At 31.8% G+C, this 134,632-nt stretch overlaps 5 protein-coding genes and 1 long non-coding RNA gene across 13 annotated transcripts; all 6 read right to left on the bottom strand.

The window, feature by feature from the left end:
- Window positions 1-3,717: 3,717 nt before the first annotated feature.
- Window positions 3,718-32,843, bottom strand: LOC127709045 (casein kinase I-like). Of its 4 annotated transcripts, none has more exons than XM_052214368.1 (9): window positions 32,648-32,843; window positions 32,455-32,531; window positions 31,620-31,730; window positions 20,885-21,033; window positions 18,634-18,862; window positions 17,943-18,113; window positions 16,515-16,663; window positions 15,989-16,127; window positions 3,718-7,178 (listed from the first exon to the last, which is right to left on the bottom strand). In XM_052214368.1, the coding sequence occupies exons 2-9, from the start codon at window positions 32,528-32,530 to the stop codon at window positions 6,949-6,951; spliced, it is 1,254 nt and encodes a 417-aa protein (XP_052070328.1). In that variant the 5' UTR covers window position 32,531; window positions 32,648-32,843; the 3' UTR covers window positions 3,718-6,948. The 4 variants fall into 4 exon arrangements, with proteins under 4 accessions (XP_052070328.1, XP_052070331.1, XP_052070327.1 ...); XM_052214371.1 differs by having other exon boundaries at window positions 16,001-16,127; XM_052214367.1 differs by lacking the exon at window positions 3,718-7,178 and adding an exon at window positions 10,993-12,440.
- On the bottom strand, window positions 23,959-29,923 carry LOC127709064 (uncharacterized). Of its 2 annotated transcripts, none has more exons than XR_007985478.1 (3): window positions 29,588-29,923; window positions 24,613-26,597; window positions 23,959-24,088 (listed from the first exon to the last, which is right to left on the bottom strand). It is a non-coding gene; the product is annotated as an uncharacterized LOC127709064 (long non-coding RNA). The 2 variants fall into 2 exon arrangements; XR_007985479.1 differs by lacking the exon at window positions 23,959-24,088 and adding an exon at window positions 24,296-24,419 and having other exon boundaries at window positions 24,943-26,597.
- Window positions 32,844-38,575: 5,732 nt separating the features above from the next.
- Window positions 38,576-62,363, bottom strand: LOC127709050 (DNA-directed RNA polymerase III subunit RPC4-like). Of its 2 annotated transcripts, none has more exons than XM_052214380.1 (10): window positions 62,243-62,363; window positions 53,321-53,407; window positions 52,663-52,797; window positions 51,229-51,395; window positions 50,726-50,859; window positions 47,809-47,911; window positions 44,364-44,456; window positions 43,102-43,187; window positions 40,879-41,031; window positions 38,576-38,930 (listed from the first exon to the last, which is right to left on the bottom strand). In XM_052214380.1, the coding sequence occupies exons 2-10, from the start codon at window positions 53,398-53,400 to the stop codon at window positions 38,820-38,822; spliced, it is 1,062 nt and encodes a 353-aa protein (XP_052070340.1). In that variant the 5' UTR covers window positions 53,401-53,407; window positions 62,243-62,363; the 3' UTR covers window positions 38,576-38,819. The 2 variants fall into 2 exon arrangements, with proteins under 2 accessions (XP_052070340.1, XP_052070341.1); XM_052214381.1 differs by having other exon boundaries at window positions 50,726-50,853.
- A 4,728-nt stretch (window positions 62,364-67,091) lies between these two features.
- Window positions 67,092-94,213, bottom strand: LOC127709044 (tyrosine--tRNA ligase, mitochondrial-like). Of its 2 annotated transcripts, none has more exons than XM_052214366.1 (13): window positions 94,185-94,213; window positions 89,102-89,232; window positions 88,422-88,569; window positions 86,756-86,934; window positions 85,542-85,643; window positions 77,149-77,263; window positions 76,063-76,141; window positions 75,203-75,312; window positions 74,126-74,224; window positions 73,582-73,648; window positions 70,228-70,416; window positions 68,562-68,687; window positions 67,092-67,457 (listed from the first exon to the last, which is right to left on the bottom strand). In XM_052214366.1, the coding sequence occupies exons 2-13, from the start codon at window positions 89,230-89,232 to the stop codon at window positions 67,414-67,416; spliced, it is 1,389 nt and encodes a 462-aa protein (XP_052070326.1). In that variant the 5' UTR covers window positions 94,185-94,213; the 3' UTR covers window positions 67,092-67,413. The 2 variants fall into 2 exon arrangements, with proteins under 2 accessions (XP_052070326.1, XP_052070325.1); XM_052214365.1 differs by having other exon boundaries at window positions 94,155-94,205.
- Window positions 94,214-102,778: 8,565 nt separating this feature from the next.
- Window positions 102,779-125,636, bottom strand: LOC127709034 (uncharacterized). Of its 2 annotated transcripts, XM_052214323.1 has the most exons (4): window positions 125,555-125,636; window positions 120,472-120,567; window positions 107,283-108,696; window positions 102,779-103,367 (listed from the first exon to the last, which is right to left on the bottom strand). In XM_052214323.1, the coding sequence occupies exons 1-4, from the start codon at window positions 125,594-125,596 to the stop codon at window positions 103,069-103,071; spliced, it is 1,851 nt and encodes a 616-aa protein (XP_052070283.1). In that variant the 5' UTR covers window positions 125,597-125,636; the 3' UTR covers window positions 102,779-103,068. The 2 variants fall into 2 exon arrangements, with proteins under 2 accessions (XP_052070283.1, XP_052070284.1); XM_052214324.1 differs by lacking the exons at window positions 120,472-120,567; window positions 125,555-125,636 and adding an exon at window positions 112,061-112,436.
- A 2,243-nt stretch (window positions 125,637-127,879) lies between these two features.
- Window positions 127,880-129,467, bottom strand: LOC127709055 (testis-specific serine/threonine-protein kinase 3-like). The gene has a single exon (XM_052214387.1). The coding sequence runs from the start codon at window positions 129,046-129,048 to the stop codon at window positions 128,170-128,172; it is 879 nt and encodes a 292-aa protein (XP_052070347.1). The 5' UTR covers window positions 129,049-129,467; the 3' UTR covers window positions 127,880-128,169.
- Between the last annotated feature and the right edge of the window lie 5,165 nt (window positions 129,468-134,632).

Below are 134,632 nucleotides of genomic sequence, written 5' to 3'. Positions count from 1 at the left end.
TCCAATTATAAAGGGGCATAATTCAAGAACGGGAAAAGTGACGCCAACCAATTTCAAACTTGATCTATGTTTTGGTGGAAAAAAAAGCATTTTGTATAACTTTCATAACATTTGGTTGAGGCAAACTAAAAATAGAGAATGGAAACAAAAATTCAGCAAATTTTATGTTTATAAAGGAGCATAACTCATGAACGGTAAAAGTGACACCACCCAATTTCGAACTTGATCTGTGCTTTGTGGTACAAATGTTATAAGTATTGTGTATAAGTTTTATAACATTTGGTTGAGGCAAACTAAAGTTACAGAACAGAAACCAATTTTGGGGACGTACGCGACAACAGATGGATGAACGAGACAGACAATGGTAACACAGAATGCCCCCTTAGCTATGGAGGGGGCATAAAAATAGACATATCATGTGTGCAAGCTTCTTTCATTTGGGTTGATTTGAAAAATACTATTTTTTAAGGAAGTACTAAAATGTGTGCAAAATAAAACCTTGCTAATAGGAAGAAAATAAATAATCTTAATCATTTCAAGAATTCTTAATTTACGCAAGTCTAGAGTTATGAAAATTTGTGTAAAAGTGAAACCTTGAGTCCCATCCTTACCCTTCATCTTGTTCATAAAGGAAACAAGATGGACTCTTTTTGGAGTGTCCATTTTACAAGGTGAAAAAGCAAACTTAAAAAGAAACTTACCAAATGCATATTCTATTTAATTCAGTGAATTAGTGATGTCTATTATCAGGCAGGGATGTTTTTTTTGTGTCTTGTATAGATGTTAAATAAAAGCATCCTTCAAATAAAAAATAAATGGAGAATCCATGGGACACAGATGATGCCCCCTCTTGCATATAATGTTATAAAGGGACATAACTAGAGAACTGTTAAAGTGACTCTACTTGATCTGAGTTTCGTGGTAATAAGTGTTGTGTATAAATTTCATAATATTTGGTCGAGGCAAACTAAAATTAGAGAATGAAAACGAAAATTTCATAATTTTTTTTATTTGTAAAGGGCTTGATCTGTGTTTTGTGGTAATAAGTATTGCATATGTTTCATATAATTTGGTTGAGGCAAACTAAAGTTAGAAAACAGAATCAAATTTTGGGACATATGTACGTACAGACAAGACAATGGGGTGTTGAGGCAGGTGCATAAAAACAGTAAAACAGGTAAAAACATGGTTTTCCACAATTGTATTACAATTGCATGAAGACGTATTGAAGCTAAAATTTACTCTATAATTAAAGTAAGAATTTCAAAGGGTCATCAAGTAGGGGCAACAGTACAGAAATCTGTAAAAAAAAATTGCTTGAAACATACTGTAAAAAATCAAGAAATTATTGTGAGGTTTTTTAATGGCGAATAATGTGACTAAATAAGAATCACGATAATAAGAACTTGCATACTGATATCATATATATTAATATGCAGATTTTTTTTAAATCGAATAATTAATATCAAATTTTTGTCTATCCTTCAAAAATCGCAATAATAAATGCACACAATAATTTCTGATTTTACAGTAAAATTTTTTTACCATGTCCTGTATTTTATCTATCAACTGAAAAAAAATAAATGGGGAATGTTTCCATGGGACACAGATGATGCCCCCGCTTGCAAATAACATTATAAAGGGATATTACTCAAGAACTGTAAAAGTGACGCTACCCAAATTTGTACTTGATCTGAGTTTTGTGGTAATAAGCATTGTTTATAAGTTTCATAACAATTAATTGGGGCAAACTTAAGTTAGAGAATGGAAACAAAAAATTCAGCAATTTTTCCATTTGTAAAGGGGCATAACTCTAGAACAGTAAAAGTGACACAACCAAAATTCTAACTTGATCTGTGTTTTGTTGTTATAAGCATTGTGTATAAGTTTCATAACATTTGGTTGAGGGAAACTAAAGTTTCAAGCGGGATGTATAAAGACACACCCACGTTCGTTTAGATCTATAAAGAGGTTAAACTCCTAACTATCCTACTGTCTGTCCATACATTTATTTTTGGCATTGCACTAGTCATGTCTTCTTTGACTGTCCATTACGTTAAAATACTAAATCCCTCGGATGTGTTTTAGTTGATTTTAGTGTCTGATGCATGATTTTTTTATTATTGTTTTGGCTTTTAACTAGCTGTCAGTAACTGGGAGTACTCTCAAATCGTACTTTCTTGTTTATTTGACCTGCTGATACTAATTGTATTGCTTTTTTTGTTATTTAATGTTATTCAGGGTTATATCTGGTCTATATACCAGCTTTGATAAGTGTTTGGTATAACTATAAATTTTCACTTCGTACTATGAACTTCAAAATTATTTATTTTGTAAAAATATTTCCTTTCTCTATTGGTACTGTACACGTATACCTAACAACAAAATTATTTTCATTTACCTGTGTTTAAAGTTATTGCAAATGGCTGATATTTTTGTTCGAGCATATTGTTTTTCTTTAATTGTTTAACATTTCTTACCAATATAACATGTTACTTTTATTATTCTTCCCTTAGTTTATTTATTTTGTATTTACATTGTGTCATAGGTCAAATTTATTTGTTCAGTGTATGTTCAATGGTGTTAATATGACCTTTGATTGAGTTAAGCTATTTCAGTTGATATTTTATAGTGTGTCTTTCTATGTTGTGATGTTACACTATTGTTTCAGAAAAAGGGTGAAGGTTTGGTACCATTAAAATGTTTAAACCCGCTGCATTTGTTTGCACCTGTCCTAAGTCAGGAATCTGATGTTCAGTAGTTGTCGTTTGTTGATGTGGTTCATAAGTGTTTCTCGTTTCTAGTTTTTTTATATAGATTAGAAAGTTGGTCTTCCCGTTTGAATGGTTTTACACTAGTAATTTTTTGGGGCCCTTTATAGCTTACTGTTCGATGTGAGCCAAGGCTCCATGTTGAAGACCATACTGTGACCTATAATGGTTTACTTTTATAAATTTTGACTTGGATGGAGAGTTGTCTCATTGGCACTCATACCACATCTTCTTAAATCTAATTAGAGAACGGAAACGACAAATTCAGTAATTTTTCCATTTATAAAGGGGCATTACTCTAGAACGGTAAAAGTGACACCACAAAAATTCAAACTTGATCTGTATTTTGTTGTAATAAGCATTGTGTATAAGTTTCATGACATTTGGTTGAGGCAAACTAAAGTCAGAGAACGGAAACCAATTTTGGGACATACGGACGTACAGAGGGACAAGGGTAAAACTTAATGCCCCCTCCGCTACGGCGCACATAGAACTGGAATTTAATGACTATAAGTAAAATTGGTATGTACTTTCCTGTAAAGTGTCAAGAGTACAATAAAATTGAGAATGGAAATGGGGAATGTGTCCCATATATAATACAGAGTATCAACTTTACTGGATCTTTGGTTATATCTTCTAAGGTTTAGTATTTGTTGTTATATTTACTTATCTGTACAGTATTGACTGTTACTCATGGTTGAAGGCTGTACACTGACACCTAGATATGGTCATCTCTATTCTATTTTATCTTTGTTAAATTGCTGTACCATAGCAGCTGTACCATGATACCTTTTGATATTTTTTGACATTTTGCCCTGTTTGTGTATAAAGTTTGGATGGTTGTACTAAAGTGTGTGAAGTTTTTTTCCCTTACATTTCTTTTTTTTTGTCCTAAGCATATTGAAGTTGAGTATAAATAAAAATAAATATAAGAGAAAAGTATCCATTAAAATTTGATGAATTTATTATTTACAATTGACCATTCATTATTTACAGCTTTCATACAATACTATAACAAACACACCTTGAAGTATCATAACCCAAAGGCACACCAACTAGGGACTGATCATTTTTACTTTGATTTTTCATTAGCAAATAAGACTTTGTTACACAATTAATGATAATTCATATCAAGAAACTGAAATTGCCAAACACTTCTTTTATTTTTAGAGACCTCCATTATATATAGAGAGAACTGTCCTGTTTTCTATCAAAACTTAAATTGTAAACGCTATTGAAAGCAAATTTAAGTGCCACTCACATAGATTATATTTCTTGGAGGTTTGTTATAATAAGTGATGATAATAAATATATGTATATGAACATTCACAAATAATGTTGTATGATAAACATTTTAAACAGTGGTGGATCCCCCCCCCCTTTTTTTGGACAATCAATGCATTTGAATGGGACATATAGTTGGAACCCCCCCCCCTTTTAAAAATGGCTGGATCCGCCCCTGTTAAAGGTACTGAAATGTTTTGGCTATGTAATAACATATGTTAACCATTCATACCTCAGTACCATTTAATTGTTAACATTAAATAAATGATAAACTAATGTTAGATAAACAAAAGATAAGTTATTTCCTTTCCTTTTCAATTGTTTAAAATATGGCCTGCCTTTGCAGCTGTCAGTGGTAAAGTGTTATTTTGACTACAAAAAACTAAGTCCATTTATTAGTAAAATACAGAAATAAATATGAAAAATTTAAAATTTTGTTGAAGGTTTTATCATGAAGAAGCTGCTGTCAGAGTTTCATAAAATTCAATGAAGTTGTGACAAAGTAATTGTCTTTAACCCCAGACTGTATATTGTCTTTAACCCCAGACTGTATATTGTCTTTAACACCAGACTGTATATTGTCTTTAACACCAGACTGTATCTTAATGTTAACTGCCATTTTTTTTTTCATGACAATGAAAAATCATTTAAATCAACATTGTTTGAATTTTCCTTGATGACAATTCTTAGATCTTGCAAACTTGATACAAATATGAATGCTCAAATACACTAACTGGTTCTGTTTTAAATTCATATGAACCAATAAAACTTGTAACGTTTAAATAAAATGAAACTTGATGAAATGCATGATAATTACAAAACAGTATAAGATTTAAACCTGAGAACTCAACTGGAACTGTTAATGAGTGATAATTGAAGCACAGATGTGATATACATGTATTAAATGACCATACAACATCTTTACAAGATTTAATGATGAGACAATTTTGGATCTAACGAAGATATAAAACAATCTGACTGAAGCATTCACCGAGCTGAAAGGAATTCAAGTATGCTGCAGAAAGCACAGAAATGTGCAGACAAGTTCATTGTAAATTTTGAACAAAAGTTTTACATCTAAACATTAAGACAATTTGGATATTAAATGAAAATGAATTGAGCACTTTTTAAATCACAATTCACTCAATTACACATTAATATTTGTAAGGAAGAGTTGGTAACATTGATCAATTTGTGTGTTTTACTCAGACAAAACATATGGACAGTTATCTTTGATTTAGATTAACAATAGCAATACAATTGTTGTATCGTTCTTAAGTCAGTTATAAACAGAACATAATATATATCATTCTTATTGTAAACAATGAAGATTCTTAAGTCACATCTTACTATCCTACAGCATTATATATCTCAAGATAGTATAGAGAATATTATTTTACCATGACAACACCAATATAACAACATTTCACATTTCAAGTTAGCTCGGGGAATAATATTTATTATTACCATCTGATATACTGAAATTAACCAAACCAACTTTGCACATTTCAATTTTGCTATCAGATAAGGGTTTACTTTTACAACTGACATTTTCCCAAATAGACAGTTGTAGTTAACAGTCTCAATGTCAAGGAAATTAACTGAACTTAAAATTGACAACAAAATGCCTAAACATTGAGGAACTGTTGCATAAAGTGTTTTACACTTAATACAATAGTAAACGTTTTATTTTTATCTGTACCTTTAAGTAGTGTATCTGCACATATTTAAAATAACTGACCATATTCTTGCACGCAAATCATTAAAATTTGATAAATATCAACCAATAACATATTCACATATTAATAAAATATTCAATACATCACACTGTAAAAATATGTGATCCACACACTTTTCATCCATAAAAAACCCTTTCAAACATGTACACAAGGTGGGGTTTAATTTCTTTAAAAAAAAAAAGTTTCAGACTATGTATGGTTAAATCAAAAAAGCATTTATTTCGAAATTCTCTCCCATTCAAATTGAAAAATAACAAAAAGTCCCAAATTCTCCTTAAAATGTTTTTTTATTTCTTTTAAATCTGTCATTTATCATGTCTCTTTTAAATTTCCAACAGATAAATACTGAGTTTATGCCTACTTAGAAGAAGCAGATCTTTGAATATTAAAACACCTAGATGTTATAACATTCAATCTAAAACCAAGATACTTGTATATTATATTGTGCATATTTCATGGAAGGTGAATGTAACACATATCTTCATTTCTATATAAGTAAGCCTAATTTCAACAGATTCATAAATATTTAATGTTCAAACAGATATCAAGTCAGAAATTTAAGTATGAAAATTTGTATTTGAATTGCAAAAGAAATTGATGAATACTGTAAATTCAAAATTATTGCGATGTTTTTATTATTGCGAAAAATGCGACAGGATTACAATCGCAATAATTTAAACTTGCATTTTGAATTTTTTTATATGAATTAAACAGGATTGTTCTCAATATCGCAAAAATAAAAATCGCATTTTAGTCTAAAATGACAAAATCGCAATAATAATTGAACGCAATAATTTCTGAATTTACAGTAAAAACAAACACATTGTATGTACGAATGTTATGGAAATTATTTTTCACAAATCACATCCTGGTGGTTTATTAGAGACTCATGTTCAGTAAATACATACAATTAATGTATACATTTTTCATGCATGCTCAACCTACTTATCATTTATTTTAACTGTTGGAACTCTTTTAAAAACAAGGACCTACATAAAATACATTAGATCTATAAAAGATTTTGATCAATCATTAACATTTATACAACCACATTAACACACACACATGTAAATCATGTAGATGTTGACACATTTATATCACATTTCGCATAAAAATTGGCACCATCTTCCTCCAACAATTTGATTACAGCACTATCATTTTCGATTATGTCGAGACGAGCCTGTCCTTACAGGTATATCACCATCTTTTGAAGCACTTCCTCTTCTCATTGCTGAATTGACACCAGATAAACCAGCCTGCATTGGAGCTGTAGAAATTCGTGTGGCATCACGTTGCAGCACTTCAGCACCTGTAGGTATCCCTCTGTGAAGACGTGTGCTGGTTCTTCTTTCCCTTTCTCTAGAGTATGGTCTAGGGGATTCATCTGCCAATAATGTAACCAAATAATTATAATTAAGAACACTTGATTATTTTCGTTAATAATTGACTTGACTGTAGATTACTAATTATTTTTAAACCAAACGATGATCCATTTAAAACATTGAAATATCAATACAATAATATTCATTTCTATTGGTTTGTACCCTCATCAATGACAATAGAACCTTTCTTTACCATTCCAGAATTGTTGGATTTGGCATGTATAAATCTAATACCTTCTCTCTCAAATAAACTTACCTGTGCTGTTTGGAGTCAGGAATATAGGAGACAGTATTTATTCTGTTTATTTGTATTTATTAGTGGTAGTTTTTCCCCAACTACTGTGGATTCATTTATTTTCATTGGTACCAATTTTCGTGGATTGAGCAATAATTGCTTTTTCATGGATATATGAATTCGTAGTTTTGCCAAAGTGTGCTCACAAACCTATAGAAAATTTGCAATATTTTGAATTCAAATTCATGGTTTACTGATACCCACAACATTAGTACTCCAAGAATAATGATGACTCCATAGTACATGTTTTTCTTTTGTGTTTTAATTAAAAGATTATGTTTGTTGTGACTATGTCTCACAGAAGAGATACATATCTAGCATTGTCCAACCTTAAGAAACATGTATTTCCTCTTGAAAATGATTGTACAAAGTTCAAATTATATTAAATAGCCATCCATAATCAATATTATGATAAAGTCTCCATGAGTTGAATAAACCACTTTCCTTTAGAAATCCTTCAAGTACAATTTTGTTTCACTGATAACTGTGTACTTTTCATTGCCAACAATTTTGATACTTTTAGACTTTATTTGATATATAATTAATTTTTTTTTCTGTCTAAGTATAATATGGCATGATATCTACAAATACAATGTATGACTTGTGAAATTTCCTATCATAATGATTGTGTACAAGATAATGAGACCAAACCTTCATGGTTAATTTCTTTAAACCCAAAACTTATACCTGGTATGGGATAGACAAACACACATACAGGATAACATAAATGGGGAATGTGTTCATGAGACACAGATGATGCCCCCGCTTGCATATCATATAAAGTTATAAAGGGACATAACTGAAGAACGGTAAAAGTGACGCTACTCAAATATGTACTTGATCTGAGTTCTGTAGGAATAAGTACTGTGTATGAGTTTCATAAAATTTGGTTGAGGCAAACTTAAGTTAGAGAACAGAAACGAAAAATTCAGCAATTTTTCCATTTGTAAAGGGGCATAACTCTAGATCAATTAAAGTGACACCCCCAAAATTCAAACTTGATCTGTATTTTGTGGTAATAGGCATTGTGTATAAGTTTCATAACATTTGGTTGAGGCTAACTTATGTTAGAGAACGGAAACGAAAAATTCAGCAATTTTTCCATTTGTACAGGGGCATAACTTGAGAATGGTAAAAGTGACACCACCAAAATTCAAACTCGATCTGTATTTTGTGGTATTAAGCATTGTGTACAGGTTTCATAGCATTTGGTTGAGGCAAACTAAAGTTAGAGAATGGAAACAAAAAATTCAGCAATTTTTCCATTTGTAAAGGGCATAACTCTAGAACAGTTAAAGTGACCCCATCAAAATTCACCCATAAGCATTGTGTATAAGTTTCACAAAATTTGGTTGAGGCAAACTAAATTTAGAGAACGGAAACCAACTTTGGGACGTAGGTACGGACAGACAGATGGACAGACATACAGACGGACAAGGGTAAAAATTAATGCCCCCTCCGCTACTACGGGGGCATAATTATGCCCTCTACTTATGTAGACAGGGTATCACAAACAATTAAAATAAACTGTTATCACAGAGATATGTCTCGCCTTTTTGTAATTTTGATAATGCAAATGTTGAAATTAAAATAGCAATACTTTAACATGTAAGTTATGCAAATATTCAAAGTCGATGAACCATGACTGAAGGTACATGGCTAAACAATCTCCATGGAATGAGATGTGCCAATGCTAATACAACTGCATACCAAATACCATTGACTTATTATAAGTCGTTCCCTTTAAACAAACCTAAACACAAACATTAACTTGTAAACTATGTAAAAGTTTCAAAGTCAATGAACCATGATCAGGGGTGGGGCTATATAATCTCCATGGAAACGATACTTGCATATGCCAATAAATTTGCATATCAAATATCACTGACTTAACATTAGCAGTTCATCTTAAATTGATCTAATAACAAACTATTAAATGTAAACTAAGCAAAAGTTTCAAAGTAAATAGACCATGACTGAGGGGGCGGGGCCAAATATTCTCCATGGAAATGAGATGTGCTAATGCTTATACAACTGAACACTAATTAACATTCATGATTGGCCTACCACTAATGGTTCCCCTTGAACTGACCTAATCACAAACTAATACATGTTAACTTAGCAAAATTTTCAAAGTCTATAGACCATGACTACTGGGGCGGAGCCAAATAATCTCCATGGAAATGAGATATGCCAATGCTTATACAACTGCATACCAAACATCATTGACCTACCACTAGTGGTTCCCCATAAATTGACCTTATCACAAACTAATACATGTAAACTATGAAAAGTTTCAAAGTCAATAGACCTTGACTGAGGGGGCGGGGCCAAATAATCTCCATGGTAATGAGATGTGCCAATGCTAATACAACTGCATACCAAATATCATTGACCTACCACTAGTGGTTCACCATGAACTAGACCTAATCACAAACTAATACATTGTTGACGCCGCCGCCGCCGGAAAACAGCATACCTATGTCTCCGTCAAGGCGAGACAAAAATCAATGAAGCAAAATGATAACTCCAGAATGTTTTTATTTTACTAAATGATAACCTTGTAATCAACCAGATTTACTCATTATACACCATACAGTACCAGAACAATATTGAAAGAAGTTTAACTAAGTTGAAATACTCATTAAAGAGCACTTGTATGTTTAAATGATCCTTAATCTCATTGTTCACTTAGTGAACTTGATGTGACAGTTGAACATTGGCTTGGATGCTCAGACTGTTTCTTAAACAATTGAGAATGATGTATACTGCACATTTAAATATATGGAAATATAAATTTCAAATAATGGGAGATCTTAAAACAACTGCATAATGGAAGGTGCACAACCTCAATAGGTTTGCAAACTTTGTGTGAAGATCCAAAGATTAAGGTTAAAAATAAAAACATCTATTGAAACTATTTGTTTTAGAAAATACCCCAAATCTGGGGAAAAAATCCATAATAGCAGATGCACAACTGCAATTCCAAGTGCAATCATTCTATGAAGTTTCAAAGATCTGGGTTGAAAATTGTAGGATTACACAAAAATGGTACGGTACTATCTTCTGTAAATGTTCATCATTTCCAAAATTCACAAAAGCGGGGATTCCTCAAACAATTCCATAATAACAGGTGCACAACTTTAACATGTATGCAATCTTTCTGTGAAGTTTCAGGGATCTTGATTGAAAAATGTAGGGGATAAATTACTCAAATTAGGTTCTAATTTTCTCGCCCAGACAACCACCACCACTATACCATGTCCAACCTGGCCGAAAATGCCAGGAGTTACAGTTATGAATTGTGTAAAAACATCTTTCATCAATAAACAGGTTTTACTTGCTTATTCAAATATAATCAACAGGACATGATTACAATTCTGGAATACTTGATGTTGCTTTCACTATGCTCTTGTAAGTATTTTCATTGTTTCCTTACACGGCTACAAATCAAATATATGTATCTTACTTGGTCCCCTTAAAATCATCTAAGTTTAGACTTCAATAACTTATAAACAATCTAAAACTTAATTTCTTTAATAATAACTGACTAGCAAATAATCATCAGAATAAAATATTGCACTGAATTAAATAACACTAATATTCACCAAGCTTTCTCACTTAGCACACAACTTTCATCCTGTTACACTCATCACTCATTCATTTTAGCAATAAGAATTTTCTTCTGAACATTATCAAACAAAACGACTAACTTCTCCATATTTGATATTATGTTAGCTTACAATGACTTAGGAATAACTCCATGTATGAATGATTTAACATATTTACCACTGCTCACAATGGAATGAACAATGAATTTTACATAATTATATTTTCACTTACCATTCATTCATATTTATGATTGAAAAGCACAAAACAAAATAAGCCTCACAAAAAACTGTTACTAAGCAAAGAAACAATTTGAAACAAATTATTTACAGAAGCATGGAAACTCTATCCTTTTGCAATGAAATATTGATTTAAAACCAGCACACTTTTCACTTCATAAACACATTTAAATTTTATCACTTCAGAAACATTATCAAACTGCCATCTACGTTCCTGATTGAAACTACTCAAATAAACTTAATCATGAGTTAATGAAAGACTCTTTTGAGCTACAAATTTAACTGAACACATGGCAAACTATATAACTTGACCATTTTCACTCAGAAAAACTACATTATTCAACTTAATTTGCTCGCAAATATGATGTTATTAATAAATATAAGATGAACCTAAAGCCTAATTTCTTTAACTGCAAAATTTACATAAATTTAATTTTGGATGTTTCATTGTGATATGAAAGTGACTGAATTTACAGATATATGAAAATTATTCATGAAGGTTCCATGATATCTATGTCTCACCTGCTCTTGCTGTTGTCAGTATTATTTAGAATTTTTATAAGTCCAATTTTCACAAAAATACACTCAGTTGGAAATAATCTTTGGTAAATTTTACATTGAACACAATTATCATGATTTTTTTTTTACAAAATATATGACTAATTTGAGTTTGTAGAAAAAGACTAAAAATATAAGGGTACATGTAAACATTATCAATGACCACAATTATGATTTCTGTCTCAACTTTGCAACTTCTAAGCAGGCAAGACAAAAATTTTTTGACTTCCTTCATATGAACCCGTCCTTATGACTACACTAATTTACAACAGAAATCTATCTTTCCGTTATTACTTTAAAATGTCTGTTACAATGATAATAATCTCATGATGGTTTTTGTTTTAACTGCTGTGGTCTATTTGAGTCCTGAATGATCCGCCTTAACTTAGCACTGTCATTTCCCACCGGAATTGGCAATCCTGAAGCCTTAAAGCTTATCCTTCCACCAGAAGATGGAGTGGCAAGTCTAGTTTCACCATCAGTAGCCTCAGCTCGACTTGTTGACAAAGACAACCTTGTAGGCATTCTGTCCCTTGTCCTAGGTGGCGCTGAACCTCGGACATCTAAGATAGAGGAAAAGATAGAACTAGTCCTGACTTGTCAACCCAGAATTTGAAAGAGACAGGATGATACATGCATAAACCAAAAAGCCATAACGAAAAATACATGCAGGAAAATGATAAAACTAAACAAAATTAAGACATGCAAATGATACCAAAAAATGTCCAAACTCCAAAATAAACGAAGCCATGCTCAGACCAAAATCTATCTGACCAACTCCAGTGGGAAATGTTCTACTCTACACCACAATTGTAAACATGCAGAAGAAATTACCATAAAACTCAAAATAATTTTTTTTACAGCTAACACTACTCAAATAACTTTTATATCAAAACTTTTGTCTGGTAATTTTTGGAAAACTCATTGATCATGTTAATAATACAATGTAATTGCTTCTGAATATTTTGAGCTGTTCAACTTAGTTTCAAACCTTTGTAATAATTCAATATTTTTCACATAAATTGTGTGTTTAAATATGTTGATAGTCTATAAAGCCAACATATGTCATGGTCAGTAATATTTATTAAATTCATGTATAAATATTTCACTTGTTCAAGCATTCTGATCCATCACTTATTTTACCAACTTCTTGAAAAGTTATCATCATTCAAGAATTGCATCCTGAAAATATGTTATCCCTCATGGTTACATATGCAGCAAGAGTTTAAACAGATTGCTACTACTCATTACAACTTCTATACAAGATAGATCAAATGTTCATTAGACATTCATCACACCTGTTTGCAACAGAGTTAAAATTAACAGCTGCACAATTGTGCATGATAGGCTTGTCTCCCTTACTTCAACCATTAAGGTCTACAAACTTTGAACAATTAATCTGAAAATGGTCAAAAATTAAATGACTGGAAGCTATCATTGTTTGATATATTACTATAAATTTCATGGGTTTAATTGACAGAAAACTGGACTTTTTGCAAGACATACATTCTGCTGGACAGTGAAGAATAACCTCTGTGGAAGCGGAGGTGATCATAACACCACTACAAACCATTATTGACATACCATTGGTGGTTCCTCTTAAAGTAACCTAATCACAAACTAACATGTAAACTGCAAAAGTTTCAAATTCAACAGTGCATGATCGAGGAGGTGAAGCAAAAAAATCTTCAAATTAACTTCCTATATGTACCAACTATCATTAATTTACCATTATGATTAGGGGTTTTCTTAAGTGACCTTATCACAAATTTTAACAGCTGTTGAAGCCTTGCCTTCTCAACTTTGTGTAGGTGAGACTAAAATCTTAAATAGCACAGGAAGACAGACTATCTGTAATGACATAACAAAGTTTCCTTTAATTTAAGATTTTTGCATTAAAGAAACAACTTGAATGTCAATTTTGCACATCATCAAAATTAAATGTAAGCTGGTATTTGAGGACTTAAATAATGTGCAAAAAAGATTTCCCCAAAAAAGTTTAACAACAAGCATTCTTAAGAGTATTGCACGCCAATACATAGTCCCCTACTGTTAAAAGATTAATTGTACTGGAACAAAATGCTAACTTGATCTACAACTTGTCATGGTGTAAACTATATAACAAATATCAAGTCAATATCTTCAAGCATGACGAAAAAAAGTGGGAAAACTGATTATTTAAGTGAATTTTTTTCAAGTCCAAGGAACGTAACTCTGCACAAAAACATCAGACCAGAACAAAATTAGAACTTGATCTGTAACTTGTCATTATAAACAATATACCAAATATCAAATCAATATCTTCAAGCATGAAGAAAAAAAGTGTGGAAAACTGATTTGCCAGACTGACGGATGGACAGACAGATGGGCGGAGTGCTAACCTAAAGTCCCCTTCGACTTCGTCAGTAGGGGACTAAAAACTTGAGTTATTATGATGCACTCTTATTGTTGAACCTCAACCTTTACAGTGTAAAAATTTCTGAAACATCCCTCAACAAAAACTTGATTTATCACAAGAAGTGCTACATATATATTGCAAGTTACTAACATAATTGAATGTTGAACCAAGTCCTCATATAATTGCATCAAAAACATTGGAAGTTGCCTTTGTAGAAAAGCATTGGGTATAAATTACGTAAAGATCCATTACAGCAAAATCAAGTTATAATGAGACATGTTCCAAATTATTCAATGTTCATCAATTTTTGTGTCAAGACTAACCTTATTTTATAATTGTTTTATACATTCTACACAAAAGTTTAAATTTAGCACGGAAATAGATTCAAGTGTCATTTTAGAGGAAGAGATGTGTTCCCTAATATAATCAGAAATGTCCAAATCCATATTTTGGTATAGGAAACCTCAACAATCACTTGGATCAAAAATTAATACAGCAGGTGCACAACTTTGTATTCTGTAAAAAGAACCTGTACAAGTTTGGCGGAATTCTGTGCAGTTTTTTTTTTATGGAGTTTCAGATAAACGCTGACAACGATGCAAAACAACAGAAGTGATCTCTTTGTCACTACAGCTTTGCTGTCAAGAGTACACAGTAACCACTTTATATCAATAAACCAAAATTCTGTTTATGACAACCCCTTCATGGTAGTGTATCATTTTAAATTGTCTCATTACAGCTTTAATAGAAAATGAGAGAACTAGAAGAACCATTTTCCAGATTGTATATTAACATGCATGTATGTATTATGATGAAAGAGGGGTATTATAGCCATAAACATTAGTTACAAAGGAATGTATGAATGAATGAGAGAAGTTACATGATAAACCTACTTTACTGATGAAATTAATTTAATTTAGAACGTATCACATGCTACTTTCATTCCAGACCAAGATTTACAATCAAAACAATCGTATTTTAACTGTAATTTACTCAAATTATTTTAATAATGTATCACAATTATAGCACGTGTCTACAACTAAATAGAAAAATCTGAAGTGTCATTTAATGTTGACAAGTGTACTTCCTTTTAAATTGTGGTGTCTGGTGTAACATCATAATTTTCAGATTGTATAGTGTTTTTATTCATTAGTTTATTGCTTTGAGGCAGTATTCAAGTTGTCAGTGATGTTGCTTAATATACAATATGCTTGTTACACACTTCTCTATAAAATAACCTTCACAAAATCATCAGCTGCAGAAGTTTTTATTTAATTAATCCATAGCCTACTTGTCTCATAAATCTTTTATATATTTTGCTGAAACTATCCTATTTATCAAACAAATTTTGCAAATACATGTGTGACTTACTGTGAAACTATAGACTTTGGACTGGCTTTTAAACAAATATGCTTTTAAGTGGGTTATAATACCAAGTTAATTGGATGGATCAACAACTCATTTTACACAATAGAGTTCAGTTGAAATGACAAACTTCTCTTTAAACAAAACCAAGTCAAAGTAAGAGTTTATCATCAAACTTTGTATACTTAAAATTTCAAATAGAGTGATATTTGTCTTTACAGTTAACAAAACATGAAACTAGTACCCCCCCTCCCAACCATATAAGACACAAAAATCCAGACAAACTGGATGCAAAGTAGAGAAAAACTTCTTTTGTCTTAAAGATAAAAGTATTCTTTCTCCACTTACTGTTGTAATCACCTGGAGGTGTGGCTGCTGTGACTGGCATTTGATCATTTTTCATTCGACTACCACCAGCTGTGCCATGCACTGGACGGGCAGAGGATCCAATTTTACCCCTGTCTGAATCATCATTATTACGTCCACCCTGTAAATAGTGTAAATTAAGTATTAATTTTTTGTAACATCCTCAAAATTTCCTGCTTAACAACATTGTTTTTGTCTTCATTAAAGTTTCATGTTGGCCTAATATTTTTTGTTAGGGTTGTTCTGTTTTGCCTAGCAATTCTAAAATAGGATTGACACATATAAAACAAGCAAATATTGGTTCCATAGAAGAACACCTTCCATTAAAGATGACTGTACAAGAGCCAAGTGTTCCATTTGTTGGTAAGCTAGTTTTTCTCAAAATGTTGCATTTGCTGCAAGATTTTTAAAATTACCTGTTTATAATGTCCCTTTTTTATAGCTATTCATGCATTATTGGACCCATAAGCCAAACTGAACACAATCCTATTTTCAAATATTTACTTACAAATTTCAACATGTTCCAATCAAAAACATAATCGTAGGTAAATCCTTGGCGATGGAACAAATTCCTGAACAGCTGTCGTAGATAAGAATAATCTGGTTTGTCATCAAACCGTAGAGATCGACAAAAATTCAGGTAGGTGGCAAACTCAGCTGAAATAAAATTTGTTCAATTCTGAAGTGAGTATTTCACATAGCGTTAATAATTTATATGAATGAAATTTCAAAACCAATCACACTTTCATCCATTTTAATAAAAGTGTTCCAAAAAAATGTTTGTTTGTTCTTATTTTCGAAATTGTCTGAGACTGAATTTATTAAAAATCGGGCAAAAATTGTACATGTCAGAGCACTTACAATGCAAATTTCCATATAATTAGAGGCATAACTCTTTTAAAAATAATTGATCAGCACTGATTTTCCAAATGTCCGAGACCATGCTGATATAAAACTATTATATAAGTTTAATAAAAATCTGACAAGAAATGTACACATGAGAGTGCAAACAATGAAATTTTCTATAAAATTAATATTTCTAAAGGCCATCACTCTTTTAAAAATGTTTGATTGGCACTGATTTTCGAACATGTCTGAGACATGGCTGATATAAACATACAATTAAAGTTTCATAAAAATCTGGCAAAAATTGTACACATGAGAGCGCTAACGATGTTATTTTTCACATAATTAATGTTTCCATTGGACATAACTCTTTTAAAAATAGTTAATCGGCACTGATTTTCAAATTTGTCCAAGAAATTGATGATTTAAATCTATGATATAAGTTTTATTAAAATCTGGCAAGAATTGTACATGTGAGGGGCTAACAAGACAGGACGGAAGGATGCATGGATGCCCGGTATTTCTATGTCCCAGCAAGGCATCGTGCAGGGGACAACAAGTTGAAAAGAATCACCTATTATTTACAAAATATAGTTTGTGATGGAGAAATATGGATCTTTACAGGGCTTTCCTTGCATATGATAGTTTTAATTGTCAACACAATTTGCCAAAAAAAAAAAAACCAACAAATTTTTCACCCACAAAAAAGTTTGGATAAAAATTCAAAATTTAGTCTGCATGACATTTTGATAATTCTAACAAAAAAAGAAGGAAAAAACATGTTTTACTATTATCACAGTTATAGGTACAATGTACATGTACTCCAATTCTCATATTATACTTTTCTACTTTACCCATTTCAAGGAAAGTGCTACCAGACATATACATTTAAAGGGACTATATTATTTGATTGATAGATTGTTGATTGCTTAAAACTTTTGTTGGCAAATATTTCTTTTGCAAACACCATTTGAATGAGTACATAAATTGCTGACATGTCGTAACAGACTTCTGGAAATATATGAACACATAATTTTTTCTAATTACAATTTCCTTGTTCCCATTTCTATGTCCCTGTTGTGAAACTTACAAGGAAATCCTTTACATAATTCTTCAATAGGTGTTGACATTTTCTTTTCACTAATACGTTCATACTTCTGTCTTTTTGTAGCTGCCTTCAGACCCTGCCAAGGTAAACTTCCCCGCAAGAAGTACATAAACACATAGCCTAATGACTCCATATCATCTCTCCTACTTTGTTCTAAAAAAAATACACCTCACATTACATTAAGGTTCAACTTGTCCTGATTTACATGTTGCATTCAGCTGTTCTGTTCAAGATGCAGTAAGATTTCCCATTCAAAATGAAATTGAGTAAGAACATTGTTAAGCTTCAATCCTACCTTAAAAAGTTACAAAAAAAGTATTGATCTACATGTACTTAAATTTTGAAACAACAAGATTTTGCTTGCTGAGTCAGGCAAAGTATACACCCACTGGTTATTTGACATTGATGGAAAGTTTAATGAAAACAATTTAAAGTAACACCTAACAGCAGAGTTTAATTGCAGCCTACATTAAAACATTTTGTTTCTTTGTGTCTCTCTTGGATTCTTTTTTAATGTAGTAACTATTTCTCACACAAGTTTACACTTTCACATCCTGAGCTAAAAACTTCTTTGAAAACCAGTGTAAGCAGCTTCTAATATTTCCTTAATAAACCAATGTACTATACATGAAAATACAAATATAACTTGTTTAACAATAAGTGTGCACATTACCTATTCCTAAATGTGTGTTAATACTGGCATATCTGGCTGTGCCAGTGAGATTCTTGTTTTCCCGATAGGGAATATGTTGATGTGTCCTGGCATCCCTATATTTTTTAGCAAGTCCAAAGTCTATAATATACACAAGATTTCCTTTCTTTCCAAGTCCCATTAGAAAATTGTCAGGTTTCACATCTCTATGTATAAAGTTTTTGGAATGAATATATTCAATCCTACTAATCTGAAAGAAAATGAAATAAACAATTTAAGCAAATTGATGTAGATTTCATAGCTTAAACATATAAATGCATGTTGAGCTCGTCACTTTCTTAAAAATCTCTTCTAAATATTTCAGTTAATAGATGGACTCTTTTCAAAATAGAAACTTAGGCCAAAATTAAAATTAAGTTTGTTTCCCCTTACCCGACCGACCCTCTAAAAATCCGCCGACTGAAATAATTTTTTTCGAAAATCACGTTGTTGTTTTTTTCTCTCGTTTCGCTCAAAAGTTCGTTTTTTAATTTCGTTTCCTTGAATGGTCCGTATTTTCAACATTCCGCGAAATCATTGTCGCCCGTGTGTTTGCAGCAAAGGGTAAACAACGTATGCAAGGATACTGAAATTGGAATGGAATAATGTTTTAAATAAATGCATCCAAGCAATCTTAACTACTATTCCATTCTAGCTACGCCTCCAATAACAAAATGCGTAGCGAGAATGGTCAAGTAGTTACGATTGCGCATCAAAGCTCACCCTTGAGCTTAAATGTTAGGCCCGGTGTTTCTGTCGTGTTTGTGGTTAATCCCTGAGTTCGCCTTTATCAGTGGTTGACTCAATAAGTTGTATATTGGCGTGCTATTTATGCTATTTTGTTTCATTTCGTATGTGATATTGGACCATACACTAGTTGTCTTCGGATAAAATAGTAGTTGATTTTTTTCGAGCTCAGCATCATATTGTGTTGTGAAAAGTCGAGATGACTATACCAGCTAATGCTTTGATAAAAGTTCTTGTAAGTTCTTATGTCTTTTATAAGCTATAATGGGCTGATGATTAAATATGGTCACACATTCAGGGTTTTGTGAAATAAGATGCCAGTTTTTCATTATTATACTAGCGGTTGCTCCCGTTTCGCTGGGCGATGTGTTAGCAAGGTTTCCCTTTCTGTATTTTGTGTTTGATAAAAAAAATCGTTGATTTCAGATATTTGATATCCTCGTTTGAGCTTCTTACTGTTTTTTTAAGATCAGTTTTGCTGCTTGTGTTTCTGAGATACCTCAATACTTCACCCTTGATAAATCCTTTCAATGAAAACACTTTTTGGGTGTGAGCAGTGTCTGTGCAGATATTGATATGTTTCAGTTGGTTTGATATTGGTTTTAATGTCTTGTATCATACTATGCCTTCATTAAAGAATCTTTCTCCTTTGTATAATTATGACAGTGTCTAAGAATATTGTTTCATTACAGGAAAATTCGTAGGTGAACTTCAACTATCATTATCATTTTGTTTCTCTGTGTTGAAAGCATTGTAAAATGTGTTCAAGAATTAACAAACATTGTAAGGTCTGCTAACTCAGCGAATGCTGATCCGCACATAGGCACGCCCAAGGTTTCATGGTAAATTTTATTGTTAAAAATAAATTCATAGTTTTCTAGAATAAGCCTTAATAGGCGTGGTCATACTCGCTTGGATCACGGTTTGTGGCTTCTAGTATTTCCTTAAATGAAAAACAAGTGTACATATTTTTTGCATCGAATGTTACTAGGTAGCAGTCTCGGGGTTTTATATTTTCAATTGAATTAATAAAACTATAAGAAAGATATAGAACCGTGTCTCAATTTATATGTGGTCTACTCTAAGTCACAAAGGCATTGATATTTACAAACATTTTCTAGTCTGAAATTGTAAGGTCTTCTAGTCATGCATTATACGTTATACAGTATGTTGTTTTGGTATCAATAAAGTTCAATTTGTTGTTTTTCTGTGTTTTCCTGTATGTTAGATATATTTAAGGGATTTTCTCTAAAAAAAAAAAAAAAAAAGCCTACCTACCTACCCACTTCCAAAATGGTGGGTAGGGTAAGGGGAAACAAAGATATTTTTAATTGCGGCCTTAACAGACTAGCGCATACATTTCTTGTTTTTTTGCTTTACTTGGTGTTTAAATATTTTTTTTCTTTTAAACACATATGATGACAATGTATTAACATGATAAAGACTAGGATGATATTTCATAACAATTCAATAAGTAATACTTTACCAACTGATCAGCTAATAACAAAACAGTTTTTAAACTGAATTTGCGTGAGCAAAAATTAAACAGATCCTCAAGACTAGGTCCTAATAACTCCATCACCATAACATTGTAGTCTCCTTCTGCACCACACCACTTTATTGTTGGTATACCAACTAAAAATAAATATGACATGTATGATATTTGTTCAAAATTGTTCCTCAGCCCATAAATAAATACTCACTTCTTTGACCTTTGGTGGATATTTTTCTCATTGGCAATCATACCACATCTCTTTATTTTTTATGGTACATGTATGCACTAATAGCACTCTCACAATAGGCTTAAGAACACATTCACATAACATTTCTAACATCTTTCCAGCTGCAGTGGATTTATGTACCCAAAACTACATCTGTTGCACTGGATCATGAAAGCATGTATATTATAAAATCTCCAGTGATCTCCCCAGGCCGTTTTAGTGTCGCGGCCCCGCGATGCTATAATTTTTTACCGTGACGCTATAATAATTTCCGCGACGCTATAATTATTTTGACATTGAGAAAATCATAAACAATTCGAAATCTACGTTTGAATCAAGGCAAATTCGTCTCCCAAGAGAAGAAAAAAAAAAAAACCGAGCGAACTTAACAGGTTAGTCGTTTGTTATTTCAAACTAACAACTTGTAAAGAAGTGTTTTCTTTCCATTCCGGTACTCGTGGGCGTACATAAAACATTTCGATTCTGGGCAAAATAAGTTCTATACTTCATTAGAACGTGATGAAAATTGCCTTTAGGTAATGTTTCATCTATTTATTACAGTAAAATCGTGATATATTCATCCAATTCGCTTCTCCAACATTGTTTATTTTCGTAAATTTTTCTTCGACCGCCATTGATATATTTGTACAAATTATGGATCGGAAGCGGACCAGCTATGATAAAAATCCGCATTTTTACGGTAATAACTACAGATGCAGAAACGGCACAGCTGATAGAATAATAATGATCCCAATAGGGAAAGCTACTCATTCCACACGAATTTACAGACTATTTGTTAGATCTCCTTGCAAAATGTATTTATTTCTATGTAAACGCATTGTTTCAATTAATTTACTGATTAAAGTAGTTTAACAATGTTAAAAACATATATCTGTTTGAAACAACTTGGACTGATACATTGAGTCCCAGGAAATAATGAATTTCATAAACATGATAAACAGAATAGTTTTTAATTGAAATGGTATTACTATATGATACTTTCTTTTCCTTTTTGATATAAAAGAAGTTCTCTTTTGTACTAGATTTTTAGTTGGTAGTTTCTAACAAGAAAAATATAATTCTGTAACTATAAATGAATATTAAAGAAATAAACTAAAAGAACAGTTATACTTTAATTGTATTCTCAGTTATGAATTGAAAAAAATCAACATAACTTAAAAGAAAGAGAGCATTGCCGCGACGCAACAAATGACATTGAAAAATAAATACAATTTTTTGTTTACGCCAAATGTGATGCTATCCAAAATTCCTGGGGAGAACACTGATCTCTCTTCTCAAACACCACACCCCATTTACATAAATGTATGTCATGGTGTACATGTACAGGGTTTGAATCGATATAAATGGAATTCACTGATTTACCTAGATAGTTTATTCATATAGGGGCCCAGGCCCTATCCTTTAAAATATGAAATCCCCAATCACCTTTCCATCAAAACATTTCTAGAGAAAACACTGTGGATGCGTAATTGTACATATCTTGCTTAAATTTAAGGGGCAAGGAAATTTTCTAAGACACTAGCCAGCCAGTCAAGTGAAAATTTCTGTTCAAGCTTTGAAATGAAGATGGGTTCAAGTCTTCTGAATCACAATGGCAACTTTTAATAAAATGCTTCGCTGGGGCGCAGCTTGATACGACCGCAGAGGTCGAACCCTGAACAGTTGGGGCAAGTATGGACACAAAATTCAAGCTTGATACAGCTATGACTTTGGATTGTCATTAAATATTTGACACAGCATAGGTTTCTGACACAGGATGAATGTGGTGTAAGAACTGGAAAAAATTTAATTTACCTATTATGGTGGAATATCCATAAACTAAATTGTTTGTCAATTTCAATATATCAAAGAATATGTAGAATTCAATGTTTGATGTAATGTAATAAAGTTGAAATTTGGACTGTTTTTGTTCAATGTGGACCAATTTGGTAACATGTATAAATAATCAAAAATCTAAATACATGGGAGCCCATTTAAATACATCATAAAGGTATTAAAATAGAAAGTGACATCATAGTCATGGCTAAAAATAAACAAAAATCCTTAATCAGCAACATTTAAAGTAATATCTAAAAATAAAATTCCTTTGTAACCATAAAAGCCCATTTAAATACATCATAAAGATATTAAAATAGAAAATGACATCATAGTCATGGCTAAACATAGCAAAAAACCCTTAATCAGCATCATTTAACAGTAATATCTAAAAATGGAAATTACATCATAAAGGTATTAAAATAGAAAATGACATCATAGTCATGGCTAAAAATAAACAAAATCCTTAATCAGCATCAGCAACATTTTATAGTAATATCTAAAAATAAAATTCCTTTGTAACCATAAAAGCCCATTTAAATACATCATAACAGATATTAAAATAGATAAAATGCTTCGCTGGGCGCAGCTTGATACGACCGCAGAGGTCGAACCCTGAACAGTTGGGGCAAGTATGGACACAACATTCAAGCTTGATACAGCTCTGAATTTGGATTGTGATTAAATATTTGACACAGCATAGGTTTCTGACACAGAAAGAATGTGGTCTAAGAACTTCAATTTTTTTAATTTACCTATTATGGTCCAATGTCCAAAATCAAAATACATGGTTAGATTCAGCATATCAAAGAACCCCATATATTCAATTTTTGTTGAAATCAAACAAAGTTTAATTTTGGACCCCAACTTGGACAAACTTGAAAACTGGTCCCATAATCAAAAATCTAAACACATGTTTAGATTCAGCATATCAAAGTACCCCAAGAATTCAATTTTTGTTAAAATCAAACTAAGTTTAATTTTGGACCCTTTGGACCTTAATGTAGACCAATTTAAAAAACGGGACCCAAAATTAAAAATCTAAATACACGGTTAGATTTGGCATATCAAAGAACCCCAATAATTCAATTTTTGATGAAATCAAACAAAGTTTAATTTTGGACCCTTTTGACCTCAATATGAACCAATTTGATAGCAGGCCCACAAAATAAAAAATCTAAATACATGGTAAGATTCAGCATATCAAAGAACCCCATATATTCAATTTTTGTTGAAATCAAACAAAGTTTAATTTTGGACCCCAATTTGGACCAACTTGAAAACTGGACCAAAAATCTAAAATCTAAATACATGTTTAGATTCAGCATATCAAAGAACCCCATATATTCAATTTTTGTTGAAATCAAACAAAGTTTAATTTTGGACCCCAACTTGGACCAACTTGAAAACTGGTCCCATAATCAAAAATCTAAACACATGTTTAGATTCAGCATATCAAAGAACCTCAAAAATTCAATTTTTGTTAAAATCAAACTAAGTTTAATTTTGGACCCTTTGGACCTTAATGTAGACCAATTTAAAAAACAGGACCCAAAATTAAAAATCTAAATACACGGTTAGATTTGGCATATCAAAGAACCCCAATAATTAAATCTTTGATGAAATCAAACAAAGTTTAATTTTGGACCCTTTTGACCTCAATATGAACCAATTTGATAGCGGGCCCACAAATAAAAAATCTAAATACATGGTAAGATTCAGCATATCAAAGAACCCCATATATTCAATTTTTGTTGAAATCAAACAAAGTTTAATTTTGGACCCCAATTTGGACCAACTTGAAAACTGGGCCAAAAATCTAAAATCTAAATACATGTTTAGATTCAGCATATCAAAGAACCCCATATATTCAATTTTTGTTGAAATCAAACAAAGTTTAATTTTGGACCCCAACTTGGACAAACTTGAAAACTGGGCCCATAATCAAAAATCTAAACACATGTTTAGATTCAGCATATCAAAGAACCCCAAGAATTCAATTTTTGTTAAAATCAAACTAAGTTTAATTTTGGACCCTTTGGACCTTAATGTAGACCAATTTAAAAACGGGACCCAAAATTAAAAATCTAAATACACGGTTAGATTTGGCATATCAAAGAACCCCAATAATTCAATTTTTGATGAAATCAAACAAAGTTTAATTTTGGACCCTTTTGACCTCAATATGAACCAATTTGATAGCGGGTCCACAAATAAAAAATCTAAATACATGGTTAGATTCAGCATATCAAAGAACCCAAAGAATTCAATTTTTGATGAAATCAAACAAAGTTTAATTTTGGACCCTTTTGACCTCAATGTGGACAAAGTTGATAACGGGTCCCAAAAATCAAAAATCTAAATACATGGTTAGATTCAGCATATCAAAGAACCCCATATATTCAATTTTTGTTGAAATCAAACAAAGTTTAATTTTGGACCCCGATTTGGACCAACTTGAAAACTGGGCCCATAATCAAAAATCGAAATACATGTTTAGATTCAGCATATCAAAGTACCCTAAAAATTCAATTTTTGTTAAAATCAAACTAAGTCTAATTTTGGACCCTTTTGACCTTAATGTAGACCAATTTGAAAACGGAACCAAAAATTAAGAATCTAAATACACGGTTAGATTCGGCATATCAAAGAACCCCAATAATTCAATTTTTGATGAAATCAAACAAAGTTAAATTTTGGACCCTTTGGACCTCAATGTGGACCAATTTAAAAACGGGGCCCAAAATCCAAAAACTTAATACACGGTTAGATTCAGCATATTAAAGAACCCCAAGAATTCAAGAATAAAACCCCATTGAAATTGATCAAGAAATAAGCAATTTATACGAAGTATCTTCTTTTGCACAATACTGTGCAATTGAATATTTCTTGCTATTGTGCAATACTGTACAATTGACAATTTCTTGCTATTGCGCAATATTGTGCTATTGGATATTTCTTGCTATTGCGCAATACTGTGCAATTGAAGATTTCTTGCTATTGCGCAATACTGTGCAATTGAAGATTTCTTGCAATTGTGCAATACTGTGCAATTGAAAATTTCTTGCTATTGCACAATACTTATTATATAATAATTTACACATCCTGTTTGGTGTGTATCTCCTACCATATCATTATTATTTGCTTTTAAATATTAATCAGAAATAACCAACTTAAAATGAAAATTTTAAAAGAAAAAAAAAAGGAAAAAAAAAAAAAAAAAAAAGAAAAAAAAAATCCCCCCCCCCAAATTTTTTGAACCCCCTTATGATTCATCACCCCCAAACTCAATCCCAGCCTTCCCTTTGTGGTATGGTACCTTGCAGTACAATTTCAGAGAGATCCATACACTTGAACACAAGTTATTGTCTGGAAACTAGAAAAATGCTTATTTTTGGCCCCTTTTTGGCCCCCAATTCCTAAACGTTTTGGGCAATTACCCCCAAACTCAATTCCAGCTTTCCCTTTGTGATATGGAACCTTGTAGTACAATTTCAGAAATATCCAAACACTTACACACAAGTTATTGTCATGAAACTAGAAAAATGCTTGTTTTTTGCCCCTTTTTTGGCCCCTAATTCCTAAAATTTTGAGGCAATTACCCCCAAAATCAATTACAGCCTTCCCTTTGTGATATGGAACCTTGTGGTACAATGTCAGAGAGAAACATACACTTACACACAAGTTATTGTCTGGAAGTTACAAAAATGCTTATTTTTGGCCCCTTTTTGGCCCCTAATTCCTTAACTGTTGGTACCATAACCCCCAAAATCAATCCCCACCTTCCTTTCGTGGTATTGAACCTTATGGTAAAATTTCATGGAGATCCATTCACTTAAACTAAAGTTAGAGTGCGAAAACCAATGTGTCTTCGGACGACGCCAGACGACGACGACGACGACGACGACGACGCCAACGTCATACCAATATACGACCAAAAAATTTTCAATTTTTGCGGTCGTATAAAAATGACATCATAGTCATGGCTAAACATAGCAAAAACCTTAATCAGCATCATTTAACAGTAATATCTAAAAATAAAAATTTCTTTGCAACCATAAAAGTAAAATAGAAAATGACATCATAATCATAGCTAATAAAATGCTCCGCAGGGCGCAGCTTGATACGACCGCAGAGGTCGAACCCTGAACAGTTGGGGCAAGTATGGACACAACATTCAAGCTTGATACAACTCTGAATTTGGATTGTGATTAAATATTTGACACAGCATAGGTTTCTGACACAGAATGAATGTGGTCTAAGAACTTAAAAATTTTAAATTGGACATTCACCTATTATGGTCCAATATCCAAAATCTAAATACATGGTTAGATTCAGCATATCAAAGAACCCCAAGAATTCAATTTTTGATGATATCAAACAAAGTTTAATTTTGGACCCTTTTGATCTCAATGTGGACAAAAATGATAACAGGGCCCAAAAATCAAAAATCTAAATACATGGTTAGATTCAGCATATCAAAGAACCCCATATATTCAATTTTTGTTGAAATCAAACAAAGTTTAATTTTGGACCCCGATTTGGACCAACTTGAAAACTGGGCCCATAATCAAAAATCTAAATACATGTTTAGATTCAGCATATCAAAGAACCCTAAAAATTCAATTTTTGTTAAAATCAAACTAAGTTTAATTTTGGACCCTTTGGACCTTTATGTAGACCAATTTGAAAACGGAACCAAAAATTAAGAATCTAAATACACGGTTAGATTCGGCATATCAAAGAACCCCAATAATTCAATTTTTGATGAAATCAAACAAAGTTAAATTTTGGACCCTTTGGACTTCAATGTGGACCAATTTAAAAACGGAGCCCAAAATCCAAAAACTTAATACACGGTTAGATTCAGCATATTACAGAACCCCATATATTCAATTTTTGTTGAAATCAAACAAAGTTTAATTTTGGACCCCGATTTGGACCAACTTGAAAACTGGGCCCATAATCAAAAATCTAAATACATGGTTAGATTCAGCATATCAAAGAACCCCATATATTCAATTTTTGTTGAAATCAAACAAAGTTTAATTTTGGACCCCGATTTGGACCAACTTGAAAACTGGGCCCATAATCAAAAATCTAAATAAATGGTTAGATTCAGCATATCAAAGAACCCCATATATTCAATTTTTGATGAAATCAAACAAAGTTTAATTTTGGACCCTTTTCATCTCAATGTGGACAAAGTTGATAACGGGGCCCAACAATCAAAAATCTAAATACATGGTTAGATTCAGCATATCAAAGAACCCCATATATTCAATTTTTGTTGAAATCAAACAAAGTTTAATTTTGGACCCCGATTTGGACCAACTTGAAAACTGGGCCCATAATCAAAAATCTAAATACATGGTTAGATTCAGCATATCAAAGAACCCCATATATTCAATTTTTGTTGAAATCAAACAAAGTTTAATTTTAGACCCCGATTTGGACCAACTTGAAAACTGGGCCCATAATCAAAAATCTAAATACATGGTTAGATTCAGCATATCAAAGAACCCCATATATTCAATTTTTGTTGAAATCAAACTAAGTTTAATTTTGGACCCTTTGGACCTTTATGTAGACCAATTTGAAAACAGAACCAAAAATTAGAATCTAAATACACGGTTAGATTCGGCATATCAAAGAACCCCAATAATTCAATTTTTGATGAAATCAAACAAAGTTCAATTTTGGACCCTTTGAACCTCAATGTGGACCAATTTAAAAACGGGGCCCAAAATCCAAAAACTTAATACACGGTTAGATTCAGCATATTAAAGAACCCCAAGAATTCAAGAATAAAACCCCATTGAAATTGATCAAGAAATAAGCAATTTATACGAAGTATCTTCTTTTGCACAATACTGTGCAATTGATTATTTCTTGCTATTGCGCAATACTGTACAATTGACAATTTCTTGCTATTGCGCAATATTGTGCTATGGGATATTTCTTGCTATTGCGCAATACTGTGCAATTGAAGATTTCTTGCTATTGCGCAATACTGTGCAATTGAAGATTTCTTGCTATTGTGCAATACTGTGCAATTGAAAATTTCTTGCTATTGCCTAATACTTATTATATAATAATTTACACATCCTGTTTGGTGTGTATCTCCTACCATATCATTATTATTTGCTTTTAAATATAAATCAGAAATAACCAACTTAAAATGGAAAATTTTAAAAGAAAAAAAAAGGAAAAAAAGAAAAAAAAAAATCCCCCCCCAAAATTTTTTGAACCCCCTTATGATTCATCACCCCCAAACTCAATCTCAGCCTTCCCTTTGTGGTATGGTACCTTGCAGTACAATTTTAGAGAGATCCATACACTTGAACACAAGTTATTGTCTGGAAACTAGAAAAATGCTTATTTTTGGCCCCTTTTTGGCCCCCAATTCCTAAACGTTTTGGGCAATTACCCCCAAACTCAATTCCAGCTTTCCCTTTGTGATATGGAACCTTGTAGTACAATTTCAGAAATATCCAAACACTTACACACAAGTTATTGTCATGAAACTAGAAAAATGCTTGTTTTTTGCCCCTTTTTTGGCCCCTAATTCCTAACATTTTGAGGCAATTACCCCCAAAATCAATTACAGCCTTCCCTTTGTGATATGGAACCTTGTGGTACAATGTCAGAGAGATCCATACACTTACACACAAGTTATTGTCTGGAAGTTACAAAAATGCTTATTGTTGGCCCCTTTTTGGCCCCTAATTCCTTAACTGTTGGTACCATAACCCCCAAAATCAATCCCAACCTTCCTTTTATGGTATTGAACCTTATGGTAAAATTTCATGGAGATCCATTCACTTAAACTAAAGTTAGAGTGCGAAAACCAATGTGTCTTCGGACGACGCCAGACGACGCCGACGACGACAACGACGACGACGACGCCAACGTCATACCAATATACGACCAAAAAATTTTCAATTTTTGCGGTCGTATAAAAATAAACAAAATTTTTTTTTACTGGCAAATTTTAAATGGAGTTTATTATACTAAAACAATAAATTTGCAACCATAAACATGATAAAACCCCATTTAAACACATCATAAAAGTATTAAATAATTCAACTACATCATAAGGCTATAAAAATAGAAAATGACTTCATAGTCAAGGCTAAAGGTAAACAAAAAACCTTCATCAGCAAAATTTTATATTGGCAAATTTCCAATGAAGTTTATTACACTAAAATTGTTGGCAAATTTCCAATGCATTTATTAACAATAAAGTTATTGGCAAATTTCCAATTTACATAATTTAAAAGCAGTGTAGATGAGATATTTAAATGAGTTTGAATTACCAACCTTACACTGCTTTTAAATAATGTTCTTTACTCAATTATTTGTCTATTAAAATGGAAACCCTTGTTTTTTAACCTTTTTTCTTAAACATTAGAGCCATAACCACCCCCCCCCCCCCAAAGCCAATTATTACTTTCCAATGTAACTTAAATTTCCAATATACATAATTTTAAATTTCAATTCCTCATGATATATAATTGTATCATTATTATTTTCTTTCATATATAAATCTGAAACAACCATCTTTAAATGGAAAATTTTAAAGAAAAAAAAAATCCTTATTTTTTACCAATATTTGGCCCCTTATTCATAAATGTTTGAGCAATTAACCCCAAAACTCAATTCCTACTTTCTCTTCGTGATAAAAAATAACTAACTTAAAATGTAAATTTTAAACAAAAAAAAAAGGAAAAAAAAAAATTACCCCTTTTTTGACCCCCGCCCCCCTTATGATTCATCACCCCCACCCCCCTTTCCCCCCAAACCAAGCTCAATAACAGCCTTGCCTTTGTGGTATGGTACCTTGTAATACAATTTTAGAGAGATCCATACACTTGAACACAAGTTATTGTCTAGAAACTAAAAAATGCTTATTTTAAACCCCTTTTTAGGCCCCTTATTACTAAACGTTTTGGGCAATTACCACAACACTCAATTCCAGCTTTCCCTTTGTGAAATGGAACCTTGTAGTAAAATTTCAGAAAGATCCATACACTTACACACAAGTTATTGTCATGAAACTAGATATGCTTGTTTTTTGCCCCCTTTTGGCCCCTTATTCCTAAAATTTTGAGGCAATTAACCCCAAAATCAATCCCAGCATTGACCCTTTGTGATATGGAATCTTGTGGTACAATGTCAAAGAGATCCATATGCTAACACACAAGTTATGTCTGGAAGTTACAAAAATGCTTATTTTCGGCCCCTTTTTGGCCCCTAATTCCTTAACTGTTGGTACCATAACCCCCAAAATCAATCCCCACCTTTCTATTGTGGTATTGAACCTTATGGTAAAATTTCATAGAGATCCATTCACTTAAACTAAAGTTAGAGTGCGAAAACCATTGTGTATTCGGACGACGACGACGACGCCAACGTCATACCAATATACGACCTCAAAATTTTTTTGCGGTCGTATAAAAATCTGAAAAATATTATTTTCATTTGGAAATTTCAATACATAAAACAGGCATCCCCTTTTTGTTAAAATAGATTACCCTTGTGTAGATTATATATACATGTATATATATAGTTAAAATTATTATGCACTAGTATTTTTAGATAGTAGATAAACATTTTTGTAACTTACATTTCACGAGAAGTTTTGTTACTAAAAATGCTTACCTCCACCTTGCATCATGCGATATATTTTGCTCTCTATATGCAGTTGTGGATGTTTTGTTTTGACACATTCTAATTTGATAGCAACTTCTTCACCATTAGAAATATCAGTACCTGTAATGAAAATTTCAGAAAATAACAGATATGTTAACGTTTAATCAAACAAAAATGTGTTACATATACATGTATAATATTTTAACCCAGACACATGTTCAAGTGTCTGTCAAATTAAGGAAACTATCAGTGGTATTTTGTAGGATGTTTAGTTATTTTTTTTTCTGTTTATTCATGTATTAACCAGGTTGTTAAAGAACATTCTGATTTTGGGGGGACCACTGAGGAAAGCCCTCAAATGAAGTACTGTAACTTAATAAGGAATACAATGCAAGCATTAAAAATTTGTTCAAGTGTCACAGATTCCCAAATAGCAATAAGGTCTATTTGCGACACTTAAAACTATTGACGTCATACATGTACGTACAACAATCACTTTTCCTTTGTGGCATCAGACATTTTCTCTTGTGACGTCAAAATTTGTTTGAACTTTAGTAATGTGCAGTAATTAAATAGCGGACAAATAACGATAAAATGTATAAAAACTGTCCATGGGCATGGCTTAAAAAAAAACAGTACATTAAAGTCATTTTTGTATATGCTTATAAATACTAGTATTGGCCTGTATTCAGCTCGTTTTATGAATAAGCAGAGGTTAAGTGAAAGGGTCGGTTTATCCCAATGTGGACTCGGTCCTGTAAGAAACTGAAGGCCAAGATATTTTAAACACAAACCACAACATATAAAATTTTACCAGTCTTTGTTCATCATTTTCATGACTCACCAAGGTAAATATCACCAAAAGATCCACTACCAATTTTTCTCCCAAGTCTGTACTTATTTCCTACTCTAAGCTCCATGCTAAAATACAGATAAGACACAGATTAAAACAATATTTCTAAAATCTGACAGATGAAAACAAAAGGTTTACGTAGCTACAAATATAGACCGAATTCATGAGAGGGTTCATTACTTACTCTGGATCGTAATCGACTTCAAATTGGTTTCAAAATGTAGTTTAATGTCTCTTCTGAAAGAAAATTGAAGAAACGAATGCCATTTCAATATATTATTTGGCAGATGGTCTCGATTTTTGTTGATACTACTCTATTATTCGTCCATTATTTTCTAGGATATCGGTTGCCCGACATCAGTGCGCATGACATAACTTTATTTTCCGGGACAAAAAAATATGTGAACTCCCTTCCGGTTGTAAAATGAAAGTGAAAGTACGTAAGAAACTGAAACCGTCCGATCTGAAACAAGCGCTATTTTATTTAGTTTCTTGTCGTTTAGAATTGTTAACTTTGAGTTGTATCAGATTTTTATTAAGGCAGAACCTACAATACATAGTTGTCGTAGGTTGCTGTTTTTTGTATCTGTTTTTGGTTTATACACCTTATCGCTATTTGGAAATCTGTCCCGCTTGACCCGAGAATCTGTCCCGCTTGAACTTTTGACGTCATACAACAATCACTTTTCCATTGTGGCGTCAGATATTTTCTATTATGACGTCAAAATTTTACGGGAACTTTTTTGATGTCCAGTAATGGCGGACAAAAAGCGATAAGGTGTATTGTTTTGTGATATTTGTTTTTGGTCACAGGCATTCGTCTCTGAAAAAAAATTCCTATAGTATATACCTCAAGGTATATAGGAATTTTTTTAAGGTATATAGGATTTATTTTCAGAGACAAGTGCCTGTGTTTTTGGTGTATTGTTTTGTCATATTAGTTTTGAATTGTTTCACATATATTTTCATGTCGGGACCTTTTATAACTTGACTATACAATATGGCCTTTATCATCGTTAAAGGCTGTCAGGTGCTCAAATCCACATCATTTAGACTCTGTTATAAATCTGGAAAAAATGGATCTTCTTCCGGTAAGCGGCCACCGTCAACTGGTTGACTATTCTGCCACATTATGGAGTGAGTGCATGAAATTTTTTGAAATTTAATAAACAAAAATAGGTTTTTTAACTATATATACAGGTGCAGTTGAAAGATTCAGGACTCGGGGCGGAGACAGTACAGTTGGGCAAGGTGTTCCACTCTCTGATTGTTCAAGGATAGAACGACTCCTTCCGTACAGTTGTTTTACATGATGGAATTCTAAATGGCTTTTAATTGTTATTTCTGGAAGGGCGTTCATGTGGTATTAGCTTACTAAATGTATCGATTTTGACATATTTGTTCTGTAGCTTGTATATCATTATTAAGTGGCCGTGTTTCCTCTGTTCTTGTAGAGTAGACCATTCAAGATGTTCAAGCATGTTACTAACAGATGAGGTGTTGTGGTATCTGTTAGTAACATACCTTGCTGCCCTTCTTTGAACCATATCCAATCTTTGGATGTCATTTTTTTGGTATGGGTCCCATACTGCACTAGCAAATTCTAAAGTAGGCCAGATGAGGGACATGTATGCTTTTTCTTTAATTGACTTGTTGGAGATGTTTCCCATACAGCCAGTTGGTCAAGGTCCTTTTGTAAATTTTGCGGCATCTGCATTGGATGAGATTGTGACATAAGCAATAGTGTCATCAGCAAACAGTCGTACGGTTGACTGAATACCCTTGGGCATGTCGTTTATATAAAACAAAAATAGACTAGGTCCCAGGACGGATCCTTGTGGTAAGCGTCGGTTTATCAGTGATTTATTCTGTCTGTCTGTGCAAGTTGTGTCTGGTCTTCAAGTTCAAACTAATTTCAACTTCATGAGCATTCCTGATGAAGGTAAATTTAGAAAAGCCCTTCAAATGAAACAAATTTATATGTGTTAATTTCATTTTTTTTAAACTTGGTTGATGTGTCTGCTGGTGGACTGTTAGTCCTCAAGGGTGTCATCAGCTCAGTAGTGCAGTGCTTCAGTACCATGAGTACTGACACATACTGTAATATACTTTTGCAATTAAATTCTCTGTTCGATCTGATCACACAACCACTGAGGCTCCTCAAGCATATAATATCATATCTTTATCTTCCTCACTCAACAACAAGATACGTTTATGTCCCTGTGAAAGAGGGTCTTCAGAAATACTGTGAAACTGTTTACTCGCGTAGTGGTATTAACCATATGTGGATTCTAAAAAACTCTAAAGAACTACTGGATAATTTTAAATCTCGATCTTTTTCTGAAATTAGTTCTATCAAAACTTTTGATTTTTCAACCCTGTATACCACCATTCCCCATGTGAAATTGAAAAATCGTATAAAAGAAATATCCACAATGCTTTTCAACATTAAAATGGTAGCATACGCTATAATTTTATTACTTTGGGATACCATACGGCATATTTTGTTAATAGTGAACAAAAAAAAGGTAAAACATGCTACATATAGGAACAAGTGATCAGTATGCTGGAGTTTCTTATTGACAACATATTTGTTGAATTTGGAGGTAGACTTTTTCAACAAATTGTCGACATTCCTATGGGAACGAACTGTGCGCCTTTCCTTGCTGACATCTTCTTATTTTCATACGAGTTGGAGTTCCTTCAGACACTTGTCAAAAACAAGAAGATCAAAGAAGCCATATCATTTAATTTCACATTCAGATATATTGATGATGTTCTTTCCATTTACAATCCAAACTTTTCTGATTAGGTTCCATTAATATATCCTCCAGAACTAGAAATTAAAGAAACAACAGACACGGCTTCCTCCGCCTCATTTTTAGACTTATACCTCGAATGTGACATACACGGTAATCTCAGTACCAGAATCTATGACAAACAAGACAATTTTAATTTTGAAATTATCAATTTCCCCCACCTTAGTAGCAATATACCAACTTCACCTGCATATAGGATATACATTTCCCAACTTATTTGGTATTCAAGAGCTTGCAGCTGCTCCTCAGACTTTGTAAAACATCACCAGTGTCTGAGCAGAAAGTTGATGAACCAGGGGTATGTCAAAGAACGTCTCATCCCTTTTCTAAAAAAGTTCATCGGAAGGTACCAAGACCTTGTTGATAAATATTCCGTATCAACTTCACAAATAATACACGATGGTCTTGAAGTTTAGATTCTGGGTACTGACGTTGTTTATCATTCTAATAACGTGTTATAGTATTAATTTATTTGTCTTTGTGAATATTACTTTTACTGTTTAGTCTATTTTTGGTGATATCCATTTGACGTGGCTCGGTACTTATACATCCCGTCATTGTGTTATTGTGATAGGTAAGTTTTTGTATTCTTGTCTTTCATGTTTGCTAATATGCTTTGTCTATATGCCTTTTTGTGTTTCTTTGTTGACATATTTGTTTGTTTTTATAGGGATTAAGATTATAACACAATGTTGACTGCTGTACCCATATTTTTGACATTTTTACCTAGTATGTCTGTTTGTTTTGTTCTCACATTGTTGTCAATATAATGGAATTTTATGCGACTGTCCTACAAGTAAGAAAATAAGCAAGAAAATGCCTGTACCAAGTCAGGAATATGACAGTTGTTATCCATTCGTTTGATGTGTTTGAGCTTTTAATTTTGCAATTTGATTAGGGACTTTCCGTTTTGAATTTTCCTCGGAGTTCTGTATTTTTGTTATTTTAGTTTTTATTATTAGATCATAAATGATCATAGTTTTAATGCCAGAAGCAGTTTTTGGGGGTAGGGGGGAGTGGGGGTTGTTCCTGGGCCCACCTTATGGAACTACGTTAATTTGTTGAAAGAGGATTAATACTGTATAACTGGTGTTTTGCCATTCTTTTTGCCAATCAGAATTTTTTTATGTGAACCATTTATGATATAATAATTTACCTTCTGAAAAACAGTAGAAAAAAGTACAAAATTTACATCTGAAACTGATGAAATTACTTCCCTTTGATTTAGACACAGCGCTGTTGTTAAAGCAACAAGATGGGTGCTCCAATCAATACAAAAAGAATTCAGAGTGAAAATAGAAAGTTAACAATTTTTGATTCACTAAAATGTTGATGTTTCTACTATAATGGAGATTTCAACCTTTATGGTACAATGTACTTGCATAAAACTTGACAAATTATGAACTTTCAACAAGAAAATGAAATCGACATGATTGACCTGTTGCATGAATTTAACTTTAGTTGAATCTTTTCTTTCTGCTTCTATATACCAGTATATAAAATTTCATATTTCATTTTAATCCTTGATCTAAAAGTGTGATATTGAATGACATTCAGAAACTATGTATGGTATCAAAATAAATGCCTCTGCTAAAACAGAACAAAACTCACGAATACAATATGATGTAATAAATGCTAAATATCAAGGCAACATCTACAAGTCCATTAATAAAGCTATGGACAAGTACATTTCTTCTAAAAGTCTTGACCAAAAGTACATATAAGAATAACTTTCATGACACTCCAAGGGCCATACAGCCATAGACTACTTACTGTGTATGACCTTCAAGGCAGGGATTCAAATCTTATTCACCATACACCATTGTTACATGTACTCCAACCAATACTTGAGCTACAGCTTAAACATGATTTATAAACAAGATCTGAAAGTTTACTAAGTTTGTTATCTTTCACCATCCATCAAGAGGTTAAGTGAATGAGGAATTGTAAATTGACACTAAGTTTACAAACATGTAAATGGTAATGACATAAATTAATGATATACTTGAGAATGCTGCTGAAAGATTGGATTACCGTCTGGAAATTATGCAAAAATTCTCAAATTGTGTACATATAACTAGATCCATATCTTCAACACATACACAAGCATTATGAAAAGTTTGAAGGTTATGGGGTCAAGATTGGATTGCCGTCCGAAAATTATGCAAAAATTATCAAATTGTGTACATATAACTAGGTCCATATCTTCAACACATACACAAGCATTATGAAAAGTTTAAAGGCTCTGGGGTCAAGATTGGATTACTGTCTGGAAATTATGCAAACATTCTCAAATTGTGTACATATAACTAGGTCCATATCTTCAACACATACACAAGCATTATGAAAAGTATGAAGGCACTGGGGTCAAAATTGTTGGTACAGTTGATTACACAAAAAAGGTACAATCCATGGAAAATGCTTCTGAAAATCCACAAAAAATTATCCTAATGCCAAAACAAACTGAGCTGCACATCTTTAATGTTAACACACATTCTAGACAATTTACAGGCTCTTGGGTTGAAAACTTTCAACTGTTAAGTACACATAACAAGTACCCTACTTTCCCTGCCTGCTTTGACTCCCCCAACTAGCCTGCCATTCACTGTACTAAACCAGGTTACCTGGATTCTTTATGCAACCAGGCCAAAAAATTATTTGACATTCTTTTCCTTGAAATAGTTATAAAAAATACAATTTAAAAAATACCATTAAATCTGATGAAAAGTAATAGTGTACATGAAAACAAAAAGAAACATTGTTTTCGTCCCTTTTTTCTGAAATAGAACATTGATCCGGTTTCAGTTTTCAAAGAATCAGTGACAAAAAAAATGCATAACAATGAACATAAAGTTTCAAGTTTATGTGACCATAACTTTATGGTAAACTACCTCAACCAAAAACTTTAACCTGAATGACACTATCACATTTCTATCTTCAATGAATCTCAAAATCTTTATTTGACATATATTTTAAGGAGTTAACATCATGATAAACATGTGTACTAAATTTCAAGTTAATGTGACCACAAATTCATGGTTACAGTAACTTACATAACCAAAAACCTAAACCTGATATGCACAATCACATTTCAATATTCAATGATCCACCAAATCCACCAAAATAATAATTTGTCATATATTTTTAATAGTTCACATCATAATGAACATAAGTTTCCATATCTTCATGGTACAAGACAGACTCACAGACAGGAAAACATCTATCATAGGTGGGGCATAAAAGCATTGTGCAACACTCCCATACAATAATAATATATGACCATAACTTTGCAGTTGCGTAAAACTTAAATTTTATTTGTAAATCAAAACACCATACTTCTTAAAACAAAATAAACAAATTTCTCTTTTCACATTAGGTTTAATTATATCATCAATATCTGCATGCCTTGACAAGTCTCTGTTTCTAAATGACATCAGTATATATTGATCTGCTTTGGAGCCCTTTTCTTGGGCCAACTCCATATTTCAAGTTCATAGCTCAAAAGCTATAATTTACAATTCCAAATACCAGAAATAATCATGTGTTGAGCATGCTATCAAAGTCTGGTGTACAAACAAGTCTATGTTTTATGTGTCCTAATACACTCAAATTACCACTGTCTTCTGTTGTGTGTATGGAAACAACGTCCTAGAAAAAATACAAGACACAATAATTAAACTAACACTGCAAGTAATACATCATTAAACAATATAAAGAATGTTCACCTCATTGTGCTATTCTAAAAGGTTACCAATTCAGCACTGTAATTAGACCTTTGAATATTGTTTTTATTGGGTATAAATATTGATTTTTTTTATCAGTAAATTAAAACCAAACTAATATTATTGTTATAAACATATGCACATTCACCGTTCCACAATCTGTTGATACCTGTATTTTGGCATCGCACAAGATCATGTTTTTCTCTTGACTGCTCATGATGTCTTTACACTAAATCCATTGGATGTTGGATGTGTACTGATTGATATTTAAGTTTTAGTTGCATGATTTTTTTATTAGTAATTATTGGCTTTGAACTAGCTGTCATTAACTGTGAGTACTCTCAGATCTGTATTTGGTGTCTTTTTTGTTGTGGGGATGTATAAATACCCTTCCATGTCCGGTCTGTGTTTTTGTTACTTGTTTTTTCTGCTTTGTATCAATCTGATAAGTAAAGCCCTTTTCAACTGATTTTTATAGTTTGTTCATATGTTGTGTTGTTACACAATCTAATTAAAACCACTGTCCCAGGTTAGAGGGAGGGTTGGGCGCCCACAAACATGTTTGACCCCGCCACTTTCTGCGTGTGCCTGTCCCTCTTCAGGAGCCTGTTATTCAGTGGTTGTCATTTGTTGCTGTATATCATATTTGTTTTTCATTCATTGTTTTGAACATAAATCAGGCTGTTAGTTTTCTCATTTGAATTGTTTTACATTTGTCATTTTGGGCCTTTTATATAGCTGACAATGGGATATTGGTTTTGCTCATTGTTGAAGGCCGTACGGTGACCTATAGTTGTTAACTTCTATGTCATTTGGTCTCTGGTGGAGAGTTGTCTCATTGGCAATCATACCACATCTTCTTGTTTTAATGTGTTGTGTGTACTCACAAAAAACATGTAGAGACGGCTGAAATATTGATAACTAGCCAGTGGCTATAGGGATTCATTTGCATAATCCAACAAGAGGCACACCTAGTGAAGAAAATCACCTGTCTGCTTATTTGGATACTTATTTGCACATACTGTAGTTACTCTTTGTGTTGCTGATCATTTTTACATGTTTAACCAAGTTTTTTAGATAACAGCAAAAACAAAAACCAGTAAAAATCAACATTTCAGGGACAACAACTCCAAAAAAAAGGTTGTGAAACTTACAGAGTAGATAGATCTTGTCATGTTGATCATTTTTGCAGTTAATACTTTTAATCTAGCTCTTATAGTTTTCACAATAACAGCAAAGAACTATCAAAAAATGGATATTTCAGGGACAATAACTCCAAAACAGATCAACAGATTTTTTCTACAATTTTCAGGCTGGATATATCTTGTCATTTTTTTCAATTTTCACTCTTAGCTTAGTTTCTACAGTTTTCACAAAAACTGCTATAAATTGGAATAAGAAAGAAAATTGATATTTCAAGGGCAATAACTCCAAACAAGTAGTCAGATTTTCTAATTTCAAATCTCTAATTTTCAGGGTGGATATATGTCATGCTGATCATTTTTGCAATTTACACTTTCAACCTAGCTCCTATAATTATAAAAAAATGGCACAGAAATGCCAAAGAAAATAAAAAATCAAGGGGCAATAATTCCAAAACAGTTTTTTTTCTAATATTTCAGGGTTAAGAAAACTTGCTTGTGCTAAAAACATAACACTGAATTTTGAACCATAAAAATGAGGTCAAGGTCAGATGAATTTCCATATAGTTAATCTATTGCTTATACTATCTGTGTGAATACTTTATAAATATACTCCATTATGACAATCTATAATGTTTTGATGAATTTGATCCGATGAACCAATCATGTTTTATTAGAACTATGTTAAACAGAACTTGTCTGATTATGCAAAATCATAACGTTTGTATTTACTTGTAAAAAGCCACATTTAGTTCCCATAGAGACATCCATTGTTATATTTCCTATCACCAGTTGTGTCCTTCCAGATTTTCTAATGACTAACTTGCCAACAGATCCTTCAGAGAAATCAGATAACCTCTGAGTCTGTGTTTGTGCTTCTTCTTCCTGTTACAAAAACAAGCTTTTTATTAATATTTCACCATTTTCCAGTAACTGAATTCTAGTATCGTAAGGATATTTGTTCCTGTTTCTAAATAACAAGCTTTTTAAAAGACTATTGTAAATTGATAGTATATAAATAACTGAATTTAAAAAGCAGAACAAAATGAAAGGTTTGTGTCCTTGTTTTTGAGATATAATTAATTGAAAATATAAAGGGAAATGATTCCCTCTGGAACTTTCATTCATTTAACATTGACACCCTATTTCTTTCAAAAACTATGAAAAAAAAAAAGAATTTTATAAGATTTTCAAAAATGGCTGTTATAAAACCAGAAGTTTTTGCGGCTATTATAAGTCAAAGACGGAATACCAATACTTTAAACATTATTAGCAAGGTCTGGACAGTACCAGAAGTAAAACCTAAACTGACTTAAAAATAACATACAAAAGTATATATAAAAAACAGTATCTGTAGAAAAGGATTAATGTCCAACAGATTAACTTGTTCTTGTCAAGATATATCCTATAAAATTATGAAAAATAAGTAGGGGTAAGCTGGTAAAATATTTATTGGCAATGGATAAAACTAGAGCATTCCAATTATCTGGCAATAATTCCAATTATCTGACAATAAAATGCTCTGCAGCTTGATACAACCAAAGGGTCAAACCCTGAACAGTTGGTGCAAGTATGAACACAACATTAAAGCTTGATACAGCTCTGAATTTGGATTGTGATTAAATATTTGACAGTCAGACACAGCATAGGTTTCTGACACAGAAGGAATGTGGTCTAAGAACTAAAGATTTGAAATTTACCTATTATGGTCCAATATTCAAAATCTAATTACATGGTTAGATTAGAAGTATCAAAGAACCCCAATAATTCAATTTTTGATGAAATCAAACTAAGTTTAAATTTGGACTCTTTGGACCTCAATGTGGACCAATTTAAAAACAGGGCCCAAAATCCAAAATCTAAATACACATTTAGATTCAGCATATTAAAGAAACCCAAGAATTGCAGACTTTTAATTAAAACCCCATTGAAATTGGTCAAATAATAAGTAATCTATACAAAGTATTAGAAAAGTATCGTTTTTGGCCCCTTTTCAGTCCCTAATTCCTAAACGGTTAGAACCATATCCCCCAAAATCAATCCCAACCTTTCTATTTCAGCAAGGAACCTTGTGGTACAATTCCATAGAGATCCATAGACTTATATTCAAGTTATTGTCTGGAAACAGAAAATCCTTCTTGCTTGGTCCTGAATTCCTAAATGGTTTGGGCCATAACCCCCAATCTCAATCCCAACCTTCTTTTTCGGTATGTAACCTTGTGGTACAATTTCATAGAGATCCATACACTTTAACTTTAGCTATTGTCTGGAAACAAATGTCTTTGGACGATGACGTCAACATCGCAATATCATTCTACGTTTTTTTTGCGGTCATATAAAAAGTCCAAAACAAGAATAGCCAACATCCTTAACAGAAATGAATCAAAACTCAATTTTTTCTTTACCCAAGACCTATCAGTTACCATGTAAAAGGTTGTAGGTTAAAGGGCAAATAATTAGCAGCTGCACCCCTAAAATTTCATAACTGTTTTGTTATACTGCTGTCAATGACATTAAATAATGCACTATGATAAACCAATAAAAATTTATCAGCAAAATCACAATCACCAAATTCTATCTATTGACACACAAATAACATTGAATTAACAGTAAATAAAGTTAATTCATGATTTTACAAATGTCTACATATAAGCCTATAGAACATTTGTAATTGATTGAACATTTAAAATCGTGATTTACCGATACTCAGGAAATCCAAAAAAATGGTATCCCATGAACAATAATGAATCCACAGTACTGTTGATTCATTATAAGTCAAGGGATACCAATTTTCCTGGATTTCATGTTGTAGGTTTGTAGGCATACTTTGAAAAAATCCTAGAAATGAAATATTCATGAAAATACAGTTTTCTTAAATCCAGGAAAAAGAGTACCCACGAATATACATTAATCAACAGTAAAATAATTATATAAAGGTATAACAAATATCATTACTTTTCCTTCTTCATCTGTTTGGGCTCTATTTACTGGGTTACCTGGCATACAATCAGGAAACTGGAAAAATAACATCTCTCCTGGATCTATAAAAACAAGTTTGAAAATTATGTGTACAATCTTTACAATGTGGAACAGATTGCCTGTGTCAATTAAAAAAGGGTATGAAAATTATTTAGGTATATAGTGGCCTGGAAAAAAAATCTGTAAAAGAGAGGTGTGGAGTGAGACCTGTAAAATCATACAATAATTTCCTTTGATCTGTTAAACAAAGGTATGTCTTAAAATTCTAAGTGTAAAATTGGAAGATAATACAACAGAATACACTCTTGAAAATAATTCAACAGGTTCCCAGGATTTGAAAAAAAAATGGTATGGAATGGAATGGAATGTTAGCTGTAAAGCCGGAATATAGCTTGACCTGGCTAACTTTATTTGGTAAAGCATCGATATGGAAGGAGATAAGCAAACACTGAAAACTGATTAAACTGGATGATAGCAATGGGAGCCATCACAGAGGGCTCCACACAAGTAGACAAGTACCAGTAAATTGTGATGGATTATTTGATTTAAAAATAGCACATACCAATGGAAGGCAGAAATTTTTGAAGCACCACTGATTCATCCATAAACTCCAAGGAGTTTGAAAGTTAAGAGAGCAGAAATGATTTTTGTACATATGCACAAGGGTGACTAAGTTTTTGATCATGACCTTCAATGTTGGGTTTTCTTTCTTTTGTATTTAACAAAACTTCTAGTAACAGTGAATAATCCTGTCAAGTTTCATATTTACCCAACTCTAAGGGGTTTGAATGTTAAAGAGTGGATGTGCATGGGAACAGTTTGAAAAGAACAAAAAATAATTTTAGAAGAATAGCCAGAAACTAGTTTGGTCTCATTACTCAGGATTTTCTACCCCAGGAATAGATTACCTTAAGAAGCTGTATTTGGCAAAACCTTTTTGGAATATTGGGTCCTCAATGCTCTTCAACTTTTTACTTTATTTGGCCTTTTAAATTTGTTGATTCCAGGGTGTATGATGAGTCTTTTGTAAATGAAACTCGGGTCTGGCTTACAAAATTTTAATCCTAGTATCTATGATGAGTTTATAACCAGATGGTTTTAGAGATCTTTTTGCATTATCACAGAAGAATGACAGACACAACGAACTTAATTTAATGAATCTTCCAATTGAATAACTTGTGCTAATGACAATCTTCCATCAGAAAACATTGTACATATCAAACTTATGATTAACAAACCTGTTTTTGTAAGAGCCTCTAAAACACCATCTGTAGATTTAGTTTTTTGACTTTGATGTGCATCAATCATTTCTTCATCAGCATCTGGATCATCTAAACATTATAAACCAGTGTATTAAAGCTATTCCTCGGATATTACTTAGAGATTTTTTACTGTAAATGCAGAAATTATTGCAATTTTTGAAGAATGGACAAATCTGTGAGATTTATAATTGTGATTTCAGGAAAATCTATATACAGATATATATATCGATTCAGAATTCCTGTTCTTTTTATTGCAATACTCACCCAGTCCCATTGATGAGAACCTCACAATAATTTCTGAATTTACAGTACTTATACTGATTTGTCTTCTGTCAAAACACATCTAGTGCCAGATTTGTGTTAAAGTCATATGAAACTACAAAATTTAAAAAAAAAATGAATATGTTTTATATACCTGAATGGCTAAGTTTTACTATAAAACAAGTGTACTTGAACTTTCTTGTAAAAGAAAATAATTTATATTTTCCAAATCTTCATAAATGTGCTGCTATTGAATTAGTGTATGGGAAGACAATAATTCATTCATAAATGTACAGCTATTGATTTATTGTCTTTCCGTACACTAAATCGCCGATATTTTCCTGTATGCAGTGATCTTAACTAAAAGATCTCTCGATAGAACTTGGGCCACTGCACAGCGCAGGGGAAAAACCGTGATAACAGAATGTAAACAAGCGTGCACTGGAAGGTTAATAGTAATGACTGGTTCTTGAAAAACAAATTTAACACAACAAATCATTTAACAACTGTTAAGGAAAAGTTTAATTAACAAATGGGAATGCATGGAAAATATAAATCAAAGCATCGTTGATGTTGTGATCCAGCCATATTCATAGCTAGTCTCATATTCTTTCTGACCATACTTTTTTCTAAATTTTTTTCTCTTTTCATTTCCAATCTTACTGTAAAATTTCTGTTATTGTCCAAAGGTAGGGAATTTCGCAATATTGATGCAAATATAGATATATATACTGATCTTTCAATAATAGACTCTGTCAGATTTTATTTTTGACAAGAATGGAAAGAAAATCGTCAAACAAGTAATATATTTTTGATAAGCCATTAATAATGTCAGGTTTAATCATTTCCAGAAAGAGGCCTTATAAATGCACATTCTCAACAACAAATTAAAAAAATAAAAAGATAAAAAAAAAAAAAAAAAAAAATTCTTTATCTAAATTGGTGTTCATTCTTCATTAAGAAAAAAAATACATTTCCTGTATTCAAATCTGAATGTACATATACCTAATGCTGAGATATTTCTAATTACTGTTAAATAGCAATATAATGGGATATAAATGTAAAACAAACAAATAAATTTTATTGCAGAAAATGCTCAGGTAAGAGTTATGCAATTTTGTTTAATATTTCAACCAAATTTCTGATAATTGTAACTAATTCATTAGAACTTGATTATTGACTTATGTCAGATGATAATGGCACTGATTTAACAAGTAAAATAAAATTTGCTTGCATTTTTTATACATATTTTTTTCATTTTAAGTATTTTCTTTGAAAAAAAACCACATCAGATTAATCATTCAGCTAGCTAGCAAAATTAGCAGAATATTTTAATGTAGTGTAGATCAAAATTAATAATACATTTGTAGGTTTACTATTGAGGTCAAGAATGTGTGTATTCAGTTAGGTGTGTAATAAATTGTGTCTATTTAATTATGTAACAGGTCATGAGCTATTAACTGTTTTGAATTAAACCTGGGGTTGTTTCTAATTAATACTTATTTGAAAATCATGACAGTTAATAATCATTCTGACTCTTACTTGCCTATGGAAAGAATTGGAGTAATACCATTTCAAAAAAGTGTGGGAATCAACTTAGATATATTAATACACATGTTGGCCTACATTTCATTGAACAATAATTTACAAAAGCACAAGATACTAATATAATACTTTCAAAATTCTTATCAACTGAATCAATTGATGTACAAATACTTTTTCAAATTAATTCATAAATAGTAAATCACCATAAATTTTGATTTAGAAAGGAACTATATGCAAGTGTATATCTAAAATAAAGTCACTATTCGACCAATCTTTTCTTAATTTAAGGGCAAATAACATGTCAAAAGTTTGCAGTTGGTGATTAAAATGGTGTAGAAAGTTTCTGCAAGTCATAAAAACACATAATTAGTTTCATGATATGTCTTCAACTTAGTATTCTGCACCATCTCCAAAACCAGAGTGATCGCATAGATCCAGCATGGCTGAATCAAAAAAATATCATGGCTCTTCCAATTCACTTATTTGTCATGTTCTCCACATGCTCTGTGTTGATTGTTTATCAATGTCACGATCCGGTATACCTCGGCAACAAACTGGAAAGTTAATTAGCTTGCAATCAACAATCAACGAATGAAATATTATTTGTTGATAATATGTTATAGGTTCGTAATAAATATAAAAAGCGTCCATACAGGACTTAGTTTAGTATATATCATGCATTGGTAAAATAATTTCGATAACATTAAAATTGCAAGAAACTCGTTTCATGAGACTTTAAAAAGGAAAAAAAACTTAATATTACACATGTACATATGTAAATTTATGTATATCTATTTCTTGTTTACCAGGATAATTTCACACTATGTGATATTCATTATGTTATAAACTTATCTACAGTTGTACTATTCTTATTCATAATATTTTAATTCAAAATTAATATTACAAAAAATTCAATACTGTAAATTCAGAAATTAGCACATGCATTTATTATTGTGAATCCTTGAACATTGGCACAAATGCAAAATCTGATTAATGTGATTGCAAAAATTTTATGAAGGAAAATCACTTTTGAAATTATGAAAGTGAGTTTTTATTACTACAAACCTGATACTGTCACATTTTTCGCATTAATAAAAACATCACTATAGTTCAAGTTTACCCTGACAGATAGACATGTGCACCTTTCAATCATTCTGATAGTTTACCTATTAATCATTATGAAGAAATAATTATAGAAAATAAAGGTATCAACACCAACCGAAATAATAAACAATTTGGTATAACATGGGTGTTGATGTCTTTATTATCCAAAATTTTATGTACCTGTAGAAGGACAACTATTGAATACTGATAGGTATCCACCTTAACTTTACCGCTACCACACGTCGACCAGGGTGTTGGTTCACTATACCCATTAAAGAAATAATTGATTGATGGCTGCTAATTGTCAAGTGGCATAACAGGCATACTCAGCATCATTATTACATGTTTTAAAATGTAATATAAAGATTTGCACTAGGTTGACAACCTTCTAGATTGTAATGTGATAGCTCATAAGGTAACATTCTGGAGAAAGATAGGTCACAATCATGGCTACAAACTACACATGGATTCTGATTAACAAAGTATTTGAAAGTAAACCTTATATACTGACCTTTAACCTCAACAGGTTTCTCCTCAAGTTTCAGGTTTAATTTAGATAGTGGTAAATGGACAGGTTCCATATATTTATCTCTTTTCTCCTTAGAATCTATAAACTACAACATTCAAAATTTAAAATATATAAAATATTGATTTTATAACACACAATTTTCTGAAAACACCCTTTTATATCAAAATTTTGTCTTAAAAACTTATTACATGTTAGTTTTATGTTTGTTTTAAATTTTCGAGTTTTTCTTATTGTGTACTGGTATTCTGGTTCATCAAATTTCTTTGATAAATATTCTGGTAAAGAAGAGTGCAGTTAGATTTGAATTTCTGAGCTCTACTAACAATTTTCTAGTTTACTTTCTATGTCAGAATCATAAATTTACTGTAGATTCATTACAATTTGATGGGGACTAATTGTATACCACATAATCAAGTATCCACGAAAATACAATTTTTTGTCAATCAATGAAAATTGATGAATCAACAGTAGATATTTGTTTGAAATGCTTACTGTATAAATTGGTAATACAAAGCTATCCCATAGAATTTTGATAAGATTTGTTCTGAATAAGAAAGATACCTAAGGTTTATACTGTAGTTAAGTGTCAGAGGTTATCTGGGTATTCCAGGTACAAACTTACATCAAAAGAATCAATTCTTATATATTAATTGCAATTACCTGTAGATTAATAATACTGTAGATTAATTAATTTTCATGGGTACCAGTTTTCGTAGATTGAAGTCTAATTGTATTTTCATGGATACTTGATTTAGTAGTTTTGTCAAATTCTGCGTACTAGGATTAAAGAACTTAGTAATTTGCTGAAAACTTGAAATCACAAAATCAATGAAAATTAGTACCCCAAAAATAATAATAAATCCACAGTACTTTTTAAAGGTTTCCTTCAAATCTAGTCACTGATTCATGAGGAGTGCAGACAATCGAACAGAAACAAAGATCACCATTTACTGCTATTTTAGAAGGTAGGGATAGAACAAGGAAGTTTGATTGTGGCAACAAGATGTTGACTACAATGATAAGAATTGCTTGAACAATATATGCTATTAAACAATAATTGACTTTTGATGTGTTGATACAATGATAATCAACCCTAGAGATGTGATATTCACCGAGGTCAATATGTGTTTAGCTATATTTTCATTTGGTACTGGTTTTTCTTTTATTTTTGTTTAAAATACAACAGCTATGACTGCATATGCTATCCATGACAGTGTTCAACAATGCATAGAAAAAATGAAGAAAAAGCTTGATATAACTCTTAATTGCATGGTGGCATTAAAATATAATTATAAGAAATAAATGCTTCTTTTTATAGTTTTATAGGGTTGTAAATGCCTCGATAGTATGCACATTTTTAGTATGAAGTGCAGAACATTTCCTGATTGTAAAATATATCCATTTTACCACTGGTTCATTTTACCATTCTGTGATGAAACTTGTATATGGTTGTGCCTGACCAAAGTGCACATTCAACTTTTTCTGCCATATTGAAACGCTTTATATGACTCAATTGGTTGATATTTACTCCGTCATCAATAAAAAACATTTTGTTTATACATCCCTTAAAAATCCTTTTAAAAAATTTCCTTTTACTAAACTTAGGTACACATTACCTGTTATATTATATTACCGTCTTTAGGTGTGTATAGTACGTCGGCCATGAACCCAGGTGGTCAGGAAGAAAATATTTTCGTAGCAAAACAAATTGATTGTTGTTATGTTTAAAATGTATATTTGTACCTTCTAGTATATGATTTGTAATGTTATATGCAAATAAAAATCATTTAAATGCTTTAGTAGTTATGTTTTTTGCGTTTTCTTGTGTCTGTTCTGTGTTGCTGCCCGGAAGTTGTATTTGGTCATATCCGAATTAGAGATGATTCTGTTAATGGCCAAATAAGTGTAGGTGATTCTCGAGTTTATTACTTACTTTTGGTATGTTCTAACAAGTATGAATGTATGAAAATTGAATGAAACACGCCCGTTTGATGATAGTGACCGCTATTGTTTTTTACTTTCGTAGTATCAGTTGATCACATGTCATATGACTTTACTGAACATTATGAAGTTGAATAAAGTGATGATTTTATAAGTTTTTACTTTGTGACATTTTAAAATCCTCTATAAAAACCTTCATACAAATCATAAATTGTAAGCATGTTTTCAAAATGCCATTTTAATACCTGTACTAATTTGATTGAGGAACAAAGTGAACCTGTCAATTGATTTGTTTTGACAACTATTAGACTTCCTAATTGATTATCAATAAGAGTGTGATAATCCAGAATTAACGATTCAATGAATACCCACAAACAATAAATGAAATTAGCAGAGATTAATATTTATTTTAGCACTAATTTATCAACATAAATATTAGTTTTATTTATTTATTTTGTATTAAGGAATATTCGTAATGAATCCGTATTCCATACAAGATTCACAGACTACAATTTGCATTTAAACAACTTCCTGATTTTACACTTCCTGTTGTTCTCAATCAAACACATCCGTGGAAACAATAAAGAATCAAACATTGTTTGCTAAGTTATTTATTCTGCATTATCCTGTAATCAACCAGGACTGGAGTTCAATTTGTCCGGAAAAAGAAATCACTTTCAATGGACGCATTTTACCGAGTTTCCAGTTGGGATTTTTCCAGAAAGTCCCTACATCTAAAGCATTAGAAGAAACTTTTTTTCTCAAGTTTCAAGGGTGAAAAGGGGGGTGCGTATTATGCATGGGTGCGTTTTATACACACCAAAAGACGGTAATCTTATATTAAACTCTCAAGATTTTTATCTGAGGTGATTTTAATGTTTTACAAAATATTCCCTATGCTCTAACCAATAGGAAAACAAAATTTTATAGTCATATAATAAAACCTGTTACCACTTACATCATCCCGGAGTAAAAAATCCAGAACTTGTTTAGTATCCTCTTGTACTTCTGACTTTGATATAGTCTGACCACTTGAAGACTTTGTATTGAATCTACCTCCTACTGAACCTTCACCTCTGTTTGCTCCTGATGCTAAAGAGAAAAATCTCATCTTAAAATTTTAGTCAAGAATTATTAGCTATAACGCACTCTGATTATAATTTTGTTTTAATTCATTTGCATGTAATAATCATGTTTGGTGTACATTCAAATTTTTTTGTTTTAATTAATTGCATAGATTTATTTGGTTTAATTCTGTATCAGCTCTAATCTGTAAATTGAGTCATTCTTTGTTCATTTTATCTAATTGAACCCCACAATGGCAATAGTAGCAAACCATAAGTCAGATATTTATTCATTTACTTCTAAAATATTTCAGAAACACGTGTCATGCACACTGACATCATAGAATTTGTTTTTTTTATTAAAAGACTGGACCATTATATTTGTATTAGAACTTACCTTTGGATACATTTTTAGTAGAAGGTCCATGTTCCTCAAATATAGAGTGTGTATGAATAATATTTTGACCTTTATATTTCCTTTGAGAATTGTCAAAACTCTTCTCTTTGACAGGTCTCCCCTTTTTCTCTTTGTCAACTTTTGGTTTAACATCACCTTGGTCTTGCCTATAACATTAACATACAACATCCATAAACAAATGTTAAAGTAATTGTTCATACAATGACAAAGTTAATTGTGACAAATTATTCACGTTAGGACATTTGAACATGGAAAATATATTTTTTAGGGGATCTACAAACCGATATGTTTTTTAATTTATAGTTTGAAGCATGACCAAAATCTGTACAAATTTACTCCTGTACAAGATCATACTTTCCTGCACTGCTTATATCATTGCTGTATAAAATCTGCTCTAGATTACATCCGTCAATATTAAAGTGTAGGAAAGCATGATTTCATACCAGCAATTCTAATTCTTTGCGTTTGCTTGGAGTTGCCATATGGTATTAAATGAATTTATTATTGTTTTCATTGTTCCTATTTTAACTGGTATTATAGAGTTTAGTGTTTTAACTGAACTGATTTTTCTTGTAGATTGTTCTGTATCTTTTATTATGCCATTGATTAAACTAAAAGCTGGAATGTTAAAATCTAAGTTAACACTTAATATATGTGTGCCTGTCCATGTCATTGGTTGTTTTTTAGTTATATATCATTTTTTTATTGTCTTTTAAGGAATTTACTGATTTTCAGCTTGCCATATTGTATAGACACCTGTCTATTTAAGATCATATGTTGACATCCAGATGTCTTTCCGTTTTTATTGTGATTTAGTTGCTGCTTAACTGACGTCTCCTTTTATAAATATATTTACTACTCGTATATGTACACACTTAACAATTACCCTAAGTCGGAGAGCAACAATTGAAATAAACGAACAATTGTTTTACCTACTACATTATATTATACACCATACAGTTTTCTGTTTAATCATGAGGTTACAAATGCATGTTATCCTTTCATAAAAATGTAGGACTCATACAATTAGTAATTATAAGGTAAACATGATACATACATCACATTCGATCCTTTCTTTAATTAACTTGCCATTATTTCTCTTTTGTTAACAAATACATTGGAAACACTTGAAAGTATCTGATATAACATTAAATTACTGAAAATTCAGAAAATTTTATGATGTTATAAATACTGCAAAAAAAAGCAAAGGGAGGGTTTTTGAAAGAAAGAAAACAATTATAATATAAATTTTGATGGCATGATTTGTATGCAGCATCTCCAGGAAGCTCAATAATTAATCTTCCATTCTTGTCATTTGTTCAACAATCTTAATTATAAATGAATGCAAACATTTCTGAGCATACAGTATTCACTATGGATTCACAAATGTAAAGTTTAACTGTTAATCTTTACTTGGACTGATCAGTTTCTCTCTTTACTTTCTTATCCTTTTGCTCAGCTGGTTTCCGTACTGGGATTGTGGGTGTAAATACTTTCTTAGGAATTCCTCCAAGAGTCAAGTCTCTAGGTCCCTTTAAAGAGGGTAATCTGTAATTGAAACAAAAACAAACACTTCACTATGGAAGCTCAAATGGTTATCAGCGATATCAATATATAGTTTTATACATGTAAACAAACCAAAGGATAGCCAAGAACTAATTAATAGGTCTATCTAAAACTGTTGTTGTAAAAAATTATTGGAGATTCATGATGCAGATTTATTTTTTAAAGTGTGAAAACAAGCTTTAACCCCTAATTACTGTGTCCTGCAGCTAATATTTTACATGTATACTTACAGAAATTCTGAAAATCAAATTATCAGATTATAGTATAGTACCTAATTAACTTAATATAAATTGAACAGCTCACATTGCAATTGGCCATGTGTGTTGTTTTGGTGTGCAGTTTATATAAGTCATATGAAAACTTACTAAAAAATGATTAAACTGAATAAAATAATTATCTTAAATACTGTTTGGTACCAACTTTGAGAAAAGCTTCTGTATAAGAATAGTGTTATGATGATAATATAAACTCTCTTACAAACTCTTTATAAAAAGATAAATAATACCTTGCTCCTTTTCCTAATGGAGTTCCTCTTCTATCAATCAAACCTCTTGGAAGATCTGGTGTATCTCTGCCTTCAGCCATAACTCAGCTGTAAAAAAAAAAGGAAACTAGTTTTATAGTTTTGACTGGTACAACCTTTATAGGCTCATGGTTTATCTTAAAAAGGAAAAAAAAAATGGTTTATCATAAAAAGGAAAAAAAAAATGGTTTATCTTAAAAAGGAAAACAAAAAATTCAAAAAAGATATCTTCATTTGTGAATGTAAGTTCAATTATGTAACTAAAATTAAATAGATAGCGAAGATGGATAAAGGTATGTTTTTTGGTCTGCTAGCACATGCCAATCACCTGTGTAGATTCAACTATTTATGGCTTCTATTTCCTTTAATAACTAAACAATTTAAATGTAACTGATAGACTTTAATGGCTGATTTAACTGATTCCCCCAAAATAGCATCTATCTTTTGATCATCGGGTCAATTGTCTTCATGACTCTCCAGGGACAATTGAAAATGATTACCATAAACTCAAATAAAGTGATAGTTTCATATTTTAATCTTAAAAAATAATAAAATAGTGATAAAAATAAATTTACCTGGTGTTCAATAACTATTCAAAACAAAATTAATAGTTTTGTAGTTTCTTCAAAGTTAAACAGTATTACTTTTGGTTGTAAAGTAAATAAACATCTATATTCTGTTATAATGTATGCTTTTAAAGTCATGAAAGTTAGGAAGGCTTATCAAATGGTCTTTTGATGATGAGAGAGAAAACCTTAATTTAAACAGCTTGATTTCACATGTATGAACTGACTTCAGATCTCAGATCTGTACTTAGTGTCCTTTTTGTTGTTTTTTGGGATGGAGGGATGGATAAATACCCTGCCACGTCCTGTCTGTATTTTTGTTTGTTTTTCTGCTTTGTATCGATCTGATGCGTTAAGCCTGTTTCAACTGATTTTTATAGTTTGTTCTTACGTTGTGCTGTTACACCATTGATCTAGGTTAGGGGGAGTGTTGAGCGCCCACAAAAATGTTTAATCTGCCACATTCTTTATGTGCCTGTCCCAAGTCAGGAGCCTGTAGTTCAGTGGTTGTCGTTGGTTCATGTCTGTCATATTTGTTTTTCATAAATTGTTTTGTTATAAATTAGGCCGTTTGTTTTCTCAATTGAAATATTTCATATTTTTCATTGGCCTTTTATAGGTGACTATACAGTATGGGTTTTTCTCATTGTTGAAGGCCATATGGTTGCCTATAATTGCTTACATCCACTTTATTTGAACTTTGTTGGATAGTTGTCTCATTGGCAATCATACCACATCTCCTTATTTTTATATTCATACATGTATCATGCAAATGAATTCAAAGGAACAACAAAATGTGATGCACATATATCTTTAACATAGCTGTCTGGATTGAGCGGATGCACAATTTTTACAGATTCAGAACTTGATTTTTTTTAGTTCATTTCAGTGGGCTGTAATCATGGTAATTAACTAAAACACACATATATTTCCTTCTTGTCACTGATTTAACTTGTTAAATGGTCTAACAAGGACATACATTGATTCAAGATAAAAATAATCAGAAATTCTATGTGTTATGTAAAGGTATCATAAGTCTGTTCCTTCAACTGAATATTAATTGACCTACCAGACAAAACAAAATTATCAGACTTGAGGGTATACCTTTCTACATTTATTTCCATATGTAGACATGATATAGACAACAATAATAATCATAAAATGTTTAGGGAGAAACATTGTCTATAACAACAAACTGGTGACCATAAAAGTCAAAAATATAAATGCATGTGTTAAGAATTGTGCCTACCACTTTAATGGCCCCTATATGGTCAATTACAACCTGCTACCTTGGGCCACCTTGTGACCTGATTTCTCATTTAAAATGACTTGTGATCTTTAAAAATGTTTGAAACCGACAACCGACAATCTTAAATTTGCTAAAAAATAACCTGGTGACCTAAGGCAATTTTAAATGCGATATTGTGACCTAGGTACATGAGGTAAGGAGGGTACACTACTGGAACAGTCTGACAGCTTCAAACAATAAAAAAATTGTTTTGATGCACATACCCCTTTTTACAGGAGCAGTAATGTTTCGTGCACTTAAAAGTTAAAAAACTGAAAGTGATTAAAGGTATAAGACTAAAGAGTAGAAAATTTGCAAAAATAATAACTTCTATCATTGGGCTATTCCAGAAATATTCTGTCCCCCCCCTATGGAAGACATAAGATGTAAAAAAAAAAAATCCATGGAAATATTTTTCACCATTACCAAAATTTTCTGGAATTCCAGATTTAAAACGCATTTTAAAACTTAAATATACTGGATTTTTTTTCATGATGCTGTCAATTTGTCTGGAAATTTTAGTGTAAAGATTAGAAGCAATACCTATGGAAGACATCGATATTATTTCTTTTGTCTGGAATTTATCTGTGTTTTTCTAAATGTGCCAAAAAAACTGGAATTTTATACTTAGTATGTAACATATATGCAGCCATAACCAAAAGAAGTGTGTTTAAAAGTTAAGCGCAAACAAATCCCTGACTAGAAGAACTGTTAGCCAATATGTTTACCAGTGTATATAAAGTCTTGTCATTGCAGACAAATACACCACTATCCCAGGAGAATTTGGATCCAGCACATACGTTTTTTTTTAACCTCGCTGCATATATTTTCTATATATATATACATGTATATATCTGTCCCAAGTCAGAAGCCTGTAATTTAAGTGGTTGTCACTTATTACTTTATTTCATATTTGTTTTTCATTTATTGTTTTGTATATCAATTTGGCCATTAGTTTTTCTCGTCTGTATTGTTTCACACTGGTCATTTTCAGGCCCATTCTAGCTTACTATGCTGTGTGAGCCTAGGCTCCATGTTGAAGGCTATACTTATAGGTTTCATATAACAAGTGAGAATTGAAATTATATCGCTTGATTTCAACTGGAGTTATTTAATTTCAATATAATAATAAACTAGCCTGTGGCGAGTTTATTATTAGTAATTAAATTAAATCACAAGAGTTGATATCAAGCGATATCCAATTTTCTCAAGTTGTTAAACCTATTTCTCTTATGGTCAACACTCTCAAAGTGTAAAATTAAAAATATGTAGTTTTACATTATTACAAATTTTTAATGTTAATTAGGTGAAAATGTCTAAACAATGGGATTAAAAGCACAAACAGCAAGTTAATAGCTGGTAAGAATGCAAATGGGAAAATTAATAGAGAGATAATTGATTTGACCACTATTGGATACATTTACAACTGTTGTTATTACCACATCAAAAGATTCTGACATCTGATTTGTTTCAGACACTTGTGATATAAATAGGCAAGTTGAAAACTTGACCTTCATCTAAATTTCCAGATTTTATCATATATAATGAAGCTTGAAATAGTGACCATGGTGACCTTTTTAGCAGCTCATCCCTACCACTAAAAAAATAGTAATTGAAATTGGATTTCCTGTTTGAAAATGCAAATTATTGCTAAAGTTCACTTATGAATGCAATAATCATTCCATAAATCTTCAAAGATGAACCCTTCGAAAAATACTGGTGTTTTAGATATGAAATGCTTTTGAGAGAAAACTGAAAAATTCCAATATCTTCATAAAAACTCAAACCACCCAATTTTTAAAGAAAAAGAACAAAGTTGAAAATAGATGTAATGTATCATTCATTACATATTATCATTCTCAAGCAGAAAAACTTCAAAAAGTATTCAGGAAATACTGGCATCTTTTTAAAACAGATTCTACAATAGATGCCAGATCCCACAAAAACCTATCAATAGGATTCAAAAGAAATAGAACATTGGTGAATTAGTGAAATGAGCTATAAAATTATTTGTATGAACATCACAGTTCCTATAAAATATTTCACTGTGCAGAACTAATTAATGACCATCATCATGTAAACCACACAAGTAAACTGATATTCTTAGGACAAAATTCTTACCATGAAACACTTAATTCAACATTAAATTCTATTGAAATAGGTTGAAATAGTTAGAAAATCAAAAAATCAAAATTCAAATTTAAATTAACAAATCAAAAAACTATAATTATTATTATTATTATTATACAGTATTTATAACAGCGATTTATATAATATTAAAATTACCCTAATCGCTTTACAACATATATCCATTCACATATATAAGTATTAACAATAAAATATGAAAGCCCATGTTATAAAATCCTAAAACAAACAGATTTTGAAAATATTGCATATAAAACTATACTATGAAATTTACTGATAAACAATAAAATTTATATACAATGGGCATGGTAAAATTACCATGATAATAAATAAAAAAAGATATTAAATTTTTTTTAATAACTTTAAACAGTAATAAAAAAGAAATAAATGAAAAACAAAAGGGGTGGTCTCTGATGAAGGTTTCCCTTTAATTATAAATACAATTCCGGAAAAAACCAAAACATTGCTACATAGCACAGTATCCATGAAAGGCCAGAGATATGATTTGCACCAAAATGTGTGGATATTGGATCAAATTCTATGAAATTATCCCTAATTGTGTCTTTTTGAATTAAAATGTTGCTTATTAGATTAGTGCTAGCTCTATAAGGCAGAGACCCCCCCCCCCCCCCCCTCCCCTAAATACACGTCTGCATATGACCGTGTTTATCTCTTCAATTTAAATTGTTGCAAGATATGTTTTTATCTTTATTTTATTTATATATAAAAATTAATCAAAATTTGTTCAGGGTTCTATTTCTTGTTCTTGATTTACAAGAATGCTTCTGTCTAAGTTTTGTAAAATTCCACAAAGGTTTGACAAAAGTTATTCAAAATCTTTCACTTACCTAAATGTTGACTGTAATAATATTTATTAGTAAATTATGGAAGAATGGGTGGAAAATTCAAAATTTTACTCTACATGTCGGGTATTTATCAAGTATGAAGAAACTAATCATCAGTAATATACAGAAGACATAACAAAAAAAAACCAACTATTTTTTTCTTAACCGCAATGTTTTTGTCAAGAAGAAACTTCTGTCCTTGTTCTTGAAATTCTATAGTTATTGATGTCTTAATACTTTAACCCAATACTATATCTAAATAATAACTTCAAAAATGCCATTTATCTGTAAAATATAAAAAATGAAACAAATATTTTAAAATTTTACTCTTGATCTTGAAGAAGCTATTTATATCATTCCAGGGGCCTTAGTGCCCAAGAGGTCTTAGTATTCTAACTGCTGTATATTTAGCCTGTCAACTATGAGGTTTTGAATCCCGCACATGGCAGGTGCCCTCAACTCCAATCATTATTGACTATGATTGTTAGTTTTCCTACCGAATGTCATGGTTCCGCCTAAAATGGAAGTGGCCCCATTTGTGTTCAGTCTCAATATTTAGATGTATGTTGTATTTGATGATAATACATAACATATATAAAGGGTTGAGAATGAACAGGAATGCGGCCACTTTCATTTTTAACAAAAAAACATCTGAAAAGTGACACTTTATGGCATATTTGATCGATTTTTGTCGAGCCTTCGACTTTAGTCGAAAATGCGAGACATAGCGATCCTACATTCCGTCGGCGTCGTCGTCGTTGGCAGCGTCCACAAATATTCACTCTGTGGTTAAAGTTTTTGAAATTTTAATAACTTTCTTAAACTATCCTTGATTTCTACCAAACTTGGACAGAAGCTTGTTTATGATCATAAGATAGTATCCAGAAGTATATTTTGTAAAAATAAAATTCCATTTTTTCCGTATTTTACTTATAAATGGACTTAGTTTTTCTGCCGGGAAATATTACATTCACTCTGTGGTTAAAGTTTTAAATTTTTAATAACTTTTAAACTATCCTGGGTTTGTACCAAACTTGGACAGAAGCTTGTTTATGATCATAAGATAATATCCAGAAGTAAATTTTGTAAAAAAATAAATCCATTTTTTCCTTATTTTACTTTTAAATGGACTAAGATTTTCTGCCAGGAAACAACACATTCACTCTGTGGTTAAAGTTTTTAAAATTTTAATAACTTTCTTATACTATTTTGGATTTGTACCAAACTTGGACAGAAGCTTGTTTATGATCATAAGATAGTATCCAGAAGTAAATTTTGTAAAAAAATAAATCCATTTTTTCCTTATTTTACTTTTAAATGGACTAAGATTTTCTGCCAGGAAACAACACATTCACTCTGTGGTTAAAGTTTTTAAAATTTTAATAACTTTCTTATACTATTTTGGATTTGTACCAAACTTGGACAGAAGCTTGTTTATGATCAAAAGCTAGTATCTAGAAGGAAATTTTGTAAAAAAAATAAATCCATTTTTTCCATTTTTTACTTTTAAATGGACTTAGATTTTCTGCCAGGAAACAACACATTCACTCTGTGGTTCAAGTTTTTAAAATTTTAATAACTTTCTTATACTATTTTGGATTTGTACCAATCTTGGACAGAAGCTTTTTAATGATCAAATGGTAGTATCTAGAAGGAAATTTTGTTTTCTTCCAGTTAACATTACATTCAGTCTGCAGTTAAAGTTTTTAAACATTTATTAGATTCATAAACTATCCTGGATTTTTACCAAACTTGGACAGAAGCTTCTTACAATCAAAAGATAGTATCAAGAGGAATATTTTTATTGATTTACTTCCTCGTTTTTGTTGAGTCTGTGATTAACAGAAAAAGTAGGCGAGACACTGGGTTCCACGGAACCCTACAGAATTTTTCATATATAAGCTTGAATTTTGCCGTCTTTAATGACTTAATCAGTTGAAATCTTTCACATCAACTAATTGAATCGACTGAAGAAGACACTTATGTGTTTAAAAAGTGCCCAAAATCTTTCATCAGATGTACGTGAAATTTGAGGCCAAAATTGGCCCTAACTGGACCTACTCCTTTAAATGTTGATGACACTAGAGAGAAGGATAGCAATGTCTAGCTTGGGGAACTCTAGTTGCAGGCTTGACAAATAGTAAATTGTAAAAACAGGATGACTTAAGAATGTCAGTTTTTTTGTGTAATGAATTTTTATAAACTTTTTAAATTTCAAAACTCATATCAAATTTTAGACATCATTGTTAAGAGAATACATTTTCAGATTATTCAATTGGTACAGGTAGGAGAGCATTGCATTCAATATCCTCTAAAGTTTCATTCCAGTACACAATAAAAATATTTTTGAAAATAGGTTAATTCTTCAAACATCAGTCATTTCTTATTTTTTTATTTTTCTTATCTTAGTAAGTTATATGCTTTCATATGAAAATAAAACACTAAACACAAATAATCAATTTATAAAAGTTCACATTGCCTTGCATTAATTTAAAAAAAAGGGGGGATCTTCTGTGTGTAAATTGAAAAGTCAGTAGACAGTTTGCATTTGATTCTGATTGCAATCTATTTATGTGTAACAGTATTTTGCAATCCATAGTAGAGTCATAGTACACAGCTGGTCATTTCTGGTCATTCATCTACAATATTGTGGTAATTAGACAATTTCCTGCTGTGAAGACAAACAAGTGTGTTTGAATAAAGGATGTATCAATTAGCTGTTTATTGGTAAATGTTCTGGCTATTTAGAAGTAACCCAAAATTTCATTCTAAAATTTAGGAGATGTCAAATTGCACAATTTATTGGTGTTAATTAATGGTGAAAAATACAGATTAAATTCTAAATATATAATTAGGTTGAAATTATCATCTACTTGATTACATCATAAGTCTGAAACTAATCAGATGTCAGTATTTATTTTTGATGTGTTTAAAAAGGTCATTAAGGCATCAAATATTTGTCAAACCAAATTTTCTTTGTTTTTATCTTCCCATGTGATATAATTTTCCACTGAGTGATGCTAATCATAGATGCTATTAATCCAATCATTTTGAAATTTGCACCTGATTAACATTCAACAGTTTTGTATACATGAAACAATTCAAGATAAAAATCGTAAGTTGCACATCTGTAAATAAAGACAATGCAATTTCCCATAGGAACCCCCTTTACAGCTCAAACTGTGCCACTTTCACTATGAAGTTTTGTAACAAAAATTATATCCTAGAATGGAAAGTTGTTAATATGCACAACTATTTTATTCAAAAGTCTAACCATAGGGATCTGCGGCATATTTTCAACATTTACATGTCCAGAACTTCTAAGAGTTTGAACTTATACTTATAAAGTTCACTACTGCTCCCCCCTTTCCCTTCATTTTGGGTCTTCCTCAGAATTCAAGTTGGCTGCTACCTATAAATATCTACCTATACTGGTAACATTCCCAAGTTATATCTCTATGTCAGAGATAAAACATATAGATCATATCTAGGAACGAGTACATATACAAAACAAAATATCTATGAATATGATATACAAATGTATCCCCCAAAAGAGGCAGTCTGTGAAACAGCTGTTTTTACAAAGTGCAACCTACAAAATGAAATTCCATAGTATCAATATCTTTTATTCTCTAAACTACTAATGCTGTATCAGACTTTTGTCCCCCTCCCAAGAAATGTACATATACATAGGGAATAAATCAGAACTCTTGTGTTTTAAACCTGGAAATTATGGGTCACAAAATATTTCTGTTCTGGAAAATCTTAATGACTACCAGTAAAAATTATATGGAAATTATTCGTCCCTTTTGAAAATACATGGAATTTCATGTGCACTAACAGACAAAAAGTTTGGAATTTTTTGGTCCAGACAGAAAATTTGTTTGGAATTTTAGAAAAAATCAAGAAAAAAAATCTGGAATTCCAATGTCTTCCATAGGGGGGGGGACAGACTATTTCTGGAATAGCCCATTGCAAATTAATTGACAATGAATGACCCATTATCGAATTTTCACTGCTCACAACAAATACTGTTCTCAGATTAGATGTATCTGTTTACCTAAAACTTTCAATTGGTATCGAATAGTTATGATTTAGACACAAAGAATTATCGAAATCCAGGTGCAATCCGTGGAGGATATTTATTGGGACGGGAAAGGAAACGACAGTTTCTGCTTCATGAATATGTACAGTTTGTTTGTGACATATAGAGTACTCCGTTTTCAAATAACAAGTCTTTTTTAAAATTAATCTTTTCATTATAAATTCTGATGTAACAATAGGACCGTTAACTAACAATTGTAAGTATAATTTAAATTTAAGACTAATTAAATTCTTAATACTTATTTGTAAATATATCCAGTTCTTACTTAACTTTTTCTTACACCTCAGCACATTATGATTATTATTTTTAAATTTTATAGTTTAAATTCTGTAATGACAATCCTATGAATTAATAATAATATTAATTATTTATTAATTTTTATTGCCAGTCAACTGTACATAATTTTATATGTTTCCTTATGTTTTAAGGTGTATGTAGTTGCTACAATTATACCCTATGGGTAGTGCTCCACAATTAATGGAGGAACATACAAGAAACTGAACTGAACTGAACTTTCAGTCATTCGGAGACAGGACTACCCCTTTTAAAAACTTTCCGTTTTCTTTTACATGAGTAACAATAATCTCAGGTACATACAAGAAAAACAAATCTTTGAAGGCAGAGACTATAAAAATACATCAGAAGCTTATTCTAGTTATTTTATTAATCTCTATGGGCATTTTTTTTGTTACACACCCCTTTACTTTGTCATACTGTTTTTACCCATATGTAAGGGTCTGGATAAGGTTTACAGAATAGAGAATAATGAGCAAAAAGTGCAGGATAATGGACAAAAAATATAAAGAAAAGAGAAAAATTGGTAAAAAGAATATAGAGTAGAGAATAATGAGGTGCTAGAATATAAAGAATAGAAAATAATGGGCAAAAAATATAAAGAATAGAGAGAGAAATTACCTAAAAAAATTTAAAAATACAGAAACAAAAAAACTCCCATCTAGACATAGGCACTTCTCTTAAAAAAATACCTATATATAGTTTAATATTAAGGTAGATTTGGGGGGGGGGGGGGTCTAGATTAATATCCATAGATTTTTTTATAATTTGCCAAAATGTAGTTTTTTTTCAAAAATATAATAAAACATATCGGTCATCAGGCTTCTTTTCAAGCTACAGGTTGTGCATAATTGTCAGATTTTGTATAGATTAAGCAATAAACTCCTACTTTGTGTGATAAAATGAAAACTAAACAATAGAAATTAAAGATAAAATATGAGAAGATAGCTCTTAAAATGTGCTTTCAGAAAATAAAAATAAAAATTTGGGTCACCAGACTCATTTTCTTGCTACAAAACAAAATTGGTGAATTCATAACACATTCCTTTGAAAAAGTAACTTCTTTTTTATCAGAGTTATCTTCACTCAAGTTTTAAAAAAATTTAATCAAACAAGAAATAGTATGTATTTGTTAGAAACAGTCGTAGAAATGTTATAAAACACATAATTTTCTTCAAATAGTTGAAAAGGTTACAAATGAATTACATCCTTCTCTCATTATTTGCCTATTTCATTAAAGATCTAGACCAATTGTTTTCTACTTTTTTACAATCCATGATGGCAGAAGACACCCGATATGTATGTATGCAAAGTATTAACTCTTGATTTCTATGTGGGCATGTTTTAATATGTATTCTTTATGTCTTATGTCTCAGCACAAGTATGTTTGTTTGATGAAAACATGAAAGACCGCTAGAATATCCATATTTGGTTTAAAAATAAAATATGTAATCAAAGACCCTTATATGTCTCTATGAAATAGTCTTGACAAAAACAAATGGAAATATTTGGTTAATCAAAAAGTCAACAAGTACTGGACTGGTTCGTTTCAATAGAAGATATTAATGTTCAGCTCTTTGCAATGTCTTAGAACAATATATTGCAAAGGCAGATGTCTCAAAAACTTTAAAACTTATTCAGCTAGCATATAAGATGTACATTCCAAGAATATCAGTGTTCCGGGGGGCAGCTCCAGGTTTGAAGTAAAGGGTGTGTAATTGGCTGTAATGGTATTAATATCGCATTATATTTGTAAAAAAAAAAAATGATTTTATGCGAAAACAAATACTTTTTCCCAGATCAAAAGGGAATGCCCTCTATGCCCCCCAATAAGCATGCTACTGATAACAATTACATAATTTAACAGGAAATTATCTTTCTAAATAAATTCAGTATACTTTAGCGAGCTAGATAGGAATTATGTTATACATGCATCAACAAAATTGGTTGATACGTACTAGGCTATTTTATGTAGTGATATTCTTATGTTCTTATATCAGGCATTGATATTAGGCATTAGAACCTCTATGTAGATGTTTATGCATCATCCAAGGAGATATCAATCTGATTAAATATGGATTTTGGGGGAATTGCTTCTTTTCTCAGGGCAAATATTTTTTTTTAACTTTTATATACAAGGTAATCAAAAACAAACAATTTTTTTCATAACAAAACATACAGAAACAAGACATTTTCTTTTTTTTCTTAATTCCCAAAGGAAACAAACCATTTTGTTCAATATATTTTTTCAAGAAATTTAGAACAAACTGTTAACACAGTGATATGAGTCACCTTTTTGTTCTTTTGATAGTAATATGCCAATGTTGAAATTCAAATAGCAATATTTAACGTAAGTTATGCAAAATATAGTCATTGAACCATGACTGAAGGCACAAGGCAAAACAAATCAATGGAAATGAGATGTGCCAATGCTAATACATATATGCAAACCTAATACCATTGACCTACCACTAGTGGTTCCCCATAAACAGACCTACATGTAAACTTAGCAAAAGTTTCAAAGTCAATACACCATGACTGAGAGGGCGTGGCCAACCAATTTCCATGGAAATGAGATGTGCCAATGTTAATACAACTGAATACCAAATATCATTGACCTACAACTAGTGATTCCCCATATACTGACCTAATCACAAACACTAATACATTGTTGACAATGCTGTCGGCAACGCCGGAAACAGAAGATGACTGGATAAAGTGAGGAAATGGGAATCTTTAGACAGGATAGCTACAAGAATTCCCTAAGTGACTAAAGAGCCATTTTACCTGTACAAATTCAGTTATCTCTTCTTTTAATACTTTTCCCCCGTAAAAGCATTTGCAATTTAATATAGATTTTCATCCTTTTTTTGTTAACAGAATGCATAGCAACAAATTGAAGTGGAAAAGACTTGACTTCAGACTTAACTAAGGTTTTTAAATGAGAAATGTGAAAGCAAATATTAAGATTTCTTCGACTCCTTATTGCCTGATGACTACACTCACTCTGAGGTTATTGTATGTTTTTCTGTGTTGGAATGCTGTCTCATTGACATATATGGAAACTTTTGAAGTCCAATGGGCAGTGTTTGGAGACTTCCATGATCTCTCCACATGGAAGTTACATTGCAATAAATCTTTAAGAGGTCTGTCGGTGACCTATTGCTAGGGGAATTTCTGCCCCACACAAAATATCCTTGTTTTCAAGTACCAGTTGAAATTTCCTGTCCTTTATCAAAGTCCAACCACTTTGCATAACTTATGTTATAGATACAATATTAAGTAGGCCTCGTCATGAATATAGATAAACTGTTTGTTCCTCGATTTAAAGTCATCCACATTGGTCCTTTTAGCAAGGTCAGCTATGAAAGTACGTAGGGTAATTTTTTGGGAAACCACAGTTGTTGCTACTTATAAAAATAAGGAGATGAGGTATGATTGCCAATGATACAACTATCCACCAAAGTTCAAATACTGTAAATTCAGAAATTATTGCGTGCATTTATTATTGCGATTTTGTCATTTTAAACTTAAATGCGATTTTAATTTTTGCGATATTGAGAAAAATCCTGTTTATATCATATAAAATATTTCAAAATGCGATTTAAATTATCGCGATTATAATCCTGTCGCATTTTTCGCAATAATAAAAACATCGCAATAATTTCTGAATTTACAGTAAAGTGGATGTAAGCAATTATAGGCAAAAATACAGCCTTCAACAATGAGAAAAACCAATAACGTATAGTCGGCTATAAAAGGCCCTGTCATGAACATTTATTACTTGTATCTACCACAACTATCTAGACAACTACCTATTGTACATGAATTTTCCTTCATTAGGTCTTCCATAAATAACTCACTTATCTTTTTGTAGTGTGGGTGTGCTGCAACTTTCTGTTCTCCATTCATAAAATCTCAGTTAGGCAGAACTACTGGGGTTCTAATAATTAAACTTGGTTGTTCATTTAAATGTGTGCGTTGAAACATTCAGAAACTATCAAAACATATCGGCATTGTGTATCTTTTTGTTTTATTTTCGTAAAATAATTTTTGCGAGTTTATCAATTTTGATGTTTACATTTTCTCTCATTCATTATTGAAGTTGAATAAATATAAAAAAAAAAAAAATGCCAAAAAAAATTGTAGAAATCATTGAAGGACAATAACTCCAATAATTTTTATGGATTTAAAGCAGCATATGCCGACTAGTCAATTATTTGGAATTACCGACTTTGTTTTATTTTTAGTCATGGCAGAAGTGTGTGCAGGTTAAAAAAAAGTATGTATTGGTAAGTTGTCTTTTTAACATTTATCCTTTTGCTGAATGCTGTAAAGTATCTATATGAATTGGTTTTAAGGTGAAATGTTTCACTTTTGGATAAGACCAAAACTAATATTGGGATATTGCATGCATGTTTGTTGATATTATGCATTTTGTCAAATGTAAATCTATAAAAGGCCAAATGTACCTAATGTAAACAGAATGATACCCTGTACCTTATTAATGTTTGTTTTAATGGCTGATGAAGTGAAAAGAATTTATTTACATTTGAAATGTAAAATAAATATAGATGTGTGTGTGTGTAAGCAGAATAACTATATATTGGTTGTGACTAAAAGTACCCTTTTGAACTAGTATTGGTAAGTCTATAGCATTATGTGATAAAGCTCTGAAATGAACTCGTCAAAGAAAAATTAACAATGTGAATAAGTTGGCCAAAAAGTTAATTTTATATCGATGATGCCTGGGGAATAAAACAGGATTATATAGTCATTAAATCATTTTAATATATAAATCATTTTGTTCACGTCATCCTCTTAGTCCTTTGTCAACTTGGAAACAACCATTCTATAATGTAATGATTCTTTTTGCCTGAAAATAAAAAATAAAAAATAAAAATATATTTTAAATAAACAATTTGCATTTCTTTCTTCAAAGTGGTGACATCATGACACAATCTTAGTATGCAACTATGGCATTAATTTTGACATAGTATGAACTAATCATTGGCCAATGCAAAAGAATTTCTATGCAAAACATGTTAAACTTACCCTTCCAGAGCAGCTGTTTGCCATTTCAGTGGCAGTATTGACTAAAGCTTAAGATTAAAGTGTTCATGTATGTCTTCCTTGTTTTGTTTTGTTCTGTCTGCCTTGTATACTCCTGTAGATTAATATTTTCTATTTAACTTTCAATGAAGTTGTTTATGTTTTTTCAACTGTTATCATTTTCTATGTACTTTCTTTCATTTTAACCATTGAGTCATTGGATATATGGATATCTCTTTTTTGCAAGAAAACTAAAAAAAAAAGCTATTGTTACATTTGCCTGCTAGTAAAGATTCCCAATACTACATGTGTACACATACATAAATCTCTGATTTGTTGTTAAAAGTCTTTATACAATAACTCTTCCAAGAATTCAAAATATTGAGAAAAAAAATTAACAGAGACTAAACAACACATCTATTCATAAATGTGCATAGCAAGTTGATTGATTGATTGTTAGTTGCTTAATGTTCAGCGGCAAATATTTCATGCATGTGCAGGACGAGAACAAATTAACAATTAATACAATAGGTAGGTCCAGTAACAGAGGCCGTCTGGGATGAAAGGTAAGGAAATTTGGAATGCAATTGGAAAATGAGGGTATTTTGAAAATGGACAGAAATTTTGCCTTGCAACAGGCCACCTAAAAGAGTTGTTGCAAGGGTTCTTAACATGCAGAGAACATGACTCTCATAATAGCATGTTGAATATTTTTCGATATTTGAATTCTTGGATTAGTTATACTTTATATTACATTGACAACATCTTTGACAACACCGATTGTATGACAACAGAAAAGTGAAATTACAGGATTTCATCCATATGTGAAATAAACAGGTTTTTATAACTTTGGTAATAACAGCATCTCATTGAAACCAATGTAAAAACCTTCCATATTACTGATGGTTACAAGGTTATTTCTACGTACCTATTCTTAACAAAGTGATATTGTTTGCTAGGATATGTGTCCCTGGTAAAAGCACTGTGTCTGGATTAGAAACACGTCCATGGTTCACATATACACCTCCATCTGTTATAATTCTATTGGCATCAACTATAATATAAAATTATGTTTTAATACTTTTACTAAAAATGTATGGAAAATACAACTATTGATTACCATAGAGGCTTAGGATTAGTGTAAGGACAAGTAAAAATATTTTGTGTTTCCAGTTTCAAACCTGAAAATAGGTTGCTTTGATTGAACAGATATTTTTTTTTTATTAATTTTCAATATAAACAAAGGAATATAATCAAAATGTAATGAAATTGATTTGACCTTTGTCTTTCCTATTTATTTCCATTGTAGATAATTAATTATCTGAGTATATCTATTCATCGTGTTTAGCAAGAATAATACACAGAAAAAACAGAACACAATGTTTTTTCATCAAATTATTACAAGAAGTTCAGATATTGAAGCTGAAAGTTGTGGCAGCAATTGATTTGCAAAGGTCTAAAACAGGTTGGAATACGTTTTTTTATGAAAGATAAAGGGTACAAATAGTTTGGAGTATAATAAGAGTCTGTTAGGTATCAAGTATAGTTACTTTTATTGATTACCTCCTTAACAACTTTTCAACTCCAATGCGAGATATTCAGTTTCAATAGGCATATAGTTTTTTGGGGGTCCGCCATTTTCAAGTGAAAAAGTATGTCATATTTTTAGAATAAATAAGTCATTTAATAAATGAATAAGAGGAGATGATGGGTATATATAAATGAGACAAAATCAACCACACAAAGACCAAAGATATGTAAGGGGTCAATATTCAGTACTGTTTATTGTTATTTTTTCGCGTATGTTTAATTTTTGCTTTGTTTGCAGCAGCTAAAGAAACGCCAAAATTTTACCCAGCATAAGTTTTCTTGCATATTCCAAGATTTATTGCTATTTAAACGTTTCATACATTATACTTTCAATTCTCCGATATATACCAAAGTGATAGGTAAACTCTTTTCACCCTAAAGGAGACACCTAAAGGAGACATAACATTATATATTATAAATCAGTCTTTTGTGTTGATCGGCAGATCACAAGAATGTGTATATTTAATTAAGATCTCTGTTTTCATAATAATTAAATTGGCTAATCACACATGGCATACCTTTTGACAACAAAACAATCAGTGACATGTTAAAAAAAGTTAATTAGCGACAATTTATTGATTGTTGTCATTTCCCGAAATGATTGTTGTCATTACCTGAAAATTTTGCACATAATGTGAAAATAAAAAAAAAAAAATTTCAAATTTACAAGGATATTTGCATATGCTTTAAAAGTGCTATTAGCATGCCACAATGAACATAATTTGCTTTCCATGAAAGTTGTCCAAATTATGTGTATTTAAGTTTGGAGAACTTGCATTTATTTGTTATTTATTATCGTCAGTCAATCAAGTTTATTTTGTTTACATTTTTAACAATACAATACTGTCATTTTTTCACGTGTTTTTTCTCATTTAGCAAAAATCATACACCGTGAAAATTTAACCTGCCCATTTTATAATCAAATCGTGAAAAAAAGCTGATGTGAAAAAAAAAAACTCCTGATTCTTAATTTCAACGCTATGACTTTTCTACAAAGAACTTACCTTCCCTTGAAAAACATTGACATCTCATACATGCATCCAGTAAAGTGATCCCTGCCTCTGGTATCATTTTAGTACAGGGCACATTTTTAAATAATGACTTCATCTCCTGAGCAGACAAAGTACTCAAGGTACTTCCACTCTTATCAAACAAGGCATCTGTCCATCGCTTGGCTTCTTTTAAACCAGATTCTACAAAGTCATAATTGCAAAGAAATCATGAATAATAATAGTTCTTAAAGAACAAATTACTGATGATTTTCTTAATAAAGATAACACTGATGATCAGCAATATCTAATCAGAGGAAGCAGAAGTTTGTTCCTTTTCATTAATGCTAAAAATTTGTTTTTTTCTTTGTCTTGTGTCCACATGGTAGTATATTTTTCTAGACAGTCTCTCAACAAGTGAAAAACAAGGTTTTTTTTCTGAATTCCTGTGGTGAAAAAGGGTGTACGGAAAATGTATCCATCAGGTTATATACAACAGATTACTGTAACCTTTAAAAGTAAGTCAAACCAAAATTAAATCAATTCAATTAATATGCATGAAATAAGCAAATTTTGATGGCTTCTATCAAAACCACAAATCTGAAGTCTTTGAAAACTTGTTTGCAAGTTGTCATGGTACACCTATATCAAACCCTGTTGAATGTGACAATTTTTTGTAATAAACATACAAAAAGACATGATCAACCATGTGCTTACCAGTCCTCCACCATGTTTCATAAAAGAAAATAACGCTAGAGCAATCGAAGTAACAAGACTATTTATAGTCATCTATTCTCATTTTTTAACACTTTAGCCCACTTTGTTTCAACCCATATATCAGGAATCAATGTGTCATAACAACTGAGTTGGAGAACTTTTGCACTTATTAACCAGATTCTAAATCTGTTGCAGCAGTTCAAGGAGCACATGTTTATTGAATAAATGTGAAACACATTCATTGATAGCTCTCATTCAAGTAAACTGACTTCTTCTTTGAGGCAATCATCTTAATAAGGCATTAAAAAAACATGCTACCAAGGCTACTTAATGCATTCTCTCTGCTGTGTTTGCAGAAATTAACATTTTGCTCTCAGTCTTTTGATTAAACCTGATTCAATATTTATCAAATAAAGATATTGCTTTACATTGCATTATTTCTTAGACACAGTATTTCCTTATTTATCATTAGTTGCAATATTAATAATATGAGATTCTCTTTTTTTGTTCATTATATAATAAAATGCTTCGCTGAGCGCAGCCTGATACGACCGCAGTGGTCGAACCCTGAACAGTTGGGACAAAATTTGGACACAATATTCAAGCTTGATACTATGTGAATTTGGATTGTGATCAAATTTTTGACATAATATAGGTTTCTGACACAAAATAAATGTGGTCAAAGATCTTACAAATCTAATGCGCAATACTGTGCAATTGAAGATTTCTTCTTAAAACTTTTTGAAAATTTGAAATTTTCAAAAATTTTGAAAAAAAAATATGAACCCTTTTAAAAAAAAAATGGAAACCCCCCCCTTCCCCCCCCCCCAACTTTTTGAATCCCCCTTTTAGCATTAACCATCAAACTCAATTGCAGTCTTTCCTTTGTAGTATTGAACCTTGTAGTACAATTTTAGAGAGATCCATACACTTAATCACAAGTTACTGTCTGGAAACTAGAAAAATGCTTTTTTTTAACCATAAAAGCCCATTTAAATACATCATAAAAGTATTAAAATAGAAAATGACATCATAGTCATGGCTGAAATTAAAAAACCTTCATCAGCAACTTTTAATAGTAATATCTAAGAATAAAATTCCTTCATCAGCATTTAAAAGTAACTTCTAAAAATAAATTGACAGCTAGGACTTTGCAACCATAAAAACCCATTTAAATACATCATAAAAGTATTAAAAAAGAAAATGACATTATAATCATGCCTAAAATTAACACTTTCATCAGCAACATTAAATAGTAATATCTAAAAATAAAATTCCTTCACATACATATCATGGCTATAATTAAATTACCTTTATTAAACATTTTTAAAATAGTACCTTCTAAAAATAAATTGACAGCTAATCACCTAAAGACAATACATTTCTTTATAAATAATTTACAAGCAGTGTAAGGGAGGTAATTTGACAATATGTGTTTGAATTACCTCCCTTACACTGCTTTAAAATTATGTTTTATACTTAAGTAATTGTCCATTAACCTGGAAACCCTTGTTTTCCCCCCTTTTTGCCCCTAATTCCTAAACAGTTTGAGCCATAACCCCCCAAAGCAAATTCTTACCATCCCTTTGTGATATGTTAACTTGTGGTATAATTTCAGAGATTCATACACCATTTCACAAGTTATTGTCTGGAAACTAGAAAAATGCTTATTTGGGCCCCATTTTGGCCACTAATTCCTGAACTGTTAGGACTATAACACCCAAAATCAATCCCAACCTTCCTTTTGTGGTCATAAACCTTATGGTAAAATTTCATAGAAATCCATACAATTAAACAAAAGTTATTGTCCGGAAACCAATGTGTCTTCGGACAACGACGATGACGACGTGATACCAATATACGACCGCAAAATTTTGCGGTCGTATAAAAAGTTCTAACAACTACACGCCTTTTTGTGTTTGTAAATGAATTCCCTGTAACAAATATATCTGAACAACTGATATACAAGTTTCAAGGTTCATAAAAAAAAAATGACAAATATAGCCATGTTTACATCACAAAATCTATTCGGAGTACAGACAAACTGGTGGCTGGTGCATCTAGGAAAGTTTGAAGGCATGGCTGGGCCTAGATATATAAAAGTTATATGCATTTTATGTTTCAGAAAATTAAAAACTTGTCTGCATTTTGATGTGCATTTTTTTTTCTCCAGTCTGCTGAGATGGCAAAATAAAAACCTGATATGGTCCATTCAGTTAAACATTTTAAATTACCTATTGTTTACAAATATCTGTTGTTCTTCCATTGTCCATGTCAATCAAAACAGTTTAATTCATTATTTATATGAGGGGAGATTCTGAAATATCTTCCCAAACTTAGTTGATTTTGGCACTTCTTTAAAATTTTGAAACTGAAAATGCATTCAAATTTTCTTTATCTAGGTCCAGCCGTACCTTAATTTTTTTCCCGGTGCACAGGTTTTTCTGTACTCAGAATAAATTTTTGGTGTAAATATGGCCATATTTGACGAAAGGTTATGATGAACCTGAAAGGACATATTACCTCCAAGAACTAGAAGTGTGATGAACCTTACAGGACATATTACCTCCATGAACTAGAAGTGTGAGGAACCTTAAAGGACATATTACCTCCATGAACTAGAAGTGTGATGAACCTTAAAGGACATATTACCTCCATGAACTAGAAGTGTGACTTGGTCTGCTAGTTTTCTGTGAGGAATCCTCTGATGTTCATTACTCTTAAATAATAAAAAAATTAATTATAATTTAATACAAGTAACAAGCAAGAGCTCACTAATGATACCCCTCCTATAAATATTAGGCAAACAAGAAATTGAGAGCGATGAATTTGAAAATCATCCCACAGTATAGAGTGCTAACAGGAAGCTTGGTATAAAATATGCAGTGAAAGGTGATGGGATTTTTGCTAGGAGCAATCTACAATTTGCTGCAATGCTTTTGTGGAGTTGTCTCATTTTCTTATTTTTATATTTGGATATTTTCTTATCTTTTGAAGCCCTTAGCACTTTTAGTGATGATAAGCAGCATCTTTTAATGTCATCCTTTTTCACTTTTGTATCATCAAATCAGATGATTAACAATAATGATTACCATAAATGTAATAGTACCAATAAAACAATAATTAATCAGATGATTAACAATAATGATTACCATAAATGTAATAGTACCAATAAAACAATAATGCATGTATCTACCTTATGTGCTCTCATAACTTCTCTGATCTCTTCATCACTAATAAATGTAAATAACTTCAGGTACATCTCTACTTCTGTATCTTTTAAGTTGACAAAATACTAAAAAATAATGTTAATTTAAATTTATTTGGTACACATACTTTCTTCTCCAGGCAATAGAGGAAATGTGTGAACTTTTGACTTTATGTGAATTGTGATATTTAGGAACTTTTGTGAGTGACACAAAATCGTTCTCACCAAGGAAATATATGTCTACAAGATAGACCAACAAGGAAAAAGATAAAAATGATACACTCACAGTTAAGAAACCTCAGTAAATATTTGCAATTTTCATAAATTCAGATCATAATCCAAACCATATGCCTAGCCTAATGAGTTAAAATACTGTGGATTCATTATTTTCGTGGAAACCAATTATCGTGGACTCAGGAAAAATTATATTTTCGTGGATATTTGATTTCGAGGTTTAGCCAAAGTTTGCTTACAAGCATATAGCAAATTTGTACTTCGTTGAACATTTCACTTCGTGGTTTACTTCCACCTACGAAATCCACAAAAATTGGTATCCCAGGAATAATAATGAATCCACAGTACTTGTAGTTGTTGAATTCAATAAGTCCAGGAGCCACTTTATGTTGTTCCTGCAGGACAGTATAACAATATGAATGGCACATGTAAAGAAGTTTTATAAATGAATGTTGCTCCAATATGAGTTCATTAAACAGAATACATCATGTATATACACCAAAATATCTTGTTTATGAATTATCCATTTTTGAATTCTATTTCTTTTAAAAGATAAATACACACTGAAAATTTCATAACTGATATAACTATTGTGCTATTTCTTGGTGGAGGAAGCTAGAGTGCCCGAACAGAACCAAGACCTTCTGTAGGGAAACTGACAATCCTAGTCAATTAAGATTGGAGTCGAGTGCACCTACCGTGTGCGGGATTCGAACTCACAACCTCAGTGTTGACTGGCTAGTGATACATTAGTTCGACTACCGATGCCCCGATATAACTTAATAGGTTTTATGTAATATAAAAGATGTATACACAGGTAACATGTCATACTTGGTATAAGTCAAATGGGTAAGTTTTATTATAATCCAACCATATTGCATTGCCAGCTGTTTTTCCTAGTTTGTCTCCAGAAGTTGATGTCACTAGGGGAACAGTCAGTCCTAGAATGTAAAAAGAAATTAAATATGTTTGTTTCGTATCAGTGACATATCTGAAGAACCTCTTCTGCTAGTTCAGGTCTCCTTTTAATTTCCTGAACCATATTACATTTTTCTGTTGATTTTTTTTCTTTTCAACTTTCTATTATACAGATATTTATGTAATTTTCTAACAATTAGGCATGCTTGACATCATGAAAAAGTACTGAACATCAGAGATGAAAGGGAGATTTTTACAAGGTTCTAGAGCTCCAGTAAACAGCATATGAAAATCGTTTCTTCTAATCCATAACAGTTCTGTTTACAGCTGACTATCAGACTATGCATACAATCAAGTCAAAACCTTGATTTTTTCTATTCTATATAATATGAAATGATGATCTAAGATGTTTTTTTTTTTTAATTGTACTATTTATCATTTCTAATAGTAAACTTAAAATTTAAGACCAACTAATGATTAGTGTTAATACTGTGTTCACTCAGTATTAATGAATAAAGAACTGCTGAACCAACGCCTCCTAAATTTTTTCCTGGTATAGTTCCGTTAAGTGGATACCAGATGGTATGCAGGGTTGTCAGATACAAAATATTAAATACAGCTAAATTGACAACAACACTTAAGTAAACTGCAATTTTTATTGGTGGACATGTTTCACCGATTAGATTGGCGTCTTCAGGTTGCAGTTTACTTGAGTGTTGTTGTCAATATAGTGGTATTCAGTATTAATGAGTGGAATATTGACTAAGACAAACCAAAGACTCTTTTTCCAAGACATTTCTGTATAAGCTCATATCCACTGACCATATTGCCTAGCTGGTCATTCCCTCCTATCTGTAATGACATATAAGTATGCTCAGCTCTATTGAAAAAAATGTCTGACATAAAAATATGCTCTATTGACAAAGTTTCTGACATAAAAGTATGCTCTATTGACAAAGTTTCTGGCATAAAAGTATGCTCTATTGACAAAGTTTCTGACATAAAAGTATGCTCTATTGACAAAGTTTCTGACATAAAAGTATGTTCTATTGATAAAGAGTCTGACATAAAAGTATGCTCTATTGAAAAAGTTTCTGGCATAAAAGTATGCTCTATTGACAAAGTTTCTGACATAAAAGTATGCTCTATTGACAAAGTTTATTGTACATGTATTGTTTTAAAAAACATTAATGTAGAATTTTTTTTTTTAACCTACTACAATATTTTTTTCATATAAATACCATGGATAAGTAAAGTACTTTAAATTTACAACATCCAGAACATATTCATAGATCTGTGGTATATGCTAAAACATGGTAAATCAGGTTTAGTTACCCGGTAGGTGTATTTATGGCTATTTTGTACATTAAACCAGGCTGAGAGTTGTCTGATTGGCAATCATACCATGTCTTCATATTTATACATGGGCATATAAAGAGCAACGGAGAGTCAAAAATGATAATAAATGTATTTGTTTTTATAGTTGATTTCTATTGAAATTTTTATGAGAAGTAGTGAGTTAGAGGATATTTCTAACATGTAGTCAAATATTACCTCTGCTAAAAAAAGTGGGAGAGTGTATAATTATCATCAATCTAGTCTTTTGTGTGTGAATTCCAACTGAACTCATAAAATGCTCATCACTTCAGGACATCATGCACCTCCTATCTTATTTTTTCATGCAAATGATTTTACAAAAGTTTCCATAGTAACTAATACATTGTACAAGGGGGAGCAAGAGATATATAAATTTGATAGCTCACAGATTTTTTAAGTATCTATAAGTACTTCCTGTAAAGGTAGTATTATTTAGCAAAATATAATAGAATATAATCATTTGTACTATTCAGTTATATCACCTGTACTATACAGTTATATCTTTGGTATAGCTGTAGCCAATCATATGACTGAAACATCTGGTAGGTGAACTCTGTAAAATTCATTCCTTCGTCACTACTTAATCTACTTTTCACACTAAAAAATAAATCAAATTACTAAAATTACAAATCTCAATAGAATGAGCTGCAATTTTAAGCACAATGATTTTTTTTATTAATTTTTAATATCTTAATAAAATGATTGAATGATTTGCTGCCTTTCATTCTATTTTAACATTTCTTTCAGTGCAAGTGTGAGCCAAAATTTGTTCCTGTGAAAAAAGTTCCAGTGGAACTAATATCACAGGAAATATGTTCTGGGAGAACTTTTTTCACAGACGATTTCTATATAATTTGTTCCATCTCTATAAAATAAGTTCCACACTTTACCTGGTGAAATAAGTACAGGGTTGGTAAAATTTGTTCCTTACCTGGTGAAAAAAGTTCCGTGTTTATGAGATTTGTTCCTTATTTGGTGAAATAAGTTCTGGGTTTGTGAGATTTGTTCCTCACCTGGTGAAATAAGTGCCTTGTCTGTGAAATATGTTCCACTGGTTAAACAAGTTATCTTATATACTGAGCATTTGTCATCAGTGAGTTTAAAGTTATCTTTCCAATGCATTATAAAAATAAGTATTATATCAATAACAAAAAAGGTAAAAAGTGTAAATCATCCAATTCGGATCGTGTGGAGTATAGCAAATGTTTAATTATATACTCCGTAAAAAATATCAAAATGACACTTTTCAGCCAGAAAAGAGTAGAATAAGAAAAATCAATCATCCAGAAAAAAAGTATAGTTAAAGATGAACATATGTACTTATTTGAAAAGGACAAAGTGACTGATCATTTATATCAAAAGACATGTAGAAACAAAAGACACACTCTTTTGAAACTTTGCTATGACCTAAGTACACGTATGACTAGAACACGGGGCAATGACAGTTAACAATAAAATGCTTCGCTGGGCGCAGCTTGATACGACCGCAGAGGTCGAACCCTGAACAGTTGGGGCAAGTATGGACACAACATTCAAGCTTGATACAGCTCTGAATTTGGATTGTGATTAAATATTTGACACAGCATAGGTTTCTGACACAGAAAGAATGTGGTCTAAGAACTTCAATTTTTTTAATTTACCTATTATGGTCCAATGTCCAAAATCAAAATACATGGTTAGATTCAGCATATCAAAGAACCCCATATATTCAATTTTTGTTGAAATCAAACAAAGTTTAATTTTGGACCCCAACTTGGACAAACTTGAAAACTGGTCCCATAATCAAAAATCTAAACACATGTTTAGATTCAGCATATCAAAGTACCCGAAGAATTCAATTTTTGTTAAAATCAAACTAAGTTTAATTTTGGACCCTTTGGACCTTAATGTAGACAAATTTAAAAAACGGGACCCTAAATTAAAAATCTAAAAACACAGTTAGATTTGGCATATCAAAGAACCCCAATAATTCAATTTTTGATGAAATCAAACAAAGTTTAAATTTGGACCCTTTTGACCTCAATATGAACCAATTTGAAAGCGGGCCCACAAATAAAAAATCTAAATACATGGTAAGATTCAGGTTATCAAAGAACCCCATATATTCAATTTTTGTTGAAATCAAACAAAGTTTAATTTTGGACCCCAATTTGGACCATCTTGAAAACTGGGCCAAAAATCTAAAATCTAAATACATGTTTAGATTCAGCATATCAAAGAACCCCATATATTCAATTTTTGTTGAAATCAAACAAAGTTTAATTTTGGACCCCAACTTGGACCAACTTGAAAACTGGTCCCATAATCAAAAATCTAAACACATGTTTAGATTCAGCATATCAAAGAACCCCAAAAATTCAATTTTTGTTAAAATCAAACTAAGTTTAATTTTGGACCCTTTGGACCTTAATGTAGACAAATTTAAAAAACGGGACCCAATATTAAAAATCTAAATACACAGTTAGATTCGGCATATCAAAGAACCCCAATAATTCAATTTTTGATGAAATCAAACAAAGTTTAATTTTGGACCCTTTGGACCTCAATGTGGACCAATTTAAAAACGGAGCCAAAAATCCAAAAACTTAATACACGGTTAGATTCAGCATATTAAAGAACCCCAAGAATTCAAGAATAAAACCCCATTGAAATTGATCAAGAAATAAGCAATTTATACGAAGTATCTTCTTTTGCACAATACTGTGCAATTGAATATTTCTTGCTATTGCGCAATACTGTACAATTGACAATTTCTTGCTATTGCGCAATACTGTGCTATTGGATATTTCTTGCTATTGCGTAATACTGTTAAATTGAAGATTTCTTGCTATTGCGCAATACTGTGCAATTGAAGATTTCTTGCTATTGTGCAATACTGTGCAATTGAAAATTTCTTGCTATTGCACAATACTTATTATATAATAATTTACACATCCTGTTTGGTGTGTATCTCCTACCATATCATTATTATTTGCTTTTAAATATAAATCAGAAATAACCAACTTAAAATGGAAAATTTTAAAAGAAAAAAAAAGGAAAAAAAGAAAAAAAAAAAAAAAAAAAATCCCCCCCCCCCCAATTTTTTGAACCCCCTTATGATTCATCACCCCCAAACTCAATCCCAGCCTTCCCTTTGTTGTATGGTACCTTGCAGTACAATTTCAGAGAGATCCATACACTTGAACACAAGTTATTGTCTGGAAACTAGAAAAATGCTTATTTTTGGCCCCTTTTTGGCCCCCAATTCCTAAACGTTTCGGGCAATTACCCCCAAACTCAATTCCAGCTTTCCCTTTGTGATATGGAACCTTGTAGTACAATTTCAGAAATATCCAAACACTTACACACAAGTTATTGTCATGAAACTAGAAAAATGCTTGTTTTTTGCCCCTTTTTTGGCCCCTAATTCCTAAAATTTTGAGGCAATTACCCCCAAAATCAATTACAGCCTTCCCTTTGTGATATGGAACCTTGTGGTACAATGTCAGAGAGATCCATACACTTACACACAAGTTATTGTCTGAAAGTTACAAAAATGCTTATTTTTGGCCCCTTTTTGGCCCCTAATTCCTTAACTGTTGGTACCATAACCCCCAAAATCAATCCCAACCTTCCTTTTGTGGTATTGAACCTTATGGTGAAATTTCATGGAGATCCATTCACTTAAACTAAAGTTAGAGTGCGAAAACCAATGTGTCTTCGGACGACGCCGGACGACGCCGGACGACGACGACGACGACGACGACGACGCCAACGTCATACCAATATACGACCAAAAAATTTTTAATTTTTGCGGTCGTATAAAAACCAAGGAGGAATACCACATAAAACATAAATACAAATTATGAGACATTACCATCGCTTTTATTTCTTATCTATATCCTATAGTTACAGTCATGCCTTCAATTGCAAATGTATTCCATGCAAGCACACTCAGTACAGCACTCAGCTTGCATTATAATCTAAATTAACAAGAAAATGTTTCGCTTGCAATTTGTTGCAAAGGTACTTATTTTCTGTGAAAATAGGTTTGAGCGGAACTTATTCATTGATTTCTATGAAATATGTACACGTTCGTTTAAAACAAATATCACAGGACCTTATTTAACTTTTTAAAACTCTTAATATTAATTGGAACAAAATTCATGGAGAATTCATGGAGCTATGATTTTTGTTCCGGAACTTATTTCACATTTGGTCATAAAATTAGTTCCGGAACAAATTTTACAGTGCTGGAACATATTTTCTGTGATATAAAGTCTGGTGGAACATATTTCCTATGAAATTTGTTCCGGCGGAACAAATGTCACACCGGAACAATTTTTTTGTTACACAAGCATATCTATTTTGGGAGAAACTTTTAGTAAATTATCATTTAAAATGACACTTTTTTGTTGAAAAAAGGCTTTCAGAAAATTTTAACATATTAATAAGCTGTGACCATTGAGGCAAATTGTAATTGTAACACAATAAGAATGATGAAATGGAGATTTTTCCAGATTTTAGCTACAAGTAGGAAAACCTCAGATATATTTTGGCTAAATTTACTTAAAGCAAAAGCATCACCTAATGTAAGTCTTTGTTAGTAAATAGCTATTACAAACAAAGGGTGCTCTATATTATATATGTCAATAAAATGCTTCGCTGGGCGCAGCTTGATACGACCGCAGAGGTCGAACCCTGAACAGTTGGGGCAAGTATGGACACAACATTCAAGCTTGATACAGCTCTGAATTTGGATTGTGATTAAATATTTGACACAGCATAGGTTTCTGACACAGAAAGAATGTGGTCTAAGAACTTCAATTTTTTAAAATTTACCTATCATGGTCCAAAAATGTCAAAAATCAAAATACATGGTTAGATTCAGCATATCAAAGAACCCCATATATTCAATTTTTGTTGAAATCAATCAAAGTTTAATTTTGGACCCTAACTTGGACCAACTTGAAAACTGGTCCCATAATCAAAAATCTAAACACATGTTTAGATTCAGCATATCAAAGTACCCCAAGAATTCAATTTTTGTTAAAATCAAACTAAGTTTAATTTTGGACCCTTTGGACCTTAATGTAGACCAATTTAAAAAACGGGACCCAAAATTAAAAATCTAAAAACTCATTTAGATTTGGCATATCAAAGAACCCCAATAATTCAATTTATGATGAAATCAAACAAAGTTTAATTTTGGACCCTTTTGACCTCAATATGAACCAATTTGATAGCGGGCCCACAAATAAAAAATCTAAATACATGGTAAGATTCAGCATATCAAAGAACCCCATATATTCAATTTTTGTTGAAATCAAACAAAGTTTAATTTTGGACCCCAATTTGGACCAACTTGAAAACTGGGCCAAAAATCTAAAATCTAAATACATGGTTAGATTCAGCATATCAAAGAACCCCATATATTCAATTTTTGTTGAAATCAAACAAAGTTTAATTTTGGACCCCAACTTGGACCAACTTGAAAACTGGTCCCATAATCAAAAATCTAAACACATGTTAAGATTCAGCATATCAAAGTACCCCAAGAATTCAATTTTTGTTTAAATCAAACTAAGTTTCATTTTGGACCCTTTGGACATTAACGTAGACCAATTTAAAAAACGGGACCCAAAATTAAAAATCTAAAAACACTGTTAGATTTGGCATATCAAGGAACCCCAATAATTCATTTTTTGATGAAATCAAACAAAGTTTAATTTTGGACCCTTTTGACCTCAATATGAACCAATTTGATAGCGGGCCAACAAATAAAAAATCTAAATACATGGTAAGATTCAGCATATCAAAGAACCCCATATATTCAATTTTTGTTGAAATCAAACAAAGTTTAATTTTGGACCCCAATTTGGACCAACTTGGAAACAAGGCCAAAAATCTAAAATCTAAATACATGTTTAGATTCAGCATATCAAAAAACCCCATATATTCAATTTTTGTCGAAATCAAACAAAGTTTAATTTTGGACCCCAACTTTGACCAACTTGAAAACTGGTCCCATAATCAAAAATCTAAACACATGTTTAGATTCAGCATATCAAAGAACCCCAAAAATTCAATTTTTGTTAAAATCAAACTAAGTTTAATTTTGGACCCTTTGGACCTTAATGTAGACCAATTTAAAAAACAGGACCCAAAATTAAAAATCTAAAAACACGGTTAGATTTGGCATATCAAAGAACCCCAATAATTCAATTTATGATGAAATCAAACAAAGTTTAATTTTGGACCCTTTTGACCTCAATATGAACCAATTTGATAGCGGGCCCACAAATAAAAAATCTAAATACATGGTAAGATTCAGCATATCAAAGAACCCCATATATTCAATTTTTGTTGAAATCAAACAAAGTTTAATTTTGGACCCCAATTTGGACCAACTTGAAAACTGGGCCAAAAATCTAAAATCTAAATACATATTTAGATTCAGCATATCAAAGAACCCCATATATTCAATTTTTGTTGAAATCAAACAAAGTTTAATTTTGGACCCCAACTTGGACCAACTTGAAAACTGGTCCCATAATCAAAAATCTAAACACATTTTTAGATTCGGCATATCAAAGTACCCCAAGAATTCAATTTTTGTTTAAATCAAACTAAGTTTCATTTTGGACCCTTTGGACATTAATGTAGACCAATTTAAAAAACGGGACCCAAAATTAAAAATCTAAAAACACTGTTAGATTTTACATATCAAGGAACCCCAATAATTCAATTTTTGATGAAATCAAACAAAGTTTAATTTTGGACCCTTTTGACCTCAATATGAACCAATTTGATAGCGGGCCCACAAATAAAAAATCTAAATACATGGTAAGATTCAGCATATCAAAGAACCCCATATATTCAATTTTTGTTGAAATCAAACAAAGTTTAATTTTGGACCCCAATTTGGACCAACTTGAAAACTGGGCCAAAAATCTAAAATCTAAATACATGTTTAGATTCAGCATATCAAAAAACCCCATATATTCAATTTTTGTTGAAATCAAACAAAGTTTAATTTTGGACCCCAACTTTGACCAACTTGAAAACTGGGCCCATAATCAAAAATCTAAACACATGTTTAGATTCAGCATATCAAAGAACCCCAAAAATTCAATTTTTGTTAAAATCAAACTAAGTTTAATTTTGGACCCTTTGGACCTTAATGTAGACCAATTTAAAAAACAGGACCCAAAATTAAAAATCTAAATACACTGTTAGATTTGGCATATCAAAGAACCCCAATAATTCAATTTTTGATGAAATCAAACAAAGTTTAATTTTGGACCCTTTTGACCTCAATATGAACCAATTTGATAGCGGGGTCCACAAATAAAAAATCTAAATACATGGTTAGATTCAGCATATCAAAGAACCCATATATTCATTTTTGGTTGAAATCAAACAAAGTTAAATTTTGGACCCCAATTTGGACCAACTTGAAAACTGGGCCAAAAATCAAAAATCTAAATACATGTTTAGATTCAGCATATCAAAGAACCCCCATATATTCAATTTTTGTTAAAATCAAACAAAGTTTAATTTTGGACCCTTTGGACCTTAATGTAGACCAATTTGAAAACTGGACCCAAAATTAAAAATCTAAATACACGGTTAGATTCGGCATAACAAATAAATAAATGTGGTCAAAGATTTTACAAATCTAATGGGCCATACTGTGCAATTAAAGATTACTTCTTGAAATTTTTCAATATTTGAAATTTGAATAAAAAATAATATTTGAAGAATAATTCTTTTTAATTTCTGAAATCTGAAATGAGAAAAAATTGACCCCCCACAATTTCTTTTTACCCCCCCCCCCCCCTTTTTTCCCCCAAAAAAATCTTTCCCTCAAGATATGGTCATAATCTCAATTCAAATTTCCAATGGAATTTGCAACCATAATTACCCATTTAAATTTACCATAGTGCTAACTTAATCTATTTTATAACAGAATTTAAAATATAGTGTCAAATCTTTCATATGGATTTTTTTGTAAAAAAAAAGATGCAACATTTGCAAATATTTTTACTGGTCTTCCTTTATAAATATGCATTTCTTTAAACATAATTTAAAAGCAGAGTAAGGGAAGTAACCAAAATGTTGTATTTGGATTACCTCCCTTACACTGTTTTAAATTATCTTAATTGTTCATTAACCATTACTTTATACATAATTTAAAAGCAGTGTAAGGGAGATAATTTCAATGATGTATTTGATTTATCTCCCTTACACTGCTTTAAATTATGTTTTGTACTAAAGTATTTGTTCATTAACCGGGACAACCTTGTTTTTCCCCCTTTTTTGCCCCTAATTCTTAAACGGTTTGAGCCATAACCCCCCAAAGCAAATCCTAACCATCCCTTTGTGGTATGGAAACTTGTAGTATAATTTCAGAGAGATCCATACACCGTTCCACAGTTATTGTCTGGAAACTAGAAAATGCTTATTTTTGGCCCCTTTTTGGCCCCTAATTCCTTAACTGTTGGTACCATAACCCCCAAAATCAATCCCCACCTTCCTTTTGTGGTATTGAACCTTATGGTAAAATTTCACAGAGATCCATTCACTTAAACTAAAGTTAGAGTGCGAAAACTAATGCGTCTCCGGACGACGACGCCAACGTCATACCAATATACGACCACAAAAATGTTTTCGCGGTCGTATAAAAATGGTCAAAATTTTAAAGAATTTTGAAATCTGTCATTTCAGGACTATATAACCTGTAAAAATAAAACACTTAAAACATAATGGTAATATCATTTTCTTGACCTAAATAGATTCAGCATTTAATTGAGCAATTTGTAGGAATTATTATACACATTTTGTTTTGAGGCCAACTTTGGCTCATATCTTACCTTCTCATTTTAACCCTTACCTTTCTCTACTCAACATATCAGACATTCTGAACGAACGGCCAACCCTTGATAAGAAATCTAAAACATTCTCATTTTGGTACCATTCTGCATTGTTTATAACTCTACCAAAAAAAAGAAGATTTTTTTTATTGAGTTTCATGCTATACTGATGTTATCCATAGAATTTGGTTATACCTTCAAATATTTTTCATATTTTATTTCTGCTTTTTAACATGTATTATCATAATTATCAAGCAGTATAATGTTATCAGAAAATAACAATACCATCCAAACTGTCAAATAAGAAAGTCATATTTTAATAAATGCAACAGGATTTTAAGGTTTGTCTGTTTGCAAATAACTTTTGCTGCTGATATCCATTTCGTAAATAAAATAGCACATAATGTTTAAAAAAAAACGTTTTACAATTGCTGGTACTAGATGTTCAAGTGAATTATTTTTTCCTAACTCAACAGTCATGTCACATATGACTGTTATTAGTTAGGAATCTCTATATAAAACTAGTATGATCCAAAAAATTTTGCTAAATTTACTAACTCTACCAGGGATGTCTCTGTAAATTGTTCTCTATTGACAACCATATTGGTAGGCAGATACGTTCCAAAGTAAAACACTAATAAGACATTGGATGTTGATTTTTTTCCCCAGTGAACAGTTATTGTGGTAGCAAGGGAGTATCAATTATAAATTTTATCATTAATGAACTTGAACATCAAGATATAAGACTAAATATGATGTTAATTGGTGTCATGTTTCACTAAATTGTCACTGAAAGGAGTTAGGGAGTATTAATGATACATTCTATCATAAATACTGAATATCAAACTATCAGACAAAGTAAAACATGAATTTATACTAGACAAATCAAATATCAATTTATTTCACATGTCTCATAACTGTCATATGCAAGTTCGTGAGATAATATTTATGTATTTTCATCAACTTAGAAGATCATTTTTTTACTCAGGTAAATTAATCAATGAGTGATGGATTTCTCTTATAAGAAATTTAAAGGTCCCAGTGAATAAACTACACAGAGAACAATAGCTATTGTATTTATTCAATGGGACAATAGAACAGACAAAAGTTTAAATACCTTGACCAAGAGCAGATGACTGTGGAAAACTTTCGTTTGGTTCGCAATAATTATTTCTCTTTTTTCTGTCCTTATAATTCTACATATGTTAGTAAAATCTGAATTATAGCAACTTACTTCACTGGCTTCAGTTTTTTATGTTGATGTTTCCATATGTATTCTTCATGATTAGCAAAAATATGATTTAACTGGTTTGTCAAAGCTACTGTATTGTTTTCTATATCAAAAGGGGACATAGGTTGTCTGTCTGCAGTTTTTCCACTTGGATCTCCTATCAATGCAGTGGCTCCACCTACCTAAAATAGTAAACTTTCACACTAGCTTTTCAATTTTTACTATTTTTGACATAAGTAACTATATTCACTAGTATAAGACACAGTACAGAAATATCTACCAGTAGCAAGTTTAGTTCTGATAAATAAAATTGAATAATAAATCAAGGTAGTTTGAATATTACTTTTCAGTTAGATATATATCAGAAAATATTTATCAAGTCTAGACCATTTCATATGGAAGTCCAAAAACAACAAAAAAAACTTGTTCAAACAAAACTTTCTGAAAAAATACTGATATTTTCTACTGTGTTGACTTTTTTTCAACCTATCAATAATATATTTCACTCAAATTTTCAACAGAGGAAATTTTAGAACATTTCCATCACATGGCAACTCACCCATTGGTCAGATATACCCCAGCCATAATTCAAACATTTGCAAAACATTATTTCATTGTTACATTAAAAATGTAATATACCCGGTGCTAGATTTTATCACTGTGTTGAAGACCCATTGATGGCCTTCGGCTGTTTTCTGCTCTTTGGTCGGGTTGTTGTCTCTTTGACACATTCCCCATTTCCATTCTCAATTTCATTAGTATTTGCACATCAGGTTTTAGGAAAATCTGAACTGACTGACATGCACTGATGCAATAGGATTACATGCTTATTTGTTTTTTTTTCAGTTTGAATACTGTTTATTTCTGATAGTACTTTCAGCTGTTTTGATGTCATAGAGTCAGACATTTGCTATACCAATGTAGTCTAAACTTTACATTTAATTTTTTTTTATAACAAATAATCACTATTAAAGTTATAGTAATATAAAAATGTAGAACTTAATACCCTGTTCAACATAATTATTACATCTTCACAAATTTGTGTTTTAGGCATATTTGTGGTGTCCAACTCACCAGCAAAAAAGGTCTTTTTTTAATGTTTAAACCATATATATCAGAAACTTAGATACATGTACATAATATGATTAGTTCTAAACAGTTCCAATGGTATATGGAAAAGTAATTAGATTTTAATGATAGTTAAAAAAAGGTTCAGTGTGCTATCATGAAGTAACAAGGAGCACTGCAACATAAAAGGCATCAGACTTAAGGCCAGATTACCCTAGTACAACAAATGTAACTATGTTTCCATGTATACTGAGATTATTTACTTCAGTGTATCTCATAAGATACTTAATAAATAATAATTTAATTTTGGATGTAACATGTCTTCTGATTGGCTGAAAGTTTTTTGTCTATCAGCTCATCAACATAATTTTGTCATGTGACCGTGACGTCATCAACGTTTTTTCATGATTTACTCCTTAAAAATGGAATTTAGAATTAAATTATAAGGAATGACTGTAATATTTTTCTGTCTATTTGAAATAACTTCAAAAATGTTGTGCACACTTTAAGATAACAGTGTGCACCACATTTTTGATGCTATTTCTTCATAGACAGAAAAAATATTACAGTCATTACTTAAATAGATAAAAGATTTCCTTACCACACATAATGGTTGGTGGCCACCTCTTTGACAATGTAAAAGGCCTACGATTGCCAATAGGTTACCAATATGTAGACTGTCTGCTGTTGGATCAAATCCACAGTATATACTTATCGACTGAGATAACTGCCGTACTAAATCTGATGTACTGAAAAATATATATGACACTTTATCATTTAATATAAAAATAAGGAGATGTGGTATGAATGCCAATGAGAAATCTATCCACCCAAGTTCAAATGAAGTGGATGTATGCAATAATAGACAACCGTACGGGCTTCAACAATGAGAAAAACCCATACCTAGCTTAAGGTACTCAATATATTTATGACATGTATAAAACATATTTAATCAAAACTAAGCTTTACAATAAAATGCACCCCTTATATATTAGTTAGTAGAGAAGTTTTTATTCCTTGAAAATTATGTGACAATATGTTTCACACTCTATTAAATGTATGCCTATTAATCATGAACACAAAGTACACTTTAGTGAAGACTGACTGACATACTCTTGGTTATGTAGTGATATGTCTCTACTCATTTCTCACTCTTGGTTTTGTAGTGATATGTCTCTACTCATTTCTCAAGTACCTGTTAACTCATTCTGACTTTATTTGAGGAAACAAAGACTAGATGCTCCCTTTAACATGTAATATACATTTCTTCTGTATACTCACTATACTTCAGGAAAGACAGACTGAAATACCCCTCGTTCATGTAATGATAGTATGTCCCTAGGTGGATTTGTAGTGTAATGTCTGCAGATACTCTTCTGTAAAAGACGTCTAACAACTCTTGAGTTCATCATCTACAATAGCACATAACTGTAAATTGTAAACACTTTAAAAATTATTTAGAATGAAGTATTTTCAAGATGTCTTATGAAGCCTCAATTTATATCTAACAGGCCATTTTAAATATGTAGGACTCCAAAGTACAATGGTACTCTAAAGTGCGATGGTCACGCTAAAGTCTGATGGTCTACGCTAAGGTGCGATGGTGCCAGACGCTAAAGTGCGATGGTTGTTTGTTTTTTTAAGTGCGATCAGATGACACGCTAAAGTGCGATGGTATGACATGCTAAAGTGCGATGGTATATGACACGCTAAAATGCGTTGGTTTAACATGCTTAAGTGCGAAGATCCATTATTTTTCTAGTTTGAATTGTTTTACACTGGTCGTTTTGATCCTTTTTGGTCGTTATAGAATACAATCTTCGGGGTTAGCCATACAGTAATCTATAGTTAATTACATTAATGACATTAAGCTTTGGATAGAGACTTGTCTCATTGGCAATCATATTATGATACTACACCTCTGGACGTTATGTTACTGTCTTGTTGACGAGTATCCATCTCTTTAACAGACATGACGAAACCATATTGTAAAAAAATGTTTTTTTTTAATAATTCAATTAGAAAGTTAAAAAGTAGCTTTTATTTCACGCAAGTAAATGACATGGGATTAAAAGCATAGAAGGAGTTTTTAAATTAAATTTGGATGAATTAAATACTTTGACACTTGGTGTATTTTGCCGTTTTCGCTCTCTTTTACTGTATACAACTTCCCCATAGAAGTATTTTTTTTTTCCAGTATCCTGACAGAAACACATTTGTCCCCGCCGCGACACAGTGTGATCAAACGTTTGCATTTCTGTTACTGTGGATGATTCTTTGGGAAATAACTCCTCTGCATACAAACTCTTTTAACACCGACCAAAAATATTCCGGATTGGGATCATTTGTTTCAATTTTCTTGTCTAGTAAAAAACCTTCATCTGCACATACATTCTCGTTTACAGGCATGTCCATTTTTGATTGTACAAACGGCTTGTAGCGTAGCAATACTATTTAATGTTGCAAACGTCCATACTGGCTTTTGGGAACAAACGCACTTTTGCGGAAAAACACACTTTAGCGTATCACGGCATCAGACTTTAGCATGTTCCATTAAATAGCACAGACCATCGCACTTTAGTGTATCAAACCATCGCACTTTAGCAAAGGCCATCGCACTTTAGAGTGACCATTGCGTTTTAGCGTTCCCATCAAACTGTAGAGTCCTACAAATATACACATAAACAATTCTAATTCCTTTTTGTACTTTTTATAAATTTTTCCTATACTTTTAGTAAACCTTGTGACTATCTGTATTAAAACTAAAGTAATCTATGATTGCAAAATTTGTCCAGTTCCAAAAAAAAAGTCACTTCAAAATAATATACTGTAAATCAAAAAATTATTGTGATTTTTGAAGAATGGAAAATAATGCAGGATTAATTATTGCGTTTTTCAGGAAATTTGCATAAAGATACAGGGGTTCAAATTTACTTTAGGCAATGGAAGGTCCAGGACCTTTGACCAAAAGGCCTTCTTTATTCTTAGAAGGTCCAGTTTTAATTGTACTTGCAAATTCAATTTATAAAAACAGAAAATGCTTACCCTTCCAAAGCTCTCATCATGTCTTACTGTTTATACTAGTAATTGAAATGTTTTGGGAAAGTACAAATGTAGGTAACAAAGCTCGGTCTGTTCTTTTGTTTAATTGTAAAATATAATTTTGTAACATAAATGCAGTGAATAAAGTTCATAAACTGATTTTCTTTTATTCAGTCTCAAATAATCTAAAACATCTTAAGTATTGTAACTATGAATTATGAAAATAGATAAATGATAATAAAAGCCTGGGTTATCCATTTACATGATTTAATGAACAGTTTACATCCCTCAATGTTAAAAGTTACTGTTCTCCTATACCAACATTATTTTTTTTAACTTTTGAAATTAATTCCTAGTCAGAAAAAGGCTCCCCTTTCCAGGGCACTTTCCATTTCACTGTGTGTGGGATATATGACAAAATACTTGCACCACATTTAATCAAATGCCTCATCGAAATTCAGCCTAGGACGATTAACCTTCCATTGGCGCAAAAATTTACAATCTCCCTTTTCCCTGTCATATTTTTGGTCTTTAGTCATATCCTGTCTTTTTGGCAGAATTTCATCAGTCACCACCTCTGTATCACCCTTTTCATCAGGTTTTCTTTTGGAAGAGGTTATCCCAAAAAGAAAATGACTCTTACCATTTACTAGTTATATTTGAATAATATATTCTTGGGTTTCCCGGTATCTTGGTGTACGGCAGACGTGACTACACATCAAATCATTTGTGAAGAATTTAAGCAAACACATTAGTTTCCTCTCAGTAAAATAACATATCATGGACCTTGGATCACCACTTATTCGAACCCCTGAGATATGTATGATCAGATATCAGAATGGGAGTTCTTCTTATTGCCATAATCACCCTGACACATCATGCACATTATTGGAGTTAATAAAAAACCTCAAAATACATTTTAATTTATGAATTTACAGTATTCACGTAATCATAAAAAGTGATATAAAGGTACAATGTAGCATTCAATTCGATTGTAGAAATAACTGAAAATATACGAAGGCCATATTGTTGATTTTGGCAGACCTTATCCGCTAAACTATCTCCCTATGTGATTAAAAAGGTTTAATTGATATACACTCAGGTGTAAATTTAACCAAAACCATTATATCTAAATCCATCCCTACCTTAATTTTAATTATTCAATATTGTAGGTCATTTAGAATTAGCTGCAGAACTGTAGCTCATATGGTCCTTACGATATTTTTTGACAATTTGGGGACCATGAGATACCTGCCAACTGTCACTATTTGCGGGGGATTTCCCCCATGAAAGCTTCCAAATGGAAATTTTGAAAGAGCAATTTTGTCCATAATTTTAAACAAAACAACCAATTATACCATGTGGCTATAGGATTGTAAAAGAAAGAAGAAGCAAAAAAAAAAAATATCATTAAAATACATCTGAAGGCCCCCTTGAAGGTTTTATAGGACTATAAGAACCATCTTGCACACAAAACCCCCATGTGCATTTTGCAATGTTGGCAGGTATGCCATGTTCATAAGGACCATAAGAGCTATGGCTCTGCAGCTAATTAACAATGTGAGAACTAAATTTTTATGTTGAACTTATCGGGTGCCACATACAGAGCAGAATCTGCTTACACTTCTGGAGCACCTGGGATCACCCCCCGTTTTTTTGTGGGGTTTTTAGTTTTCTAAGTTGTTTTGTGTACAGTGAGTGGGAAGCAGGACAAATCGCCCCACTGGCAAATCGCCCCACACCAAATCGCCCCACTTTTTCACCAACTCGCCCCACTTTTAAAATTTTGTGAAAAGGATTAAATCCCGTTAATTTTTCTCCTACCAACTCGCCCCACTTAATGAAATAATGTAAACCTAGATGAATATATAATTCCAGGTCTGCCAACTCGCCCCACTTAACTTAAAAAATCTTATACACAGAATACAAAAAAACGAAAATTTACTAAATCATTATTATTGACATTGAGTTGGCATGACTCAACTTGATTCATCAGGTATTTTCTATTTTTCATAAGTGGGTCGAGTTGGCATTACTCAATTCATCAGGATTTTTCTATTTTTCACTGGTTGTGCTAGTTGGCATTCACGTCACAGAAAATACTGATACTCACTTCTTTATGCTTTATTTCAACAAAAAGAAAAGAACTACAAAATAGATATAAGAAGATGTGGTATGAGTGCCAATGAGACAACTCTCCATCCAAGTCACAATTTGTAAAAGAAAAACCATTATGTATAGGTCAAAGTACTGTCTTCAACACGGAGCCTAGCTTTGCTCACATCGAACAGTAAGCTATAAAGGGCCCCAAAAATGACTAGTGTAAAACCATTCAAACGGGAAAATCATGTGTATCTAAGGTTTTAATAGGTATTGATTTTATTTATAAGTGGGGCAGGAACATAGATATACAACGGGATTGCATCTTTTTTCACAAGTGGGGCGAGTTGGCAGACCTAATATCACAGGGATTTTTTTCCCTTTTCATAAATGGAGCAATATATCCAACCTATTTTCAATGGGATTTTATCCTTTTCATGAGTGGGGCGAGTTGGTAAACAAAAGTGGGGCGATTTTTAAGAAAGTGGGGCGAGTTGGTGAAAAAGTGGGGCGATTATGTGTGGGGCGATTTGCCAGTGGGGCGATTTGTCATGGATTCCAGTGAGTGTTGTTTGTCTTTTTCATTTTTAGCCATGACATTGTCAATTTATTTTCAACTTATGAGTTTGAATGTCCCTTTGATATCCTTCACCTCTCTTTTATCCTATGCTAAATGAGGCTTGAAGTAAAGCTTACAATGAATTAGTTTTGTAAATAGGCTAAAGACATCCTTACACCAAATTTTATGTTTGTAGGTGACTAAGAAACCAACAAACCAAGAAAATAATTCTTTTATTCAGACATAAACCTTAACTTGGATTCATGGCAAAATAAAGTATATGGAATCCCGAGCAGTAAGTTGTGGTCAGTATAATGTTGACTGATGTCTACCAAAACAATAAATAAAAATAAGATGTGGCATGAGTGCCAATGAGACAACTCTCCATCCAAGTCACAATGTGTGTAAAAAGTTAACAAGACCATTTATCAGTAAAAATACTAAAATCTTGGCATAGCAAAAATTATATCTAATATTCTATGTTTTTTAAGAATGCATTTTCATTGTATTTTTGGGTCATTTGTTTGAAGATTTTAATTGTCGGGTCAAAACATTTCATGAGGAAAATCAACACAAAACAGGAAAAATGGCAGTTCTGCTCATTTCACAAGTTTATCCTTTTTTCTATAATACTTTGAATTTTCTTGCAAATTCCAATATTACTTCATGGGCGCTGACATGACACTTTTTATAAAATTCGATTCGGTTACGGAAACTATTTTCCGGAATATTATTAATAACCTACCAGGTATATTTGAGGCGCGGAATTTAGTCAAAATTATTGTATATTTCAGAACTTGTATTTTTTGGTACTGATTTTTACCGTGTGTTCTTCTATAACCTTTTGTAACTTGATTGATTGAGACTGAAATAATAGGTACTCTGTAACACAAATCCAAGAGGCCTCAAACAAAGATGTATCTTATTAATAAATATTAATCAAGTGAGATTTCAATTCGCCTGAAATTGATTGGAAACAATGAAATTCAAAGAGGGGTACACAACAGTTAAATACAAGTTTATAGAGCGAATTCCCATGGAACTTCTTCAGGTGTTCAAGAATGCATGTTTCCTAGCAACAAGACTTGGTCAGACTTAAGGGCAAAACATCCAAAACCTTACTAAAAAGAGGCAGAAGATACCAGTTGGTGTTGTGGGAATCAATACTCGATAGTCGAAGAGAAACCGACAGCATCATGGAAAAAACGACGAAAAGAAAAACAACAGCCAACAAAACACTACACAGAAAAACCACAGACGGCTTAACAACACGAACCCCTCCAAAAATTTAAGCCGAAGAGGATCTCAGGTGCTCTGGGAGGGTAAGCCGATCCTGCTCTGCGTGTGACACCCGTTGTGTTGCTCATTGTCAGTACAAATCCGGTGATATGTCTCATTCGGTTATGTCACAACCGCGGGAAAGAGGATGATATTGTGACTACGACAATTGGAACATAACATATTGTTATTTTTGCTTATTACAGTTTCTGCTTATCTATTGCTGACTTCACACAGGAACTTCTTAGGAAGAAAGATAAGAAGTTAGCAATATCCTTTAACTTTACGTTCCGCTATATAGATGATGTTCTCTCACTAAATAATAAAAAATTTAGTGACTATGTTGAACGAATCTATCCCATCAAACTAGAGATAAAGGATACTACAGATATATACAGTTAAGTCTGCCTCATATCTTGACTTACATCTAGAAATTGACAATGAGGGTCGGTTGAAAACAAAACTTTACGACAAAAGAGATGATTTCAGCTTCCCAATTGTGAACTTTCCATTTCTATGTAGCAACATTCCAGCAGCGCCTGCATACGGAGTATATATCTCCCAATTGATACGATATTCCCGGGCTTGTATTTCCTATCATGATTTCCTTGATAGAGGATTGGTGCTCATGCAAGGAAGCTATTAAGCCAAGAGTTCCAAATGGTGAAGTTGAAATCATTCCTTCGTAAATTTTACGGACGCCATCACGTTTTGGTTGACCGTTATAGTTTTTGGTGGGGTTTGTGTTGCATATTCTTTGGTTTTCTATGTTGTGTCATCTGTACTATTGATTGTCTTTTTATTTTTTGGCCATGGCGTTGTCAGTTTGTTTTCGATCTATGAGAATGACTGTCCCTCTGGTATCTTTCGTCCCTCTTTTTGAAGTTTCCAAGATAAAAAGGCAAGAATGCTTAAAATCGTCATTGATATAAAAAACAAGTATCTATTTATTATTGTTTCGTTCAAATTGACATTTATCATACTGTTGTTTATGTTTACTGTTAAACTGTTCGCGTTCTTAGATCTTAAGATACCGGTATGATTCTCTCTTCTGTAATATAACGGACTGTGTCCTATTTTCGATTGTGATATTTTGACTGAATTTGTATAAGATTAACCGATTTACGAGGTTTGTACATCAATAAACTATTGTCACTATTATCTGTGTATTTTGGTTTTCAATATAGACTGCAAAAACGTCGTCATTTAAGGGCAGTAACTCATACATACAAGAGGTCAATTTATCGTTTTAATCATTTTGAATTTCAATAGATCTTTGTTGCTGCTCACATTTGCTGTTACAGTTTCTGCTTATCTAACATAACTTAAAGTTCAATACGCTAACGGATGATCGTCATTTAAGGACAATAACTCTTATAAGGGTTCAATTAATGGTTGATTATTGATATTAATGTACATTAAGTATTATTGATCATTTTCGCCTTTTCTGTTTCTTTCTATCCATTAATTCCTTGTTTCAAGGAACTTAAATGTATAGAATCGTCCGTTAAGGACAATAACTCCTTTTTTTTTTTTACAGTTTCAATCAGTTTGTGTTTCAGTAGATCTGTATTCCTGGTCATCTCATGTTACAGTTTCTGTCCATTCCATCTCATATAGATTTTTGGGATGCAAAAATGCTGAAAATTGCCATTTATCTGGTATCTTTGATGAGTTTTTTAAAGGACATTGACTCCAATAATAGGTCAATATTACGTTACAATTATTACGTATATATCTTTTGTGTTATCAATTATTCTTGCTGTGCACATTTTCTGTCAAGTATTATGGTTTTCAAGATTGAAAGAAAAAAGAAAACAACGCTAAAATGTGTGTGTCAATAATCGTCATTCAAGGACAAAAACACTAATAAGGGTAAAAACTGTAATTTCAGTTACATTAACATTTTATAAGATCTTATATTACAGATAATTTTTGCCGATGACTGTTTCTGTCTATCTTTACCAGGTTTGACCTTTCTGGTTTTTTTTATCAGTTCTTCAACGTTTGAAGTAGGTTTGGATTTTGAAATAGTTTTGCCTCGAGCAACAACGAATCAACTGTCGAAATGCGCATATGGCTCAGTAAAAGTGGTACCTTTAAAGTTATAACTACCACTGGGTCGATACTCCTGCTGGATAACTGTTAATCATAGGGGCACGACAATACGGATACTTTTTTTATTGAAATTTCCTGTAATAAAATAATATAAAAAAAGAAGCTTTGGAAATCATTTACAGTAAGGAAAGTGTCTTCCTCATGCATATCTCTGATTCTTTGTCCTGGTTGGTATTATTTTTTGTCTCTTTTATGTTCATTTTATCAACTGTTCGTTGTTTAAATTAGGTTTTGGATTTTCAAATATCATGGCATTGAGCATTACTGAAGAGACATTAATTGTTGAAACCCGCATTTGTTGCATTCAGATTGGCAATGTTTAAAGTTATTATAGTTTTCAAGCTAGGAGGCTAAACACTTAGATGCGTCAAAACCGGTCAGTAAACAACAATGACTCCTATAAACTTTAAGGGTTTATTGATGACATCAGACAGTTGACATTCTTTAGATTTTGTATTGCTTATCTTTTTTGCAGTTTCTATCTATATGTTAGCGTTTCAGTTAATATGCAGAAATGCCAAAAAAAAAAAAAAAATAACACTTAATAAATTTCATATGCCCAAAGCGCTTTTCTGGATTTACCTTCATCAGAATCGCCCAAAGCCGAATATTTGAAAGCCAGGGACGTATAAGAATCGGAACAGTTGAAGAACTATATGACCAAAAAGGACCTAAATTGAAATGAAAGCAAAATCCATGTAGTCAACTTTGCCCGAGAGAGTGTACCATAAATCGTCATTTAACTCCTAATAGGAACCATTTGATAATTTTGGTACCATTAGCAAGTAGGAAGAAATTGGCATTTAGGACATTTTTACCTTGCCAGATTTTTTATATCTATTATGGTTTTTCAGAGATGCAAGAAAATTATGACATTCAACCCTCGTGCTTGGTGGCCATGTTGGTTAATCTACCGAAATTAAGTCACAAATCTATACACCCAGGGGAAGTTTGATTTGAAGTTAAAGAGAACTTTGAAAAATATTACGACGACGACAGACACAAAGTGATGTCAAATTGTCATCATGGTCTTAAATGAAAACTCGAAAAAGATAAATAGCTAGGACTTGATGAGTTACATTGTCGTCTATTTAAGCAGGTTTCCACTGTGTAAACTCTTCGAACAAATCACGTCTTCACAAACAGTGCCACATAATGGAAAATACAGCCGATAAGTGCCATTTTCAAAAGGATGATAAATGAAAGCTATAATATCACAGTTTGTCATGTCAGTCGTATGCAAAACCACCGAGAATATTTTAATGTATACAAGAGAGAAAACTAGAATATTGATTTATTTAATGGGTTTAGCATTACTTTTGCTTCTCAGATGGACGAATACTCAAGACAAATGTTTTGATGTAGACTATAATCATTTACATGTATATTGACTTTCAACGCGTTTGGTAAAGTTTAACATAACAAGAGGGTAAAATAATGGCGTAAATAGCACAACTAATGAATGAACACAAAGTTCCCTACATGACAGGAAACGAATTGTGATTGGAAAAGAGTCAGAGGAAAATGAAGTAACTCCAGGGATAGCATAACAACCATTTTAAGATCTCTTATATTTATCATATACATAAACATTGACTCTAAATTAAAACTCATACTATATTATGAAGTAATCAGGAATTGTATTCTGTTAGGATTTTATTGGAAAATATTGCTAATATTGATAGCATCTAAATTCTAAACCCTTATTAGCTAATTCAATATTATGATTGATTAATTGTTGGTTGCTTAACTTCCAACGTAATTCTATATAAAAAAAATGGAGAATGTGTCCCCATGGACACAGATGATGCCCCCGCTTGTATACAACATTATAAAGGGACATAACTCCAGAACAATAAAAGTGACGCTACCCAAATTTGTACTTGATCTGAGTTTTGTGGTAATAAGTATTGTGTAAAGGTTTCATAATGTTTGGTTGGGGCAAACTTAAAACTAAATTTTTTTTCAATTTTTCGATTTATAAAGGGGCATAACTCGATAATGATTAAAGTGACGCCACCAAAATTCAACTTGATCTGTGTTTTGTGGTAAAAAGCATTGTGTATAAGTTTCATAATTTTTGGTTGGGGCAAACTTAAGTTACAGAACGGAAACTAAAATTTTTGCATTTTTCCCCATTTATAAAGGGGCATAACTCAAGAATGGTTAAAGTGACTCCACCAAAATTCAAACTTGATCTTTATTTTGTGGTAATAAGCATTGTGTATAAGTTTCAGAACATTTGGTTGAGGCAAACTTAAGTTAGAGAACGGAAACTAAACATTTTGCAATTTTTCCATTTATAAAGGGGCATAACTCTAGAACGGTTAAAGTGACGCTATCAAAATTCAAACTTGATCTGTATTTTGTGGTAATAAGCATTATGTATAAGTTTCATAATATTTGGTGGAGGCAAACTCAAGTTAGAGAAGGGAAACCAATTTTGGGACGTACGTACGTACAGACGGACAAGGGTAAAACTTAATGCCCCCTCCGCTACGGCGGGGGCATAAAAACTACGTTGTTCCTTTAATTTGGAAGTAGACGGTACTTTAGGGTTTTGAATAGCCTGTTGTTAACAATAACAATAACCATTGCAACTAATCTGTACCTAGGACAATTTTTGTCAATAATGGGATCGTTTTGGATTTTTTTTTTAAATAGTGAATATATATATATGGTATTGAAAACAGTTTAGTTCAAACATAGTGAATTCCAAAAGAAAGCGAAAATTACACTTTATAAATTTCGTGCGTCCGAAGCGCTTTTCTGGATTTCCCTTCACCAGGAAACCTTAAACATATGAAATCCAGGGTTGTATAAATGCATGAAACCCTGAAAAGTTAGTCTAATTCGTCTAAGGAAGATAACCATTAAACGAATACAACCATGAACGGAAATTTTATGTACGGGTTACCAGATGAGTGTCAACAGCAGTTAACTGATGTTCAAAATTCGTATAATAATAATAAAAAAATAAGAAGATGTAGTATGATTGCCAATGAGACAACTCTCCATGCACAAGAGACCAAATGACACAGAAATTAACAACTGTAGGTCACCTTACGGCCTTCAACAATAAGCAAAGCCCATACCGCATAGTCAGCTATAAAAGGCCTCGAAATGACAAATATAAAACAATTCAAAAGAGAAAACTAACGGCCTTTTCAATTTCAGTAATTACCACCAAACTAATTTAAAAAACGTGAGGTAATCGCCTGTGCAATTAAGAGGTAAATGTAGTTTACCGATGTTCAAAACTTGTTAATCCTTGTTTAAATAAACAAATCAAGAGTAAAAAAACTCAGGAAATCGCAAAAACTAAAAATGTATTGATATTGTGTGCATCGACAGGGTAAGCGTCTTTTGCTATGTCAGAATAATATTTAGCGGTACCAATTTTCTGCCCAAGATGCGCATTTTGACAATAAACGTCTCTTTAGCGATGATCGAAGCCAAAATATTTTTAATCCAAAAAATATATAAAAAAAAAGATGAGAGCTTTTAAACCAAAGAAGACAAAAAGTATAACCAAAGCTGGGCAAGGATTCAGAGCTTTACACGAGGGAGATATATTCCTTAATTAAAAATAATTTCCAAAATTTTGTAAAATGTGAGCAAATTTTAATAACACAATAAACGTATTTTCATGCCAATACCGAGTTACTACCTACGGGGCTGGTAATACCCTCGGGGACTAACAGTCAACCAGCAGACGCATCGACCCAGTAGTAGTAATAACATTTAACGGTACCTATTTGTCTGCACCAGATACGCAATCAGACAAGAAGTACATCTCACATCATGCGAATTCAGACTCGGTCAAAACCCACAACATAGAAGAGGACACAAGCGGACCTTAACAGATCAGAAGATTATGCCGTTGTCTTCAGATCTATGACTATGAAAACATGTCTCTTGTTAGTTGATTTACCGCTAGTGATTTACCGAAACTGCGTAGTATGGAACTGACTGCCAACTTATGTTTTTATTGCATCAAATTTTCACATCTCCGAAAAAAAACCCACATAAACAGCTGAAACGCTACGAATCGAATCCATCAAATTAACCATCTTCAATTAGAAACCAAATGCTTATGCATGAGGATTGCATTTCCATCGAAAAACGTCTAATTGTTGAAAATAACACTTTGTTAATTTCGTGTGTCTGCAGCGCTTTTCTGGTTATACCTTTATCAGGAACCTCAAACCCAAACATTTGAACGACAAGCATGTATAAGACATAAACACGGGAAGAGCTTTGTGATCAAAAGAAACCAAAAAAAAAAATAATGAACAAATTCATTTAAGAGCAATTTTGCGTAAGGGAGTTGGAATCTTTTATTCTCAATAAATTCTTTATCTATCAACGGAAAAGTTATAGAAAAGTTTGAAGAAAAATCATGTCCATATTGAAACTCTGACCACTAATCTGTTTAATTTTGATTTACAGACAATGTCATGTTGTTATGGATGATAGGAGACATCTGATATATCATCGCTGATGTGATAGGAACCAAATTAAACGAAAATTCATCAGGTAATGCATCTACAGCCAGACTTGCATATGAAATATTTATACCAGTAAATAGAACTTTTCAAATAATTTCGAGTTCTTAGTTCTTTAGATACTAGTATAGTAGTCTGTTCTGTAATCCTATTCCCGATTCTGACATTTTACCTAAGTGGGAATTCGCATGGCGGGTGATGCATGCATAGTAGGAGATACGTATACTGTCGACCCTTCCTGTTGCGCTCCTTTTGAGGTTCATGCTATTCCCTCAGTTAATGTTTGTTACCATGATTTGTCCGTTTTTATTTGATTAACTAGATTTGAACATCGGTAAACAACTGTCGCCTCAATTCAAGACTCTTGTTAAAGAACACATATAAGGCTGGATTTGGATTTTTACGTTATCTTCTCATTCATGTAATATTAAGAGAGAAATAATGTTTAAAAAGCCTCATCATGGTAATGTAATATAGTAGCGATTTTATTGTGCCACATATATAAATGTTGCTATTATTGTATTTTATTGTGTTTATTTTACCGTTTGTTTGATACTATTATTGTATAAATCGCAATTACGTAAACCAGTTTTATAACCTCTTTCAAGTTTTATTGCCTGAAGTATTTTAAGTTTGGTGTCATCATGATAAAAAAAATCGTGTCAGAACTATTATTTGTATGTGTATTTTAGTATGGTGTGTACATTAAACGTCACAGAACTAGTGATTTTGAGTATTTTTTATTAACTATTCACTCTGATTGACTTTGAAATATCTAGTATACATAGCCTATAATTTCTTTCATATAAAATACATATGTTAACTTATGATCATCATGAAATTGTGAAAACTTTTGATTTTTCCAATCGGACGTACCTCGGAACTATTATTAGAAGTAATTTTAACTCGGAAAAACTGATTTCCGCAGAAAATATAATGTTGCAAATCGAGAAGATAACGGTCATTTATGTTTACTCCCTCAGTCAATAGTTCTTAAACTTTGGTCAAATATATAGTTTTCTGCTCTACAACTATCCATTATGATTTTAAAAAATGTGATATACCTCAAATGGAAAGCAATACAACACAAAATTCGGAAGACTTCTTCACATTGGCTTTCATTTGCGCAATTAGGGAGCTACCATTTGATTTTATGGGGGGGGGGGATTATTTTTCACTCTATTCGGTCCTGCCTTTTTTTATTAGTTTATCCAGTTTTTTTTTTACACAAATTGTCATCCTTCCTTTTTTTGCTCAAAATTCCTGTCCTGCCTTTTTTTCAAATTTCATCCTAGCCCCCCCCCCTAAAAATCAAAAGGTAGCTCCTTTAGAAATGCATATTCCGCGTAAACAACAAGTTAATGCTTTTATTTTATTAACTTATAAAAGTACAAAGTCATGAAAAGAAAACATAATAATAGCACTTTCAATGCATAGTTTAGACGAATAATACAACAGGACCCAAATACTACTGTTAAGATAAATATTATTTCATATCTTCTTCAAAGGCGTATGTAGTGCTCAGGGTGCAATATTATATACACATTGTATACAAATTGGTCGATTTTTTTTAACTAAATCTGTAAGATGATTTGTCCGAAAAAAAATTCGATTTAAGTTGTAAATATAAAATAGTCATGTCATCATTTCTCTTCCATCTCAGAATTTTCAATATGGCTTAGAACATCATGTCTACGGATCTTTTTCAGCGCATCTACTAAGTCAGCCTTTTTAGCTCGTGTGTGATGTCTTCTCCAACGTTTTAGCGCCGCTACTGCTTTGTTCTCCAAAGGACCACGAGCACCATCAATGTTAATGTCGCTTATGTCTTTTTCTATAGTATGAGAACCTCGTTTTGGATAAAATGGTAGTTGTCTATAAAGCAACATCCAATCTTGATCTATGTATTCACTAATAGTTTCGCAAGCCTTGGCGAGTTTATCTGAAAAAATGAATGCAATTTATACACCTAATTTTTAAATACCATTGCAAGTTTCTGATTACATGGTTTCAATTTTCACCGCTCTTCCTCATGGTAACATTGAACAAGTTTACCTGTCCATTATTAATTCATAAACGTTCTATCTAGATCTTCCTATTCCCAAAAACTCGACCAAATATCTGTATATTGACGAGAAACGCGTCCAATATTACCGTGCGAACGACTGACAAGAATACAATCTAATTTATAAATATTGTATTTGATTTTATACTTTTACTGGTATTTTTAAACGAAATAGTTTTTATTATATCATATATAGTTTAAAGATGCTAGTATTTTCTTTTCTTAAATGTGCAAAAGAAATGAGACACAGGTTAATCAAACATAAAGTCTTCTCTCGTAAAAAAAAAAACAAAAAATAATGTACTATAAAGTAGTTTTCAACGAAACTCAACAGTTCTAGCCGATATAGAAACTTAGCGAGCATAGTAACATACATTCCCTGACCTCTGGATTGATAGAAGAACCCATTCACTATAACATTGACAAGTTAAATGGTTGATTTTGTGTATATTATTTGCTCATATGTAACTCAAAATTTACAATAGACCTCCATTAATTCAATCCGAGCGATTTGAAAGAGCTGTTCAAAGGTAATTATTTGCCAAAAATCCAAAATTTAAAAACAGTAACACGCTGTGCATATTCCTGATGATTTCGTTCATTGATTTAAAGGTTCGGATAATATGCATCTTTTGTTCAAATTTAAGTGACCGACGTGCTTCATTTCAAATCGAAACATGTCATGCATATCCATGGCAATACTAGTATCTAACTTTGAAAGAGATTTGAGTAGAAACGAGAGCACACTCTTGCAACAAGAATACAAAAAAATAATGACCGACACCCTATCTGACGTCATGTATATATATATGTGTGCATGGGAGAATAAGTAGTCCTGTTTCATGTAGAAACATATTGGATTGTAATTTTAACGAATTCTAATAAAATTATGTAAACAGCAAAAAAAAAAACATTTTACAACACATTCTGTTTCATACAAATTAATCTTCTTTGCCATTTTTTCTGCCATTCTAGAGCCGAGAAAAGTTAGCTGAACCATTAAAGCAAATTGATTGTCAATATTTGTTATTAACATATAGTTAGTAAAATTGCACTTAGGAATTACTATGTACAGCATTTCTTACAATTTGGATTGCTCACCTTAATTAGTATGGAAAAAGTAACACCAAAAACACATTTATATTACACGAGCAGGTACTTGTTATTTGGTTATGCTGGAACAAAAATATACTGCGTTCCAGGTTAATGTAATGTAAAAGTAACATGCACACATGACACCATCACTGGGGATAATTATTCATTATGACAATAAGCTTATTCAAGAGAAATAGGATCGATGTTTATACATGTATACTCACATTTCAGTTCTTTAATTTGAACAAAGAAAGTCGATAATCATTAAATATTATAAAATTCAAAGAAGTTTTGGAAAACGAGCAGACTTTTGTAAAGAAAAAAAAAACCAAAACAATATTCTGTATCTTTCAAACATTTCTGAAAACAAATAACTTACAATAAAACAGTCGAAATGGACGGAAGTAGCACAGACTAAATGAATTTCTTCTTAAGTTTTAAACATATAATCTAATAATGATAATTTTTCATAATAAACCCGAGGTTAAATCTAAACAATGACTATATGTTCGGTAGGTCTTACTAAATTTCCAATGATTTGTACAGAATACGCTTATTAAAGTACAAACAAGAATGGCACAATAATTGATTGTGGTGGTATCATTGTGTAGCAAATAATTAAGCTTACAGGAACTGATACTGTTGGTTCTTTTTATCAACCGGACACATTAATAATTAAAAAAATGTATGTTTTGAACATGAAATTTAAAATCACAACTGAAGCTCCAAGTTGATTTGATATTCCAGGGCTTGCAATCTTTAATCAAATTTATAAAGTGTTATTTTCATTTGCTAGCACTAGATAGATACCACTGCTGGTGGAGGATATAATCAGCTCAGAAATCAGTGTTTCGGTATTAACATGGTTTATAACATTTTTTTCCTCCAAAATATCATTCCCCGTTGAATTATTTAGAAATAACTAAGAAACAAAAGTAAAAAGTCGTCCTTAGATGAATGTGGCTATTCTTTTTATGTACACTTTGGTCACAGTCATAACACTTTATGTATCCCCGTTTTCGTACATCAACTGGCTTTCAACTGTTTGTGTCTGAGCGTTCCTGATGTAAGTACTTCTGACGTATGAAATTTAAAAAGTGTTGTTTTCCTTTAATTGGACAACGAAAGTAATCTCTTTGAAAGTTTTACGGAAGCAATCATAATTTAAATGATCGTTCTGAAATACCTTTGACGCTCAGTGAATGCCCACCGATTTTTTTCCACTCGTAGCTTAATCCTGTCCACTTTATTCCTCGTTTATGAAATCATCGAACTGCTCAATTTACCTGCCATGAGCAATACGATGGGTGCCACTAGAGGAGCAAAAATGTGAACGATTCCGGACCAACTGCGTTCAAACCAAGTGTTTTGTTGTTTTGTGTTAACTATAGTCTTTTGTGTACTGTTTTGTATACTATTCAGTGTGTGTCGGTTGTGTATTTTACTTTCGGTTATGGAATTATCTGACGTTCATCGACTTCGGGTACATTTTCAATCAAAGTATAAACTTTGTTCTCTTAAATTTTATGTCGGTAATATGAAGGGTCTCGACTGGTGGACTTTTTTCATAAACGCGATTCTATCTATAGTCAACAGATGCAAAATTTAATAAAAAAACATATTCTATTTCTAAACTATTATATCGACGAAAATCGGGATTCCCGTACCATTTGTAGAATTCGGAAAAAAGCTTCAGAATATGTTACAGAGTAGATATTTAACAAGTTTCTACTGTTTGAAATTGTATAAACTTTGTATGCTTACATAAGATTACATCGCATTAAGTGGAAAGATTATTTCAATTACATGATAAGCTCACATTACAACTAGCTATGGTCAATGCAGTTTTTGTAATTTTGTATTTTGAAAAGAAATGAAAACATATTCGATTGATGGACTAGTTTATTTTGTGACGAAACCTGTTCTACTCTTACTTTTTAGAAAAACTTTTTTCCAGAAGTAAATATGTTTAAATCAAATACAAATTTCCATTTCACAACAGTCATGATTATATGCATATTTACGATTGTTGACTTCCGATAATCATCATATATGAGTCTATTTATCAAGTAGTTGCCAGAACCCCAGATTCTAAATCTCTTGATGGAAATGATTGAATTGAATTAATTGTTTAAAAGAGATACACAATCAGGTTTCTATACAATCCTTACGTCAACAAGATTTCAGAATGCGTAACAAGGTTGATCTTTTATTCATGTTTACTGATGAATTCGATAAAGCATTGATGTGTTTATACGAGTACACCGCATAAAGTGATATGATTCTTTTAATTACGGTACGTTAGTTGAGATCTTAACTACCTCTCGAACAGTGCACTTATTTCAACTGCAAATACGTGTTATAATGCTCAATCGGTTGACGAGATTTGTTAATTAGTCTTAAGTAGTTTTATACTGTCTATATCTTTAAACCTAAAATTCTGCTATGATAGCTTGTCAAAATAGATGTATATTGAATTCAACTCATTTGCATTATTAAAAATTTCGCATTAAGAACATAATACCAATTGGAAAGTTTTCCATTTATCGTGTATGTGTATTTATGCAAACCCTGGTTAGATCTTCGATTTTATTTACCAGTCCATGATTTTCAGGACATTTGTTAAGAAAAAACTAAAATCTTTATAAAGAAGCTAAAAGTTATGCTATAGATATGAAATTGAATTAATTTGTTTACCTTTCCCTTTCTTTTGTCCAATGGGAAGACTGAAAAAGATTTTTTCAGTGACGTCGGTGCTAGTTTTGTATCGATGTATTCGTCTGGCTAAATCTAGAGCCTTTTCTAGTTGTTCAAATTCTTCCTCTTTCCTTTCCCTGTCCACTCTGATGTCTACCAATTCCTTTTTCATATCTTTGATGTCTTTACCCATCCTTTTTACCTGATTTTCTTTCTGTGTCATCCATTCAAGCTTGTATTGAACTGCCGCTAGTTGTCTTTTTAATGGTGGCATTTTTTCCTTTGCATAATGAATTTCATCAGTCAGCATTTCATATGTTTCAATATAAGTTTCCTGAGAATATTCACTTTCTCGTTTCCTTAATTCTTTCTTCCTGTATTCTTTAAACTCCAGTTCTGTCTGAAGTTCAATCGAGAGGGTTTTAAGGTTATCTGCTTCATCTTTCATTGACTCTTGCTTGTTTTTCCATGTTTCCATTTCTGTCAATGCTTTGTCAAACTCTATTTCTGATTGGCTCAATTTATAGGTCAATGTGTGATATTTAGTTTTGGCGTCTCTCAGCAAGCGAACTTTTTCTTCACGCTGACGTTCTAAATCGTCTATGTCATTGCGTAGAAATACGGGATAATTCTGATCAGCCTGAATCCAATTATTGGCAACAGACATCACTGCTTTTATATTTGTACAACCGTCTGCAAAGAGCAAAACAACTGGAACATTTTCGCACTCATTCTTCTGACAAAATGCCAAAACTGGTGAAGTGAACTGAGTATGGTGAATCATAATATCCTGGTAGTTCTTCTGAAGCTTTTTAATGTTTGTTATACTCTTACTAACTGTTTCAATCCATATTTCAATCTGTTGTTGGTAATGAGCTGCCGTTTCCAAGTAATGGTCTGTTTCTGGATCATAGAAACTAACACAATATTTTTCAAGCATTGTTTTTATATGTGTGCACGTTTCTATCAAGTCACTAAATTTGCTTGGCATGAAGGTTTGAATTTTGCCATATAATTCTTTAATCAAAGCAATATTGTTAGGATCGCCTTTATATTTTTCTGAATCAGAACCATCTTTGATTGCTTTTTCTAGAGACGCCTTTGAGGAAAATTCGCTGATGTTTAACATGCGTAAAACTCCTTTTAATCGAAGTATACTTTTTTCTACCTCATGTTGCAGGCTTTTACCGACGCCATAATAATTTCTCTCCAAACGTGAAAGTTTTTTCGAAAGTCCTTTTATTTCAGAAGATATCGAATGTCGTAACTTTGCAAGACTGCGTGGTGGATTTGTCTCAATCTGTTGCACTCCCATAGACCTTCTGTGAAGCTTAGACATGTCATCGAGGGCCGGTAAAAGAAAGGCAGTCTTTGTCGCCAGTGTCGGCATCCGACAATCCAGAATTGGTCGAAGCTAAAATAGTCATAAATTTGATAATAAACATACTTAAAAACTGTATATTATTTAGACATAATTATTTCTCGACGCTTCAAAGACTTAAATACATGCAACTATTAAACATAGTTTAATGCAGTCTTTACTCAAAAAATGTAAAGGTTCGTTGAAGAGAAGAGGGCAGCCAATCATAATTGAACTGTAGAAAAAAAATCGAAATTAAAAACACTACAGAAAATAATTCTTAAATAATTGAAAAATATATGCATTATACATTTAAGTATCTTTTTCTTCTATTTTTCTTTATAAATATTTCTAGCATGACATGATAGAAACGTTTGAAACATATCCAAGTGTTAAAAAACTTGAAGTTATTAAAAAGTAATTTGATAAATAATCAGTCCTTGAATGCTATTAAATGAAACCAAAACATAAGTAGAAACTCGCACAGGAATGAGCAAACCAACTTACCAAACTCAGTTATTTCATGAGAAATTAGTGTACATTGAACTTATGAGTACCGTAATCATTATTTAGCGAAAGATAATATAATACAGGTTTTGGTCGAAAAGGTTTCTGGGGTCTCTTTCAAATTTTAAGAATAATCTGATTAAAATGTTAGGTTCATACTAAAAAAAAATGCCAAATGCTTTTCAATGGAACAAATAAACAGAGGGAAATCAATTGATTAAATTTTTAATTTATTATCCACAAAATAAACATAACCTAAGCATTGCTACCGTTAACCAACATATCAATCATATTATAAAAGTTGATAATGTCACTGTATATCTCAAATAATTTCTCACTGTTTAAGCAATGGAGATTAAAGGCTAGAACGTTTGACTTTTGATTGGGAGATAGGAAGCTTAGATCTAAACCAATTAAGTCAATTTGATTTAAAATACCAAAACTACAGATATTTCAAAGACACGTGCAAGTCGGTTCAAATATAGATAAAAAAAAAATGTCAAACAAAATTGTCCCCTATCAACCGTTGGCTTTCGCACTAAAATAATATTACTATTTGTAAGTAGCATCTTTAATGCAGTTTTTCCTGGTGTACAGATAAAAATTATGTATATATTGCATTTCATTTACCAGCATATCGATATAAAAGTTTGATTGTCAAACGACAGAAATTCCCCTCAAGAAAAATAACAGGTTGAGATTTTTTTTTTTCATCTGAGATATTAATTCATTTCAATCTATGAAGTCTGGTAAACAATTTTATATTGTACATAGAATACAGTATAGTTCACGGAGATACAATGTAAAGCATTAACTTTATAGACACGTATTTTAACTTGATGTGATTCGAGTGGTGGTTGACATAGACATTCTCCAATGAAAGTTGGAATTCAGTAGCTACTTATGTCGTTTGTTATTTTTATGGTTATCAACGCCATATAGAATTATATAAGTAAATATTTAATATCAACAATGATACTCAAATCGTTATTATTAAAGTCTATAGCAACATGCGAGACTATTTGCACGAAAGATTGGACTATTAAATTAAATTTTAAATGCGGTAACAAAACTTGAATTATTATTATTTTGTTTTGCTATGAATCTACCTTATTTGCTTTAAACTGAGCAGATAAGAATAAGTTTGAAATGTCTGAAATAAAGTCAGGATGATATTGATATTTGATACCAAATTTACTTGCCTCACATCTGTGCACCGCCGTGTATCGAAAATTGTCAGTAGCATTATTTCTTGTTTTCTTTTTTTGTCATTTTTTTATTAAATAGGATCAGAAGTCCATTACTAGGGGTTCCTCTAATAATGGACTTCCGATAGGGTATATGATATCCTACTTCATGAAACTAAATGTCGTGTTTTCTTTATCTTGCAAGTTGAGAATTATTAGCAATTCATACTAAATTTTGCAAACGGCCGCTTAAAATTAATTGTCCCACAATTACTGTTATGCGACCATCTAGGGTGGGTAATTGGTTCCCAATAAGGGTCCCATGGAGTACTATAAATTATATTTTTGATAAAAATAGGAACCCGTTCACATATTTCAAAAGCTGAGGATGTATCCCATGAAATAAAGCTTATTTAGTAGCTGATTATACCAAATCTATGTTTTTTCTTAAATAAATTATTTGTTAACAATTGCATAATAATTGCCATTATAAATAAAACTCGTAAAGAAAATTGCAAAACAAGATGTTAACTTAAAAAGCATGCATTCTGCATTTCACAATGCTTCCGACAGAATTTGATTTAAATTCTTCTATTTTTTTTAACTAAGCCTATAAAATACTTTGTCAAAGGGACAATAGAACCCTTACAGCCATTGATTAAACAAAGTATCGGTTACGACGTTGTCAAGTTTTTAACGATTTTTTGCGGTTTGATTCCAAACAGTTGCAGATGATAATGGTTGCTACGAATGATACAGGAAGTAAATACTTATAATCAAAGAATCAGCTGCTCTATTCGCACCTTAAAAAGTCTAATCAGCAAGCTTACAGCAATGTCTTTTACAAACCCGAGTAGAAACCTGGCAAAAATATTTCACTATCTCCATTTATTTTACGATATGATGTTCATATAAAACTTTACTGATCATTAATTTATATATATTTGGTCGTAAAATGAAAGCTTTTAAATAAAAAAAATTGAAACATTGAATTTAAACCATAAATAAAAATAATGATATAAATCGACTCCCGCAAAGTGTTACAGTTTATTCCTTCAGCCAAGCATAGTAGACATCTGAATAACATTGCAAACTTCAACTGAGAATTAATTATACGAACTATAAAAAGACAATTGACTGGAACAATTTTAAACAAGCATCGGTCAATTGAAATTGAAATTTTCTTGTTTATTCTATATTTATTAGTGAGAGTGTGCCTATGGTAATAGAGAGACTGGGGATACAATAGGAGGGAGAGAGAATAGAGAAAATCATTGTTTAGTGTTTGCTGGGTACAAGCAAGGACTTTCTATACAACCTCATTAGTACAAGCAACAGTTTTTGACAAATTTAAAAAAAAAAGGGTGAAGGTGGTGGAAACATCATGTTCACTAACATTTCAAGATAAGACGCTATATTGAACTCACGATACCAACATATACTAAAAATGTAGACGATATCTAAAAAAATATATACATTTCAATTGTTACTTTTGCCAATGAATCTTCAGTTAATGAATTGATTGGGCTAATGTTCTAATTAACGACACTTGGATGTCAGAAATGGCGATGGATAAAAATAAAACTGAACACAACATTTAAAAAATATATTGCGTGTTTATTTTGATAAATTTGAATATAAAGCAATAACAAATCTAAACAGAAAATCCAACATTGAAACATAAATACTGGAATTTAAATATATACCAACAACAGTCAACTCACCTTCAGATTCATCTTTAATATAATTAGTTTATATCTTTCGTATCATCAATCTGTGTTAATTACACCGAGAATTCCACAAATGTTTTTATCACAGTGAATTAAATCCAACATGATATCGACAGGCCAATAACTAGCATGTCATCATCTAAATGTCTTTTTATACCAAATATCCAAAATCAATTACATCGTACTACTGTAATTTAATTCGTGTGTTCGAATTCACTGTCTTTTAAGTAATGATTGATTTAACCGTATAAAGTGTCATAGAGAGCGTCTTGCCACGAAAACGTTTCAGAAAATTAAATATTTACACCCTGAGAATTACTGTATTTATTTAATGTTAGTTAAAGGAAAGATTATACCGCGATAATATAGCATTTTTGTGTGCACAGTTCATAAAAAACATTACGCGAAGGACAAATAAATACATACTCTTTATTCTATCAAACCAGCTTTGAAGGAGAAATTATAAAACTGTTTAATTGGTATATGAATTGTTATGTGATACTGTTTTAAATTGAAGAAAGTATAAATTAATCTGTTCTGTAAATCTTTTGGTATCGATGTTTTCTGAAAAAAAGTAACTACCAATTTTCCAAACAAATCGCTGTTGATATGTCCAGGAAAGAATTCAAAATGTTTCGTAAAAAAGTGGATTTTTAAAATTACTTTCTGAATTGTTCTTTATATGAGGGGCTGGATGGGAGGTCCTTCATTTCTGTATTCTTTAATTTTTTAGACCATTTTTCACTATGCTTTATACTTTTTGCCCATTATTCTCTTTTCTTTAATTTTAGCACCTCATTATTCTCTATTCTTTTTATGTCAATTTTTCTCTATTCTTTATATTTTATGCCTATTATTCTCTATTCTGTAAACCCCCATCCACACCCTCTGATATTTTAGTTTGTTTTGTTTTGTTTTAATTTCTTTTTGTTGTTGTATTTGTACCTTATTTTTTTTTTTGGTTTTTAGAAAGAGAGGGATTACGTCGAACATTTTTAAATACAAATATTCCTCTATAGTTTATCGAAAATAAAACATTACCAAATTCTTTGATTCTTTTGGTTTAAACACACAGCTTAAACATATATTATTGTCTAAGACATATAGATGGACACAAATTATACAATTTAGAATTTGCCCTCTTCGATAAATTACTTATACTACATGTTTAGACGTTCATTGCAATAACCTTTTCTATATCAACAAAGACATTAAACATAGTTGAAAGATATAAGTATCTATACATTAAAATCAGCAATATAAAACAAACATCTTCTTTTTTAAACTTTTGCGTTCAACTTGGCCCTTCAATTCGTGACTTGCTTTCGATAATATCAAACTGGTTTTTTTTATAATTCTACGATTCCCTCGAAATATATTTAGCAACAAAACGGAAAAATAATAACCCGTATAACAATATGAAAAAACTGATCAGAATCAGGGAAACCTACCGAAGAGTATGGAATTATTTATACATGCGTCAGAATCAGGGAAACCTACAGAAGAGTATGGAATTGTTTATACATACGTCAGAATCAGGGAAACCTACCGAAGAGTATGGAATTGTTTTTACATGCGTCAGAATCAGGGAAACCTACCGAAGAGTATGGAATTGTTTATACATACGTCAGAATCAGGGAAACCTACCGAAGAGTATGGAATTGTTTTTACATACGTCAGAATCAGGGAAACCTACAGAAGAGTATAGAATTGTTTATACATGCGTCAGAATCAGGGAAACCTACTGAAGAGTATGGGATTGTTTATACATGCGTCAGAATCAGGGAAACCTACTGAAGAGTATGGAATTGTTTATACATACGTCAGAATCAGGGAAACCTACTAAAGAGTATGGAATTGATTATACATGCGTCAGAATCAGGGAAACCTACTGAAGAGTATGGAATTGTTTTTACATGCGTCAGAATCAGGGAAACCTACTGAAGAGTATGGAATTGTTTTTACATGCGTCAGAATCAGGGAAACCTACTGAAGAGTATGGAATTGTTTATATATATGCGTCAGAATCAGGGAAACCTACTGAAGAGTATGGAATTGTTTTTACATGCGTCAGAATCAGGGAAACCTACTGAAGAGTATGGAATTTTTTTTACATGCGTCAGAATCAGGGAAACAAAATTAGCTACGAATGACTCTGCCTACAGATTTTTTTTTTGTGAACCCTAGGTACATTCAATATTACCATGGCCAGATTTGAATGATTTACAAAATTATCTTTCCTTCTCCATCAACACATATGAAATTGCAATGCAACACAAATATATTAAGGAAAGTAACTAATTCCCCATTCAATACAAGTATCGTCCAAGTGACCTTGACCTTCAAGATATGACATTTGGACAGAGTCATGACTAGGCATTGGACAAGATTACCGATTTTGTGACGTATTATCCGCGCACAATAGCATTAAATTTGTCAGCTATGGACTTGGAATACCTTATGGTCATAACACACCCTGAATTGAGTCAATTACTTGTCAGCTGTGACAAAAACCTTTGTGAGGGAAGGTCAAAGTCGCGACTTAACCTTCGGGTAATTGGGAACAAATATGTGACTTGGATTCAAGAAGTCTTCACAAAGATATATCTCGTATAATTTTAAAAAAAATGTATTAACTGTAACCCTGATCGGGTAAGGAAACAATGTGTTTATGCATGCATCAGCTGAGATTTAATCTTCAAGATATGACCCTTGGGTCATGGGGCAACAATAGTGTGAAGTAATAGGCACTTAAGTCACAGTGTTGGACCGTTTGGTATTTCATACTTTTTTGCAGAGCAATCTATGTTTTAGGGAGAGGACAAACAAATTTTATATTTCACAATGATAATAAAAGCAGATTCATATTTTTTTTCTGTTTCTAGCCTCGATTAATTGACATTGACGCTTGAATTAAGTCTATTCGACAAGAAAATCGTCTTTTAGATAGAGACTTTTTCCGTGTAATTCATTCGAGTTTACCCAGTAGCTGTCCCCTCCTAATATATAACTGTATATTATGTTTGCATATCATTTTTATGTTTATCAATGTAACATGTCAACAGTAAACACCCTTAGTCTACATTTTTTGTTGTTGATATATCATTTAAATCATACATTGCTATCACTGGCGCAACTAATTGAATTGTGTTACCATTTCAAAGTTGACAGTTTTGTAATTTAAATGACGATTTTGATTTCTATCTAAAATGATATAGGTACACAGAGCATTAAGATTTGAATACCTATCATTACTTTAAATACTTGGGAACGTACAAAAAATATAAATAAATTATTATAGTTAAACTTGTTTGAATACGTGTGCTTTAAATACGTACATTTCTTTCATTAGTATCCCTGTTAAAGGTGTTATATAATTTTTATTATAAAAACCTTTGTCAGAAATAGGTAATCTGTTCCGTGTAATGTAAATGCGGACATGTTTTTATGGGACAAAGTAGAAGATGACCATTTAAGACAAGTTTTTATCTGATAAAGCATATAGAATATGGAGTAGACTCACATGAATTAACTTGCATATAATATACAGGGACTCAGATATATGTCAAAGGAACAGGGACTTAAATTGCTGTTCTTCATGTTCACCAATGCTGGAAGGGGTATAGCAATGAGTAACTGCATGTAGTCACACTTCACATTAAGATTAACACGATCTTAGCGTTGACATTAAAAGTATCGTTCCATTTTTACTTCAACGTGATATCAGAAAGAGACGAACTTAGCGTTGACATTAACGGTATCGTTTCATTTTTCTTTACCGTGATATCAAAAGACGATCTTAGCGTTGGAATCAACGGTATCATTAAATTTCAGTATATCGTAATATCAGAAAAGACGATCCTGGCGTTGACATAAACATATCATTCCATTTTTTCTTTACCCTGATATCAGAAAAAGACGAACTTAGTGTTGACATTAACGGTATCGTTTAATTTTTCTTTAACGTGATATCAAGAGACGATCTTGAAATCAACGGTATTATTAAAATTTAGTATATGGTAATACCGGAAAAGACTATCTTAGAGTTGACATAAACAGTATCGTTCAATTTTTTTTACATTATCGTGATCTCAAAAAAAGAAGATTTTATCGTTGACATAAACGGTATCGGTACATGTTTATTGTATCGTGATATCATAAAAAGACGATCTTAGCGTTGGCATAAACGGTACCGTTCGATTTACACTTTATCATGATATCAGAAAAGGAATATCTTAGCGTTGACATAACGGTATCGTTCCATTTTTACTTTATCGTAATGTCAGAAAAAGACGATCTTAGCATTGACATAAACCTGGGACTATATTACGTCCCAGCATAAACGATATTGTTCCATCAATACTTTATTCTGATATAAATGAATATAGCAGACACACAAAAATTGTCCCGTTTAAGTTGCCCTCAAAATATAAATTGTCATCATGTTGTCCTGAATATGAATGAAACCGTACACTGTACGGAGCGAAGCTAGTAAAACGGATATTTGCTACCGTCAAATCCAAAGTTGACAATGGCAACACAGTACTGTTATTCCCATTTTAATGCAATACTCTTAAACTGTTAAGAATTAAACGTCGACTGAGATTGTTGCCAATGACTCCGACCTTCAACCGTGGAATTGATGGCAGACGTCATCCAATCAAAATAGTCGTTACATGCCAAATTGCATTAGAATATACGATTGATGTTACACATCCATTTATCCGATGACCAAATTACTTGTGTCCAGTTCTTCTGTTGTCTCTGAACAATGGATTCATCCTTTAACAGTCTGATATGGTGGAGAAAACCGACATTAACTAACATCACAGCTCAAATCACTGTATCTGAACCTGAACAAGGGGGACAGGTATTTTATCTTATGCTTTTTAATTGGAAATATACATTCTACAGCCTCAGTCATTGATGAAAGTGGCACTGAATTATTGAAAGTTCCCGGGCAAGAAATAAGAAAGATACAACAAAAACAAAGAAGCCTGAATCATTTCAGTAATTAACCACTGAAAAGAGAATCTATAGCAAGAATTTTTGAATCATTTTACGCTTCAAAAATTTGAAAATTATGAATTGATTACTAATTACGTTATTCAATGAATTATTTAAAAGCCAACAACCCTGGTACTTTATACCAACAAAAACATATCCTACTGGAAAAAATGTCGATAGGTAGAATTTTTATGAAGACCTTTCATGTCAAAAATGATTTGCCTTATACAATTTACATTCAAATAAATGAATTTGGAAAAAAATGAAGTCTATTGTGATCTGAAAACGTGTTTATTTCAATAAAATGCACTTTAAGTGTCTACTCGAATCAATTCAGCTCACCTTTGTAAATATACATAATGATAGAGACATTGCATTACAATTTTCAACGATTTTATTCACTTACTGTGTAAAAATCAGACTGTGGAATTTGATTGTCAGCGTCAAATATAATATACTTTATACTAAACTAAAAAAAAATCACTATGTTTATTCGTATATTCATAAATTCAGAAAGTCATTCAAAGCAAACAAATGTTGATGAAGACAATTTTGCCACAATATTGCAAATTTTCATGTTATAGGGGATATAGGGCACTGACAAGGAATATGACCCCATATCCCCCGTGAATCCCGAATAACAATTGTGTTATACTAGAATGTCCTGATTTAAACATTAATTACCATTCCGATTTTCGTATTTGTTCACAGGGTATAACCCATATACCCTGTCAAGGTAACCAATCAAATTGCAAGATCAATCAGAATATTCCACTCCAGTATAATATTATTCGATTGATGTTACACATCCATTTAAACCGATGACCAAATTACTTGTGCCAGGTTCTTCTGGTGTTTCTGAACAATGGACTAGTCTCTTAACTATGGTGGCCGGTTAAGGCCATTTCGCGTTTTCGCATTTTCGCCCTTCTATTCTATAGGGCGAAAATGCGAAAACGCGAAATCGAGAAGTCGAAAACGCGAAGTCGAAAACGCGAAATATTTTTTCTTTCCGATCTCGCGTTTTCGGCCTCGCGTTTTCGCCATTTCGTATCGTGAGTAAATCAATGCATTTGATGATAAAAAACAGCACCCTATGAGCATTGGACCGTTTGGGCTATTTTTCAAGGTTGAAACGCGCGTGTATTGAACTTTAATATATACGGAAAATGCATTGCATAAATGCATTGCATATTATCGTTTCTTTTGTTGACTAGTAAATATACATGTTTTGTGTGTAGTCTACCTTCACTATGATCTAAAATAGTGTTGAACAAATCACAAAAACAAACGCACAGTAAAGTTAAAACCAGAAAAGTACTCAACTTATTAAATAATGTTTTATAAACGATAGAAATTACAAAATATTGCAAGTACAATACCAATAACAAATCAACCATTAGCGGGCAATTCATCTATAAAGATATGTTTTTGATTAAAAAATTGCTTGATTCTAAAATTTAATGAAAAATTGTCTCAGACGGGAAGTGAAAAAATGATTTGTTGCCATTGAAAATAAGGGAATAATGCTATGACATGCTGATTTTTTAAAAAATGTCTTGTTTCTAGATGTATGTTGTTAAAGGGAAGACGCGAAAAGGCGAAATCGCGAAATCGCAAAAACGCGAAGTCGAAAATGCGAAATCGGAAAGAAAAAATATTTCGCGTTTTCGCATTTTCGACTTCGCCTTTTCGACTTCGCCTTTTCGCGTTTTCGACTTTGCGTTTTCGTGTTTTTGACTTCTCGTTTTTGCCCTATAGAATATGAAGGGCGAAAACGCAAAAACTCGAAATGGCCTTAACCGGCCACCATACCACACAGTAACAGTCCGATGTGATGGAGAAAACCGACATTAACTAACATCACAGCACAGTTGTATCTGAACGTGAACAAGGGAAATAGGTTTAAATTGGAAATACAATATTTCATTAAAAAAAAATTCTATATGGCCTCAGTCATTGAAAGTGGCAATTGAATTATTGAAAGTAATAAGAAATAAAAACGATACAACAACAAAAAGCCTGATTCATTTCAGTAATTAAACACTAAAAAGAAAATCTATAGCAAGAATGTTTAAACTATTTTACGCTTCAAAAAATTTGAAAATTATAAATTGATTACTTATTATATTCTTCAATGAATTATTGACAAGCCCACAACCCTGGTACTTTATATTAACAAAAAAAATATATTCTACGAGAAAAAATGTCGATAGTTGGAATTTTGATAAAGACCTTTCATGTCAAAAATGATTTGCCTTATACAATTTCCATTCAATTAAAGGCACTTGTAAAAAATATTTGAAATGACGTTTGTTATGATCTGAAACCAAGAAATAAGACGTGTTCAATAAATGCACTTTAAGTGTGTACTCGAATCAATTCCGTTCACCTTTGTAGATATTCACAATGATGGAGCGATTGCAATGCATTTTTCAACGAATTCTTTCACGAAAGATGTCAAAATCCGTAAGTGGAATTTGATTGTCAAAGAGTCATATATAGTATACTTTATACTAAATTGAAAAATCTGTATGTATTTTCGTATATCTATAAAACCAGAAAGTCATTCAAAGCAAAAAAAAATGCTGATATTGCAAATTTTTATGTTTTTGTAAATTTTGCACCAGAGGACATAGTTAACCACAGCTGTATTATATATGAAAGCAATTTTAAAGCTTAACATTCAATATAATTTCAATATGGTTAAAATTGTCCCTCTTATTAATTTTCTTTATGTAAATACTCAAAATTTACATAAAAAAATGCAGTTTACAGCCACTTTTAAGCATTATTAACTAGGTTACATGTTTAGAAATACGCGAAAATAATGTTTTGACCTCGAAGAAGAAGCTGTGCTACAGTAGAATTGTGTAAAAATTGGAAAAAAAAATGTTTGGAAATTGGCCTAATATATTCAGCTAAAATTGGCCTACTTCTATTGACTAACAGAAATACAAACATGTATCACCAGAAGGCTTTGTAGAACAATACTTACCGGTTATCAGGTTTCTGTTTAAATATTTATATTGTAAAATCTCGGCTGCAAGTCACATCATGAAGTTTTTGACCAGCAAACTCAGAGAACGAGCTGATGTGTCACATATATCTTATTTTACAACATAAATTACAAGAAGTGGGGAGACAGCAACCGAACTGTATAATAAAAATCACATGTTTTTTTTATTCCTAGTCAAATAAAAATAAGTGATATTTACATGTTAAAAATACTCTTTCAATAAAAAAAACTTCATAAAAAAATACACGACCAATCTTCCATGTAGCCATATTGCATGCAAAAGGATATCATCGGACAATGACTTCAACTTGCGATAAATAGAAGAGGACTATGGTTATATCATTTATCACTGGTATATGAACATTAAATAATGACTCACTCTTGCAGACATAAATCCCAGATTACTATGTTCTCTGTGTCTTTTATCTCCATCCTCGTCATCTGTTAGACTTGCGCTGATGGTGGGGTCTAAGTTCTGTAAAATAACAATTTTGTTAATATGCAATGTTCATGCATAGTTGGAAAAAACATTATTTGTTTGAGGAAACTTTCGGAAACAGGATGGAAAACAAAGTTCGTTGAGATTTACTCCTGTTTTCGTGTTAATTACATACTGATTTCAGATCTTCTTACAATATACCTCTTCAAAGTTTCATGCATTGTTCATACACTGTACGAATATTGTATATATAGGAATCTATAATTTGAGCAAATGTTCTGGAATACATGTAGACTAAAGTGTTGTTAAAACCTTAAGGTACCTCATATGATACTGTGAATTTAAGAAAAGATTGAAGGGCTTTTAGAAAAGGCTCTGCTGCGAGATAAATTCGGAAGCTATTAGGCCTACCTCTTTTCTGTTTGAATCAGACAAGTCCAATTATATTAGTTTATTTCATTATAAAGAAAAATAAAATCATTCTTTTACCTCTATTTTTGACATTTTTACCTATGTCTGTTTGTTTTGTTCACACATTTTAGTCAATATAATGGAATTTTATGCGACTGTCACACAAGTGAGAGGTTTAGCTAGCTATAAAACCTGGTTTAATCCACCATTTTCTACATAACGAAATGCCTGTACCAAATCAGGAATATGACAGTTGTTTTTCATTCGTTTGATGTGTTTGAGCTTTTGATTTTGCCATTTGATAAGGGACTTTCCGTTTTGAAGTTTCCTCTGAGTTCGGTATTTTTTTTATTTTACTTTTTATTTTGTCTTTTTGAGTAAACATCTAGTTTAATCCCGCCACATACTGTATGTGTCTGTCCAAAGTCAGGAGCCTGTAATTCAGTGGTTGTCGTTTGTTGCTGTGTAACATATTTGTTTTTTGTTCATTATTTTGTACACAGATTAGGCCGTTAGTTTTACATTTGTCATTTCGTGGCCTTTTATAGCTGACTATGCGGTATGGGCTTTGCTCATTATTGAAGGCCGTACGGCGACCTATAGTTGTTAATTTCTGTGACATGCGGTCTCTTGTGGAGAGTTGTCTCATTGGCAATCATACCACATCTTCTTTTTATATCTAGTTGAATCCAGGATCCTCCTAGTACAAATCTGGATATCCCAATTTTTACCAGTAGATATTGGAATTTTGATTTGTACTGGATCTTAATTAGTGTAAATCAGAATGTTTTTTTTTCAAAAAGGTCAACAATTACAACCCATTAATGATAGGTGATTTCTCATTACATACTAGTAATTGTACACCTGTAATAACCTCATTCTCTTCATGGAACTCTCTTAGTGGAGAAGAACATTGTTATTTTCATGCGTTTTCTGTCCAAGGGTCATAAGTGGGCCAAATTAGGTCAACAAGAACATCACCCACAGGTGAGATGCGTAGCAAAATAATAAATATACTGTTGACACAGAGATATGTCTCGACTGTCGGCATAAAATTTAAAAAAAGACAATCTGATGCACAGCAACATTGCTTATCAATTCAGTCGCTGGACCATGATCTAGTGGGCAGGGCCTGATAATGGTCGACACACTGAGATGTACAGACAGTAATGTAACTTCATACAAAATAGCGTTGCAAGTAGTTCCTATCAATCTAACTTAAGCAGAAAACTTAGCATTTAAAATTGCTAATTAATACAAAGTCCATAACCAAGGGGGCAGGGCCTCAAAATAGTCATCATACTGATATGTACTGATAGTAATGCAACTTTATACAAAATATCATTGATCTATCATAAGAAGTTCCTATCAATCTGACTTAAGCAGAAAGCTTAACATTAAAAAATGCTTATTAATTGAAAGTGGCTGGACCATGACCTAGGGGGCCGGGCCTCGAAATAGTCGTCAAACTGATATATAGATATAAGAAGATGTGGTATGAGTGCCAATGAGACAACTCTCCATCCAAGTACTTATATGTACTTAAAGTAATGCAACTTCTTACAAAATATCATTGATCTTTCACAAGTAGATCCTATCGAACTAACTTAAGCAGAAAACTTAACATTGAAATTTGCTAATTAATCCAAAGTCACTGGACCATGACCTAGGGGACAAGGCTTAAAAATAGTCGTCAAACTGATATGTACTGATAATAATGCAACTTTAGATTAGGTATCAATGATCTATCACAAGTAGTTCCTATCAAACTAACTTAAGCAGAAAACTTTACAATTGTTGACGCCGTCGTCGCCGCAGCCGTCGACGGAAAAGCAATCCCTATTTCTCACTTTCCGCGACTTTCTTTGCAGGCAAGACAAAAAACGGAGAAGAAACTGTTATTTTATTATTTGATGAAATTTTCTGAGTAAAAAGGACATTCATTCAGAACGAAACTCGTATGTGATTTGTAATTAATCATTGTATTTACCTATTGATCTATATCTTTATTCTCATAAAGCCAATGCATGACATCAGTACAGAGATAGCAACAATAACTATTTACAATATTTACAAAAAAAGGGAGATAGGTTACAAAAGTCACTAGCCAGGAGGACAAACACAAGTATTAATATTTTTTATAAATGAACAAAGCTTCTTCAGGACTGGTTTTCGTGTACTCGACATAAGTTCAGAGAATTTAACTGTATTATGCCGTTGTACAAAATAGGATAAATACTCTTTAAGTTTTTGATCGAAAAAATTACATTCAAATATATAGTCATGATATTCGTCTCCAATTTGTCGATTGTTACATTCATGGCAAAAACGGTTTTCTCTTAATACATTTTGCCACCTTCCTGTTTCAATCGGAAATTTGTTATTAGTCGTTCGAAATCGACAGAGAACAACGGCATCTTTAAAGTCCAAAATATTAAAATATTCCTCAAATTCCCAGTTGTTCTTAAAAAATTTGTAGTTAATACCTTTTGACGAATTTTGGATTAGCGAATTCCAATTCTAAAGAAACTGGTCTAACAGTTTTTAACCAATCTTTATCAATGAAATTTTGTGTTATATGAGAAACCACAATTTTGAAATTTTTTTTTGACAAACAGAATCTTTATGTATGCATATATCCTTCCCATTTTCAGGACTTCGTACATGGCTTTTTTTGTCATATTAATAAAATTTCCTGTTTTAGTAAAAACAATTCCCAAATAGTTAAACTGCTTTACTATCTCAATGTTAGTGTCATTGTAAGAAAATCGGAGATTTTTTGGCAAACGTCCAAAACCAAACTCTAAGGCTTTAGTTTTGTCAACGTTTACTTTCAATTTCCAAGCCTTACAATAATCATGGAAGGCATTGAGTTGAGTCTGCAGGTCCTGTGCAAAAGTAGCTCAATACCTGTACAAGGAGACAGAAAACGGAGAGGAATAATTAATGCTAATGACATTTTCTATGTCATACGCCCATAGGTCAAAAGCTAGTTAATCAGCACAAAAATTATTTGTGATCCAGAGACACTAATTGTAAAGTTTTAAACCAGATAGCATGCTGAAAATAGATAGGAAAACTATGTTTTAAAAGAAACTTTATAGTTTCATTGGTCATAGTACAGACATGAAAAGTAGGACGAATTAAACTAATACAAAACCTGCACTTAATTATTATACAATTTTATACACAGATTCTGATCAATATCTATAAAGAAGGCTTAAATCATGAAAAAAAAACAGTTTTTTATGTCAAGTTCTAAGCCCAAGGGACATAATTATGTCAACCAAAACAAACCTCATATGTGAATTATCGTTTCAGTTTTAAAAGAAATAAAATCTCAATATCTGCAAAGGAGCTAGCATGAAAACACGGAAGAGGTAAACTATAATCTCAATAATATTTTTAATCAGACCAATGACCACAGCTCAAAGGCAAGTCAATTAGCACAAAAGTCATGTGATCTGCAACTATTCGTTATAAAATTATATACCAAATCTCAAATCTGCAAAATAAACAGATTAAACACGGAGGGGGAACTGTTATCTAAATGAAATTGTGTAACCTATATAATGACCATAAACAGATCAAAAGTATCAAAACCCCGAATTAAAGTCTTACTTTGACCTATAATGGTTTACTTTTACAAACTGTGACTTGGATGGAGAGTTGTCTCATTGGCACTCATACCACATCTTCTTATATCTATTTACAAAATATGTTCCTTAACTTTCATACAATTATAGACCAACAATAAGATTAATATCTACATCGAAAGTCATCTATACAATTATGGTAAAAGTAGGCAACTGTAAATTAAATAAGGTGTCTGTTTGGCCCTCCTTTTTGTCTTTTGCTCTATTTTTTAGTAACAGTGGTTATGTTTGTTGATTTGCGGAAACAGCAGGAACATATATCATTTTTGAAATAAAACACCGTTAAAATGATTTCGAAATAGCTTGGTTTAAAATATCTAAATAAACCCTTTGGTTACAGTTAACAGACGGACGGACAGCGAACAGACTCCAAACACAAAGTGATGGAAGTAGCCCACACTGGCACATTTGCCTAGGCGACCATAAAAGTGGTACATTACTCTTATGAAATTAAAAAATGTTAAAAGTAAGTGTATTTAAAAAAATCTCCACTATGTCCGCCGATTAGAATGAGAGGGTGTCCTAAATGTTATGAGCAGCGATTGCTTAGTGTGTATTCTATTTTTTATTGTGTTCTGCTGTGTTTGCTTCTTTGCAGGTGGTGGGATTTAAAGGGATCATATTTAACTTGCAGTCAGGTGCATCATTTTTTTCTCATTATTGAGAACATTGAAGTGGGTTTTTTTGTCTACATATTTTTGAATTCCTCCATTAAGTCGTCTTGTATCTGTACCCTAAATCCAATCCTTCCCACTTGAGATAATTTTCAGACTTGATTCGTTACAACAGCACTGACTGTTATTCGAGATCAATTAAAAGTATAGTTCAGTTCTGTTTGGAGGGGGAGCAAATGATCAGAAAACTATTCGTGAGTTCATTTGAAATGTGTGCAATTTTTACAATTATTTGGCAATTTACAAGATTAATGTATATAAATACTAGTATAAGAATATTACCTGCAATACCATTGAATAATCCTTCACCTCTTTTAACTTCATTTTCCTCTGCTTAGTATGTCCCTATAATTTCACATTTACTTCAAATAAGTATTTGGACAAATTCATATACCTTGGTCATTTCGGTGAATTATTATTTATAATGTTAAGGCTTTAGTCATAATTCTAAAATCGAATTCGCCCTATTCAAACAGATTTACACAGACTTAATCATGGATAATATGTACATGCATACTATTTTTACAAGTATATATGAAAATATGAGATTAATTCAGGTCATTGAATCGAAATTTCAATACTCTAAGTAGGTGTCAAAGGGTTTTGGCAGTGTCGATTTTAGTTTTTTCTACCGTCGATCCTTCCTTTTATCTGCAGATTAACGTTACGGTTACCTTTTATGGTACACATAGTATTCCATGCTGTGAATTAATGGTCTGCAAGTCATGTTTTGATTAGAGCGACATGTTACACATAAGGAGTGACATATGTTAATCATATAGACGTAGGATTAAAACAGATTATGGTTAGAAATCACAAGTACATTAATTGTTATTTAAAAATATTTTGATAGCATCATACTATTGGTATTTGTAAACAACATACATTTTTTTCAAATTCTTTGTATAGTACCAATAAAGCATAAATAAAGGACAAGACTTCGCACTGTAAGATACCACTGTGCCTAGAGAATGTCTAAATTGTTGTAGCATTAGCCATATATACTCAACCATGGTAAGGGATTCACAGTCAAGTTTATATTCCTTAAGTATATTGTTCAAGTCGACTTCATTGCCATTTATGAGAGGTATAGTATTATATTGTCGGTTTCTTGTTTCAATAACAATATTAAATGCACTTCGAAAGTGGGATAACTTGACAACGAAATAGTAACTTTTCTTGTGATGGTGAAAAAATTAATACCTAATTTATTTATTAAAAGTTATATTGAAACCATAATTGTATAGGTTTTGAAATTATCTGTAAAACTGTCTAGATTTTTATGTTGTCTTACTTTCAACTGTTACCAAGAAAAGTGCATTAAAAGCCTGTCATAGAATTGTATTTTCTTTGCTGTATTTTGATGGGAATATCCGCAAAATATTAGCTTCAAATAGAAGCTTTTTAGAGTCATTTCTAAATTAATAATCCTAAGCATTTGAAGAAATCTACCACTCTACTCCTCGTCATGGAAACTTTCGTCAATCTTTGTAAATAAAACAATCATTTGAAGCTTTGTTCAGTTTTATACAAAGCATAAAAGGACAACCATCTTTAATCCATTAAAAAAATCTTATATGTTTAGGTCGTCTTGATTATTCTACATATACGTACGATATTCTCGATTTATTCGTATTAAATGTTCATGTCCCAGGTTAGGGGAGGGTTGAGCGCTCACAAACATGTTTAACCCCGCCACATTTTGTATGTGCCTGTCCCAAGTCAGGAGCCTGTAGTACAGTGGTTGTCGTTGGTTTATGTCTGTCATATTTGCTTTTCGTAAACTGTTTTGTTATAAATTAGGCCGTTAGTTTCCTCAATTGAATTGTTTCATATTTTTCATGTCGGGGCCGACCATACGGTATGCCGGGTTTTTTTCTCATTGTTGAAGGCCGTACGGTTGCCTTTAATTGCTTACTTCCACTTCATTTGAACTTTTGTGATAGTTGTCTTATTGGCAATCATACCACATCCCCTTTTTTTATAATGTACAAATTGTGTACCTTTTAATTTGTCTTAATGAAGGAATTTAAACATATAACACGTAAAAACAGTCATAAAAACGATGTGTAAATTGCATTATTATTTAAAAGTGAAAAGCATTTATCAAATTGCTTCTCGAAAAGATGAATGAACAGAAATTAAACAACATAATTGATATAAAGTAGGGACAACGTAGAATTATCCCCGCAAATGATGAAAATACGAACATTTGCAAAACATTAAAATATGGTCAAATTTACTAAAGATGATGGCAAATAAGTAGTAATACCAATTTCCCTGAATTCATTTTACACAAGTTTAGTTAAGTTTTTTCAATTCAAAATATCACAACTTTATGGTTGTACTTTCGACGACAACGTCGACGGCGACGGAATTTAGGAGTGGAATTTAGAATCGCTAGGTCTCGCTTCCCAGGCTGCGACAATAATCACACAATACACAAATGAGTATACCGGACACAGAATGATTAACCACAACACGCAACATGAAAATTTTGAAAAATTGTATAAAGATCAACAGTCTCTGGTAAAGATATGACATTGTGTCCTCGGAAAGAATTTTTAAGTCATAAGTCTGCAACATTGTTTGTCAAGACAAATCTCATATTTTAACAGAAAATATTTCATTTAATAAACAATTAAATATACATTGAAAACTAACAAAAAGGACATGATAATTTTTCTTGATAACATTTGAACAACAAATACAGACAAATACAATTCTTGTGCTGCATATTTAATACGCATTTATACATCCCAAGCTTCCGACTAAAGTTAAATCATTTTTTGAGAATCGAAGTTCTCATCCTAATATGCGAAATGATTTAAAAACTGGAGGTTAAAATATTCGCTCCTTTTATAAATAAACTATGAAACTGGTTAAATATTCGTAATCTATTTACAATTAGATAAAATCCACTCTGACTTCAATATACAATCCACAGTCGGTCTTTTACATGCATGAGGTTCTATCAACTGTGATATAAGACGTTTGCAGTCAGGATGAATCCTGCTTTCCAATCGCGGAGGAAATTTGATTTCTCCACACACTTGTTTATTGACCATCAATCTCACATTACTATCATCAAAAGGCATGGCAGAGGTAACCATTACATACAAAAGAACACCAAGACTCCAAATATCATTCATTTTTGGATCATATGGAACCCCACGTAAAACCTCTGGAGAACAGTATGAAGGACTTCCACAAAATGTCTTACTAAGGTATTTTCCTTTCAGCGGATCACTTTGATCCAAAGGTCGGGCAAATCCAAAGTCACTGAGAACAACAGATCTGTCCCTCATTATCAGAATATTTTCACACTTAAGATCTCGGTGAGCAATATTCATATCACAGTGTAAATATAGCACTGCCCCAACAATTTGTGTAAACATTCTCTTTGCTTCGTCATCAGGAATAGGGCCATGATCTCGGATATGACATAAAAGATCCCCGCGTTCAGCATAATCAGTCACCATAAACAATAAATCGTCATTCCTTATGACTTCATGCGTATGTATTATATTCTTGTGATTCATTCTCTGTATTACGCTGAGTTCTCTAGGCAAGAACTTGTTTATATAATCCGTAGATGCTCCCTTTAAGTTGACAATCTTTACCGCCATAATTTTACCATCTGTATTTCTTTCACAAACACGAACTTTCGCATATGTTCCTTCTCCTATTTTCGGTCCAAGACGATATCCTTTGTCAACCAAGGTATCTGCCAATCTCAGGAATTCTCGGGGGGTGGCAGAATCCCTTACTGACATATTCTTTTTCCCATAAGTTCCTCTCAAGTGACCATTTTCATTTTATGAGCTCAAATACAACGAAATACAATATTTTCCTTTACATTTCTGCAACTATGCCTCCGATGTAACGTCATTATGGTTTATTGTTACGACGTTTTGCATACTGATTAACGTTGCTAAGAAGTTTTTACATTTCGATCGTCCTCAAGACTATCCTAATAGACAATACAGTATAATAAAACACAACTGTAGAAATAAATGCTTGAAATGTTTACCTTAACGTACATATTCCGCAGTAGTCATAGAACTCCGTGTGGTCAATAGAAATGAAAAAAAAAGAAAAATAGCAAAGAGTCAGATTTAAAAATTTGCATCAAATGAAAATTCTGTCAATTTTAAAATGTGTGTTCATATAGTTATGATGTAACGGATCGATGTGCTCTTCATTCATTTATTGATATTAATTAGTTTGAAAGTCCACATAAATTAAAGTAATTAAATCTCTTAGAAGTTATATCGATTTAAATAATTGATGAAGGTAGCACAATTTTCTTCCTAGAAATAACTGAAAAGCACGACATGTAGCACTGCAGGAGATGATTTTTCTTCCTTGTATTTTTATGACAGGAAATAGAAAATAGAAAACATAAATGGAATAACATGCATCCTATATCTGTTCAACATATTGTGTATTTGATATACGGAGTTTCAATTAAATCTTTAGAAATGAGCAAATAGTTGTAAACAGACAAAACCAGTACCCTTAAATACTAGTATTCTATTTTGACACAATTTCAAACTAGACCTAGGCACCATTTCGGGAATAAGAATAAACAATTAGACACATCCTATCATAAATTAGTTTTAAGCTATTTCATGTATTGTATTTCATGTATGTGTGTTAAACTTTATATCAATGGACACCACGATATACATGCCAGTACTTGAAGAAAAAAATCGATTGTAAACTGTTGTTTTCCGAACATTTTAAAAATATTTTTTGGATTTATACTTCATCAGATCACGAGTAAATAGTTCCTGGCAAAGATTTAGATAGCTATAACATGATTCCAATCAATCTCTTGAAGGTGTAAAAATTAAAAAAATATAAAACAACAAAAAATTGCAAATAAATAACATTTCAAAGAAATATTCGAACAGAGAAGAAACGAAAAACAACAAAGCTAATAAACGACACAGCGTCAAAGCAAAGATTTACAAATTAGCAATACAAATAAAGTAGTCAAGTAATAACACTCAAAAAAGCAAAGTCTCAACTCACGAACAAAGCAAACATTCAACACACAAATATATCAAAGAAACGACACAGCAACAAAACAGAAACAACCCATAACATAACAAAGATATAACACAACAACAAAACAAAGATAACACACAACAACATAACAACAAATACAGCAATAAAACAGGTACAACACAACAGCTTAAAAGAAATAATACAACAATAGAAAAAAGTAACAACACAGCAACAAAAACAAACCATTACTGCAATATATCACAGCCACATCATATCAACAGAACAGAAAAAACGGCAACAACCATAAACAACATAACAACAATAAAAACGAAGCAAATATAACATACGACAACAAAACAAAGAAACAGCAGCCAAACAAATAAACACCACAGCAACATAACAAAGACACCAGCAAAGACACTAACAAACAAAGAAGCAGCTGTCAATGAAACAACACAGCAACAAACAATGAGACACATCAACTAACAAAAACACACACACAAAAAAAAGAAAACACCAACAAAACAAAGATTCAATACAGCAACAAAACCTTTACTAAATTCTTCCATAAATACAAAGATTTGGTTGGCAAGTTTGGCTGTACCTGTAAAAAACTTATTTCAGACAAAATAGCACATCTTAAATTTTATGGTGAAATTGTTTACCGTTCTCGAAAATTAATATACGATTCCGATAAACTTATCGATTGTTTAAATAAACTTATTCTAAAAGGCTACCAATTCATCACTGTAATTCGATTTTTGCATATTGTTTTTATTGGTATAAATATTGATTTTGTTATCAGTAAATTTAAACCATACTAAATAGTATTGTTATACACATATGCACTTTAATGGTACTACAATCTGTCGATACCTTTATTTTGACATTGCACAAGGTCATGTTTTTCTCTGACTGCTAATGACATCTTTACAGTAAATCCATTGGATGTGTACTGATTGACATTTTAGTCTTAGATACATGATTTTTTTTTTAGATGTTATTGGCTTTGAACTATCTTTCAGTAACTGCGAGTACTCTCAGATCTGTACTTTGTGTCTTTGTTTGTTGTTAGGGATGAGGGATGGATAAGTACCCTGCCACGTCCGGTCTGTGTTTTTGTTTGATGTTTTTCTGCTTTGTGTCAATCTGATGAGTTAAGCCTTTTTCAACTGATTTTTATAGTTTGTTCTTATGTTGTGCTGTTACACCACTGTCCCAGGCTAGGGAGAGGGTTGAGCGCTCACAAACATGTTTAACCCCGCCACATTCTTTTGTTATAAATTAGGCCGTTAGTTTTCTCAATTGAATTATTTCATATTTTTCATGTCGGGGCCTTTTATAGTCGACTATACGGTATGGGTTTTTACACATCAATAAAACCGTAAAAAACACATCAACATCACAGAGACACACATCAACAAATAACGAAACACAATAACAAAGAACCACAGCAACACAGCCACAATAAAAAGAAACTAAAATAACAGCAACAAAACAAAGTTTCAACATAGCACAAAAACAAAAATACAACTCATCATCAACACAAGGATAAAACATAGCTACAAAGCAAAGAAACAATACCAACTCAAAACAAAGTAACTACACAGCAAACAAACAAAAACACAACACATCATCAACAAAACAAAGAAACCACACAGCAACAAAACAAAAATACAACACAGCAATAAGACAAAGATACAACACAACAACAACAAAACAAAGAACGACCACAGCAATAAAACAAAGAAACAACACAGCAACAAAACATAGATTCAGCACAACAATAAAGCAACAGAGCAAAATACAAATACAGCAATAAAATAAAGAAATAAGACAACAGCAAACCAATTAAACAATACAGCAACAAAACAAAGAAACAACACAATACAACAACAAAACAATCCCTTTGTCTTGCCTTGAGCAACATTGTTGCAAGAAAGACAAACCTGCTTCCCAAACCTCAAATGGGATAACTGATAATTGCACAATAAAGTCTTCAGAAAAATTGGCACATAAAAAAGCCATGATGTTGTATAACCAGAGCAAATGATATTGTGATTACAAAATTTAAAATAAAGAGCTGCCCCATGAGCGTAAATCGAAAAGGGAGATAACATCAATAGACATAAACAATTCACCAAAGTTTCATGAAAACTGCTCAAAACACTTTAGATTTATTGTCTGAAAACTGGAAAATCACCCCTATTTTAATGAATAAAACTCCACAACTCGGAAACGTAAAATCTAAAAATTATAAAAATCGTCAATAGATATAAGCAATTCACTAAAGTTTCATGCAAACTGGTTAACAAGTTTTGAGTTATCGACTGACATGTTGACGATGGACGGACGGACAACAATATACCATAATACATCCCGTAAACAGGCATATAAAAACTATTTATAAGCTTTGAGACATTTTGCTTTTCACATTTATGAGATTGGGAAAAAATGTCAACTACTTGTAAAAAAAACTAAACAAAAAAATTGGGTTTCTTTAAATGTATATGTCTGGTTCATAATGCAGTTTTCGCTTATTAGAAAAATGCATGTCAACTGTCAAAAGTTGAAAATTTACATCCATTATAAGAGTCTTGATTTTCTTTTTTCTTAAGACAAATATGTAAAAGTCCTCTGATGATATTCATGTTCTAGGGCTCTTTTCACGAAATATCTTTTGACTAAAATTAATCATTATACTGAAATGTCTTTATGACTTACTTTTTTTTCTCGTAAAATTTTTTGGTAAAAAGACCTCCGTTACATATATAAAAATTCCCAATATACAATGATCCCTCAATCTTGCTCCTAAAAACCCAACTAAACTACTGGTATTGATTTTAATACTGAATAAAGTATTTGAATGGTTAATTCCTTACTCAGTCTATCTCCTGGTCATACTGACCAGGAAGGGTGGTTTAACTCTGACTTCAAAGTGTCTGTCAGTTACTCCAAAGGGAGAGCCGCATGAATATTTATTATCAGTCATTATGATTTACTTTTTTCCCACAGACATAATGTTTATAAAGAGAGTATACTAGCTAAGTAAGGCTGTTAGTTTTCTATTATGTATTATTTCACATTTTGTAATTCAGGGCCTTTTATAGCTGACTATTTGGTATGGCTTTTACACATTGTTTAAGGTAGTACAATGGGGCGTAGTTGTTACATTCTTGTCCTTTCATCTTTTGGCGAATAGTTGTCTCTTTGGCAATTATACCGTATCTCCTTATTTATCTTCAGCTTATTTCATACAGGCCATGTGGTATTGTTAAAGGTTGGGCATCCAGTTGCTAATCATGCAAACTGTTTTTCAATTTTCATGCACAAAGATTAACATTATTGTATGAGCCCTGAAATTTATTTTTAAATTAACATATCTAACCTGCCTTTGGAAAGATTTACTTTTTCATTCCTTCAAAGTCTACTAAAACAAGTGCAACTTGTATGAATGAAATGATAGCAAGTCAATGTCATGTGAGGTAGTGTAGAAACCTAATACATGTAATCTTTATGTCTTGGCCAGTATATTTATATTGACAATTATATTGAATGTAAATGTATCAGCAAGTGAAAAAAGGAAAATGTTTCAATTATCTAAAAACCCTCATTAACATAAACAAAACCTGTATGAAATTACAACAATTGCCATTGTATTCATAGTTGGAAACTTAGATGCAATTAAAAATCAATTGGGTATTTCAAAATGATTACCCTTTTTTTAAAATGAATAATGTTTCAAAACTGGTACTTGTGATAATTTGGACTAAAATCCAGCAGTTTAAAGAAGTACCTCAGTACTCAGGCAAAACGTTTCAAAGTCATTGAATTAATATAACTAAGGTTGCAACTTTCCAAGCAATGTAACCTGGCAGTGTTGAAGGCCGTACTTTGACCTGTAATTGTTTACTTTTTATATATTTTGACTTGGATGGAGAGTTGTCTCATTGGCACTCATACCACATCTTCTTATTCATATTAGCCATTTTTGGTTGTTCTGTGTATTCCCTTTTAGTTTGATAGCCATAGTTTTAAAGCCATTTTTGGTTGTCCCTTGTATTCCCTTTTAGTTTGATAGCCATAGTTTGATAGCCATATTTGGTTGTTCTGTGTATTCCCTTTTAGTTTGATAGCCATTGTTGGTTGTTCCGCGTATTCACTTTTAGTTTGATAGCCATTTTTGGTTTTTCCATGTATTCCCTTTTAGTTTGATAGCCATTTTTGGTTGTTCCATGTATTCCTTTTTAGTTTGATAGCCATTTTTGGTTGTTCTGTCTGTATTCTCTTTTAGTTTGATAGCCATTTTTGGTTGTTCCATGTATTCCCTTTTAGTTTGATAGC

Source organism: Mytilus californianus, unplaced genomic scaffold, assembly GCF_021869535.1.
Source record: "Mytilus californianus isolate M0D057914Y unplaced genomic scaffold, xbMytCali1.0.p SCAF_7, whole genome shotgun sequence".
In the NCBI taxonomy this organism is placed as follows: Eukaryota; Metazoa; Mollusca; class Bivalvia; order Mytilida; family Mytilidae; genus Mytilus; species Mytilus californianus.
The sequence above is the reverse complement of the archived record's forward strand: the minus strand, read 5'-3'. Positions and strand labels throughout refer to the sequence as shown.

What these genes read in the sequence shown, in the direction of transcription:
- LOC127709045 (XM_052214367.1), bottom strand. Translation starts at nt 32,530, where the DNA reads ATGGAGCTTAGAGTAGGAAATAAGTACAGACTTGGGAGAAAAATTGGT. An exon ending in TCGCATGATGCAAGGTGGAG is followed by an intron (nt 21,034 to 31,619) that starts GTAAGCATTTTT and finishes ATTTATTTTTAG; the next exon opens with TTGGTATACCAACAATAAAG. An exon ending in ACCTCCAGGTGATTACAACA is followed by an intron (nt 12,441 to 15,988) that starts GTAAGTGGAGAA and finishes CCTCTATCTTAG; the next exon opens with ATGTCCGAGGTTCAGCGCCA.
- LOC127709050 (XM_052214380.1), bottom strand. Translation starts at nt 53,400, where the DNA reads ATGGCTGAAGGCAGAGATACACCAGATCTTCCAAGAGGTTTGATTGAT. An exon ending in AGAGAAACTGATCAGTCCAA is followed by an intron (nt 51,396 to 52,662) that starts GTAAAGATTAAC and finishes TTAATGTTATAG; the next exon opens with GCAAGACCAAGGTGATGTTA. An exon ending in AAACAGATGAAGAAGGAAAA is followed by an intron (nt 41,032 to 43,101) that starts GTAATGATATTT and finishes TTTTTGTAACAG; the next exon opens with GAAGAAGAAGCACAAACACA.
- LOC127709044 (XM_052214366.1), bottom strand. Translation starts at nt 89,232, where the DNA reads ATGATGAACTCAAGAGTTGTTAGACGTCTTTTACAGAAGAGTATCTGC. An exon ending in GATATGTTGAGTAGAGAAAG is followed by an intron (nt 77,264 to 85,541) that starts GTAAGGGTTAAA and finishes TTTATTTTTTAG; the next exon opens with TGTGAAAAGTAGATTAAGTA. An exon ending in TATCACTTTGTTAAGAATAG is followed by an intron (nt 67,458 to 68,561) that starts GTACGTAGAAAT and finishes TTTTATTTTCAG; the next exon opens with GCAAAAAGAATCATTACATT.
- LOC127709034 (XM_052214323.1), bottom strand. Translation starts at nt 125,596, where the DNA reads ATGAAGTTAAAAGAGGTGAAGGATTATTCAATGGTATTGCAG. An exon ending in ATTATTCAATGGTATTGCAG is followed by an intron (nt 120,568 to 125,554) that starts GTAATATTCTTA and finishes GTTATTTTACAG; the next exon opens with AACTTAGACCCCACCATCAG. An exon ending in TGGACAAAAGAAAGGGAAAG is followed by an intron (nt 103,368 to 107,282) that starts GTAAACAAATTA and finishes TCATTTTTTCAG; the next exon opens with ATAAACTCGCCAAGGCTTGC.
- LOC127709055 (XM_052214387.1), bottom strand. Translation starts at nt 129,048, where the DNA reads ATGTCAGTAAGGGATTCTGCCACCCCCCGAGAATTCCTGAGATTGGCA.